Source organism: Rutidosis leptorrhynchoides, chromosome 10 (genome assembly GCF_046630445.1).
Source record: "Rutidosis leptorrhynchoides isolate AG116_Rl617_1_P2 chromosome 10, CSIRO_AGI_Rlap_v1, whole genome shotgun sequence".
Classification (NCBI taxonomy): domain Eukaryota; kingdom Viridiplantae; phylum Streptophyta; class Magnoliopsida; order Asterales; family Asteraceae; genus Rutidosis; species Rutidosis leptorrhynchoides.
The window spans coordinates 159291790-159435968 of record NC_092342.1 but is presented as its reverse complement, the minus strand read 5'-3'; positions in this window follow the sequence as shown (position 1 = coordinate 159435968).

The following is a 144179-nucleotide window of genomic DNA, read 5'->3' as shown; positions in this document are numbered from 1 at the left end:
TATTAAAGGACTGGACGGTGTCCCAATATCTGGACGGCATCCAGTATCGAAGAACTGGACAGCGTCCTAATATCTGGACGGCGTCCAGATTAGTATTCAGGTTCTGTTTGTTGAAAGTCTCAAGTGCACGAACCAAAATCCAAACAAACACAATTTATGATCCGCAAACAATCAAGACAAGTATCTTATACCGTTGGGAAGGTAATTTGACGAGGAAAACAACTAAACACATTTCATCAATCAATCTACCTATTACAACAACCAAAACCGCATCTAATGCTTAACATTAACCGCATACAAGTTCATAAATGCAATTCAATGATTCGGGCAACCAATTTACATGAATGATATGCCGTTTCGAAGGTAATCAAGCATACAATCCAACTAAACACTTACCAATAATAATCCATGGCATTCAATGCATTAAAAGTCCATTTCAAGTTCATCAAACCCTAACCCAAATTCACCAAAATCATAAATCAAGTTCATGAACTTTTCTAAAGCAACCTACACATCAAATTGAAGCTAGTGATACTAGGAACACAATTAGAACATGAACTTTTAACATCTAACAACATATGATCATCCAAAACTCAAGAACAATACACCAAAATTCAAGTTCATGCTAGTTACTTCAAAACAACAAGATCGAGCATACAATTCATATATTCATGTTAGACTTGAGCCATAGACACTAATTAACACTTTTATAAGTTAAAAACATCAAGAACACAAAATCTAGTGATTTTAGAAAGGTACCCAAATGTAATCAAATCGGTATGGAATCGAAGAGGAAGATGTTAGGATCACGAATTTGTAATTTGTTTTGTTGCTAACTTCCTAATCCGAATTTAGATGATGAATTCTTGTTGGTGTTTTTGAGAGAAAAAGAAGAAGAAGAAAGATGGAGAAGATGAAATGAATGGATGAGAGGAGTTTGACTCCTTTGACCTAGTCACCATTTTAGAATTTTGGCAAGTTTAGTCCCTCAAGTTTGAATCGGGTGCGTAAATTACCTAATCGAGATAATTTAAAACGAGTATTAACGAAAGATGTTATAAATATATAACGGACTTTAAAATAATTAAACGGAAAGTAACTGGAAAAAGGCGGGATGTTACATTACCTACTCCTTAAAAGAAATTTTGTCCCGAAATTTAAGTAGGCGTAGTAGTCGTTGTTTCTTCCTCGAGATCTTGCATTTTCGAATTCACGAATAGATGAGGATACTTCCTTTGCATTTGATCTTGTCTTTCCCAAGTAAACTCTGTTGGGATTCAAAAGATTACCAAGTTTCCATATCCATATATGTATATGTCTAAAATCATTTTTATAAACATAGAAAGCGGAAGCATATTAAAACAATCTTTACAAAGTTTAACCATTTAAACATGAATCCCAAAGTAGATCAAGTCAAGATAATATGCTTACAAAAGTAAAAGAGCTAGTTTATGGAGTTATACTTACTCCAAGTTAGGAGGTAATAAAAAGATGAAGATGATGTAGAAGAATGGAGCTTCAAAGTGTATGAAACCTCAAGAGATAATACCCACAAGCTTATGTATATCAACACCCTTCTTTGGTTAGGATTTTAAGACACCAAAATAAGCTAAAACCAAGTGAATAAAACCTCTTCTTCTTGCTCCAAATTTCAGCCAAAAAAAAAAACAAAAGGGTTGGAGAGAGTTTTTTAGCTTTTTCAAAATATGCAAGTAATGTGTGTGAAAGGATGTTCCAAATCAATGTATCAAGTAGAGTGTTTAAACAACCAAGACAAGGCATGGGGTGGCTTGTCTTGGAGACATAAAACCGCCACCCCCACCATTACTCTTGAAATCCTTTTATTTTTTCTTTATTTCTCAAGATAATTAGTTTATTTTGCTAAATAAAACCCCACTTGATACTTACACATAATTCTTTATAAAACCTATTATAAAGATATGTTAATATAATTATTTACTTGTACATCATAAGACTTATAAGCCACTTATAAGTTGTCTATGTGTTTCTTGCACATATACTTAATTTTATAACCATTTTATAAAATTATCACACACAAATAAGTTTAATTATAAAACTTACATTCATAATTATCCAAATAATTATTCCAAGCATATTGTCTTTAGAAAACCAATTTCTAAAGTATAAGTGTCAAGTATTTGTTTTAAAGATCCATTCATTAAAACAAATACTTATAAGGTGTTGTCGGCTTGTTATTGGGTAAGACCCGACTTGGATCATAACATATTGGCCACATTAATTTAATATGTCTCTCGGGCATATGAAATACCTTCAATCTCCCACTTGCACGAGAAACATAAGAAATTAATGCAAGTGACGGATACCACCTAACGACCGTCCATCACCCCCAATGTGTTATGACTTAGTGCCATTCAATAACATCATCCCTTTCGAGTTCCCATCTCGAATATGATTAGGTGAATCTTTCAATATATTCTTTTGTCCTAGATGTCATGTTAAATCCAAGAGACATAGAATGATCACTCTCTTATAGATTTAACTTTATCAGGCCTTAGACATCTAACTCTCAACGAATAAGAGGGACAAATTCCATCTTGGCTACATACATCCTAGACACTACACTTCGTACCATACCTGAAGCCTCCCTTATGAGCTACCTTTTCAGAATAGCGAAGGAAAGAATCAAGGCACAATATTCGGTGAATATCTGAACCCAATATGTGTCTCAAGTCAGAGGATATAATGATATTCTCCTTTACTCAAGATTACATGTGATCAACCACAAAGGCTCCATACAGTAAATCTTGAGAGCGGGTCTTCCAATATTTGTGTCCCACAAATATCTATGAACTTTGGTTGCAACCTTGCCCTACATTCACCATTTGAATGTTAACCAATCCAAGTTCATAATAGTCTAGACCTCACATTTGTTCCCACAAATGTGATCAACTACGGAATTTAGAATAATAGTTTATTCATGGATTAAATATGCAAAATAGGAACATAACTCAAAATTAAATTAATACCATAATTATATTAATGAGTTTGAACTAATTCGTTCCGTTACAATACATAAAATAGATCATTTCCAATCACTAGAATATCGAAGCCCTAAAGTACTAACATGTCCCTCATGTTTTGGCCCATGTAAAAGCTTCGTGAGTGGATCCGCAACATTTTGATCTGTGTGAACTTTGTGAATACATATCTTTCCCTTTTCAACCTCATCCCTAATGTAGTTGAATCTCCGCTCAATGTGACGAGTCTTTTGATGAGCACGAGGTTCCTTGATTTGAGCAATCGCACCCTCGTTGTCACAAAAGATCTCAAGAGGGTCCTGAATGGAAGGGACCACTCCTAAGTCGTCGATGAATTTCTTCATCCATGCAGCTTCCTGAGCTGCCAGTGAGGCGGCAATGTACTCCGACTCTGTAGTGGATAACGCAACAACATCCTGTTTCGAACTCTTCCAAGAGACCGCACCACCATTTAACATGAAGACATAACCGGATTGTGATCGAGAGTCATCTCGATCAGTTTGGAAACTCGCGTCCACGTAACCTTTTACGGCGAGTTCCTCCTCACCAGACCCATATATTAGAAACATATCCTTAGTTCTCCTAAGGTATTTCAATATACTTTTAACAGCAATCCAATGACTGTTTCCTGGGTTGTTCTGGTATCTACTTGTCAAGCTTAGAGCGCATGACACATCCGGTCTAGTACATATAATTGCATACATGATAGACCCAATAGCAGATGCGTATGGGACTTTCTTCATTCTTTCTTGTTCATCTTTCGTGGTAGGACACTGAGATGAACTGAGAACGGTTCCTCTTTGAATAGGTACCAAACCTTTCTTAGAGTTTTCCATCTTGAACTTTTTCAAGATTTTATCAATGTATGTACTTTGACTTAAACCTATCAATCTCTTGGATCTATTCCTATAGATCCCTATCCCCAATATGTATTGTGCGTCTCCAAGATCCTTAATGGAGAAGCAACTTTTTAGCCAAGTTTTGACTTCTTGCATTGTGGTTATATCATTCCCAAATAATAATATATCATCCACATATAGCAAAAGGAACATTATAGAGCTCCCACTAGCCTTCTTGTATACACAAGCTTCATCACAATTTTTAATGAAGCCAAATTTCTTTGCCTCTTCATTAAAACGATGATTCCACATTCTAGATGCTTGTTTCAATCCGTAGATTGATTTCTTTAACTTGCATACCTTTTTAGGATATTTCGGATCAACAAAACCTTCGGGCTGCACCATATAGACATCTTCCTCAAGATATCCATTTAGGAAAGCGGTTTTGACATCCATTTGCCATATTTCATAGTCATAGTGAGCAGCAATGACAAATAATATCCTAATAGACTTTAGCATTGCCACTGGCGAGAAAGTTTCATCATAGTCAACCCCTTGAGTTTGAGTGAAACCTTTTGCTACAAGTCTAGCTTTGTATGTATCCAAGTTTCCATGTATGTCGGTTTTCTTCTTGAAAAGCCATTTGCAATCAACTAGCTTGGAGCTAGGAGGTTGCACAACAAGTTCCCAAACTTGGTTTTCATACATGGATTGCATCTCGGCGTTCATGGCTTCCTGCCATTTGTCTTTATCAATCCTTGATAAAGCATCTTTGTAGTTTGTCGGTTCATCCAAATCAACCGTATAGCATCCATCCACGAGAAAACCATATCTCTCAGGGGGATTACTAATCCTACTAGATCTTCGAACATCTTGTGTACCTTGATCATCCACTTGATCATTTTCAACATCCTCATGTTGAATACTAGTGTCAACCATTTGTGTATCATCGACTTGATCTTGTACCTCTACAAGATCTATTTTCCTTTCACCATCACCTTCCATAAGGAATTTGGTTTCAAGGAATTCCGCCTTTCGAGCAACAAATACATTTTGCTCGGTCGGATCATAGAAATAGTATCCCATATCATCCTTGGGATATCCTATGAAGATACACTTTGTGGATTGAGCATGTAACTTATTAGCTACATGGCGCTTAGGATAAGCTTCACATCCCCATACTTTCAAGTATGAAAGAGAAGGAGGTTTTCCAAACCACATCTCATGAGGAGTTCGTTCCACTTTCTTGGTTGGGGCCATATTTAAAATACGAACCGCGGAGCTTAGACAATAACCCCAAAATGATAGAGGCAACGAGCTTCTTGCCATCATAGATCGAACCATATCCATTAGGGTTCGGTTCCTCCTTTCGGAAACTCCATTAAGTTGGGGTGTTCCGGGTGGAGTAAGTTGTGAGATGATCCCACAACTCCTAAGATGATCTTGGAAAGCATCGCTTAGGTATTCACCTCCTCTATCGGTACGTAGTACCTTAATTGTCTTATTGAGTTGATTTTGTACTTCGTTTTGATATTCTTTGAATGCTTCAAACGTTTCGTCCTTATGTCTTAATAAGTAGACATATCCGAAATGACTAAACTCATCAATGAAGGTAACAAAGTATCTTTCACCATTCCTTGTCATGGGCTTCAAGGGTCCACACACATCCGAATGTATTAATCCCAATAAGTCTTTAGCCCTTTCATAGGTTCCTTTGAAAGGTGCTTTAGTCATCTTGCCTTGTAAACAAGATTCACATACATCAAATGAATACATTTCATTTGATTTCAAGAGTCCATTCTTTTGAAGTGTATGCATTCGGTTCTTGTTTATGTGACCAAGGCGACAATGCCATAAGTAGGAATCACTCAAATCCCTTTTGAGTTTCTTGGTGCTTGTATGGTACATTGAGCTACTAGATGATGTGTCATCATGAACCAATTCATAAATTCCATTTGAAGGCGAAGCCTTGAAATAGAATACATTATCTAAACAAACATGGATATCATCATTAATAAAATTAACATTAAAACCATATTGTTTCAAATGGGAAACAGAAATAATGTTTCGACATAAGTCGGGTGCATACAAAACATCATTCAAAATAAGTTCCATGCCACTTGGAAGTTTTAACACAAAGTCTCCTTGAGCTTTCACTTGCACTTTAGCTCCATTCCCCATGAAGAGACTTGATGTTCCCATTTGCTTGTTACTTCTTTTGAACCCCTGCAAAGAATTGCAAATGTGAGTTCCACATCCAGTGTCTAATACCCATGTATTAGAAGAAGTAATACTAAGCTCTATATATACCATATATATATTACCTGAGGATTGCCCTGCATCCCTCTTTTCCTTCAACTCCTTAAGGTAGACTGGACAGTTTCGTTTCCAATGACCCATCTCACCGCAACCGAAACATGGGTCTTCCTTGGGGTTTGCCTTTTCCGCAACCTTTTGCTTTTTGTTCTTGTTCTTGGTTGGGGTAACCATCTTCCCCTTTCCCTTGCCTTGATAGGCGGGTCCTTTTCTCTTAGCCACCTTAGGCTTAGAGGTGTTGTTACCTTTTGACCCGCCATCATTGATCATTAGCACGGGTGAAGCCCTTTTACCCATGCTTGTTTCGGCCTTCCTTAACATGCCATGAAGCTCACCGATGGTCTTATCCATCCCATTCATATTGTAATTAATTACAAATTGGTCAAACCTCTTTGACAAGGAGTTTAGGATAAGATCGGTGGCTAGCTCATTGGAAATTTTGAGGTTAAGACGGTTTGCGCGATCAATGAGGCTTTTCATTTTGAGGACATAGGAGGAGACGGATTGGGTGTCATCCATACGACATGCATGTAGCGCTCGAACCGTTTCGAAGCGCTCGACACGTGCTTGTTGAAGGAACATCTCCTTCAATTGCGTTATCATGTCATATGCACTATGATGTTAGAAATCCTTTTGGAGTTCGGGTATCATAGTCCCAAGCATTAGGCAACCAACTTGCACCGAATCGGCACAATATTTGTCATAGTAAGCCATGCCCTCCGTATCATCCATGTCGGGTTGATCGGGAATGGGGTCCTCCAACACATACGCTTTATCCTCGAGTTTAAGGACAATCCTAAGATTACGGAACCAATCCATAAAGTTCGTATGGTTGAGTTTGTCTTTCTCAAGGAGAGACCTTAACGATAGGTTGTTTAGGTTAAGTGGTGCGTTTTGCATGTTGTTGTTGTTATTAGCGGCCATCTACAAAATTAACAAAGTTCATTTAAGTATTGATTTCAAATTTAATAAACAATACCCTTTTATATTATAATTGTCTTATTAAATATTAGAATCCAACGGTAAATCAAATTTCAGTTAGGTGACCTTTATCCCGTTATTTGATTTAGCTAGGTAGTCATTTATATGACAATTGCAATCCTTTTGCAACTTCTAAATTATGGGATCATGCAATCCTTTTGCATGGCATATTTATCCCATCAACGCCTATTTGTTCCTCATGCTTCGGTGACCCTAAGTTAATGATTCCCAAATCAAGTCGTCCTACTTGTGTAAACATGTAAAATTAACATGCAAGTGGTTAGGTGACCTTTATCCCACAAGCATGTGAATTTTACCTTAACCATATTAGTTTGCTCATAACGGTTAGGTGACCTTTATCCCATTATGAGTTCACTACTATGTTCAAGTGTCCCACAATAGGATGGCGTTTAACTTGTTTTCCTTGTTTTAGTTTTAAAGGGATTTTAAGTCTTTCTTAAATTCTAGTTTAAGTAAACATTTTGCCATACACCAACATGCATTTGATGTATGGTATATAATGAAAAACCCATTTCATGTCATTAGTAAAATAACCAAATTTTACTTGATATAAACCATTTTATATACATTTTGCATCTAGTACCTAATAACCATTTATTAGTGTCTTTTGTTGTTTTAATTATAACCAATTATAATGTCATTTTTGCAAGTTGTTTCATGAGATCTTGTAACAACCAAACACATACACAAAACCATACAAGCATGCAAAATAAAAGTCCACAATCATGCCAAAGTGGTAAACACTTGTTTAGCCAAAACAAGTGTTACCTAAAGGGTTAAAACCACAAAGTAGGAGATTAACAAATCTCCCACTAACTCTTGCATCCTTATGCTCCATCTTGTAATCTTCTTGAATCTTCACTTTTTTTTTTTACAAAATATATAACCTAATACATTTTTTCTAGAAAAGGAAATTACAACCTAATCTATTTTACATACCAAATAAAATAAATTACATCACCAAAATTACAAGATTATTACAAACCAAATGAATGAATTTACAATCATCAAAATACAACCAAATCACACACAAATCCAACCACAAGGTCAAGGCATGATTGTGAACCAAAACAACAACAAATCTTGGCCAAACTTGAAGCTCCAAAACCCATTTGGAACCCCAAAAATTCGGCCAAAAAGGACCCCCACCCAAAACCCAAAATTTTACTTTCTAGTTTCATGCATGTTACTAGATTGTAAAGAAAATGGGTTTACAAGCCAAATACAAGAAGCATATTTCTATGACTTTGGCTCTTGATACCATTGTTGGGATTCAAAAGATTACCAAGTTTCCATATCCATATATGTATATGTCTAAAATCATTTTTATAAACATAGAAAGCGGAAGCATATTAAAACAATCTTTACAAAGTTTAACCATTTAAACATGAATCCCAAAGTAGATCAAGTCAAGATAATATGCTTACAAAAGTAAAAGAGCTAGTTTATGGAGTTATACCTACTCCAAGTTAGGAGGTAATAAAAGGATGAAGATGATGTAGAAGAATGGAGCTTCAAAGTGTATGAAACCTCAAGAGATAATACCCACAAGCTTATGTATATCAACACCCTTCTTTGGTTAGGATTTTAAGACACCAAAATAAGCTAAAACCAAGTGAAGAAAACCTCTTCTTCTTGCTCCAAATTTCGGCCAAAAAAAAACAAAAAGGTGGGAGAGAGTTTTTTAGCTTTTTCAAAATATGCAAGTAATGTGTGTGAAAGGATGTTCCAAATCAATGTATCAAGTAGAGTGTTTAAACAACCAAGACAAGGCATGGGGTGGCTTGTCTTGGAGACATAAAACCGCCACCCCCACCATTACTCTTGAAATCCTTTTATTTTTTCTTTATTTCTCAAGATAATTAGTTTATTTTGCTAAATAAAACCCCACTTGATACTTACACATAATTCTTTATAAAACCTATTATAAAGATATGTTAATATAATTATTTACTTGTACATCATAAGACTTATAAGCCACTTATAAGTTGTCTATGTGTTTCTTGCACATATACTTAATTTTATAACCATTTTATAAAATTATCACACACAAATAAGTTTAATTATAAAACTTACATTCATAATTATCCAAATAATTATTTCAAGCATATTGTCTTTAGAAAACCAATTTCTAAAGTCTAAGTGTCATGTATTTGTTTTAAAGATCCATTCATTAAAACAAATACTTATAAGGTGTTGTCGGCTTGTTATTGGGTATGACCCGACTTGGATCATAACATATTGGCCACATTAATTTAATATGTCTCTCGGGCATATGAAATACCTTCAAACTCGGGTCCCCTTTTGGCGTTCCAACGGACCTTGACAATTGGAATTCGGCTTTGTTTTAACGTTTTGACGGAGGTGTCCACAATTTCAACCGATTCCTCCACAAAATGAAGTTTGTCATCGATAGTAAGCTCCTCAAGAGGGATGACGAGTTCGGGTTCGGCTAAACACTTTTTCAAGTTAGATACATGGAAAGTAGGATGAACGGAACTCAGTTGAGGCGGAAGATCTAAACGATAAGCAACGGTTCCAATACGCTCCAAGATTTCGAAAGGACCAATATACCGCGGATTTAGCTTCACGCGTTTCCCGAAACGAATTACACCTTTCCAAGGTGCGACTTTTAACATTACGCGATCACCGACTTGGAATTCGAGGTTGTTGCGTCTAGTGTCGGTATAGCTCTTTTGAAGACTACGGGCTGTCCTAAGCCTATCTCGGATTTGAACAATCTTCTCGGTTGTTTCATGAATAAGTTCGGGACCGGTGATTTGTTTGTCGCCTACTTCGGCCCAACAAAGAGGAGAACGACATTTTCGGCCATATAATGCTTCGAATGGTGCGGCGTTAATACTCGCGTGATAACTATTGTTGTAGGAGAATTCGGCGAGAGGCAAGTGCTTATCCCAAGCTTTTCCAAAGTCGACAACGCAAGCCCGTAGCATGTCTTCCAAGGTTTGAATTGTGCGTTCGATTTGTCCGTCGGTTTGTGGATGATATGCGGTGCTCATGTCTAAACGCGTTCCCAATGCTTCTTGCAAAGTACGCCAAAATCTAGAAACAAAACGGCCATCTCGGTCGGAGATAATCGATAAGGGTACACCGTGTCGGGCTACGATTTCTTTGATGTAGAGTTGTGTGAGTTTCTCCATGTTGTCGGTTTCCTTCATGGCTAGGAAGTGCGCGGATTTGGTGAGTCGGTCAACAATGACCCAAATAGTATCATAACCGCCAACCGTCTTTGGTAGTTTGGTGATAAAATCCATCGTTATCCTTTCCCACTTCCATTGCGGGATTTCGGGTTGTTGAAGTAGTCCGGACGGTCTTTGATGTTCGGCTTTGACTTTGGAGCAAGTTAGGCACTTTCCAACATAAGTAGCGACGTCCCTTTTAATGTTCGGCCACCAATATTGTTCTTTGAGGTCGTGGTACATCTTATTGGCACCGGGGTGAATCGAATATCTTGACTTATGGGCTTCGTCCAAAATAAGGCTTCGCAAGTCCCCATAACTAGGTACCCAAATTCTTCCGGCGAAATATCGGAGTCCGATTTCTTTAACTTCGAATCGAGAGGTGAGGACGTTCAAGTGTTTGAGAGAGATGTTTTCATCCTTGAGAGCTTCGTCTTGGGCTACACGAATTTAACTATTGAGGTTGGTGTGAATGGTGATGTTTAAAGCTCGGACACGAAGAGGCACCGCTCTTTCTTTTTGACTTAAGGCATCGGCTACTACGTTTGCCTTCCCGGGATGGTAACGAAGCTCGCAATCGTAATCGTTCAAAGTTTCAATCCACCGTCGTTGTCTCATGTTTAGTTGCTTTTGATCGAAGATGTGTTGAAGGCTTTTGTGATCGGTGAAGATAGTACTCTTGGTTCCATAAAGATAGTGTCTCCACATTTTAAGTGCAAACACAACGGCTCCGAGTTCGAGATCATGAGTCGTGTAATTCCGTTCATGAATTTTTAGTTGTCGAGAGGCATAAGCAATGACTTTCTTCCGTTGCATCAATACACACCCAAAACCATGTTTCGAGGCATCGCAATATACAACAAAATCATCATTGCCTTCGGGAAGTGACAAGATAGGAGCGGTGGTTAGCTTTATCTTCAAGATTTGAAACGCGGATTCTTGCTCGGTCGCCCAAATGAATTTCTTTCCCTTGTGAGTTAATGCGGTTAGAGGACGTGCAACCAAAGAGAAGTTTTCGATGAATCTACGATAGTACCCGGCGAGACCCAAGAATTGACGAATGTGAGTAGGAGTAGTAGGAGTCTCCCATTTACTAATGGCTTCGATTTTCGTGGGATCGACTTTAATACCTTGATCACTTACAGCATGACCAAGAAATTGAACTTCCTTCAACCAAAATTCACACTTGGAGAATTTGGCATAAAGTCGTTCTTGTCTCAAGAGTTCAAGCACAAGTCGGAGATGTTGTTCGTGCTCTTCTTCATTTTTAGAATAGATCAATATGTCATCGATGAACACAATAACGAATTTGTCAAGATACGGTTTGCACACGCGGTTCATAAGATCCATGAACACCGCCGGTGCGTTAGTGAGACCAAATGGCATGACAAGGAATTCATAACTCCGGAAAGCGGTTTCGGAGACATCTTCCCCCTTAACCCTTAATTGATGATAACCTGAGCGGAGATCGATTTTCGAATATACACAAGACCCTTGTAGTTGATCAAAGAGGTCATCGATGCGAGGAAGAGGATATCGGTTCTTAACCGTCAATTTATTTAGTTCACGATAATCAATACACATTCGTAGGGATCCGTCTTTCTTTTTAACAAACAAAATCAGAGCGCCCCATGGTGAATGGCTAGGTTGGATAAAACCACGATCAAGTAGTTCTTGGATTTGACTTTGTAATTCTTGCATTTTGGATGGAGCAAGTCTATACGGTGCACATGCTACGGGTGCGGCTCCCGGAATAAGATCGATTTGGAATTCTACTGGTCGATGAGGTGGAAGACCCGGCAATTCGTCGGGAAATACATCGGAAAAGTCACTAACAATTGGCACATCATCGATATGCTTCTCATCGGACTCGACTTTCTTAACGTGGGCAAGGATCGCAAAACAACCCTTACGGAGTAGTTTTCTAACTTTAAGGCACGAAACGAGGTTGAGTCTGGTGCAACTCTTATCGCCATAAACAATCAAAGGTTCACCATTCTCGATAGGAATTTGGATTGCGTTAAGATCATAAAGGATGTGAGATTTTGTTTTGACTAACCAATTCATACCGATTATTACATCAAAGCTTCCTAGTTCCATGGGTATCAAGTCAATTTCAAATTCCTTACCCAAAATGTTTAACGTACACCCCCGGTAATATGTGTCGGCACTTAATAGTTTCCCGTTAGCCACTTCAATGGTATAAGTGGTATCTAATGGAAGAGGTGGAGTGCTAAAAGAATGAGTCAAAGTCTTGGATACAAAGCATTTATCGGCACCCGAATCGAATAAGCAAGGGACATAAGAATTGTTGAGAAGAAACGTACCCGTGACTAGTTTAGTGTCATCCCGAGCTTCCTCAGTGTTGATGTTGAAAGCTCGGTCGCGCGTGTTGGGGTTATCTTTCTTCTTTGGGCATGCATTTCTATAATGACCCGTTTGGCCACATTCGTAACAAGTGCCCGTCTTTGGTGCATTGGGCCACTTTCGAGCGACGGGAGTGGCACTTTTACAATCGTTGGCCTTATGACCAATTCCTTGGCACCGATGGCAAATTAGCTTACTACATTCGCCAAAGTGATGTTTGTTGCATTTGTTGCAAAGAGGTAGATTTCCGGCATAACCCTTCTTGCCGTCGGAGGTGAAAGATTTCTTGGCAAAGTTGTTGTTGCTTGATTGGGGAGCTTCCCATTTTTTTTTTGTTACCCGACTTGTCCTCGGCTTTAGGTGCCGGTACTACGATTTCGTCCACCGTCTCTATCAATTTGCGGGCCATGTTCAAAGCTTCTTGATGATTAGGGGGTTTGGATGACATTACTCCGTGTTTGATGCTCTTTGGAAGACCATCCATGTAAAGTTCAACCCTTAAAGACTCGGGGTTCACAAGGTTTGGGCACATCAAGGCTAGTTCAGAAAATCGTTGATTATAGGCCTTGAGATCGTTTCCGACCGCTTTTAGAGTTCTTAGCTCTTGTTCGAGCTTTCGGGTTTCCTCGCGCGGAAAGTATTCGGTGATCATCTTTCCTTTCAAATCAGACCAAGAGAGAGCGTGGGCTTCATCGGTACCCACCGATTGTACATAGGTGTTCCACCAAGTGAGAGTGACGCCGGAGAAAGTGTGAGTGGAGTACTTGACCTTGTCTTGGTCCCGACAACCGCTTATGCTAAAAACGGCTTCCGTTTGCTCAAACCATCGAGTGAGAGCAACCGGTCCTCCGGTTCCATCGAAAGTGTGAGGTTTGCACCCCATGAAAGCTTTATAGGAGCATCCCTCGTTTGAGTTACCGGCTCCATTGTTGTTGTTGTTGTTGTTGTTGTTGTTGTGGTTGTTATTATTATTGTTGTTAGATGAGTGACCGGCCATGGCCGCATCTACGACGGTGGCTATCATGCGTTGTAGAGCTTGTTCGGGAGTTTCACGGCGTGGCGCACGGCGAGGAGGCATTGTTCCTTCAAAACAAAAGAATACCGTTGGTTAGTATTCTAAATAATACTAACCGTGATATGGAATAAAGATAGAGAGAAAATTTTCCTTGACTCGCCTTAAATTCTTTATGCCACAATGTCGGAACGTTCATATGAGTCACCGTAATATAATCCCGGAAATTATATTACCCTGATTCATATGTGCATTCGACATCATTTCATATAGTCAAGGTGGCGTGTCAATCAAATTAAACAACGTGAGATTAAGATGAACTAAGAGTAGATATGAGTAGAAGTGTTTGAGTATAAATGCACAAGTAGTCAAGTAATTCCTACTTCAAGTCAATATGCCGGTTGTAGTCTAGACTCACCAATGTACCCTATGACTCGAGGTTGACACCATTGAACTCTAAATCCCTACACCCAACGCTCTGATACCATCTTAGCGACCCGACAAAATCGTCATTGACGGCGCCGTCTACTTAGGTCCCGTTACGTGGTCATAAGTCTTTAAAACAACGTTTGACCAAAAGATATGTCGCATTCATTTCAAATGTAAAGATTGTTCAAAGTTTACAAGAATAGTTCCACCACAAGTTACGTTACAAAGTTATAAGTACAAATGAAACTTATGCGACACAATTTAAAAGTAGCCAAAAGACGCTCCATGTATGCATATATACTCGACATCCAATGCAAGTATCAAAATAATGAGCGGAAGCATGTATCATGTATTGTTCAAGGACCTGAGAAAAACATAGAAATCTGTCAACGAAAACGTTGGTGAAATCATAGGTTTAAGTAAGTAAGTACAAATGAACCACATGATTTATAACATTTCAATAATAGTTAACCATTCCAAAAATTTGTTATCACGAGCACCCAATTATCAATGCTTAACATTCCTTCCATAGAACCCCATCACCTTAGTGCTAGAACATACACTGTTTCTCGAAAATATATTTCATTCGTAAACGGTAGCGAACCGTTTGAATGAGGGTTTGTCAAACCCATATGGACATATAACATAAGTTCTCGCTTACACCCGGCAAGTGTAACTAATGATAATCGAATTGAGGATTTTTGTTCTAAACTCGTATGTAGAATGTTTGTTTTCCTGTACTTGTGTTCACTTAGTTAAAAAGGAACGTTTATGTTTTCTCATCCCAAATGTAAGTTTCAAAAGAGTAAAAGTGGGACTATGATCTCACCTTGAGTGCACGAGTAGTAAAGTACTTCAACAAGTAAACGTGTGCAAAGAACAATGCTAGTCTTGACCTAAACAATAGGTTGTATCAATAACGGTAAACACGATAGGTCAAAGATGTTCAATTAGTCCTATGGCTCGTTACGACTCGAATACTACAACATGTGAGTCAAATTGTCTTGTTTCATGCAAGATACGAGTATAAAAGCATGTTAGAACGATTTGCACAAACATTTGGTTAAGTTTGATTAAAAGTCAACTTGGTCGGGTCAAAGTCAACGAAAAAGTCAACACATTCGGGTCGGGTCCCGAACTATTTCTCTGAGGTTTTTAATCATATATGAGCACGTTGGAACAAGTTACATGTGAATCGGAGGTGCGTAGCATAGTAAACATTTTTCGAAAATGGTAAAACGAAACAGAAACTTCAAGTGTAACTGGACGGCGTCCAGATTTTCTGGACGGCGTCCAGTATTAAAGGACTGGACGGCGTCCAGTATTAAAGGACTGGACGGAGTCCCAATATCTGGACGGCGTCCAGTATCGAAGAACTGGACGGCGTCCTAATATCTGGACGGCGTCCAGATTAGTATTCAGGTTCTGTTTGCTGAAAGTCTCAAGTGCACGAACCAAAATCCAAACAAACACAATTTATGATCCGCAAACAATCAAGACAAGTATCTTATACCGTTGGGAAGGTAATTTGACGAGGAAAACAACTAAATACATTTCATCAATCAATCTACCTATTACAATAACCAAAACCGCATCTAGTGCTTAACATTAACCGCATACAAGTTCATAAATGCAATTCAATGATTCGGGCAACCAATTTACATGAATGATATGCCGTTTCGAAGGTAATCAAGCATAAAATCCAACTAAACACTTACCAATAATAATCCATGGCATTCAATGCATCAAAAGTCCATTTCAAGTTCATCAAACCCTAACCCAAATTCACCAAAATCATAAATCAAGTTCATGAACTTTTCTAAAGCAACCTACACATCAAATTGAAGCTAGTGATACTAGGAACACAATTAGAACATGAACTTTTAACATCTAACAACATATGATCATCCAAAACTCAAGAACAACACACCAAAATTCAAGTTCATGCTAGTTACTTCAAAACAACAAGATCAAGCATACAATTCATATATTCATGTTAGACTTGAGCCATAGACACTAATTAACACTTTTATAAGTTAAAAACATCAAGAACACAAAATCTAGTGATTTTAGAAAGTTACCCAAATGTAATGAAATCGGTATGGAATCGAAGAGGAAGATGCAAGGATCACGAATTTGTAATTTGTTTTGTTGCTAACTTCCTAATCCGAATTTAGATGATGAATTCTTGTTGGTGTTTTTGAGAGAAAAAGAAGAAGAAGAAAGATGGAGAAGATGAAATGAATGGATGAGAGGAGTTTGACTCCTTTGACCTAGTCACCATTTTGGAATTTTGGCAAGTTTAGTCCCTCAAGTTTGAATCGGGTGCGTGAATTACCTAATCGAGATAATTTAAAACACGTATTAACGAAAGATGTTATAAATATATAACGGACTTTAAAATAGTTAAACGGAAAGTAACCGGAAAAAGGCGGGATGTTACACCTTGGATTTAGTTTCCTCCATTTACCAAATCAAACAACGCCTTTCCAAGGTGAAACCTTAAGCATGACCATTTCTCCAATTTCAAACTCTATATCTTTCCTTTTACTGTCCGCGTAGCTCTTTTGTCGGCTCTGGGCGGTTTTCAATCGTTGTTGAATTTGGATGATTTTCTCGGTAGTTTCTTGTATTATCTCCGGACCCGTAATCTGTCTATCCCCCACTTCATTCCAACAAATCGGAGACCTGCACTTTCTACCATAAAGTGCCTCAAACGGCGCCATCTCAATACTAGAATGATAACTGTTGTTGTAGGAAAATTCTGCTAATGGTAGGTGTCGATCCCAACTGTTTCTGAAATCAATAACACATGCTTGTAGCATGTCTTCAAGCGTTCGTATCATCCTTTTGCTCTGCCCATCAGTTTGGGGATGATAGGCAGTACTCATGTCTAGACGAGTCCCCAATGCTTGTTGCAACGTCTGCCAGAACCTTGAAACAAATCTACCATCCCTATCAGAGATAAAAGAGACGGGTATTCCATGTCTGGAGACAACCTCCTTCAAATACAACCGTGCCAACTTCTCCATTTTGTCATCTTCTCTCATTGGCAGGAAGTGTGCGGACTTGGTGAGACGATCAACTATTACCCAAATAGTATCATAACCACTTGCAGTCCTTGGCAATTTGGTAATGAAATCCATGGTAATGTTTTCCCATTTCCATTCCGGGATTTCAGGTTGTTGTAGTAGACCTGATGGTTTCTGATGTTCAGCTTTGACCTTAGAACACGTCAAACATTCTCCTACATATTTAGCAATATCGGCTTTCATACCCGGTCACCAAAAGTGTTTCTTGAGATCTTTATACATCTTCCCCGCTCCGGGATGTATTGAATATCTGGTTTTATGTGCTTCCTTAAGTACCATTTCTCTCACATCTACAAACCTTGGTACCTAAATTCTGTCAGCCCTATATCGGGTTCCGTCTTCCCGAATATTAAGATGTTTCTCTGATCCTTTGGGTATCTCATTCTTCAACTTTCCTTCTTTTACAACCCCCTGTTGCGCCTCCTTTATTTGAGTAGTAAGGTTAGTATGAATAATTATATTCATAGCTTTTACCCGTATAGGTTCTCTGTCCTTTCTACTCAAAGCGTCAGCTACCACATTCGCCTTCCCCGGGTGGTATCGAATCTCAAAATCATAATCATTCAACAGTTCAATCCACCTGCGTTGTCTCATATTCAGTTGCTTCTGATTAAATATATGTTGGAGACTTTTGTGGTCGGTATATATAATACTTTTGACCCCATATAAATAATTCCTCCAAGTCTTTAATGCTAAAACAACAGCACCCAATTCCAAATCGTGAGTCGTATAATTTTGCTCGTGAATCTTCAATTGTCTAGATTGTAACGACCCGCACTTTTTCGATCGTTCTATACTTATAAGATTAATATTTACATAAATTAAACCTTACCAACATGATAAGCAATCCAAATTGTTGAGACTTATGTTTTCGAAAAGAGTTTTACACAACGTTTGACCGTCTAGTTTGACCGATGATATCACGAACTATACAATATATGATAATTATACGTTTGTGTATATATATGTATATATACATATTTAACATGATTAATGAATGTTTTAATATCTCATTTTGTATTAATAACAATAAGTTATAAGTATATTTTGAAACTACTAACTTAAGTTTTCAAAACGATAACCATACGTAACGTTATTTGACATAAATACTTACAACTTATAATGTTTATACATATATCGTATAAGTAATGTATTTAATCACTTTTAAGAACTTAAATACATAAAACCATATAAGTGTATTCACAAAAGATAGCTATATTTGAATCCTCATTCCATTTTTCACAAAATTTCTATACGTATATCTAGAGTATTTGTACTCGTATCATACCTAGCTTCTATACGTATTTACTATTGGTATATACACATCAAATCACCACCTAACCAGCCCTTATTACTGCCCTTTATGAGAGGTAATTGAAATTTGGATGCATGCATGAATTATTACACAAAAGAACAACAAAAATCTTGTCCTTGTTCATCATAAAAAACGCCACCATCACCACCATATACACATGCACTCATTTCCAATTTTTGATTCATTTTAACTTCAACTCTCTAGCTAAAAACACACACTCTTTCTTTACCCTCAAACTCCATAACCATTCAGCAAAGTTCCATGAAGATCTAGCTTCAAAAACACTACTTAATCACCATAAGAAAACTCTTACAACAACACTTCAAGAAATCCTTCCAAGAACACAAACTTACTTCCAATCTTTCATCCACTTCCATCACCCTTTTGGTTCTAGCTTTTTACTCCTCTTTTACAGCAACCTTGTCCAAGGAACTTGAGGTAGTAACTATGTTCATAACCTTATTCGATTCATATATATATAGCTATCTTATTTTGTGGTATAAAAATTTAACAACAAGAACATAGTTTGAAAGTTTTCAAACTTGTTTGCAAACTAAATAGATCCTTCTAACTTAACTTTTAAAATACTTCAAGACCTGTAATATATCTTAAATATATGCTAATTTAACAAGGTTTAACTTGGTTTTTCAAAGAACACCTTAAAAACTGTTTTTACGACGTCGGAGTGTAACCGGGGGCTGTTTTGGGTTGGATAATTAAAAACCATCTTAAACTTTGAATTGGAGGTTTATTTTCTGGAAAAATGATTTTTACTATGAATATGATAACACATAAAAATTTCATGATTTAACTCAAAGTATAAGTATTTTTAGAAAAATAATCATTTAAGGTTGTTTACATGATGGAAAATGATTAACTTCATAAGTTTCACTAAAGTTTGACCTATGCCGTGTGATTTTGAATACAAACTAAGGTATTTACAGTTCATAGTCTTAAAGAGGGACTCGATCCAAGGAGATGGCAAGTTGAATCAACGAAAACGGAGTTGTAACGAAGAAACTATGACCGAAACAAAATCGGATATCCAAGACTAGTTTAGCCACGAAAATAATTGGGAAAAATTAAATAAATCACATCTTTTTAAGTTAACATGATATTTTATATATATGTACTTATAATTCAATTTTATATGGTTCAGGATCACCCGTAAACAACACGAGAAGATTAATCATAAGATCCCATGTTTGTACGCAACACGTCATTTAACAACACCGGTACTTTATGTACGCAACACGTCATTTGACAACACCGGTACCGTGGGTCAAGATTAATCTCGACCAATACATATACGATGGGGTTTTATTTATTTCGTTGGGGGTTTATTAAACATCTAAAAATGAACCATTAAAAATTGAATTACTAACAACGAAATGCTAACTACGGACTAAGGAATTATTAAAAGTATTAAAAGTATAACAAGTATATATATGTGACGTTTGTTTAAAAAGAAAAAGTATTGATATATTATATATGGATAGGTTCGTGATATCAACCGGAGACCAAGTCAAATTATATATATCTTCAAGACGAAAGTGAGTATATAGTCCCACTTTTAAACTCTAAATATTTCGGGATGAGAATACATGTATTTTATGTTTTACGTTATGGACACAAGTAACTGAAAAATATATTCTACGTTGAGTTGTACCACTGGCATACTTCCCTGTAGCTTGGTAACTGTTATTTACAGCGGTATTGTAAACGCGAATCCTGTTGATAGATCTATCGGGCCTGACAACCCCAACCGGACTGGACGACCAGTATTCAACGGTTGCACAGTACTTCGTTTCGTGACTACACTTGGTACGGTGTAGTAAGATTTCATAATAAAGGGAATATGCGACGTGATTAAATGTTAAGTATGGTTACCAAGTGCTCAACCACTTAGAATATTTTTATTAAACTGTTTATATACGAAATCTTGTGGTCTATATATATATATTGCTGCCGGCATTAAACCTATATCTCACCAACTTTATGTTGACCTTTTAAAACATGTCTATTCTCAGGTGATTACTAAAGCTTCCGCTGCATTATGTTGAATTTGAGCAGGATCTTGCGTACGCATATTTATGTCAAAAATAAAACTGCATACCCAAGGATTTGTGTTGTAAAACATGCTCGAAATCGTGTTGTTATCATTATATGTAAAGTTTGTAAGTCGAAGATTATCGCTAAACGATAATCATCTTTTTATTGTCTAAAGCTTGTAACAAAAATAATGGTTATGGTTTGTAATGTATAATATATGCAGTTTCTCTTTTAAAAATGTCGCATAAAGAGGTCAATACCTCGCAATGAAATCATACGTTATCTAACACGTTCTTATGGTTAAGGACGGGTTATGACATGTGGTATCAGAGCGGTGGTCTTAGCGAACCAGGTTTGCATTAGTGTGTCTAACTGATAAGTCGTTAGGATACATTAGTAAGTCTGGACTTTGACCGGGTCTGATTTAAAAACCATTGCTTATCATTGTTGGTTAAAATTTATATGTAAATATTATGTAGTACTAATGGGTTAGTTGTTGTGTGATAGATGTCGGGCTCAAAACTTGTCATCACGTTCAGCGACTCCGAACCAGAATCTTCAGATGGTGTTCCAGTCATTAACCTATCCGATGACGAAAATAATATCTTTGGGGAAGACTCACAAATTCCGGATGAACTGACTATAGAGAACCCGGAAAGTGAACCCGAGGAGGAAAGTGAACCCGAGGAGGAAAGTGAACCCGAGGAGGAAAGTGAATCCGAGGAAGAAATACAGGAAATTACAAAAGACGAGTTCGAACTAGGAAAGAAACGAAAGGCTAATGAATTAGAAAATTCAAATCCCGAGTTTAGTAAGGATGATGTGGCACCAACTCCACTAGACACTACCACCCCTATTCCCGCTATTCCTATTCGTTCTATCCCGGCATCCAGTTCTTCAGTCCCTCAGCCAAAATATAGGCAGACAGCCAGGATAAGCGTTAAGCGATTCTTTGAACCTAAACGTCCTAGAAAATAGACCAAACGATGCGCTGCCGTATTAAACCATGGGATCATATAATGTTTTGTATAATATTATTAGTGTGGTTTGCTTAATGTTCGATGTAAGATAAGCATATGTAAAATAGTGAAGTGTGAAATGCAATAATTTTCCATGGTTAAGTATTATTTAGATGGTAGTAATTGATTCTGTACTAAGCTATTAAGTATGGACATTAACGGGTAGGTACTACCCTAGATATAATTATAAAACGCTAATAAGAAGAAAAGGCTTTTATAATAATACCTGGTTCATATTATTAATAAGCTATAATGTACTGTAAATATACACTACATCTATAATATTCCATGTGAATAATTATTTTCTTTTCATTCTTATAGAAGAATATGGCGCGATTGAACCGAATGACGGAACAAGAAATCCAGGAACTCATCAATCAGCGAGTGAACGATAGAATGTTATGGGTCGAGGCTGCAAGAGGTGCTGCAGTTAACCCAAATCCTCGTGTGGGGTGCACTTACAAAACTTTTCAAGCTTGCAAGCCCTCATCATTCAGTGGAACAGAAGGACCAATCGGTTTAACCCGGTGGATAGAAAAGATGGAGACTGTGTTTAAAATCAGTGGTTGTGTTGAAAAGGACATGACCAAGTATGCATCGTGCACTTTACAAGATAGTGCACTCACGTGGTGGAAAAATTATGTGAAGGCTGTAGGAGGAGATGTAGCTTATGATACTCCGTGGGAAGAATTCAAAACAATGTTAATCAACGAATATTGTCCAAGGAACAAGGTTAGGAAGTTGGAAGATGAGTTACGAAGTCTGAAGGTTATTGGTACTGAAATCACCAACTACAATCAGCGATTCATGGAATTAGTTTTGCTATGTCCTGAATTGGTTCCAACCGAAGAACGGAAGATTGAAATGTACAAAGATGGTTTGCCCAAAAAGGTCAAGGCAAATGTTACAGCATCGAAACCTAAGACAATTCATGAAGCTATAACCATGGCAAACGAGCTAATGGATCAGGTCATCATGGATAAGAAAGTATCCAATACTGATGTGAAGGTATCAGGTAACAAAAGAAAGTGGAATGGAAATTATGATCGAGGTAACCAACAACAATCTTTTAAGAAACAAGAAAACACGCAAGGTGCGGGTAGTGGTTTAAGCTTTGGTTATAAAGGACAAAATCCTTTATGCAACCGATGCGACAAACATCACTCTGGTTACTGTAATGTGGTATGCAACAAATGTAATCGAAAGGGTCATCTTGCTGAAGATTGTAGGGCTCTCGTTACAAATACAAATGGTACCAGGACTCTTGCCACCAATGCAAATAGAACTGCTTTGGCTACCATTACTTGTTTTGGGTATGGAAAACAAGGTCACTATAAGAGCCAGTGCCCGAATCCAGAGAAGAATATCGGACCTGCACGTGGGAGAGCATTTGTTATTAATGCTAGAGAGGCATGTGAAGACCCGGAGCTTGTTACGGGTACGTTTACCATTAATAACTTATCCGCATCTATTATATTTGATACTGGTGCTGATAGAAGTTACGTGTGTAGAGACTTTCACGCTAAATTGAATTGTTCATCATTACCTCTAGATGCTAAGTACATGATTGAGTTAGCTAATGGTAAACTAATTAAAGCCGATAAAATTTGCCGTGATTGTAAAATAAATTTAGCCGGAGAAACATTTAAGATTGATTTGATACCCGTAGAATTAGGAAGTTTTGATGTAATAGTCGGCATGGACTGGATGTCCAAAATAGGAGCTGAAGTTGTGTGCGCCAAGAAGGCAATTCGCATTCCTCGTAAGAATAAAACGCCAGTAATGATTTATGGAGAGAAGGGTAACTCAAAGCTAAAACTCATTAGTTATTTGAAAGCTCAAAAGTGCTTGAAGAAAGGGTGCTATGCTATCTTAGCACATGTTAATAAAGTCAAAAAGAAAGAAAAAGAGAAGTGCATCAATGACGTGCCTGTGGCAAGAGATTTTCCTGAAGTATTTCCGGAAGAGTTGCCGGGATTACCTCCATTTAGATCTGTAGAATTTCAAATAGATCTTGTACCAGGAGCTGCACCGGTTGCCCGTGCTCCATATAGACTTGCACCGTCCGAGTTAAAAGAACTTCAGAGTCAGTTAAAAGAATTACTGGATCGTGGATTCATACGACCAAGTACTTCACCGTGGGGAGCTCCAATTTTATTCGTCAAGAAGAAAGACGGATCTTTCCGAATGTGTATAGATTATCGTGAATTAAATAAGTTAACTATCAAGAATCGGTATCCACTACCGAGAATTGACGACTTATTTGATCAACTCCAAGGATCATGTGTGTACTCGAAAATTGACCTAAGATCGGGCTATCATCAATTACGTGTCAAAGAAGAAGATATACCGAAAACTGCTTTTCGGACACGTTATGGTCATTACGAATTTTTGGTCATGCCGTTTGGGTTGACAAATGCGCCAGCTGTATTCATGGACCTCATGAATCGAGTTTGTAGTCCATATTTAGATAAGTTTGTTATCGTTTTCATTGATGATATTCTTATCTATTCCAAGAGTGAGCAAGAGCATGAGCAGCATTTAAGGTTGATATTAGAGTTGTTAAGAAAAGAACAGCTATATGCTAAATTTTCTAAATGTGCTTTCTGGTTGAAAGAAGTGCAATTTCTTGGCCACGTTGTTAGTAGCAAAGGAATTCAGGTTGATCCAGCAAAAATTGAAGCCATTGAAAAATGGGAGACTCCTAAGACACCAATGCAGATACGCCAATTTTTGGGTTTAGCCGGTTATTATAGAAGGTTTATTCAAGATTTTTCCCGAATAGCTAAGCCGTTGACAGCGTTAACGCAAAAAGAGAAGAAATATGAATGGACTTCTGAGCAGGAGAGTGCATTTCAATTACTGAAAAAGAAGTTAACTACGGCGCCTATTTTATCGTTACCAGAAGGGAACGATGATTTTGAAATATATTGTGACGCTTCGCGACAAGGTTTTGGTTGCGTTCTTATGCAACGGAAGAAAGTTATTGCATACGCATCCCGACAATTGAAGATTCACGAGCGGAATTATACGACGCATGATCTAGAATTGGGAGCAGTCGTGTTTGCACTGAAGATGTGGAGACACTACTTGTATGGGGTTAAATTCACTGTGTTTACTGATCATAAAAGCCTTCAACATATTTTTGATCAGAAACAGCTGAACATGAGGCAACGTAGGTGGGTCGAGTTAATAAACGACTATGATTGTGAAATTCGTTATCATCCCGGGAAAGCGAACGTGGTGGCCGATGCTTTAAGCAGAAAGGAACGAGAACCAATCCGAGTTCGAGCAATGAACATAAAAATTCGCATGAATCTCAACTCACAAATCAAAGAAGTTCAACAAGAAGCACTTACTAAAGAAAACATAAGAAAGGAAATAATGAAGAAGTATGAGAAGCAACTCGTTATACGGGAAGACGGAATTCGATATTTTGCAAATCGTATTTGGGTACCGAAGTTGGGTGGATTAAGGAAGTTGATATTGAACGAGGCACATAAGACAAGATACTCGATACATCCTGGAGTCGGAAAGATGTATCAAGCTCTTAAGACACGTTATTGGTGGCCTAATTTAAAGACAGACGTTACAACATATGTTGGGGAGTGTTTAACTTGTTCCAAAGTCAAAGCAGAACACCAGAAGCCGTCAGGGTTACTTCAACAACCAGAAATTCCAGAATGGAAATGGGACGGTATTACCATGGATTTCATCACGAAGTTACCAAAGACTGCTTGGGGATACGACACTATTTGGGTGATTGTTGATCGTCTCACCAAGTCTGCACATTTCTTGCCTATAAAGGAAATGGATAGAATGGAGAAACTATTACGATTGTATATAAAGGAAGTTGTTTCAAGGCATGGAATACCTATTTCCATTATATCCGATCGTGATAGTAGATTTACCTCAAAGTTCTGGCAATCACTACAGGAGGCACTAGGAACTCGTCTGGATATGAGTACCGCATATCATCCGCAAACCGACGGGCAGAGTGAAAGAACAATTCAGACTCTTGAAGACATGCTCAGGGCATGTGTGATCGATTTTGGAAACGGATGGGATAAGTATTTACCGTTAGCAGAATTCTCGTATAATAATAGTTATCATGCGAGCATTAAAGCTGCACCATTCGAAGCATTGTATGGAAGGAAGTGTAGATCCCCTATCTGTTGGAATGAAGTAGGAGATCGACATTTAACTGGTCCCGAGATCATACACGAAACGACTGAGAAGATAGTACAAATCAAGGAGAGATTGAAAACAGCCCGTAGTCGCCAAAAGAGCTACGCCGATGTCCGAAGGAAACCATTAGAGTTTCAGATCGGTGACATGGTTATGCTAAAGGTGTCACCTTGGAAAGGTGTGATACGTTTTGGAAAAAGGGGTAAACTGAACCCAAGATATGTAGGCCCGTTCAAGATCATCGAACGCATTGGACCGGTAGCTTATCGACTCGAGTTACCGCAACAACTCGCCGGAGTACATAATACCTTTCACGTCTCAAACCTTAAGAAGTGTCTTGCAAAGGAAGATCTCACCATTCCTCTTGAAGAAATCCATGTCGATGAGAAACTACAATTCATCGAAGAACCAATCGAAATCATGGATCGTGAAGTTAAACAGCTCAAGCAGAGCAACATACCGATCGTTAAGGTTCGTTGGAGTGCTAGAAGAGGTCCCAAGTTTACTTGGGAACGAGAGGATCAGATGAAACAAAAGTATCCACACTTGTTTCTCGATGACGCAAATAGGTACAATTTTAAAATTTCGGGACGAAATTTATTTAATGGGGAGGTAATGTAACGACCCGCACTTTTTTGATCGTTCTATACTTATAAGATTAATATTTACATAAATTAAACCTTACCAACATGATAAGCAATCCAAATTGTTGAGACTTATGTTTTCGAAAAGAGTTTTACACAACGTTTGACCGTCTAGTTTGACCGATGATATCACGAACTATACAATATATGATAATTATACGTTTGTGTATATATATGTATATATATACATATTTAACATGATTAATGAATGTTTTAATATCTCATTTTGTATTAATAACAATAAGTTATAAGTATATTTTGAAACTACTAACTTAAGTTTTCAAAACGATAACCATACGTAACGTTATTTGACATAAATACTTACAACTTATAATGTTTATACATATATCGTATAAGTAATGTATTTAATCACTTTTAAGAACTTAAATACATAAAACCATATAAGTGTATTCACAAAAGATAGCTATATTTGAATCCTCATTCCATTTTTCACAAAATTTCTATACGTATATCTAGAGTATTTGTACTCGTATCATACCTAGCTTCTATACGTATTTACTATTGGTATATACACATCAAATCACCACCTAACCAGCCCTTATTACTGCCCTTGATGAGAGGTAATTGAAATTTGGATGCATTCATGAATTATTACACAAAAGAACAACAAAAATCTTGTCCTTGTTCATCATAAAAAACGCCACCATCACCACCATATATACATGCACTCATTTCCAATTTTTGATTCATTTTAACTTCAACTCTCTAGCTAAAAACACACACTCTTTCTTTACCCTTAAACTCCATAACCATTCAGCAAAGTTCCATGAAGATCTAGCTTCAAAAACACTACTTAATCACCATAAGAAAACTCTTACAACAACACTTCAAGAAATCCTTCCAAGAACACAAACTTACTTCCAATCTTTCATCCACTTCCATCACCCTTTTGGTTCTAGCTTTTTACTCCTCTTTTACAGCAACCTTGTCCAAGGAACTTGAGGTAGTAACTATGTTCATAACCTTATTCGATTCATATATATATAGCTATCTTATTTTGTGGTATAAAAATTTAACAACAAGAACATAGTTTGAAAGTTTTCAAACTTGTTTGCAAACTAAATAGATCCTTCTAACTTAACTTTTAAAATACTTCAAGACCTGTAATATATCTTAAATATATGCTAATTTAACAAGGTTTAACTTGGTTTTTCAAAGAACACCTTAAAAACTGTTTTTACGACGTCGGAGTGTAACCGGGGGCTGTTTTGGGTTGGATAATTAAAAACCATCTTAAACTTTGAATTGGAGGTTTATTTTCTGGAAAAATGATTTTTACTATGAATATGATAACACATAAAAATTTCATGATTTAACTCAAAGTATAAGTATTTTTAGAAAAATAATCATTTAAGGTTGTTTACATGATGGAAAATGATTAACTTCATAAGTTTCACTAAAGTTTGACCTATGCCGTGTGATTTTGAATACAAACTAAGGTATTTACAGTTCATAGTCTTAAAGAGGGACTCGATCCAAGGAGATGGCAAGTTGAATCAACGAAAACGGAGTTGTAACGAAGAAACTATGACCGAAACAAAATCGGATATCCAAGACTAGTTTAGCCACGAAAATAATTGGGAAAAATTAAATAAATCACATTTTTTTAAGTTAACATGATATTTTATATATATGTACTTATAATTCAATTTTATATGGTTCAGGATCACCCGTAAACAACACGAGAAGATTAATCATAAGATCCCATGTTTGTACGCAACACGTCATTTGACAACACCGGTACTTTATGTACGCAACACGTCATTTGACAACACCGGTACCGTGGGTCAAGATTAATCTCGACCAATACATATACGATGGGGTTTTATTTATTTCGTTGGGGGTTTATTAAACATCTAAAAATGAACCATTAAAAATTGAATTACTAACAACGAAATGCTAACTACGGACTAAGGAATTATTAAAAGTATTAAAAGTATAACAAGTATATATATGTGACGTTTGTTTAAAAAGAAAAAGTATTGATATATTATATATGGATAGGTTCGTGATATCAACCGGAGACCAAGTCAAATTATATATATCTTCAAGACGAAAGTGAGTATATAGTCCCACTTTTAAACTCTAAATATTTCGGGATGAGAATACATGTATTTTATGTTTTACGTTATGGACACAAGTAACTGAAAAATATATTCTACGTTGAGTTGTACCACTGGCATACTTCCCTGTAGCTTGGTAACTGTTATTTACAGCGGTATTGTAAACGCGAATCCTGTTGATAGATCTATCGGGCCTGACAACCCCAACCGGACTGGACGACCAGTATTCAACGGTTGCACAGTACTTCGTTTCGTGACTACACTTGGTACGATGTAGTAAGATTTCATAATAAAGGGAATATGCGACGTGATTAAATGTTAAGTATGGTTACCAAGTGCTCAACCACTTAGAATATTTTTATTAAACTGTTTATATACGAAATCTTGTGGTCTATATATATATATTGCTGCCGGCATTAAACCTATATCTCACCAACTTTATGTTGACCTTTTAAAACATGTCTATTCTCAGGTGATTACTAAAGCTTCCGCTGCATTATGTTGAATTTGAGCAGGATCTTGCGTACGCATATTTGTGTCAAAAATAAAACTGCATACCCAAGGATTTGTGTTGTAAAATATGCTCGAAATCGTGTTGTTATCATTATATGTAAAGTTTGTAAGTCGAAGATTATCGCTAAACGATAATCATCTTTTTATTGTCTAAAGCTTGTAACAAAAATAATGGTTATGGTTTGTAATGTATAATATATGCAGTTTCTCTTTTAAAAATGTCGCATAAAGAGGTCAATACCTCGCAATGAAATCATACGTTATCTAACACGTTCTTATGGTTAAGGACGGGTTATGACATAGATGCATAAGCAATCACCTTCGTTCGTTGCATTAATACACAACCGAGACCTTTCTTTGATGCGTCACAATAAATCACAAATTCATCATTCCCTTCAGGCAATGACAATATAGGTTCCGTAGTTAGCTTTTTCTTCAATAACTAAAATGCATTCTCTTGTTCATCCTTCCATTCAAATTTCTTCCCTTTATGCGTTAATACAGTCAAGGGTTTTGCTATTTTGGAGAAATCTTGGATGAATCTTCTGTAGTAACCAACCAATCCTAAAAATTGACGTATATGCTTCGGAGTTTTTGGGGTTTCCCACTTTTCAACGGTTTCGATCTTTGTCGGGTCCACCTGGATACCTTCTTTGTTCACTATGTGACCGAGGAATTGAACTTCTTCCAACCAAAATGCACACTTTGAAAACTTAGCGTACAGTTTTTCTTTCCTCAATACTTCTAGCACTTTTGTCAAATGTTCTTCGTGCTCTTGATCATTCTTTGAGTAAATAAGTATGTCATCGATGAAAACAATGGCAAACTTGTCAAGATATGGCCCACACACTCGGTTCATAAGGTCCATGAACACAGCTGGTGGGTTAGTCAATCCAAACGGCATAACCATAAACTCGTAATGACCATAACGCGTCCTAAAAGCAGTTTTTGGAATATCCTCCTCCTTTACTCGCATTTGATGATATCCAGAACGTAAATCGATTTACGAATAAACCGACGAGCCTTGTAGTTGATCAAATAAGTCGTCAATTCTCGGCAGTGGATAACGGTTTTTGATGGTAATTTTATTCAACTCTCTGTAGTTAATACACAACCTAAATATACCATCCTTCTTCTTGACAAACAAAACTGGAGCTCCCCATGGTGATGTGCTTGGTAGAATGAAACCACGTTCTAATAGTTCTTGCAGTTGGCTTTGCAGTTCTTTCATCTCGTTGGGTGCGAGTTTGTAAGGAGCACGAGCTATTGCCGCAGCTCCTGGTACAAGATCTATTTGAAATTCAACAGATCGATGTGGAGGTAGTCCCGGTAATTCTTTCAGAAATACATCGGGAAATTCTTTTGCGACGGGAACATCATTGATGCTCTTTTCTTGAGTTTGTACTTTCTCGACGTGTGCTAGAATAGCATAGCAACCTTTTCTTATTAGTTTTTGTGCCTTCAAATTACTAATAAGATGTAGCTTCGTGTTGCCCTTTTCTCCGTACACCATTAAGGGTTCTCCTTCTTCTCGTACAATGCAAATTGCATTTTTGTAACATACGATCTCTGCTTTCATCTCCTTCAGCCAGTCCATGCCAACTATTACATCAACACTCCCTAACTCTACTGGTATCAAATCAATCTTAAATATTTCGCTACCCAGTTTAATTTCTCGATTCCGGCATATATAATCTGCTGAAATTAATTTACCGTTTGCTAATTCGAGTAAAAATTTACTATCCAACAGCGTCAATGGACAACTTAATTTAGCACAAAAATTTCTACTGATATAGCTTCTATCCGCACCCGAATCAAATAAAACGTAAGCAGATTGATTGTCAATAAGAATCGTACTCGTAACAAGTTCCGGGTCTTCCTGTGCCTCTGCCGCATTAATATTGAAAACTCTTCCGCGGCCTTGTCCATTCGTGTTCTCCTGATTCGGGCAATTTCTAATAATGTGGCCCGGTTTTCCACATTTATAACAAACTACATTGGCATAACTTGCTCCGACACTACTTGCTCCGCCATTACTCATTCCGACACCATTTGTTCCTTTCGTTCTGTTAACCCCTGGTCCGTAGACCTCACACTTCGCCGCGCTATGACCATTTCTTTTACACTTGTTGCAAAATTTGGTGCAGAACCCCGAGTGATACTTTTCACACCTTTGGCATAGCTGCTTCTGATTGTTGTTGTTGTTGCAGTTGTTATTGTTGTTGGGATGATAGTTGTAGTTGTTGTTGTTGTTGTTGTTGTTGTTGTGCCGTTTGTTGTAGTTGCGATTGATGTTGCGATTGTTGGGATAGTTGTTGTTGTATTGGTGACTCTTATCACCGTTTTCCTCCCACTTTCTTTTGACTAGCTTCACGTTGACCTCTTCGGCCGCCTGTTCTTTAATTCTTCCCTCAATCTGGTTCACTAGTTTGTGAGCCATTCGACATGCCTTTTGTATGGAGGGAGGCTCGTGTAAACTTATATCTTCTTGGATTCTCTCCGGTAACCCTTTCACAAACGCGTCGATCTTCTCTTCCTCATCTTCAAACGCTCTCGGACGCAATAGGCACAATTCTGTGAATCGTATTTCGTACGAAGTAATATCGAATCCCTGTGTTCGTAACCCTCTAAGTTCTGACTTGAGCTTATTGACCTCGGTTCTGGGACGGTACTTCTCGTTCATCAAGTGCTTGAATGCTGACCACGGTAGTGCGTAAGCAGCATCTTATCCCACTTGCTCTAGATAGGTATTCCACCATGTTAACGCAATACCTGTGAAGGTATGCGTAGCATACTTCACTTTGTCTCCTTCAGCACACTTACTTATGGCAAACACCGATTCAACTTTCTCAGTCCACCGTTTCAATCCGATTGGTCCTTCGGTCCCATCAAATTCTGAAGGTTTGCAGGCAGTGAATTCCTTGTAGGAGCATCCTACACGATTTCTTGCGCCGTTAGCTGTATTGCTAGATTCAGAGTTATTGTTGGTATGTAGCGCGGCCTGTACTGCGGCTATATTTGAAGCAAGAAAGGCACAAAATTCCTCTTCGCTCATATTCAAGGTGTGTCGGGTAGTCGGTGCCATTTCCTTCAAAATAGTCAAATGAAACAAGTTAATCATACACAATATTAAGAGTAGTCAATAGTATCTCGTAGCATAATATGAACTCATTTATAAAAGCTTTTTCTTCATATTAGCGTTTTATAAGTTTAAATTCGGGTACTACCTACCCTTTAAGTTCATACTTAGTAGCTAATATACAATTCAACTACTACAATTCCATATAAAAAACTGATTATAATAATATATCACATACAAATATTCTTCAAACTTACAACTTCGCTATATTACATATAACATGAAATATAGTACACTATGTTACAGGACAGTTTTGAAGATAAATCTAGTTAATACGCAAGTTGTTCAGCAAAGAAAATAAAGACACGTAATTCATAAGTCCAGAAACAAGTCATGCATTCTGGTTTTACTAAGACGACTTCCCATCCTTGGTCTAGTGGAAAATAACCGTTATGACCATTGGCTAGGCAACATGTTGTAATGTCGTAAAAAGGATGAGGGTTTTGTAATGTCCAACAGCAACGTAATAATCTAAAAACCTTGTTTCTCACCCCAACTACTGAATCCGTCACTTGTGGGAAAGTTTTATTTAAAAGCTGCAATCCGATGTTCTTTTTCTCACTTTGGTAAGAAGCGAACATCACTAACCCGTAAGCATAACATGCTTCTTTATGTTGCATGTTAGAAGCTCTTTCTAATTCACGAAATCCTATGTTGGGATATGTTGAGTCAAAATATGTTCTTAACCCGTAGCGTAAAATTGCATTTGGGTTCCCCGTATTTAACGCTTTAATGAAAACACGGCGTAACTTAAAGTCTCCCCAATGTGATAAACCCCACCTATCAAAGGAAAGCCTTTTATAAACTAAGGCATTTCTGGAAAGTCTTTCAAATGTTTGACAAGTTAATTTCGCCATAACTAAATGTGCTGATGAATTCTGACCGACTCTAGATAAGATTTCCTTAATCATATCCTCTGGTAGGTCTTCTAAAATATTCGGTTGTCTACCCTTAACGTCCATTTTATTTTTATACTGTAAAATAGACAAGGATTAGATTCGTAATAACAAACAAAACAAGCAATTTTTACATAGAACATAAAAGTACAAGCACACTACAATACATTTATTACACAACATTCTCACACCCCTCTAATCTGAATCACTGGTTTCTTCTTCTTCGGACTTGGTTCTTTTTCCTAATTTTTGAGGGATATATGATGTTCCTCTAATACGAGCCGTTGTTTTCCACATTGGTTTAAAAAAACCTGGTGGTTTAGAGGTTCCCGGGTTATTGTCACGATATTGAAAATACGGGTGTTAACGGTACATATAAAGTTCATCGGGGTCGGAATCAGATTTCTCTATTTTGATACCTTTTCCCTTATTATTTTCTTTTGCCTCATTAAATTGGGTCTGGGTAATTTCTATAACATCATCGGAATCCTTATCAGGATCCGATTCATCGGAAAATTGGTAATTTTCCCAATATTTTGCTTCCTTAGCGGAAACACCATTGACCATTATTAACTTTGGTCCATTGGTTGAGGATTTTCTTTTATTTGACCGGTTTTCTGTGGTTCCTACCATTCCCCCCTCCGGAACCTCTTCTTCTTCCGGTTCCTCTTCTTCCGGTTCCGTTTCCTCTTCTTCCGGTTCTTCGGGAACTTCTGAATCTTGCCAATATATATTCGACTCTTCGTTATTATTAGATGAGTCAATGAGATTTGTGCTAGAGGTAGACATCTATCACACAATATCAAACATGTTAAGAGATTAATATATCACATAATATTTACATGTTAATAATATATAGTTTCCAATAAAAATCTTAAGCAATCATTTTTAAAGAAAACACGATCGAAGTCTAGACTCACTAATGCATCCTAACAAACTCGATAAGACACACTAATGCAAATTTTCTGGTTCTATAAGACCAACGCTCGGATACCAACTGAAATGTCCCATTCATATTGATTATAAACGTTTCATATTAATTGATTTCGTTGTGAGGTTTTGACCTCTATATGAGACGTTTTTCAAAGACTGCATTCATTTTTAAAACAACCATAACCTTTATTTTATCAATAAAGGTTTTAAAAGCATTACGTAGATTATCAAATAATGATAATCCAAAATATACTGTTTACACATGACCATTACATAATGGTTTACAATAGAAATATATTACATCGACATATGTTTCTTGAATGCAGTTTTTACACAATATCATACAAACATGGACTCCAAATCTTGTCCTTATTTTAGTATGCAACAACGGAAGCTCTTAGTATTTACCTGAGAATAAACATGCTTTAAACGTCAACAAAAATGTTGGTGAGTTATAGGTTTAACCTATATATATCAAATCGTAACAATAGACCACAAGATTTCATATTTCAATACACATCCCATACATAGAGATAAAAATCATTCATATGGTGAACACCTGGTAACCGACATTAACAAGATGCATATATAAGAATATCCCCATCATTCCGGGACACCCTTCGGATATGATATAAATTTCGAAGTACTAAAGCATCCGGTACTTTGGATGGGGTTTGTTAGGCCCAATAGATCTATCTTTAGGATTCGCGTCAATTAGGGTGTCTGTTCCCTAATTCTTAGATTACCAGACTTAATAAAAAGGGGCATATTCGATTTCGATAATCCAACCATAGAATGTAGTTTCACGTACTTGTGTCTATTTTGTAAAGCATTTATAAAACCTGCATGTATTCTCATCCCAAAAATATTAGATTTTAAAAGTGGGACTATAACTCACTTTCACAGATATTTCCTTCCTCGGAAATAAGACTTGGCCACGGATCGATTCACGAACCTATACAAATATGTACATATATATCAAAGTATGAACAAAATATAATTACAACCATTTTATTATGTTTTAAAGATTTGAGTGTATTAAGTCAGCTGTCCTCGTTAATAACCTGCAACTAGTTGTCCACAGTTAGATGTACAGAAATAAATCAATATATATTATCTTGAATCAATCCACGACCCAGTGTATAAATGTCTCAGGCTAGATCACAACTCAAAGTGTATATATTTTTGGAATCAACCTCAACCCTGTATAGCTAACTCCAACATTACTGCATATAGAGTGTCTATGGTTGTTCCAAATAATATATATACATGGGTCGATATGATATGTTAAAATATTTGCATATGTGTCTATGGTATCCCAAGATTACATAATATATTAGAATACATGTATAATACAATATAAGTTAGCTAGGATATGATTTGTATAGATTTGTTAAACATTTCCCGTAGCTAAAAAGATCAAAAATATCCAATCTTGTTTTACCCATAACTTCTTCATTTTAAATCCGTTTTGAGTGAATCAAATTGCTATGGTTTCATATTGAACTCTAATTTAAGAATCCAAACAGAAAAAGTATAGGTTTATAGTTGGAAATTTAAGTTACATGTCAATTACTAAAGAGGTAGTCATTTCCGTCGAAAGAAAGACATCTTGATGACCATTTTGAAAAACATACTTTCACTTTGAGTTTAACCAAGATTTTTGGATATAGTTTCATATTCATATGAAAAATAATTTTCCCAGAAGAACAACTTTTAAATCAAAGTTTATCATGGTTTTTAATTATCCAAACCAAAACAGCCTCCGGTTTCACTACGACGGCGTATATCCGATTTTATGGTGTTCATCATGTTTCCAGGTTTTAAATCATTAAGTTAGCATATCATATAGATATAGAACATGTGTTTAGTTTATTTTAAAAGTCAAGTTAGAAGGATTAACTTTTGTTTGCGAACAAGTTTAGAATTAACTAAACTATGTTCTAGTGATTACAAGTTTAAACCTTCGAATAAGATAGCTTTATATGTTTGAATCGAATGATGTTATGAACATCATTACTACCTCAAGTTTTCTGGATAAAACTACTGGAAATGAGAAAAATGGATCTAGCTTCAAAGGATCCTTGGATGGCTTGAAAGTTCTTGAAGCAGAATCATGACACGAAAACAGTTCAAGTAAGATTTTCACTCGAAATAAGATTGTTATAGTTGTAGAAATTGAATCAAAGTTTGAATATGAATATTACCTTAAATTAGAAAGATAATCTACTGTAAATAACAAAGGTTCCTTGATCTTAGATGATTACTTGGAATGGATTAGAAAGCTTGGAAGTAGACTTGCAAACTTGGAAGTATTCTTGATTTTTATGAAACTATACTTATGAAATTTATGAAGAACACTTAGAACTTGAAGATGGAACTTGAGAGAGATCAGTTAGATGAAGAAAATTGAAGAATGAAAGTGTTTGTAGGTGTTTTTGATCGTTGGTATATGGATTAGATATAAAGGATATATAATTTTGTTTTCATGTAAATAAGTCATGAATGATTACTAATATTTTTGTAATTTTATGAGATATTTCATGCTAGTTGCCAAATGATGGTTCCCACATGTGTTAGGTGACTCACATGGGTTGCTAAGAGCTGATCATTTGAGTGTATATACAAATAGTATATACATCTAAAAGCTGTGTATTGTATGAGTTCGAATACGGGTGCATACGAGTAAAATTGTTGATGAAACTGAACGAGGATGTAATTGTAAGCATTTTTGTTAAGTAGAAGTACTTTGATATGTGTCTTGAAGTCTTTCAAAATTGTAAGAATACATATCAAAACACAACATGTATATACATTCTAATGGAGTCGTTAAGTCTTCGTTAGTCGTTACATGTAAGTGTTGTTTTGAAACCTTTAAGTTAACGATCTCAATTAATGTTGTTAACCCAATGTTTATTATATCAAATGAGATGTTAAATTATTATGTTATCATGATATTATGATGTATGAATATCTCTTAATATGATACATACATTAAAATATCGTTACAACGATAATCGTTACATATAAGTCTCGTTTCGTAATTCTTGAGTTAGTAGTCTTGTTTTTACAAATGTAGTTCATTGTTAATACACTTAATGATATATTTAAATATCATTTTATCATGTTAAATACAGTGTATCAATATCTTAATATGATACATATGTATTTAGTAGACGTTATCATAACGATCATTGTTATATATATCATTTCGAGTTTCTTAACTTAGTAATCTCATTTCTTATGTATATCACACATTGTTAATATACTTAGTCAGATACTTACTCATCATAATCTCATTTCAACCATATATATATGTCTATATATACCACAACATGTAGTTTTTACAAATTTGTATCGTTCGTGAATCGCCGGTCAACTTAGGTGATCAATTGTCTATATGAAACTTATTTCATTTAATCAAGTCTTAACAAGTTTGATTTCTTAACATTTTGGAAACATTTGGTCATGTAAATATCAATCTCAATTAATATATATAAACATGGAAAAGTTCGGGTCACTACACGTAGTAACACCGCGGGCTGTTTTGGGTTAGTTAATTAAAAACTATGATAAAATTTAATTTAAAAGCTACTCTTCTGGGAAAATGATTTTTCTTATGAACATGAAACTATATCCAAAAATCATGGTTAAACTCAAAGTGGAAGTATGTTTTCCAAAATGGACATCTAGACGTCGTTCTTTCGACAGAAATGACTACCTTTACAAAAATGACTTGTAATCTATATTTTTGACTATAAACTTATACTTTTTCTGTTTAGATTCATAAACTTAAGTTCAATATGAAACCATAGCAACTTGAATCACTCAAAACGGATTTAAAACGAAGAAGTTATGGGTAAAACAAGATTTGATAATTTTGCATGTTGTAGCTACGTGAAAATTAGTAACAAATCTATATTAATCATATCCTAGCCAACTCATATTGTATTATACATGTATTCTAATATATTATGTAATATTGGGATACCATAGACACGTATGCAAATGTTTTGACATATCATATCGACCCATGTATATATATTATTTGGAACAACCATAGACACTCTATATGCAGTAATGTTTGAGTTAGCTATACAGGATTGAGGTTGATTCCAAAAATATATATACTTTGAGTTGTGATCTAGCCTGAAATGTGTATACACTCAGTCGTGGATTGATTCAAGATAATATATATCGATTTATTTTTGCACATCTAACTGTGGACAACTAGTTGTAGGTTACTAACGAGGACAGCTTACTTAATAAACTTAAAACATTAAAACATATTAAAAATGTTGTAAATATATTTTGAACATACTTTGATATATATGTACATATTTGTTATAGATTTGTGAATCGACCAGTGGCCAAGTCTTACTTCCCGACGAAGTAAAAATCTGTGAAAGTGAGTATAGTCCCACTTTTTAAATCTAATATTTTTGGGATGAGAATACATGCAGTTTTATAAATGTTTTACAAAATAGACACAAGTACGTGAAACTACATTCTATGGTTGAATTATTAAACTGAATATGCCCCTTTTTAGTCTGGTAATCTAGGAATTAGGGAACATACACCCTAATTGACGTGAATCCTAAAGATAAATCTATCGGGCCTAACAAGCCCCATCCAAAATACCGGATGCTTTAGTACTTCGAATTTATCATGTCCGAAGGGAGTCCTGGAATGATAGGGGATATTCTATATGCATCTTGTTAAGGTCGGTTACCAGGTGTTCACCATATGAATGATTTTTATCTCTATGTATGGGATGTATATTGAAATATGAAATCTTGTGGTCTATTATTACGATTTGATAAATATATAGGTTAAACCTATAACCCACCAACATTTTTGTTGACATTTAAAGCATGTTTATTCTCAGGTAATTATTAAGAGCTTCCGCTGTTGCATGCTAAAATATGGACAAGATTTGGTGTCAACATGCTTGTATAATATTGTTTAAAACTGCATTCGAGATTTACTTTGTTGTAACATATTAAAATTGTAAACCAATATGTATTGGTAGTGTGTAAGTGTGATATTTTCAGATTATCATTTCTGGATAATCTTGGTGGTGTCCTTTTAACCTTGTCGATAAAATAAAGGTTATGGTTTGTTTTAAAAACGAATGCAGTCTTTGAAAAACGTCTCATATAGAGGTCAAAACCTCGCAACGAAATCAATTAATATGGAACGTTTATAATTAATATGAACGGGACGTTTCATCATATAGTCGTTCTCATTTATACAACTGTATTATGATATGAATGGTCACAATTACCCCTGGTCCATTTTGGGAGTGTAACATACCTTATTCTCTTCATCTCAAACACTCTCAACCTTCTTGAGAGAGAAAACCATTTCTAGAGTGAGAAATCTCAATTTGGTGAAGAAGATGATATTGCATGCCCAAATTGGAGCTCATCCTTGTTGTTGTTGATGTCTAGCATCATTTTGATGCTGAGGTAAAGCCTTATTTCTATTCTAGTGTTTGATTCTTGTTTTGGGTTAGGGTTTAAGTTGGTGTTGTGTGTAAAACCCATTTCATTTAGAAATTTGGGGTTATTGGTGTACATTGTTGTATGTAGACCCAATTAAAAGTGGGTTTGGGTTGGATGACGAAATTAGAAGTCTATGGTCTTGATTTTGAGTGTGAATTTTTTGTTATGCAGGAGTTGGTGATTTTGGGTGTTAAATTGGCATGAATATTAGTCATGTACATGAAGTGATCGATGAAATGCCTCAACTAAAAACTTGTGTTGTTGATGATGATTTTTGTTTTTAAAATAAGTTCTTCAAAGGTGTTTAAACTGATTTTGATCAAGTAAAAGTGTTGTGGTTCGTTTTGGGTCGAAATGGTGTCATTTTGGGTGAAACCCGTCACTATAAAAACTGCACGAAACATGATTCTGCGAAGGTCATATCTTGCAAATCGTGACTCCGTTAAGGCGTGTGTGCACTTTTCGGAAAGGTCTTTGAGTGTACTTTCCAATGAAAAAGTTTGTATTTACTGAAGCAGGGTTTAAACGAGTCAGAAACTGCTGTGAATAAGGGGCTGTCCAAATTGTCAAAATGGGTAATTTGTGAAAAAAGTGTTATTGCTTGGGGTTTTGAGCATGGTGTAAGTGTCTATAATTTTAAGGAGTTGTTGGGCTCAAATTACCACATGTAGTGGTTATGGTTCGGGTCCTTTGGGTTAAGTGCAATTCAGTTGAATGGCACTTGTTGTACGTGGGTTGAAATTATCACCCGTGATAGTGCTCTAAATGAACATATATTTAGGCACAATATCCTTCCAATATGTAAAGCTTTTAGTTGCAATTGTTCTATTTTTATGTAATATTCGTTTAAATAAATAACTGCGAAGACAAAAGAAGAAAACGACGATTTGAAGACGCAAATGACCAAAAAGCTCAAATGTACAAGATATAATTCAAGTGGTTTAATTTAATGATGAGAAACGTCTAAAAATTACAAGAGTGCAAGCCGCAAAACGCAAAGTACAAAATATCTCCGCGTACGAAAGGAAGTTCGAAAATCCGGAACCGGGACCTGAGCCAACTATCAACGCGCGACGCAACGGAGCTAAAATTACAAGTCAATTATGCACAAGAATATAATATAATATATATATATATAATTAATATAAATTATATATATTATATATATATATATATATATATATATATATATATATATATATATATATATATATTTAAATAAAACGTCGGTAAGAAGAAAACAAAAGTAGGTGGCCTGATACAGCTGGCCATGCGATCGCATGGCCTGGCTGCCTTAATCCCAAGCGATCGCATGGCAGGGGAAAACTGGCCAGGTCCTATAAATTTGATAGTTTTCTGGGAGTTTTAACACATCTTTTTCTCTTCCTTTCTCTGTAAGATATATATATATATATATATATATATATATATATATATATATATATATATATATATATATATATATATATATATATATATATATATATATATATATATATATATATATATATATATATATATATATATATGTATATGTATATATATATATTTAATTAATATTTATAATTAAAGTTTAATTTAAGTTTAATAATAATTGGGTTATTGTAAGAAATGTTTTAAGGTTTTGTAAGTCTGAACTCTGTCCGTGCAACGCTACGCAATTAATCACCACTGTAAGCTATGTTCTTCCTTTTTAATTTAATGTCTCGTAACTAAGTTATTATTATGCTTATTTGAGCCCAAGTAATCGTGATGTTAGACTAAATATTAAGACGGGGTTATTAGATTTTGTACCATAATTAAGGTTTGGACAAAAGACCGACACTTGTGGACATTAGACTACCGACTATTAATAGATAGGGGGTATTGTCTAATCGAATCACAACTCATTAGAATCTGTCGAACCTATCGTCAAATTAGTTAATCTAATAATTATTAAAATGATTATGTATGTTCTATTTAGTGACATTTATACGACATCTTTTACGATCATTTAATTAATTATTCGGGTTGGGTAATTGATTATTCATTCTGATCAAGTGGGTAAATTAATATTCATATCTCATTAAAATAGGGGTGGATTACATACAAGGATAATTGGTGTAATTGTTAACAAAGTATTAAAACCTTGGATTACACGTAGTCGATAACCTGGTGTAATTATTAACAAAGTATTAAAACCTTGTTACAGTTCGAATCCCTAATTAGTTGGAATATTTGACTTCGGGAATAATTAATTTGACGAGCATTTTATAATTATGACCGATGGACTATTATGGACAAAAACCAAATAGGTATCAAATAATCCAGGACAAAGGACAATTAACCCAGAGTAATAAATTAAAATCAAAACCTCAAACATCATGCTTACGGAAGTTTAAATAAGCATAATACTTTTATTTCATATTTCATCATACCTTTATTTACTGTCATTTTAATTACTGCAATTTACTTTATCGCAATTTAAATTCTGTCATTTATATTATCTTCATTTATCTTTACGCTTAAAATATAAAATCAACAAACCGGTCATTAAACGGTAAACCCCCCTTTTATATAATATTGTTACTACTTATATATATATATATGTATAATATATATATATATATATATATATATATATATATATATATATATATATATATATATATATATATATAGTTCTTAAAAATATAGTATGTATCATTAGCTCCCTGTGGAACGAACCGGACTTACTAAAAACTACACTACTCTACGATTAGGTACACTGCCTATAGTATTGTAGCAAAGTTTAGGTATATCCACTCTATAAATAAATAAATAACTTGTGTAAAATTGTATCTTATTTAATAGTATTTTGCAATAAAAATATAACTATTTCGTATACACCTCTGCGCACATCAAGTTTTTGGCGCCGCTGCCGGGGACAATCAACAACGCCGAAGCGAAACGTTATAATATATATATATATATATATATATATATATATATATATATATATATATATATATATATATATATATATATATATATATATATATATATATATATATATATATATATATATATATATATATATATATATATATATATATATATATATATATATATATATATTAGTTTTTAGGATATTTTTGTAAAAATATATTGTTAAAAATACAAAAATATAAAAAGAAAAACAAAATATATATATTTTTAAGAGTTTCTTTAAAATATATAAAATTATAAAGTTTTTCTATTTCTATTTTAGTTTTTAAAAATTATGTTTTTATTTATTTTATATAAATAAATTAAAAACAGAAAAATAAAAAAAATAAAAAAAAAATAATCGGGCCACTACACTATAGCAGCCCAACATCTGAACTGGATCCGAGGGTCATACGACCGCATGGAATTAACAAAGAATCCTCATGCGATCGCATGAGGTAACCTGACACGCCAGGTCTGATCATAGTACAACATTAATTACGGAGTATTATTAATTATTATTATTAAACCCTAATTAGGGTATAGTTATTTAATAATTAAGTTTTAGTTTATTTTTTTTTTGTATTTTTAAGTTTCAATTAGTTTTATTATTTATAAAATTAATACTTTTATAAAATAATAATATAAAAATAATATTTTTATAAAATTGTAATTTTATTACTTTTTATTACTTTTTATATTTTGTATATTTTTATTGTTTATTCATAATATTTGTATATTTATCGTTCGTAATTAGTTTTAAGATTAGTTTTTGCCGTAGTTTATTTTTATTTCTAGATTTCTAGGCTTTGCCGTAAAATCCCTTAAGTACTTTTTCTTTAGACTTAGATTTAGGCGCTTCAAAATTTTACGACGTCGCTTATCGCTTTAATATTTTATAGATTTTAGTACTTTTTAAGTTATTGCCGTTTTGGATATAGAATTTCTTTTAAGCTTTAATACTTTTAGACGCAACTTTTAATATTTAGTTTTTAGACTTTTAAGTTTCGACATTTTTCTTTCTTATTTTTATTTTTCGACCTTTTATTTTTCGACGTTTTTCGACGCACTCTTTTAATTTCTTATGTCTCGACGCTCTAGTTTTTAGGACATATAATTTTCTATTTCTTCTCTATAATTTCAAAATGAAAAATTATTTTAAGCGGTTAAATTGATAGACATCCAAAATTTTCTGGTTCGTAGTAATAGTTGGATTTGTTAGTGGCGAGTTGTGGGCTTCCGATTAAAAGGGTCCTGGCTATCTGCTGCATCTATTGGCTATTCGAAACGTGGGCAAAATCAGAAAAGTCTATTAATTTGATAACTTATATAATTTTTATTTTTATAACTAATAAGATATTCAGTGAATGCATCGAGCAAAACGTTCACCACCTTTCATACGTTCACCACCTGTAACTCGATCAAGACATCTAGCCAATATTGTCACCGTTGATTTTTCTTTAAAAACATCATCTAGTCGAACAAGTACTCCAATTCAAATTTCCGATAATCCATTTTTTGAACCCAACTACACTACCGAGAACCCGGAGGATATTCAAGGACAATTCCAAGATCCTGAACCACTAATCATTTCTCCTGAACCACAAACCATTAAATTAGAATTCTCTAGTGATTCGTATTCAACAAATTCAATTATGGAAGTAACAGAACCTCTAAGTATGAAATACCGAATGAGAGCCACACGCACTGGCCAAGGTCACGCCATTATTAAGCCAGACATTAATGCTCCAGATTATGAAATCAAAGGATAAATCCTACACATGGTAACTAATCAATGCCAATATAGTGGTACGCCAAAAGAATATCCAAACGAACATCTTTGAACCTTTAATAGGATCTGTATTATATTCAAAATCAGAGAAGTTGAGGATGAACAGATCTATCTCATGTTATTTCCCTGGACTTTAAAGGGAGAAGCCAAAGATTGGTTAGAATCGTTACCTGAAGGGACGATTGATACATGGGATGTTTTAGTTGAAAAATTTCTTATACAATTCTTTCCGGCATCTAAAGCTGTAAGACTTCAAGGAGAAATTGTTATATTCACGTAGAAGCCAAATGAAACTCTATATGAGGCGTGGACAAGATTCGAAAAATTGTTGAGAGGATGTCCTCAACACGGTTTAGATACTTATCAAATAGTACAAATATTCTACCAAGGATGCGATGTTGCTACACGAAAAGACATCGACATAACAGCTGGTGGTTCCATTATGAAGAAAACTGCAACTGAAGCTTACAAAATTATTGATAACACAGCATCCCACTCACATGAGTGGCACCAGGAAAAAGATATTTTTCGTTCATCTAAAGTGGCTAGAGCCGATTCTAGCCATGACTTTGATTCCGTTTTCACAAAAATAGATGCTTTCGAGATATGAATGGAAAAGATGAATAAAGATATTCACACAATACGAATCAGTTGTGAGCAATGCAGTGGACCACACTTAACGAAAGAGTGTCACATCGAGCAAACGATGGAACAATGTGAAAATATTTCCTACATAAACCAAAGGCCGGGAAATAATTATCAAAATAATTATCAACCGCCAAGGCCAAACTTTAATCAAAATCAAAACATTCTTTACAATCCAAATGGACCTAACAATAACTCGTACAACCAACAAGGTCCGAATAACCAACCAACTCAAAACAACACCTTCAATCAACAAAGACCTGGCTTGTATAAACCACCACAACAAACCGAAGAGAAAAATTCAAATCCAGAAGAAATGATGGCAAAGCTAATGGAATCTCAAACACAATTTATTACATCTCAAACTCAAACAAATGAGAGGTTTGATCAGTCATTAAGAACTTAACAAGCTTCCATTTTGAATCTAGAAAAACACGTAGGTACTCTTGCTAGCATGATGAGTAAGAGGGAACAAGGAAAACTACCGAGTGATACTTAAGTAAATCCTCAGAATGAGAATGTTAATATGGTATCAACAAATTCTGAAAAACCAGCTCCAGAAGATGGGAAAGTTTTCGATGTGAGTAACAATGAAGAAGTTACAATACCACCACCACCACCCAAGTATGAAAAGCCAGACCACCCATCCCGTTTCCAAGAAAAGGAGTTGAGTATAAGCAAGTAATAGGTAATAAAATTTGTGATACCTCTAAAAAGAAGAAGAAGAATAAGAAAGTACAAGAAACAAAAACCGTAAAGATAAACCCGGTGAAGACAGTTCCACCAAAACCTCCACCCAGGGTGGGTGATCCGGGTGAATTTATTGTTCCTTGTCTACTTAGTGATTGTGTCATGTATGATGCACTAGCAGATTTAGGTGCGAGTGTGAGTGTTATGCCTCTTTCATTATATAAGAGATTAGGAGTAGGTGAGTTAAGTCCAACGAAAATGAGTGTCCGACTCTTTGATCAAACCATTAGGCACCCAGTTGGAATTGCTGACAACCTACCCGTTCAAGTGGGTAATTTAACCTTTCTAGTCGAATTCATTGTCATTGAAATAGAAGAAGACTCAAACATTTCTCTAATTTTAGGTCGACCATTCTTAGCATCCACCAGGGCATTATTTGATGTAAGAGAGGGTAGAATGACACTTAATGATGGTGACAAATCTGTCACCTTTGTGATTAGAAAGTCTAAATCTCCACCAACTAAAACCGTTAAACCAACAAAAACGATTGGTAAGAACCATGTTGTTTTACCAACTCTAATAGTAGTGTTTAGCAATAATAAAACGCCTAAGTGTGGGGAAAATGAAGTAACACCTAATGATGACTTGATAACAAAGAACCCCGTTGTTGATACAAAATTAAATGACTCCGTTATTAACAGTTCAATGAAGAAACTTATTAAACGGATTCACGATGCTAGAACCAAGGGGAACTTTAAGTTATGTAACTGGTTAGTATCCAATCTATCGCCTAAAGAAAAGGCGAAACTAGTTGAATTTGTGGATATTACACAGGAATCCGACCAATGGCTTAAAGCAAAAGTCACAGATATGCAAGTTGATTATGGTCCAACAGAAATTGACGATGAAGTTAATCACAATTTCGACACCACAGCTACCTAAGTGTGGGGAGATTCAGATGTTCTAAAAATAAAATGCTGTCTAGAGTTAGTTGTTCTGTTCTCGTGTAGTTTAGAGAATGGAATCCGATTGGTCTTTTCCACTAGCAGACACTAAAGAACTAGTTTTCTTCCCCCCATTCTGAATTTTTTTTTTGTTTTGTAGGTTTTGTATGAAATTAATACGCTTTTTAAAATTAATTTTTTTTATGTAAATTTAAAAACAAAATTTACTTTATTTCATTAAGTTTATAAAAATAATTTCTAAAATTCGACGTAAGTTGAAGACTAGGTCATGGAATCGAAATTGCTTTACCCGAGGTGTAAAGACCCGTCCTAATCCATCTGGACGAAGTCCATATCGATTACAAATGATTCACAATAGTTGATTACATCGCGAGGTACTTGACCTCTATATGATACATTTTACAAACATTGCATTCGTTTTTAAAAAAACAAACTTTCATTACATCGAAAGTTGACGGCATGCATACCATTTCATATTATATTCAACTATAATTGACTTAATAATAATCTTGATGAACACTGATATTGCTAAAAACGAACATATATTTCACAGGATTATCCCTCAAGAAAGACAAGCTTTTAGTTGAAATTGTTCTATTTACAAGTAATATTCGTTCAAATAATAAAAGGTGAAGACAAAAGACAGATTCGACGAATTGAAGACGCAAACGACCAAAAAGCTCAAAAGTACAAAATACAATCAAAGTGGTTCAAATTATTGGTGAGAAACGTCTCAAAATTATAAGAGTACAAGACGTAAAACGCAAAGTACAAGATATTAAATTGTACGCAAGGACGTTCGAAAATACGCAACCGGGACCAGAGTCAACTCTCAACGCGCGACGCAACGTAGCAAAAAATACAAGTCAACTTTGCACATAAATATAATATACTATTTAAATAATTCTTAAAATTATTTATATGTTATATTTATTTATTAAACCGTTGGAAAGAAGTAAACAAAATCATGTGAGCTGGAAAAGTAGGCCATGCGATCGCATGGCCTGGAAGTGCAATTTCCATGCGATCGCATGGGTCACTTTTTCTGGCCACACCCCTATAAATTCGCAGTTTGGTGATCGAACAAACACATCTTTTTCTCTTCTTATCTCTCACTCGTATTATATATATATATATATATATATATATATATATATATATATATATATATATATATATATATATATATATATATATATATTATAATTTTAATTTTAATTTTAATAATAAGGGTATGTTAGCGAATGTTGTAAGGGTGTAAGTCGAAATTCTGTCCGTGTAACGCTACGCTATTATTAATCATTGTAAGTTATGTTCAACCTTTTTAAATTAATGTCTCGTAGCTAAGTTATTATTATACTTATTTAATGCTGAAGTAATCGTGATGTTGGGCTAAAATATTAAAGACGGGATAATTGGGCTTTGTACCATATTTGGGGTTTGGATAAAAGAACGACACTTGTAGAAATTAGACTATGGGCTATTAATGGGCTTTATATTAACTAAATGATACCTCGTTAATTTAATATATAGACTTATAATTTGACGTATTTATATATAACCACATACGCTTGACTGGGTACGGTGGGCGGGATATCTATAAATACCAATAATTGTTCATTTTACCGGACACGGAACTGGATTAATAGTTAATAGACTAGTTGAAACAGGGGTGGATTACATTCAAGGGTAATTGGTGTAATTGTTAACAAAGTAATAAAACCTTGGATTACACGCAGTCGATAACCTGGTGTATTCATTAAACAAAGTATTAAGACCTTGTTACAATTCGAATCCCCAATTAGTTGGAATATTTGACTTCGGGTATAAGGATAATTTGACGACGACTTTCGCACTTTATATTTATGACTGATGGACTATTATGGACAAAACCGTATGGACATATCAAATAATCCAAGACAAAGGACAATTAACCCATAGTACTAAACTAAAAACAACATGTCGAACATCATGATTATGGAAGTTTAAATAATCATAATTCCTTTATTTCATATTTAATTGCACTTTTAATTATCGCAATTTTATTTATCGTCTTTTTATTTATCGCATTTTTATTTATCACAATTTCATTATCGTTATTTACTTTACGCTTAAAATTAAGTTATATTTATTTTTAATATTTTACATTAGGTTTTAACTGCGACTTAAGTTTTAAAATCGACAAACCGGTCATTAAACGGTAAAAACCCCCTTTTTATAATAATAATAATACTACTTATATATATTTATATTTTTACAAATATAGTTTTAAAAATATAGCGTTAAACTTGGCGAGTTCCCTGTGGACGAACCGGACTTACTAAAAACTACACTACTGTACGATTAGGTACACTGCCTATAAGTGTTGTAGCAAGGTTTAGGTATATCCACTCTATAAATAAATAAATAACTTGTGTAAAATTGTATCTTATTTAATAGTATTTCCTAGTAAAAATATAACTATTTCGTATACACCTCGCTTAACATCAAGTATTTTTGGCGCCGCTGCCGGGGACACTAAAATGCCGAAAGCGTAACGCTATATATATAAAAAAAGATTCTTAGTTTACTTTTGTAAAAATACGTTTTTGTAAAAATACATTTTAATTATTAAAAATATAAAAAAATATAAAAAGAAAATATAAAAAAATCTATATATTTGTTTTTAAGAGTTGTTAAATATATATAAAGTTAAAAAGTATTTTTATTTTAGTTTTTAAAATTAAATTTTTATCTAAGTTATATTTATATTTTATATAATCTAAAAACAGAAAGGCTATAAAAAATAATAAAACACTCGGCCCGATCACTGTTGCAGCCCAATATCTGGCCCGGTTTTATAGTTCATGCAACCGCATGAAAGAAAGGCTATAAACCCATGTGATCGCATGGGTTAACCTGACATCTCTGACCCGAGCATTAATTACGAAATTAGGTTAAAATATTTAATTATTATTATTATTAGGGTTTAATTATTATATAGTTTTAATATAATTTGTATTTTAAGTTTTAGTTATTATTATTTACATATTTATACTAATACTTTTATATAAATAATATAAAAATAATATTTTTATAAAAATTGTACTTTTTACAACTTTAAGTTTATTTTTATATTCTGTATTTTTTTATTTGTTTTAGCGTAATATTTGTATTTTTCGTTCGTATTTAGTTTTAAGTCATAGTTTTTGCCATAGTTATTTTTATTTCTAGATTTTTAGGCTTTGTCGTAAAATCCCTTAAGTGCTTTTTTTTAGACTAAGATTTAGGTGCTTTAGAATTTTGCAACGCCGTTTTATAAATTTTAGTACTTTTTAAGTTATTGCCGTTTTGGATTTAGAATTTCTTTAAGCTTTAATATCTTTAGACGTAAGTTTTAATTCTTAGTTTTTAGTTTCTTTTTAAGTTTCGACGAGCTACTTCCTTATTTTTATTTTTCGACCTTTTATTTTTCGACGTTTTTCCGACGCACTCTTTTTCTTTCTTATTTCTCGACGCTCTAGTTTTTAGGACATAGAATTTTCTATTTCTTCTCTAAAATTTTTTTTAAATTTCGACGAAAAATTATTTTAAGCGGTTAAATTGATAGACATCCAAATTTTCTGCTTCGTAGTAATAGTTGGATTTGTTAGTGGCTGAGTTGTGAGCTTCCGATTTAAAGGGTTCTGGCTCCCTGCTACATCTATTGGCTATTCGAAAAGTGGGCAAAAGCAGAAAAGTCTATTAATTTGATAACTTATATAATTTTTATCTTTTATAACTAATAGGATATTCAGTGAATGCACCGAGCAAAACGTTCATCACCTTTTATACGTTCACCACCTGTAACTTGATCAAGACATCTAGCCAATATTGTTGCCGTTGATTTTTCTTTAGAATCGTCATCCAGTCGACCAAGTACTCCAATTCAAATTTTCTATAATCCATTTTTTGAACCCGACCTCACAATTGAGAATTCGGAGGATATTCAGGGACAATTCATAGATCCTGAACCATTAATCTTTCCTCCGGAACCACCAATCAATCAAACGGAGATTGTCGAGGAACAACCCATTAAATCAGAATCCTCTAGTGATTCAGATTCAACAAATTTAATCATGGAAAATCTGGAACCTCTAAGTATGGAAGACCGAATGAGAGCTAAACGCACTGGCCAAGGTCACGCAATTACTCAACCTGACATTAATGTGCCAGATTATGAAATCAAAGGACAAATCCTACACATGGTAACTAATCAATGCCAATTTAGTGGTGCGCCGAAGGAAGATCCAAACGAACATCTTCGTACCTTTAATAGGATCTGTACTCTATTTAAAATAAGAGAAGTGGAGGATGAACAGATATATCTCATGTTATTTCCCTGGACTTTAATGGGAGAAGCCAAAGATTGGTTAGAATCGTTACCTGAAGGGGCGATTGATACATGGGACGTTTTAGTTGAAAATTTTCTTAAACAATTTTTCCGGCATCTAAAGCCGTAAGACTTCAAGGAGAAATTGTTACGTTCACACAAAAGCCAAATGAAACTCTATATGAAGCGTGGACAAGATTTGAAAAGTTATTGAGAGGATGTTCGCAACATGGTTTAGACACTTGTCAAATAGTACAAATATTCTACCAAGGATGTGACATCACTACACGAAAAGACATCGATATAGCAGCTTGTGGTTCCATTATGAAGAAAACCGCAACTGACGCTTACAAAATTATTGATAACACTGCTTCCCACTCACATGAGTGGCACCAAGAAAATGATATCGTTAGATCATCTAAAGCAGCTAGAGCCGATTCTAGCCATGACTTTGATTCCATTTTTGCAAAGATAGATACTGTTGAGAGACAAATGGAAAAGATGACTAAAGATATCCACTTAATACGAATTAGTTGTGAGCAGTGTGGAGGACCACATTTGACAAAAGATTGTCTCTGTATTGAACCAACAATGGAACAAAGAGAGAATGTTTCATATATGAACCAAAGGCCTGGAAATAATTATCAGAATAATTATCAACTGCCAAGACCAATCTACAATCAAAATCAGAACTCTAACCGAAATGTTCCATACAACAACCAATAAGGTCCTAGCAATCAACAAGTATCCAATAATACTTACAATTAGCAAAGACCTATTTTTCAAAGCAAACTACCACAAACCGATGATAAAAAGCCAAATTTAGAAGATATGATGTCGAAGCTAGTTGAATCTCAAACTCAATTTTTCACATCTCAGAAACAAACCAATGAACAAAATGCTCAAGCATTTAGAAATCAACAAGCTTCTATTCAAAATTTGGAACAAGAAGTAAGCAACCTAGGAAGGTTGATAGGTGAAAGAAAATCAGGAAGTCTACCTAGTGATACAAATGCTAACCCTCGGAATAAAACAGCTAAAGCCATTACCACAAGAAGTGGTATTACACTTAAACCACCTGAAATGCCTGTAATTTTTGATGACTCTATTCCTACTCCACAAGAACCACAATCTGAGCAAAATAAGGAAACAGAACTGGTAGTTGAAAAGGTTAATGAAGATAACACAGGTAAGGCTAAACCTTATGTTAAACCATACCAACTACCGCTTCCTTACCTGAGTAAAATGAGAAAAGAAAGACTTGAAGCCGAGCAATCCAAATTCTTGGATATGTTTAGAAAAATAAATGTCAATCTTCCTTTCATTGATGTGATTTCAGGAATGCCTAGATATGCTAAATTTCTGAAAGAGCTAATCACAAATAGAAAGAAAATGGAAGAACTCTCGGCTGTTACTATGAATGCTAATTGTTCTGCAGTGCAGTTGAATAAGATACCAGAAAAATTATCAGATCCAGGAAGTTTCACAATTCCATATTTTCTGGGTAGTCTTAGTTCAATAGAAGCATTGGCAGACTTAGGTGCTAGTATAAATCTAATGCCGTATTCACTATACACTAAACTAGACATTGGAGAATTGAAACCAATACGAATAAGCATACAACTAGCCGATCGATCAGTAAAATATCCTAGAGGGATAATGGAAAACATGCAAGTTAAAGTTGGTACTTTAGTATTTCCAGTAGATTTTGTTATTATGGACATGGAAGAAGATTCTCGAGTTCCTCTCATATTAGGAAGACCATTCTTAAACACGGCTAAAGCAATAATAGATGTGTTTGGTAAGAAACTGACCCTAAGTATAGAGGACGAGAGTGTTACCTTTTCAGTTGATAGAGCAATGCAACAACCGCAATCTGCAGATGATACATGTTATTATATTCAAACTATAGATTCACATGCAGAATTGTTAGAAGAATTTCCAGAATTACAAGGGACAGAAGAATGTTCTTTATGAGAAGGAACTGAACCAATTGATGAAGCTGAAATGTTAGCTACACTTATGGCTAATGGATATGAACCAACAACAGAAGAAATTTAAATGCTAAAAGAAGAAGACAGATATCGATACAAATCATCGATAGAAGAACCACCGACATTAGATTTAAAGCCACTTCCAAACCATTTGGAATATTCTTATTTACATGGTGAATCTGAATTACCTGTAATAATATCATCTTCTCTTACTGAAAATGAAAAATCTCAACTCATTTCTGTGCTAAAAGCTCATAAACCAGGTATTGCATGGAAGATTCATGACATTAAAGGCATAAGTCCTTCGTATTGCACACATAAAATACTTATGGAAGAAGGTCATAAAATGTATTTGCAACGCCAATGAAGACTAAATCCTAATATGCAAGATTTTGTTAAGAAAGAAATTATTAAACTGCTAGATGCAGGTTTAATTTATCCAATCTCTGATAGTCCATGGGTAAGCCCAGTTCAATGCGTACCTAAGAAGGGTGGCATGACTGTCATCACAAATGATAAAAATGAGCTTATTCCTACTAGGACTGTAACAGGATGGCGTGTTTGTATTGATTATAGAAAATTAAATGACGCCACCAGAAAATATCACTTTCCCTTACGTTTCATTGATCAAATGTTGGAAAGATTAGCCGGGAATAGTTACTATTGTTTTCATGATGGTTTTTCCGGATATTTTCAAATTCCAATAGCACCCGAGGACCAAGAGAAAACCACGTTCACGTGCCCTTATGGTACTTTTGCTTACAAACGCATGCCATTTGAACTTTGCAACGCCCCTGCAACCTTTCAAAGGTGCATGATGGCGATTTTTCACGACATGATAGAAGAATGCATGGAAGTTTTCATGGATGACTTTTCAGTCTTCGGTGATAATTTTGAAACATGTGTAGTTAATCTTGAACAAATGCTTATTAGATGCGAACAATCAAATCTAGTACTTAATTGGGAGAAATGTCATTTCATGGTTAAAGAAGGCATCGTTCTCGGTCATAAAATTTCAAAGGAAGGAATTGAAGTGGATAGAGCTAAAGTATATGTAATTGCTAAACTTCCACATCCCACCAATGTTAGAGGAGTTAGGAGTTTTCTAGGGCATGCCAGTTTTTACCGACGTTTCATAAAAGATTTTTCTAAAATTGCCACTCCTATGAATAAACTCCTAGAAAAGGATGCTCCATTCATCTTTTCAGATGAATGCATCAAATCTTTTAATATTCTTAAAGAAAAACTCACTAATGCGCCAATCATGATAACTCCAAATTGGAATCTACCGTTTGAACTTATGTGCGATGCAAGTGATTTTGCTATGGGAGCCGTTTTAGGATAAAGTGTTGAAAAATGATTTCAACCTATATATTATACTAGTAAAACATTACAAGGAGCACAAACAAATTACACAACTACTGAAAAAGAACTCCTTGCCATTGTCTTTGCTTTTGACAAATTTCGTTCATATCTCGTTCTAACAAAAACGGTGGTCTATATTGAGCATTCTGCTCTTAGATACCTATTTTCGAAACAAGATGCTAAACCAAGATTAATCCGTTGGATCTTACTCTTACAAAAATTCGATATTGAAATCCGAGATAAAAAGGGAGCAGAAAATATCGCCGCCGATCATCTTTCTCGTCTTGAAAATCCTGAATTAGAAGTTCTAAATGAATCGGCTATACAAGACAACTTTCCTGATGAATATCTTTTGAAGATAGATTATAATGAAATTCCATGGTTTGCAGACTATGCAAACTACTTAGTATGTGGATTCCTTGAAAAAGGATTTTCGTACCAAAAACGAAAGAAATTCTTTAGTGATATAAAACACTATTTCTGGAAAGATCCACATTTTTGTAAAAGTTGTCCTGATAGAGTAATACGCCGATGTGTATTCGGGGATGAAGCTAGTCAAATCTTAAACCATTGTCACACAGGACCAACAGGAGGGCATTATGGGCCTCAACTCACAGCAAGAAAAGTTTACAATGCTGGATTCTATTGGCCTACAATTTTCAAAGACGCACACTTTCTTTGCAAATCCTGTGATGCTTGTCAAAGGGTCGGAAAAATAAGTCAACGTGATGAAATGCCACAAAATTTCATTCAAGTATGTGAAGTATTTTGTAGTGACCCGAACTTTTCCATGTTTATATATATTAATTGAGATTGATATTTACATGACTAAATGTTTCCAACATGTTAAGCAATTAAACTTGTTAAGACTTGATTAAATGAAATAAGTTTCATATAGACAATTGATCACCCAAGTTGACCGGCGATTCACGAACGTTACAAAATTGTGAAAACTACATGTTGTGGTATATATAGACATATATATATGGTTGCCATGAGATTATGATGAGTAAGTATCTCACTAAGTATATTAATAATGTGTGATAGATATAAGAAATGAGATTACTAAGTTAAGAAACTCGAAATGATATATATAACGATTATCGTTATGATAACGTCTACTAAATACATATGTATCATATTAAGATATTGATACACTATATTTAAAATGATAAAATAATATTTAAATATATCATTAAGTGTGTTAACAATGAACTACATAAGTAAAAACAAGACTACTAACTCAAGAATTACGAAACGAGACTTATATGTAACGATTATCGTTGTAACGATATTTTAATGTATGTATCATATTAAGAGATATTCATACATAACAATATCATGATAATATAATAATTTAACATCTCATTTGATATAATAAACATTGGGATAACAACATTAATTGAGATCGTTAACTTAAAGGTTTCAAAACAACACTTACATGTAACGACTAACGAAGACTTAACGAATCCATTAGAATGTATATACATGTTGTGTTTTGATATGTATTCTTACACTTTTGAAAGACTTCAAGACACATATCAAAGTACTTCTACTTAGCAAAAATACTTACAATTACATCCTCGTTCAGTTTCATCAACAATTCTACTCGTATGCACCCGTATTCGTACTCGTACAATACAAAGCTTTTAGATGTATGTACTATTGATATATACACTCTAATGATCAGCTCTTAGTAGCCCATGTGAGTCACCTAACACATGTGGGAACCATCATTTGGCAACTAGCATGAAATATCTCATAAAATTACAAAAATATTAGTAATCATTCATGACTTATTTACATGAAAACAAAATTACATATCCTTTATATCTAATCCATATACCAACGACCAAAAACACCTACAAACACTTTCATTCTTCAATTTTCTTCATCTAATTGATCTCTCTCAAGTTCCATCTTCAAGTTCTAAGTGTTCTTCATAAATTCCATAAGTATAGTTTCATAAAAATCAAGAATACTTCCAAGTTTGCAAGTCTACTTCCAAGCTTTCTAATCCATTCCAAGTAATCATCTAAGATCAAGGAACCTTTGTTATTTACATTAGGTTATCTTTCTAATTCAAGGAAATATTCATATTCAAATTTTGATTCAATTTCTACAACTATAACAATCTTATTTCGAGTGAAAATCTTACTTGAACTGTTTTCGTGTCACGATTCTGCTTCAAGAACTTTCAAGCAATCCAAGGATCCTTTAAATTTAGATCCATTTTTTTCATTTCCAGTAGTTTTATCCAGAAAACTTAAGGTTGTAATGATGTTCATAATATCATTCGATTCATACATATAAAGCTATCTTATTCGAAGGTTTAAACTTGTAATCACTAGAACATAGTTTAGTTAATTCTAAACTTGTTCGCAAACAAAAGTTAATCCTTCTAACTTGACTTTTAAAATCAACTAAACACATGTTCTATATCTATATGATATGCTGACTTAATAATTTAAAACCTGGAAACACGATGAACACCATAAAATCGGATATACGCCGTCGTAGTGAAACCGGGGGCTATTTTGGTTTGGATAATTAAAAACTATGATAAACTTTGATTTAAAAGTGTTCTTCTGGGAAAATGATTTTTCATATGAACATGAAACTATATCCAAAAATCTTGGTTAAACTCAAAGTGAAAGTATGTTTTTCAAAATGGTCATCAAGATGTCGTTCTTTCGACGGAAATGACTACCTCTTTAGTAATTTACATGTAACTTAAATTTCTGACAATAAACCTATACTTTTTCTATTTGGATTCTTAAATTAGATTTCAATATAAAACCATAGCAATTTGATTCACTCAAAACGGATTTAAAATGAAAAAGTTATGGGTAAACCAAGATTGGATATTTTTGATCTTTTTAGCTACGGGAAATGTTTAACAAATCTATACAAATCATATCCTAGCTGACTTATATTGTATTATAAATGTATTCTAATATATTATGTAATCTTGGGATACCATAGACACGTATGCAAATGTTTTGACATATCATATCGACCCATGTATATATATTATTTATAACAACCATAGACACTCTATATGCAGTAATGTTGGAGTTACCTATACAGGGTTGAGGTTGATTCCAAATATATATATACTTTGAGTTGTGATCTAGCCTGAGACGTGTATACACTGGGTCGTGGATTAACTCAAGATAATATATATCGATTTATTTATGTACATCTAACTGTAGACAGCTGACTTAATACACTCAAATCTTTAAAACATAATAAAAATGGTTGTAATTATATTTTGATCATACTTTGATATATATGTACATATTTGTATAGGTTCGTGAATCGATCCGTGGCCAAGTTTTATTTCCGAGGAAGGAAATATCTGTGAAAGTGAGTAATTGTCCCTCTTTTAAAATCTAATATTTTTGGGATGAGAATACATGCAGGTTTTATAAATGATTTACAAAATAGACACAAGTACGTGAAACTACATTCTATGGTTGAATTATCGAAATTGAATATGCCCCTTTTTATTAAGTCTGGTAATCTAAGAATTAGGAAACAGACACCCTAATTGACGCGAATCCTAAAGATAGATCTATTGGGCCTAACATACCCCATCCAAAGTACCGGATGCTTTAGTACTTCGAAATTTATATCATATCCGAAGGGTGTCCCAGAATGATGGCGATATTCTTATATATGCATCTTGTTAATGTCGGTTACCAGGTGTTCACCATATGAATGATTTTTATCTCTATGTATGGGATGTGTATTGAAATATGAAATCTTGTGGTCTATTGTTATGATTTGATCATATATAGGTTAAACCTATAACTCACCAACATTTTTGTTGATGTTTTAAGCATGTTTATTCTCAGGTGATTATTAAGAGCTTCCGCTGTTAGATACTAAAATAAGGACAAGATTTGGTGTCCATGCTTGTATGATATTATGTAAAAACTGAATTCAAGAAACTTGTTTTTGATGTAATATATTCTTATTGTAAACCATTATGTAATGGTCGTGTGTAAATGGTATATTTTAGATTATCATTATTTGATAATCTACGTAATGCTTTTTAAACCTTTATAGATAAAATAAAGGTTATGGTTGTTTAAAAAATGAATGCAGTCTTTGAAAAACGTCTCATATAGAGGTCAAAACCTCGCGACGAAATCAATTAATATGGAACGTTTATAATCAATATGAACGGGACATTTCTGTTGGTATCCGAGCGTTGGTCTTAGAGAACCCAAAAATTTGCATTATTGTGTCTTATCGAGTTTGTTAGGATGCATTACTGAGTCTGGACTTCGACCGTGTTTTCTTTAAAAATGATTGCTTAACATTTTTGTTGGAAACTATATATTATTAAGATGTAAATATTATGTGATATATTAATCTCTTAACATGTTTGATATTGTGTGATAGATGTCTACCTCTAGCACAAATCCCATTGACTCACCTAATAATAACGAAGAGTCGAATATATATTGGCAAGATTCACAAGTTCCCGAAGAATTGGAAGAAGAGGAAACGGAACCGGAAGAAGAGGAACCGGAAGAAGAGGAACCAGAAGAAGAGGAACTGGAAGAAGAAGAGGTTTCGGAGGGGGGAATAGTAGGAACCACAGAAAACCGGTCAAATAAAAGAAAATCCTCAACCAATGGACCAAAGTTAATAATGGTCAATGTTGTTTCCGCTAAGGAAGCAAAATATTGGGAAAATTACCAATTTTTCGATGAATCGGATCCTGATGAGGATTCCGATGATGTTATAGAAATTACCCCGACCCAATTTAATGAGGCAAAAGAAAATAATAAGGGAAAAGACATCAAAATAGAGAAATCTGATTCCGACCCCGATGAACTTTATATGTACCGTCAACACCCGTATTTTCAATATCGTGATAATAACCCGGGAACCTCTAAACCACCAGGTTTTTCTAAACCAATGTCGAAAACGATGACTCGTATTAGAGGAACATCATTTATCCCTAGAAGATTAGGAAAAAGAACCAAGTCCGAAGAAGAAGAAACCAGTGATTCAGATTAGAGGGGTGTGAGCATGTTGTGTAATAAATGTATTGTAGTGTGCTTGTACTATTATGTTCTATGTAAAAATTGCTTGTATTGTTTGTTATTACGAATCTAATCCTTGTCTATTTTACAGTATAAAAAAAAATGGACGTTAAGGGTAGACAACAGAATATTTTAGAAGACCTACTAGAGGATATGATTGAGGAAATCTTGTCTAGAGTCGGTCAGAATTCATCAGCACATTTAGTTATGGCGAAATTAACTTGTCAAACATTTGAAAGACTTTCCAGAAATGCCTTAGTTTATAAAAGGCTTTCCTTTAATAGTTGGGGTATATCACATTGGGGAGACTTTAAGTTACACCGTGTTTTCTTTAAAGCGTTAAATGCAGGGAACCCAAATGCAATTTTACGCTACGGGTTAAGAACCTATTTTGACTCAACATATCCCAACATAGGATTTCATGAATTAGAAAGAGCTTCTAACATGCAACATAAAGAAGCATGTTATGCTTACGGGTTAGTGATGTTCGCTTCTTACCAAAGTGAGAAAAAGAACATCGGATTGCAGCTTTTAAATAAAACTTTTCCACAAGTGACGGATTCAATAGTTGGGGTGAGAAACAAGGTTTTTAGATTATTACGGGGCTGTTGGACATTACGAAACCCTCGTACTTTTGGCGACATTACAACATGCTGCCTAGCCAATGGTCATAACGGTTATTTTCCAATAGCTCGTGCTCCTTACAGACTCGCACCCAGCAAGATGAAAGAACTGCAAAGCCAACTGCAAGAACTATTAGAACGTGGTTTCATTCGACCAAGCACATCACCATGGGGAGCTCCTGTTTTGTTTGTCAAGAAGAAGGATGGTACATTTAGGTTGTGTATTGACTACAGAGAGTTGAATAAACTTACCATCAAAAACCGTTATCCACTGCCAAGAATTGACGACTTATTTGATCAACTACAAGGCTCGTCGGTTTATTCGAAAATCGATTTACGTTCTGGATATCATCAAATGCGAGTAAAGGAGGATGATATTCCAAAAACTGCTTTTAGGACGCGTTATGGTCATTACGAGTTTATGGTTATGCCGTTTGGATTGACTAACGCACCAGCTGTGTTCATGGACCTTATGAACCGAGTGTGTGGGCCATATCTTGACAAGTTTGTCATTGTTTTCATCGATGACATACTTATTTACTCAAAGAATGATCAAGAGCATGAAGAACATTTGAGAAAAGTGCTAGAAGTATTGAGGAAAGAAAAACTGTACGCTAAGTTTTCAAAGTGTGCATTTTGGTTAGAAGAAGTTCAATTCCTTGGTCACATAATGAACACAGAAGGTATCCAGGTGGACCCGGCAAAGATCGAAATCGTTGAAAAGTGGAAAACCCCAAAAACTCCGAAGCATATATGTCAATTTTTAGGATTGGCTGGTTACTACAGAAGATTTATCCAAGATTTCTCCAAAATAGTAAAACCCTTGACTGTATTAACTCATAAAGGGAAGAAATTTGAATGGAAGGATGGACAAGAGAAGGCGTTTCAGTTATTGAAGAAAAAGCTAACTACGACACCTATATTGTCATTGCCTGAAGGGAATGATGATTTTGTGATTTATTGTGACGCATCAAAGCAAGGTCTCGGTTGTGTATTAATGCAACGAACAAAGGTGATTGCTTATGCGTCTAGACAATTGAAGATTCACGAGCAAAATTATACAACTCACGATTTGGAATTGGGTGCTGTTGTTTTTGCATTAAAGACTTGGAGGCATTATTTATATGGGGTCAAAAGTATTATATATACCTACCACAAAAGTCTCCAACATATATTTAATCAGAAGCAACTGAATATGAGACACTGCAGGTGGATTGAACTGTTGAATGATTATGATTTTGAGATTCGATACCACCCGGGAAAGGCGAATGTGGTAGCTGACGCTTTGAGTAGAAAGGAAAGAGAACCTATACGGGTAAAAGCTATGAATATAATTATTCGTACTAACCTTACTACTCAAATAAAGGAGGCGCAACAGGGAGTTGTAAAAGAAGGAAAGTTGAAGAATGAGAATCAGAGAAAAATCTTAATATTCGGGAAGACGGAACCCTATATAGGGCTGATAGAATTTGGGTACCAAGGTTTGGAGATGTGAGAGAAATGATACTTAAAGAATCACATAAAACCAGATATTCAATACATCCCGGAGCGGGGAAGATGTATAAAGATCTCAAGAAACACTTTTGGTGGCCGGGTATGAAAGCCGATATTGCTAAATATGTAGGAGAATGTTTGACGTGTTCTAAGGTCAAAGCTGAACATCAGAAACCATCAGGTCTACTACAACAACCTGAAATCCCGGAATGGAAATGGGAAAACATTACCATGGATTTCATTACTAAATTGACAAGGAATGCAAGTGGTTATGATACTATTTGGGTAATAGTTGATCGTCTCACCAAATCAGCACACTTCCTGCCAATGAGAGAAGATGACAAAATGGAGAAGTTAGCGCGATTGTATTTGAAGGAGGTTGTCTCCAGACATGGAATACCCGTCTCTATTATCTCTGATAGGGATGGTAGATTTGTTTCAAGGTTCTGGCAGACGTTGCAACAAGCATTGGGGACTCGTCTAGACATGAGTACTGCCTATTATCCACAAACTGATGGGCAGAGCGAAAGGACGATACAAACGCTTGAAGACATGCTACGAGCATGTGTTATTGATTTCGGAAACAGTTGGGATCAACACCTACCGTTAGAAGAATTTTCCCACAACAACAGTTATCATTCTTGTATTGAGATGGTGCTGTTTGAGGCACTTTATGGTAGAAAGTGCAGGTCTTCGATTTATTGGAATGAAGTGGGGGATAGACAGATTACGGGTCCGGAGATAATACAAGAAACTACCGAGAAAATCATCCAAATTCAACAACGATTGAAAACCGCCCAGAGTCGACAAAAGAGCTACACAGACAGTAAAAGAAAAGATATAGAGTTTGAAATTGGAGAAATGGTCATGCTTAAGGTTTCACCTTGGAAAGGCGTTGTTCGATTTGGTAAACGGGGAAAACTAAATCCAAGGTACATTGGACCATTCAAGATTATAGATCGTGTCGGACCAGTAGCTTACCAACTGGAGCTACCTCAACAACTAGCAGCTGTACATAACACTTTTCACGTCTTGAATTTGAAGAAATGTTTTGCTAAAGAAGGTCTCACTATTCCGTTGAAGAACCCGTCGAAATAATGGATCGTGAGGTTAAGAGACTTAAGCAAAACAAGATACCGATTGTTAAGGTTAGATGGAATGCTCGTAGAGGACCCGAGTTCACCTGGGAGCATGAAGATCAGATGAAGAAGAAATACCCGCATCTATTTCCAGAAGTTATGGGTAAAACAAGATTGGATATTTTTGATCTTTTTAGCTACGGGAAATGTTTAACAAATCTATACAAATCATATCCTAGCTAACTTATATTGTATTATACATTTATTCTAATATATTATGTAATCTTGGGATGCCATAGACACGTATGCAAATGTTTTGACATATCATATCGACCCATGTATATATATTATTTGGAACAACCATAGACACTCTATATATGCAGTAATGTTAGAGTTAGCTATACAGGGTTGAGGTTAATTTCAAAAATATATATACTTTGAGTTGTGATCTAGCCTGAGACGTATATACACTGGGTCGTGGATTGATTCAAGATAATATATATCGATTTATTTTTGTACATCTAACTGTGGACAACTAGTTGTAGGTTACTAACGAGGACAGCTGACTTAATACACTCAAATCTTTAAAACATAATAAAAATGGTTGTAATTATATTTTGATCATACTTTGATATATATGTACATATTTGTATAGGTTCGTGAATCGATCCGTGGCCAAGTCTTATTTCCGAGGAAGGAAATATCTGTGAAAGTGAGTTATAGTCCCACTTTTAAAATCTAATATTTTTGGGATGAGAATACATGCAGATTTTATAAATAATTTACAAAATAGACACAAGTACGTGAAACTACATTCTATGGTTGAATTATCGAAATCGAATATGCCCCTTTTATTAAGTCTGGTAATCTAAGAATTAGGGAACAGACACCCTAATTGACGCGAATCCTAAAGATAGATCTATTGGGCCTAACAAACCCTATCCAAAGTACCGGATGCTTTAGTACTTCAAAATTTATATCATATCCGAAGGGTGTCCCAGAATGATGGGGATATTCTTATATATACATCTTGTTAATGTCGGTTACAGGTGTTTACCATATGAATGATTTTTATCTCTATGTATGGGATGTGTATTGAAATATGAAATCTTGTGGTCTATTATTACGATTTAATATATATAGGATAAACCTATAACTCACCAACATTTTTGTTGACGTTTAAGGCATGTTTATTCTCAGGTGAATACTAAGAGCTTCCGCTGTTACATACTAAAATAAGGATAAGATTTGGAGTCCATGTTTGTATGATATGGTGTAAAAACTGCATTCAAGAAACATATGTCGATGTAATATATTTCTATTGTAAACCATTATGTAATGGTCGTGTGTAAACAGTATATTTTAGATTATCATTATTTGATAATCTATTTAATTTTTTTAAAACCTTTATTGATAAAATAAAGGTTATGGTTGTTTTAAAAATAAATGCAGTCTTTGAAAAACGTCTCATATAGAGGTCAAAACCTCGCAACGAAATCAATTAATATGGAACGTTTATAATCAATATGAACGGGACATTTCAGTTGGTATCAGAGCGTTGGTCTTAGAGAAATAGAAAATTTGCATTAGTGTATCTTATCGAGTTTGTTAGGATGCATTAGTGAGTCTGGACTTCGACCGTGTTTTCTTTAAAAATGATTGCTTAACATTTTTGTTGGAAACTATATATTATTTACATGTAAATATTATGTGATATATTAATCTCTTAACATGTTTGATATTGTGTGATAAATGTCTACCTCTAGCACAAATCCCATTAACTCACCTAATAATAACAAAGAGTCGAATATATATTGGCAAGATTCACAAGTTTCCGAAGAACCGGAAGAAGAGGAAACGAAACCGGAAGAAGAGGAACCGGAAGAAGAGGAACCGGAAGAATAGGAACCAGAAGAAGAGGAACCGGAAGAAAAAGAGGTTTCGGGGGGGGGGGGGGGGGAATAGTAGGAAACACAGAAAACCGGTCAAATTAAAGAAAATCCTTAACCAATGGACCAAAGTTAATAATGGTCAATGGCGTTTCCGCTAAGGAAGCAAAATATTGGGAAAATTACCAATTTTCCGATGAATCGGATCCTGATGAGGATTCCGATGATGTTAGAGAAATTACCCCGACCCAATTTAATGAGGCAAAAGAAAATAATAAGGGAAAAGGCATCAAAATAGAGAAATCTGATTCCGACCCCGATGAACTTTATATGTACCATCAACACCCGTATTTTCAATATCATGACAATAACCCGGGAACCTCTAAACCACCAGGTTTTTCTAAACCAATGTGAAAAACAACGACTCGTATTAGAGGAACATCATATATTCCTAGAAGATTAGGAAAAAGAACCAACTCCGAAGAAGAAGAAAACCGTGATTCAGATTAGAGGGGTGTGAGCATGTTGTGTAATAAATGTATTGTAGTGTGCTTGTACTTTTATGTTCTATGTAAAAATTGCTTGTATTGTTTGTTATTACGAATCTAATCCTTATCTATTTTACAGTATAAAAACAAAATGGACGTTAAGGGTAGACAATCGAATATTTTAGAAGACCTACCAGAGGATATGATTGAGGAAATCTTGTCTAGAGTCGTTCAGAATTCATCAGCACATTTAGTTATGGCGAAATTAACTTGTCAAACATTTGAAAGACTTTCCAGAAATGCCTTAGTTTATAAAAGGATTTCCTTTGATAGGTGGGGTATATCACATTGGGGAGACTTTAAGTTACGACGTGTTTTCTTTAAAGCGTTAAATGCGGGGAACCCAAATGCAATTTTACGCTACGGGTTAAGAACCTATTTTGACTCAACATATCCCAACATAGGATTTCGTGAATTAGAAAGAGCTTCTTACATGCAACATAAAGAAGCATGTTATGCTTACGGGTTAGTGATGTTCGCTTCTTACCAAAGTGAGAAAAAGAACATCGGATTGCAGCTTTTAAATAAAACTTTCCCACAAGTGACGGATTCAGTATTTAGGGTGAGAAACAAGGTTTTTAGATTATTACGGGGCTGTTGGACATTACGAAACCCTCGTCCTTTTGATGAAATTACAACATGCTGCCTAGCCAATGGTCATAACGGTTATTTTCCACAAGACCAAGGATGGGAAGTCGTCTTAGTAAAACCAGAATGCATGACTTGTTTCTGGACTTATGAATTACGTGTCTTTATTTCCTTTGCTGAACAACTTGCGTATTAACTAGATTTATCTTCAAAACTGTCTTGTATCATAGTGTACTATATTTCTTGTTATATGTAATATAGCGAAGTTGTAATTTTGAAGAATATTTGTATGTGATATATTATTATAATCAGTTTTTCATATGGAATTGTAGTAGTTGAATTGTATATTAGCTACTAAGTATGAACTTAACGGGTAGGTAGTACCCGAATTTAAACTTATAAAACGCTAATATGAAGAAAAAGCTTTTATAAATGAGTTCATATTATGCTACGAGATACTATTGACTACTCTTAATATTCTGTGTGATTAAATTGTTTCATTTGACTATTTTGAAGGAAATGGCACCGACTACTCGACACACCTTGAATATGAGCGAAGAGGAATTTCGTGCCTTTCTTGCTTCAAACATAGCCGCAGTACAGGCCATGCTACATACCAACAATAACTCTGAATCTAGCAATACAGCTAACGGCACAAGAAATCGTGTAGGATGCTCCTACAAGGAATTCACTGCCTGCAAACCTTCAGAATTTGATGGGACCGAAGGACCAATCGGATTAAAATGGTGGACCGAGAAAGTTGAATCAGTGTTTGCCATAAGTAAGTGTGATGAAGGAGACAAAGTGAAGTACGCTACGCATACCTTCACAGGTATTGCGTTAACATGGTGGAATACCTATCTAGAGCAAGTGGGACAAGATGCTGCTTACGCGCTACCATGGTCAGTATTCAAGCACTTGATGAACGAGAAGTACTGTCCCAGAACCGAGGTCAATAAGCTCAAGTCAGAACTTAGAGGGTTACGAACACAGGGATTTGATATTACTTCGTACGAAAGACGATTCATAGAATTGTGCCTATTGTGTCCGAGAGCGTTCGAATATGAGGAAGAGAAGATCGACGCGTTTATGAAAGGGTTACCGGAGAGAATCCAAGAAGATATAAGTTCACACGAGCCTGCCTCCATACAAAAGGCATGTAGAATGGCTCACAAACTAGTGAACCAGATTGAGGGAAGAATTAAAGAACAGGCGGTCGAAGAGGCCAACGTGAAGCTAGTCAAAAGAAAGTAGGAGGAAAACGGTGATAAGAGTCACCAATACAACAACAACTATCCCAACAATCGCAACATCAATCGCAACTACAACAAACGGCACAACAAGAACAACAACAACTACAACAATCATCCCAACAACAATAACAACCGCAACAACAACAACAATCAGAAGCAGCTATGCCAAAGGTGTGAAAAGTATCACTCGGGGTTTTGCACCAAATTTTGCAACAAGTGTAAAAGAAATGGTCATAGCGCAGCGAAGTGTGAGGTCTACAGACCAGGGGTTAATAGAACGAAAGGAACAAATGGTGTCGGAACGAGTAATGGCGGAGCAAGTAGTGTCGGAGCAAGTTATGCCAATGTAGTTTGTTATAAATGTGGAAAACCGGGTCACATTATTAGAAATTGCCCGAACCAGGAGAACACGAATGGATAAGGTCGCAGAAGAGTTTTCAATATTAATGCGGCAGAGGCACAGGAAGACCCGGACCTTGTTACGGGTACGTTTCTTATTGACAATAAATCTGCTTACGTTTTATTTGATTCGGGTATGGATAGAAGCTATATGAGTAGAGATTTTTGTGCTAAATTAAGTTGTCCATTGACGCCATTGGATAGTAAATTTTTACTCGAATTAGTAAACGGTAAATTAATTTCAGCAGATTATATATGCCGGAATCGAGAAATTAAACTGAGTAGCGAAATATTTAAGATTGATTTGATACCAGTAGAGTTAGGGAGTTTTGATGTAATAGTTGGCATGGACTGGCTGAAGGAGATGAAAGCAGAGATCGTATGTTACAAAAATGCAATTCGCATTGTACGAGAAGAAGGAGAACCCTTAATGGTGTACGGAGAAAAGGGCAACACGAAGCTACATCTTATTAGTAATTTGAAGGCATAAAAACTAATAAGAAAAGGTTGCTATGCTGTTCTAGCACACGTTGAGAAAGTACAAACTGAAGAAAAGAGCATCAATGATGTTCCCGTCGCAAAAGAATTTCCCGATGTATTTCCAAAAGAATTACCGGGACTACCTCCACATCGATCTGTTGAATTTCAAATAGATCTTGTACCAGGAGCTGCACCAATAGCTCGTGCTCCTTACAGACTCGCACCCAGCGAGATGAAAGAACTGCAAAGCCAACTGCAAGAACTATTAGAACGTGGTTTCATTCGACCAAGCACATCACCATGGGGAGCTCATGTTTTGTTTGTCAAGAAGAAGAATGGTACATTTAGGTTGTGTATTGACTACAGAGAGTTGAAAAAACTTACCATCAAAAACCGTTATCCACTGCCGAGAATTGACGACTTATTTGATCAACTACAAGGCTCGTCGGTTTATTCGAAATTCGATTTACGTTCTGGATATCATCAAATGCGAGTAAAGGAGGAGGATATTCCAAAAACTGCTTTTAGGACGCGTTATGGTCATTACGAGTTTATGGTTATGCCGTTTGGATTGACTAACGCACCAGCTGTGTTCATGGACCTTATGAACTGAGTGTGTGGGCCATATCTTGACAAGTTTGTCATTGTTTTCATCGATGACATACTTATTTACTCAAAGAATGATCAAGAGCACAAAGAACATTTGAGAAAAGTGCTAGAAGTATTGAGGAAAGAAAAACTGCACGCTAAGTTTTCAAAGTGTGCATTTTGGTTGGAAGAAGTTCAATTCCTCGGTCACATAGTGAACAAAGAAGGTATCCAGGTGGACCCGACAAAGACCGAAACCGTTAAAAAGTGGGAAACCTCAAAAACTCCGAAGCATATACGTCAATTTTTAGGATTGGCTGGTTACTACAGAAGATTCATCCAAGATTTCTCCAAAATAGCAAAACCCTTGACTGTATTAACGCATAAAGGGAAGAAATTTGAATGGAAGGATGAACAAGAGAAGGTGTTTCAGTTATTGAAGAAAAAGCTAATTTCGGCACCTATATTGTCATTGCCTGAAGGGAATGATGATTTTGTGATTTATTGTGACGCATCAAAGCAAGGTCTCGGTTGTGTATTAATGCAACGAACGAAGGTGATTGCTTATGCGTCTAGACAATTGAACATTCACGAGCAAAATTATACGACTCACGATTTAGAATTGGGTGCTGTTATTTTTGCATTAAAGACTTGGAGGCATTATTTATATGGGGTCAAAAGTATTATATATACCGACCACAAAATTCTCCAACATATATTTAATTAGAAATAACTGAATATGAGACAACGCAGGTGGACTGAACTGTTGAATGATTATGATTTTGAGATTCGATACCACCCGAAGAAGGCGAATGTGGTAGCTGAAGCTTTGAGTAGAAAGGACAGAGAACCTATACGGGTAAAAGCTATGAATATAATTATTCATACTAACCTTACTACTTAAATAAAGGAGGCGCAACAGGGGGTTGTAAAAGAAGGAAAGTTGAAGAATGAGATACTCAAAGGATCAGAGAAACATATTAATATTCGGGAAGAAGGAACCCGATATAGGGCTGATAGAATTTGGGTACCAAGGTTTGGAGATGTGAGAGAAATGGTACTTAAGGAAGCACATAAAACCAGATATTCAATACATCCCGGAGCGGGGAAGATGTATAAAGATCTCAAGAAACACTTTTGGTGGCCGGGTATGAAAGCTGATATTGCTAAATATGTAGGAGAATGTTTGACGTGTTCTAAGGTCAAAGCTGAACATCAGAAACCATCAGGTCTACTACAACAACCTAAAATCCCGGAATGCAAATGGGAAAACATTACCATGGATTTCATTACTAAATTGCCAAGGACTGCAAGTGGTTATGATACTATTTGGGTAATAGTTGATCGTCTCACCAAGTCAGCACACTTCCTGCCAATGAGAGGAGATGACAAAATAGAGAAGTTGGCGCGATTGTATTTGAAGGAGGTTGTCTCCAGACATGGAATACCCGTCTCTATTATCTCTGATAGGGATGGTAGATTTGTTTCAAGGTTCTGAAAGACGTTGCAACAAGCATTGGGGACTCGTCTAGACATGAGTACTGCCTATCATCCACAAACTAATGGGCAGAGTGAAAGGATGATACAAACGCTTGAAGACATGCTACGAGCATGTGTTATTGATTTAAGAAACAGTTGGGATCGACACCTACCGTTAGCAGAATTTTCCTACAACAATAGTTATCATTCTAGTATTGAGATGGCGCCGTTTGAGGCACTTTATGGTAGAAAGTGCAGGTCTTTGATTTGTTGGAATGAAGTGGGGGATAGACAGATTACGGGTCCAGAGATAATACAAGAAACTACCGAGAAAATCATCCAAATTCAACAACGATTGAAAACCGCCCAGAGTCGACAAAAGAGCTACGCGGATAGTAAAAGAAAAGATATAGAGTTTGAAATTAGAGAAATGGTCATGCTTAAGGTTTCACCTTGGAAAGGCGTTGTTCGATTTGGTAAACGGGGGAAACTAAATCCAAGGTACATTGGACCATTCAAGATTATAGATCATGTCGGACCAGTAGCTTACCAACTGGAGCTACCTCAACAACTCGCGGCTGTACATAACACTTTCCACGTCTCGAATTTGAAGAAATGTTTTGCTAAAGAAGATCTCACTATTCCATTGGACGAAATCCAAATCAATGAAAAACATCAATTCATTGAAGAACCCATCGAAATAATGGATCGTGAGGTTAAGAGACTTAAGCAAAACAAGATACCGATTGTTAAGGTTCGATGGAATGCTCGTAGAGGACCTGAGTTCACCTGGGAGCGTGAAGATTAGATGAAGAAGAAATACCCGCATCTATTTCCAGAAGATTCGTCAACACCTTCAACAGGTTTAAATTTCGGGACTAAATTTATTTAACGGGTAGGTACTGTAGTGACCCGAACTTTTCCATGTTTATATATATTAATTGAGATTGATATTTACATGACTAAATGTTTCCAACGTGTTAAGCAATCAAACTTATTAAGACTTGATTAAATGAAATAAGTTTCATATAGACAATTGATCACCCATGTTGACTGGCGACTCACGAACGTTACAAAATTGTAAAAACTACATGTGTGGTATATATAGACATATATATATGGTTGACATAAGATTATGATGATTAATTATCGCACTAAGTATATTAACAATGTGTGATATACATAATAAATGAGATTACTAAGTTAAGAAACTCGAAATGGTATATATAACGATTATCGTTATGATAACGTCTACTAAATACATATGTATCATATTAAGATATTGATACACTATATTTAACATGATAAAATGATATTTAAATATATCATTAAGTGTGTTAACAATGAGCTACATATGTAAAAACAAGACTACTAACTCAAGAATTACGAAACGAGACTTATATGTGACGATTATCGTTGTAACGATATTTTAATGTATGTATCATATTAAGAGATATTCATACATCATAATATCATTATAATATAATAATTTAACATCTCATTTGATATAATATACATTGGGTTAACAACATTAATTGAGATCGTTAACTTAAAGGTTTCAAAACAACACTTACATGTAACGACTAACGAAGACTTAACGACTCCATTAGAATGTATATACATGTTGTGTTTTGATATGTATTCTTACACTTTTTAAAGACTTCAAGACACATATCAAAGTACTTCTACTTAACAAAAATGCTTACAATTACATCCTCGTTCAGTTTCATCAACAATTCTACTCGTATGCACCCGTATTCGTACTCGTACAATACACAGCTTTTAGATGTATGTACTATTGGTATATAAACTCCAATGATTAGCTTTTAGCAGCCCATTTGAGTCACCTAACACATGTGGGAACCATCATTTGGCAACTAGCATGAAATATCTCATAAAATTACAAAAATATTAGTAATCATTCATGACTTATTTACATGAAAACAAAATTACATATCCTTTATATCTAATCCATATACCAACGACCAAAAACACCTACAAACACTTTCATTCTTCAATTTTCTTCATCTAATTGATCTCTCTCAAGTTCCATCTTCAAGTTCTAAGTGTTCTTCATAAATTCCATAAGTATAGTTTCATAAAAATCAAGAATACTTCCAAGTTTGCAAGTCTACTTCCAAGCTTTCTAATTCATTCCAAGTAATCATCTAATGAACCTTTGTTATTTACAGTAGGTTATCTTTCTAATTCAATGTAATATTCATATTCAAACTTTGATTCAATTTCTACAACTATAACAATCTTATTTCGAGTAAAAATCTTACTTGAACTGTTTTCGTGTCATGATTCTGTTTCAAGAACTTTCAAGCCATCCAAGGATCCTTTGAAGCTAAATCCATTTTTCTCATTTCCAGTGGTTTTATCCAGAAAACTTGAGGTAGTAATTATGTTCATAACATCATTCGATTCATACATATAAAGTTATCTTATTCGAAGGTTTAAACTTGTAATCACTAGAACATAGTTTAGTTAATTCTAAACTTTTTTGCAAACAAAAATTAATCCTTCTAACTTCACTTTTAAAATCAACTAAACACATGTTCTATATCTATATGATATGCTAACTTAATGATTTAAAACCTGGAAACAAGATGAACACCATAAAATCGGATATACGCCGTCGTAGTGAAACCGGGGGCTGTTTTGGTTTGGATAATTAAAAACTATGATAAACTTTGATTTAAAAGTTGTTCTTCTGGTAAAATGATTTTTCATATGAACATAAAACTATATCCAAAAATCTTGGTTAAACTCAAAGTGAAAGTATGTTTTTCAAAATGGTCATCAAGATGTCGTTCTTTCGACGGAAATGACTACCTCTTCAGTAATTGACATGTAACTTAAAATTCCGACTATAAAACTATACCTTTTATGTTTGGATTCTTAAATTAGAGTTCAATATAAAAACCATAGCAATTTTATTCACTCAAAACGGATTTAAAATGAAGAAGTTATGGGTAAAACAATATTAGATATTTTTGATCTTTTTAGCTACGGGAAATGTTTAACAAATCTATACAAATCATATCCTAGCTAAATTATATTGTATTATACATGTATTCTAATATATTATGTAATCTTGGGATACCATAGACACGTATGCAAATGTTTTGACATATCATATCGACCCATGTATATATATTATTTGGAACAACCATAGACACTCTATATGCAGTAATGTTGGAGTTAGTTATACAGGATTGAGGTTAATTCCAAAAATATATATACTTTGAGTTGTGATCTAGCCTGAGACGTGTATACACTGGGTCGTGGATTGATTCAAGATAATATATATATCGATTTATTTCTGTACATCTAACTGTGGACAACTAGTTGTAGGTTACTAACGAGGACAACTGACTTAATACACTCAAATCTTTAAAACATAATAAAAATGGTTGTAATTATATTTTGATCATACTTTGATATATATGTACATATTTGTATAGGTTCGTGAATCGATCCGTGGCCAAGTCTTATTTTCGAGGAAGAAAATATCTGTGAAAGTGAGTTATAGTACCACTTTTAAAATCTAATATTTTTGGGATGAGAATATATGCAGGTTTTATAAATGATTTACAAAATACACACAAGTACGTGAAACTACATTCTATGGTTGAATTATCGAAATCGAATATGCCCCTTTTTATTAAGTCTGGTAATCTAAGAATTAGGGAACAGACACCCTAATTGACGCGAATCCTAAAGATAGATCTATTGGGCCTAACAAACCCCATCCAAAGTACCGGATGCTTTAGTACTTCAAAATTTATATCATATCCGAAGGGTGTCCCGGAATAATGGGGATATTCTTATATATGCATCTTGTTAATGTCGGTTACCAGGTGTTCACCATATGAATGATTTTTATCTCTATGTATGGGATGTGTATTGAAATATAAAATCTTGTGGTCTATTGTTACGATTTGATATATATAGGTTAAACCTATAACTCACCAACATTTTTATTGACGTTTAAAGCATGTTTATTCTCAGGTGAATACTAAGAGCTGCTGCTGTTGCATACTACAATAAGGACAAGATTTGGAGTCCATGTTTGTATGATATTGTGTAAAAACTGCATTCAAGAAACATATGTCGATGTAATATATTTCTATTGTAAACTATTATGTAATGATCGTGTGTAAATAGTATATTTTAGATTATCATTATTTGATAATCTATGTAATGTTTTTAAAACCTTTATTGATAAAATAAAGGTTATGGTTGTTTTAAAAATGAATGCAGTCTTTGAAAAACGTCTCATATAGAGGTCAAAATCTCGCAACGAAATCAATTAATATGGAACGTTTATAATCAATATGAATGGGACATTTCACCTAGCAGACCCTAAAGAACTAGTCTTCTCCCCCCATTCTGAATTTTTATTTTTTTAGGTTTTAACCATGGTCTAATGCTACACGCTATGATTACTAAACGTAATAATGACACCCTTCCGAGTGACCTGGTGTCAGTCATAAGAAGCAAAATGGATGAAGTAAGAAAAGAACTCAGGAAAGATCATAATAAGATACATTTTGGTAAAGGAAAATCAAAATCCGCAACAAAAAGAAGAGCACGACACCTTGAAAGATGTTATAAATGCGGAAAATGGTCACACGAAGGTAAATGTTCAAATAATCAAATATATTCAAATACCAAATTTGTTACTCTATGCAGAGAAGGACCGTTTATATGTTTAGAAGAAAAGATATTGAATATTCGAGGTTATGCTTATGTAGATATGGAAAACCAAATCACACGACTCTTCTATGAGTCGGCTAAAGCAGGTCTCTGAGAATTCTTTCTCACAGGTAAGTATGTACAGTTTTTATTTTTTTTATTTTTTTTTTGCTTTTAACCTTTTGATAATAAACGCTGAATCATTCTCTATAAAGTATTAAATTGGTATTCAATAAAATTAGGTATGCGTAACCGAAATTATTAATATCATACAAAAATTTATTACATCACTGCAAAATTTACCGTTTATTCTTAAGGTATAAATATCTTTAATCAATCAACCCAAAATATTTCAGAAATTCGTCAGGAGTAAAACTAGGACGTTGAACCGAAATTACTTTACCAAAATGAGGGGCGTATATTTTTGATAATATTTGATTGATTAAAGTGGGATAAAAGACCAAAAAAAATTTTAATTTTATTTTTACCATATTTTTAAAATTAATATATACATATTAAATTAATATTGTAAACTTTTTAAAATCAATATATTTAAGTTTGTAAATATTTGAAAAATTAATATTTTAAATATAAGTTTGTATGTATAAAAACAAAAATATAATATAAATTTGGTGTGAATTTTTAATTATATGAATTTTTAATTTCATGCATTTTAAATTTAAGTTTGGTGTGAATTTAAAAACAAAAATTTACTTTATTTCATTAAGTTAAAAATGTGATTTCTAAAAATTCGTCGTGAGTTGAAAACTAGGTCGTTGAACCGAAATTGCTTTACCCAAGGGAGGGACGAGAACTTTTATTATCATTAATTTTAATCTTATTGAATTAAAGTATGCCAAAAACATTTAAAAAAAAATAGCAGACCCCATGCGATCGCATGGGGTTTTCCCTTCAAAACCATGCGATCGCATGGGGACCAAAATCAGGTCAGGAACAAATACCATCGAGCTGCTGCTTCTGTCTCACTTCACACACACGAACACTCTCCAAAATCCACTCTAAATTCGCCATTTTTTCACCAAAATTCACCAAATTTCTCGCTATAATCCGCTCTAAACATGAATTTGATAAGAAGTTTATCAAGAAGGGTAACAATTTTACCCCTAAACCTCTTTAAATTTGATTTTTAGTGTTCTTGAGCTATAATTTTCCTAATTTGATTTTGTTAATTTCTAGTGTAATTAGAGTTAAATTGTTAGTATTTTATACATGTATAACCTAGATTGATGCTATTTAACATGATTTGAATCCAAAAACTTCAAAATTTTTAGGAATCTAGGGTTTGTGTTCTTGAGCAATTTGGGGTTTTTTGATATAAGCAGGTTATGGCCGATTTTTGTCATGAATTTTTGCTAAATTTAGTAGTGTAACATGTTTAGGTAGCTAAATGATCTAAACTTTGATGCTAAACATGATTTTTGAGAATTAAAGTGGACTTTTTAGGTATAAAATTCATGAACTTGATTAAATTGATGTAAATTGAAATGTCCCGTTCTTATTGATTAAAAACGTTCCATATTAATTGATTTCGTTGCGAGGTTTTGACCTCTATATGAGACGTTTTTCAAAGACTGCATTCATTTTTAAAACAAACCATAACCTTTATTTCATAAATAAAGGTTTAAAAAGCTTTACGTAGATTATCAAATAATGATAATCTAAAATATCCTGTTTACACACGACCATTACATAATGGTTTACAATACAAATATGTTACATCGAAATCAGTTTCTTGAATGCAGTTTTTATACAATATCATACAAACATGGACTCCAAATCTTGTCCTTATTTTAGTATGCAACAGCGAAAGCTCTTAGTATTCACCTGAGAATAAACATGCTTTAAACGTCAACAAAAATGTTGGTGAGTTATAGGTTTAACCTATATATATCAAATCGTAACAATAGACCACAAGATTTCATATTTCAATACACATCCCATACATAGAGATAAAAATCATTCATATGGTGAACACCTGGTAACCGACATTAACAAGATGCATATATAAGAATATCCCCATCATTCCGGGACACCCTTCGGATATGATATAAATTTCGAAGTACTAAAGCATCCGGTACTTTGGATGGGGTTTGTTAGGCCCAATAGATCTATCTTTAGGATTCGCGTCAAATAGGGTGTATGTTCCCTAATTCTTAGATTACCAGACTTAATCAAAAGGGGCATATTCGATTTCGATAATTCAACCATAGAATGTAGTTTCATGTACTTGTGTCTATTTTGTAAATCATTTATAAAACCTGCATGTATTCTCATCCCAAAAATATTAGATTTTAAAAGTGGGACTATAACTCAATTTCACGGATTTTTTACTTCGTCGGAAAGTAAGACTTGGCCACTGGTTGATTCACGAACCTATAACAATATATACATATATATCAAAGTATGTTCAAAATATATTTACAACACTTTTAATATATTTTGATGTTTTAAGTTTATTAAGTCAGCTGTCCTCGTTAGTAACCTACAACTAGTTGTCCAAAGTTAGATGTACAGAAATAAATCGATAAATATTATCTTGAATCAATCCACGACCCGGTGTATACATATCTCAGTATTGATCACAACTCAAACTATATATATTTTGGAATCAACCTCAACCCTGTATAGCTAACTCCAACATTCACATATAGAGTGTCTATGGTTGTTTCGAAATATATATAGATGTGTCGACATGATAGGTCGAAACATTGTATACGTGTCTATGGTATCTCAAGATTACATAATATACAATACAAGTTGATTAAGTTATGATTGGAATAGATTTGTTACCAATTTTCACGTAGCTAAAATGAGAAAAATTATCCAATCTTGTTTTACCCATAACTTCTTCATTTTAAATCCGTTTTGAGTGAATCAAATTGCTATGGTTTCATATTGAACTCTATTTTATGAATCTAAATAGAAAAAGTATAGGTTTATAGTCGGAAAAATAAGTTACAAGTCGTTTTTGTAAAGGTAGTCATTTCAGTCGAAAGAACGACGTCTAGATGACCATTTTAGAAAACATACTTCCACTTTGAGTTTAACCATGATTTTTGGATATAGTTTCATGTTCATAATAAAAATAATTTTCTCAGAATAAAAACTTTTAAATCAAAGTTTATCATAGTTTTTAATTAACTAACCCAAAACAGCCCGCGGTGTTACTACGACGGCGTAAATCCGGTTTTACGGTATTTTTCGTGTTTCCAGGTTTTAAATCATTAAGTTAGCATATCATATAGATATAGAACATGTGTTTAGTTGATTTTAAAAGTAAAGTTAGAAGGATTAACTTTTATTTGTGAACAAGTTTAGAATTAACTAAACTATGTTCTAGTGATTACAAGTTTAAACCTTCGAATAAGATAGCTTTATATGTATGAATCGAATGATGTTATGAACATCATTACTACCTTAAGTTCCTTGTATAAACCTACTGGAAATGATAAAAATAGATCTAGCTTCAAAGGATCCTTGGATGGCTTGAAAGTTCTTGAAGCAGAATCATGACAAGAAAACAATTTCAAGTAAGATTTCCACTCGAAATAAGATTGTTATAGTTATAGAAATTGAATTAAAGTTTGAATATCATTATTACCTTGTATTAGAAAGATAACCTACTGTAAGTAACAAAGGTTTCTTGATCTTGGATGATTACTTGGAATGGATTTAGAAACTTGGAAGTAAACTTGCAATCTTGGAAGTATTCTTGATTTTATGAAACTAGAACTTTTGGAATTTATGAAGAACACTTAGAACTTGAAGATAGAACTTGAGAGAGATCAATTAGATGAAGAAAATTGAAGAATGAAAGTGTTTGTAGGTGTTTTTAGTCGTTGGTGTATGGATTAGATATAAAGGATATGTAATTTTGTTTTCATGTAAATAAGTCATGAATGATTACTCATATTTTTGTAATTTTATGAGATATTTCATGCTAGTTGCCAAATGATGGTTCCCACATGTGTTAGATGACTCACATGGGCTGCTAAGAGCTGATCATTGGAGTGTATATACCAATAGTACATACATCTAAAAGCTGTGTATTGTACGAGTACGAATACGGGTGCATACGAGTAGAATTGTTGATGAAACTGAACGAGGATGTAATTGTAAGCATTTTTGTTAAGTAGAAGTATTTTGATAAGTGTCTTGAAGTCTTTCAAAAGTGTATGAATACATATTAAAACACTACATGTATATACATTTTAACTGAGTCGTTAAGTCATCGTTAGTCGTTACATGTAAGTGTTGTTTTGAAACCTTTAGGTTAACGACCTTGTTGAATGTTGTTAACCCATTGTTTATTATAACAAATGAGATGTTAAATTGTTATATTATCATGGTATTATGATATATAATATATCTTAGTATGATATATATACAGTTAAATGTCGTTACAACGATAATCGTTACATATATGTCTCGTTTCGAAATCATTAAGTTAGTAGTCTTATTTTTACATATGTTTTTCATTGTTAATACACTTAATAATATATTTACTTATCATTTAACATAATTAACCAAGTGTATCAATATCTTAATATGATTCATATGTACCTAGTAAGACGTTGTTATAACGATAATCGTTATATATATCATTTTCGAGTTTCTTAAATTAATAGTCTCATTTTTATGTATATAACTCAGTGTTAAAATACCAAATGAGATACATACTTATAATAAAATCATGTTAACTATATATATAACCATATATATGTCATCGTATAGTTTTTACAAGTTTTAACGTTCGTGAATCACCGGTCAACTTGGGTGGTCAATTGTCTATATGAAACCTATTTCAATTAATCAAGTCTTAACAAGTTTGATTGCTTAACATGTTAGAAACACTTAATCATGTAAATAACAATTTCATTTAATATATATATAAACATGGAAAAGTTCGGGTCACTACAGTACCTACACGTTAAATAAATTTCATCCCGAAATTTTAAGCAGTTGGAGGTGTTGACGTATCTTCTGGAAATAAATGCGGGTATTTCTTCTTCATCTGATCTTCACACTCCCAGGTGAACTCGAGTCCTCTACAAGCATTCCATCAAACCTTAACAATCGGTATCTTGTTTTGTTTAAGTCTCTTAAACTCACGATCCATTATTTCGACGGGTTCTTCAATGAATTGAAGTTTTTCATTGATTTGGATTTCGTCCAACGAAATAGTGAGATCTTCTTTAGCAAAACATTTTCTTCAAATTTGAGACGTGGAAAGTGTTATGTACAGCTGCGAGTTGTTGAGGTAGCTCCAGTTGGTAAGCTACTGGTCCGACACGATCTATAATCTTGAATGGTCCAATGTACCTTGGATTTAGTTTCCCCCGTTTACCAAATCGAACAATGCCTTTCCAAGGTGAAACCTTAAGCATGACCATTTCTCCAATTTCAAACTCTATATCTTTTCTTTTACTGTCCGCGTAGCTCTTTTGTTGACTCTGGGCGGTTTTCAATCTTTGTTGAATTTGGATGATTTTCTCGGTAGTTTCTTGTATTATCTCCGGACCCGTAATCTGTCTATCCCCCACTTCACTCCAACAAATCGGAGACCTGCACTTTCTACCATAAAGTGCTTCAAACGGCGCCATCTCAATGCTTGAATGGTAGCTGTTGTTGTAGGAAAATTCTGCTAACGGTAGATGTCGATCCCAACTGTTTCCGAAATCAATAACACATGCTCGTAGCATGTCTTCAAGCGTTTGTATCGTCCTTTCGCTCTGTCCATCAGTTTGTGGATGATAGGCAGTACTCATGTCTAGACGAGTTCCTAATGCTTGCTGTAATGTCTGCCAGAATCTTGAAATAAATCTGCCATCCCAATCAGAGATAATAGAGATTGGTATTCCATGTCTGGAGACGACTTCCTTCAAATATAGTCGTGCTAGCTTCTCCATCTTGTCATCTTCTCTTAATGGCAGGAAGTGTGCTGACTTGGTGAGGCGATCAACTATTACCCAAATAGTATCAAAACCACTTGCAGTCCTTGGCAATTTAGTGATGAAATCCATGGTAATGTTTTCCCATTTCCATTCCGAGATTTCAGGTTGTTGAAGTAGACCTGATGGTTTCTGATGCTCAGCTTTGACCTTAGAACACGTCAAACATTCTCCTACGTATTTAGCAACATCAGCTTTCATACCTGGCCACCAAAAATGTTTCTTGAGATCCTTGTACATCTTCCCCGTTCCAGGATGTATTGAGTATCTGGTTTTATGAGCTTCTCTAAGTACCATTTCTCTCATATCTCCAAATTTTGGTACCCAAATTCTTTCAGCCCTATACCGGGTTCCATCTTCCCGAATATTAAGATGCTTCTCCGATCCTTTGGGTATTTCATCCTTTAAATTTCCCTCTTTTAAAACTCCTTGTTGCGCCTCCTTTATTTGAGTAGTAAGGTTAGTATGAATCATTATATTCATAGATTTTACTCGAATGGGTTCTCTGTCCTTTCTGCTCAAGGCGTCGGCTACCACATTTGCCTTCCCCGGGTGGTAACGAATCTCAAAGTTGTAATCATTCAACAATTCAATCCACCTACGCTGCCTCATATTCAGTTGTTTCTGATTAAATATGTGTTGAAGACTTTTGTGGTCGGTATATATAATACTTTTGACCCCATATAAGTAGTGCCTCCAAGTCTTTAATGCAAAAACAACCGCGCCTAATTCCAAATCATGCGTCATATAATTTTGCTCGTGAATCTTCAATTGTCTAGACGCATAAGCAATCATTTTCGTCCATTGCATTAATACACAACCGAGACCTTGCTTTGATGCGTCACAATAAATCACAAAATCATCATTCCCTTCAGGCAATGACAATATAGGTGCCGTAGTTAGCTTTTTCTTCAATAATTGAAACGCCTTCTCTTGTTCATCCTTCCATTCAAATTTCTTCCCTTTATGCGTTAATGCAGTCAAGGGTTTTGCTATTTTGGAGAAATCTTGGATGAATCTTCTGTAGTAACCAGCTAATCCTAAAAATTGGCGTATATGCTTTGGAGTTTTTGGGGTTTCCCACTTTTCAACGGTTTCGATCTTTGCCGGGTCCTCCTGGATACCTTCTTTGTTCACTATGTGACCGAGAAATTGAACTTCTTCCAACCAAAATGCACACTTTGAAAACTTTGCGTACAATTTTTCTTTCCGCAATACTTCTAGCACTTTTCTCAAATGTTCTTCGTGCTCTTGATCATTCTTTGAGTAAATAAGTATGTCATCGATGAAAACAATGACAAACTTGTCAAGATATGGCCCACACACTCGGTTCATGAGGTCCATGAACACAGCTGGTGCGTTAGTCAACCCAAATGGCATAACCATAAACTCGTAATGACAATAATGCGTCTTAAAAGCAGTTTTCGGAATATCATCCTCCTTTACTCGCATTTGATGATATCCAGAACGTAAATCAATTTTGAATAAATTGACGAGCCTTGTAGTTGATCAAACAAGTCATCAATTCTCGGCAGTGGATAACGATTTTTGATGGTAAGTTTGTTCAACTCTCTGTAGTCAATACACAACCTAAATGTACCATCCTTCTTCTTGACAAACAAAACAGGAGCTCCCCATGGTGATGTGCTTGGTCGAATGAAACACGTTATAATAGTTCTTGCAGTTGGCTTTGGAGTTCTTTCATCTCGCTGGGTGCGAGTCTATAAGGAGCACGAGCTATTGCTGCAGCTCCTGGTACAAGATCTATTTGAAATTCAACAGATCGATGTGGAGGTAGTCCCGGTAATTCTTTCGGAAATACATCGGGAAATTCTTTTGCGACGGAAACATCATTGATGCTCTTTTCTTCAGTTTGTACTTTCTCGACGTGTGCTAGAACAGTATAGCAACCTTTTCTTATTAGTTTTTGTGCCTTCAAATTACTAATAAGATGTAGCTTCATGTTGCCCTTTTCTCCGTACACCATTAAGGGTTCTCCTTCTTCTCGTACAATGCGAATTGCATTTTTATAACATACGATCTCTGCTTTCACCTTCTTCAGCCAGTCCATGCCAACTATTACATCAAAACTCCCTAACTCTACTGGTATCAAATCAATCTTAAATATTTCGCTACCCAGTTTAATTTCCCGATTCCAGCATATATTATCTGCTGAAATTAATTTACCGTTTGCTAATTCGAGTAAAAATTTACTATCCAACGGCGTCAATGGACAACTTAATTTAGCACAAAAATCTCTACTCATATAGCTTCTATCCGCACCCGAATCAAATAAAACGTAAGCAGATTTATTGTCAATAAGAAACGTACCCGTAACAAGCTCCGGGTCTTCCTGTACCTCTGCCGCATTAATATTGAAAACTCTTCTGCGGCCTTGTCCATTCGTGTTCTCCTGGTTTGGGCAATTTCTAATAATGTGGCCCGGTTTTCCACATTTATAACAAACTACATTGGCATAACTTGCTCCGACACTACTTGCTCCACCATTACTCGTTCTGACACCATTTGTTCCTTTCATTCTGTTAACCCCTGGTCCATAGACCTCACACTTGGCCGCGCTATGACCATTTCTTTTACACTTGTTGCAAAATTTGGTGCAGAACCCCGAGTGATACTTTTCACACCTTTGGAATAGCTGCTTCTGATTATTGTTGTTGTTGCAGTTGTTATTATTGTTGGGATGATTGTTGTAGTTGCTGTTGTTGTTGTTGTTGTTGTTGTTGTTGTTGTTGTTGTTGTTGTTGTTGTTGTTGTTGTTGTTGTTGTTGTTGTTGGGCCGTTTGTTTTAGTTGCGATTGATGTTGCGATTGTTGGGATAGTTGTTGCGATTATTGTTGTAATTGCTGTTGTTGTTGTATTGGTGATTCTTATCACCGTTTTCCTCCCACTTTCTTTTGACTTGCTTCACATTGGCCTCTTCAGCCGTCTGTTCTTTAATTCTTTCCTCAATCTGGTTCACTAGTTTGTGAGCCATTCTACATGCCTGTTGTATGGAGGCGGGCTCGTGTGAACTTATATCTTCTTCGATTCTTTCCGGTAATCCTTTCACAAACGCGTCGATCTTCTCTTCCTCATCTTCGAACGCTCCCGGACACAATAGGCACAATTCTGTGAATCGTCTTTCGTACGTGGTAATATCAAATCCTTGGGTTTGTAACCCTCTAAGTTCTGTCTTGAGCTTATTGACCTCAGTTCTGGGACGGTACTTCTCGTTCATCAAGTGCTTGAATGCTGACCACGGTAGTGCGTACGCATCATCTTGTCCCACTTGCTCTAGATAGGTATTCCACCATGTTAACGCAGAATCTGTGAAGGTATGCGTAGCGTACTTCACTTTGTCCTCTTCAGTACACTTACTTATGGCAAACACCGATTCGACCTTCTCGGTCCACCGTTTCAATCCGATCGGTCCTTCGGTTCCATCAAATTCCAAAGGTTTGCAGGCAGTGAATTCTTTGTAGGTGCATTCTACACGATTTCCTGTACTGCTAGATCCAAGGTTATTGTTGGTATGTAGCGCAGCCTGTACTGCGGCTATGTTTAAAGCTAGAAAAGTACGGAATTCCTCTTCATTCATATTCACGGTGTGTCGAGTAGTCGGTGCCATTTCCTTCAAAATAGTCAAATGGAACAAGTTAATCATACAGAATATTAAGAGTAGTTAATAGTATTTCGTAGCATAATATGAACTCATTTATAAAAGCTTTTTCTTCATATTAGCATTTTATAAGTTTAAATTCGGGTAGTACCTACCCGTTAAGTTCATACGTAGTAGCTAATATACAATTCAACTACTACAATTCTATATGAAAAACTGATTATAATAATATTTCGCGTTCAAACTTTTATACAATATTTTACATACTTACAATACCGCTTATTTTACATATAGCATGAAATATAGCACACAATAACTTTGATACAAGATAGTTGTGAAGATAATTCTAGCTAGTACACAAGTCGTTCAGCAAAGGCAATAAAGACACGTAATTCATACGTCCAGAAACAAGTCATGCATTCTGGTTTTACTAGGACTACTTCCCATCCTTGGTCTTGTGGAACATAACCGTTATGGCCGTCGATAAGACAGCGTGTTGTAACGTCGTCAAAGGGACGAGGGTTACGTAATGACCAACAGTCTCGTAATAACCTAAAAACCTCATTTCTTACCCCAAATACCGACTCCGTCACTTGTGGGAACGTTTTGTTTAATAGTTGTAGCCCGATGTTATTTTTCTCACTTTGGTGAGAAGCGAACATTACTAACCGTAAGCATAGCATGCTTCTTTATATTGCATGTTAGCCGCTTTTTCTAAATCATGAAGTCCTATATTCGAATACATTGAGTCAAAATAATTTCTTAACCCATTGCGTAAAATAGCATTTGGGTTCCCCGCAATATATGCGTCAAAGTAAACACATCGTAACTTATGGGTTTCCCAATGTGATATCCCCCATCTTTCAAACGAAAGTCTCTTATAAACCAAGACATTCTTGGAACGTTCTTCGAATGTCTTACAAACTGATTTCGCCGTAAATAGTTGTGCCGAAGAATTCTGACCGACTCTAGACATGATTTCATCAATCATGTCTCTGGGTAGGTCTCTTAAAATATTGGGTTGTCTATCCATTTTTTGTTTTTATACTGTAAAATAGACAAGAGTTAGATTCATAAAAAAAATACTTATTAATACAAGCAATTTTTACATATATCATAAAGCATAAGCACACTATATTACATATATTACACCACACGAATACAACTATCTTATTCTGACCCGCTCGTTTCTTCTTCTTCAGTTTTGGTTCGTTTTGCCAAGTTTCTAGGGATATATGATGTTCCCCTAATACGAGCCGTCATTTTCCACATTGGTTTAGAAAAACCTGGTGGTTTAGAGGTTTCCGGGTCATTGTTACAACTTAAGGGCTTCGGGGGTTGACGATACATATAAAGTTCATCGGGGTTGGAATTAGATTTCTCTATTTTTATACCCTTTCCCTTATTATTTTCTTTTGCCTTTTTAAATTCAGTTGGGGTAATTTCTATAACATCATCGGAATTCTCGTCGGAATCCGATTCATCGGAGAATTGGTAATCCTCCCAATATTTTGCTTCCTTGGCGGAAACACCATTGACCATAATTAACCTTGGTCGGTTGGTTGAGGATTTTCTTTTACTTAACCGTTTTATTATTTCCCCCACCGGTTCTATTTCCTCCTCCGGTTCCTCCTCTTCCGGTTCTGATTCTTCTTCCGGTTCCGACTCTTCTTCCGGTTCCTCTTCGGGAACTTGTGAATCAGTCCACGAATCATTCCAATTTACATTTGACTCTTCATTATTATTAGGTGAGTCAATGGGACTTGTTCTAGAGGTAGACATCTATCACATAATATCAAACGCGTTAAGAGATTAATATATCACATAATATATACATGTTAATAATAAATAGTTTCCAACAAAAATGTTAAGCAATCATTTTTAAAGAAAACACGGTTGAAGTCCAGACACACTAATGCATCCTAACAAACTCGATAAGATACACTAATGTAAATTTTCTGGTTCTCTAAGACCAACGCTCGGATACCAACTGAAATGTCCCGTTCTTATTGATTAAAAACGTTCCATATTAATTGATTTCGTTGCGAGGTTTTGACCTCTATATGAGACGTTTTTCAAAGACTGCATTCATTTTTAAAACAAACCATAACCTTTATTTCATAAATAAAGGTTTAAAAAGCTTTACGTAGATTATCAAATAATGATAATCTAAAATATCCTGTTTACACACGACCATTACATAATGGTTTACAATACAAATATGTTACATCGAAATCAGTTTCTTGAATGCAGTTTTTATACAATATCATACAAACATGGACTCCAAATCTTGTCCTTATTTTAGTATGCAACAGCGGAAGCTCTTAGTATTCACCTGAGAATAAACATGCTTTAAACGTCAACAAAAATGTTGGTGAGTTATAGGTTTAACCTATATATATCAAATCGTAACAATAGACCACAAGATTTCATATTTCAATACACATCCCATACATAGAGATAAAAATCATTCATATGGTGAACACCTGGTAACCGACATTAACAAGATGCATATATAAGAATATCCCCATCATTCCGGGACACCCTTCGGATATGATATAAATTTCGAAGTACTAAAGCATCCGGTACTTTGGATAGGGTTTGTTAGGCCCAATAGATCTATCTTTAGGATTCGCGTCAATTAGGGTGTCTGTTCCCTAATTCTTAGATTACCAGACTTAATAAAAAGGGGCATATTTGATTTTGATAATTCAACCATAGAATGTAGTTTCATGTACTTGTGTCTATTTTGTAAATCATTTATAAAACCTGCATGTATTCTCATCCCAAAAATATTAGATTTTAAAAGTGGGACTATAACTCACTTTCACAGATTTTTACTTCGTCGGGAAGTAAGACTTGGCCACTGGTTGATTCACGAACCTATAACAATATATACATATATATCAAAGTATGTTCAAAATATATTTACAACACTTTTAATATATTTTGATGTTTTAAGTTTATTAAGTCAGCTGTCCTCGTTAGTAACCTACAACTAATTGTCCACAGTTAGATGTACAGAAATAAATTGATAAATATTATCTTGAATCAATCCACGACCCAGTGTATACATATCTCAGTATTGATCACAACTCAAACTATATATATTTTGGAATCAACCTCAACCCTGTATAGCTAACTCCAACATTCACATATAGACTGTCTATGGTTGTTCCGAAATATATATAGATGTGTCGACATGATAGGTCGAAACATTGTATACGTGTCTATGGTATCTCAAGATTACATAATATACAATACAAGTTGATTAAGTTATGATTGGAATAGATTTGTTACCAATTTTCACGTAGCTAAAATGAGAAAAATTATCCAATCTTGTTTTACCCATAACTTCTTCATTTTAAATCCGTTTTGAGTGAATCAAATTGCTATGGTTTCATATTGAACTCTATTTTATGAATATAAATATAAAAAGTATAGTTTTATGGTAGGAAAAATAAGTTACAAGTCGTTTTTGTAAAGGTAGTCATTTCAGTCGAAAGAACGACGTCTAGATGACCATTTTAGAAAACATACTTCCACTTTGAGTTTAACCATGATTTTTGGATATAGTTTCATGTTCATAATAAAAATCATTTTCTCAGAATAACAACTTTTAAATCAAAGTTTATCATAGTTTTTAATTAACTAACCCAAAACAGCCCGCAGTGTTACTACGACGGCGTAAATCCGGTTTTACGGTGTTTTTCGTGTTTCCAGGTTTTAAATCATTAAGTTAGCATATCATATAGATATATAACATGTGTTTAGTTGATTTTAAAAGTAAAGTTAGAAGGATTAACTTTTATTTGCGAACAAGTTTAGAATTAACTAAACTATGTTCTAGTGATTACAAGTTTAAACCTTCGAATAAGATAGCTTTATATGTATGAATTGAATGATGTTATGAACATCATTACTACCTCAAGTTATTTGGATAAACCTACTGGAAATGAGAAAAATAGATCTAGCTTCAAAGGATCCTTGGATGGCTTGAAAGTTCTTGAAGCAGAATCATGACAAGAAAACAATTTCAAGTAAGATTTCCACTCGAAATAAGATTGTTATAGTTATAGAAATTGAATTAAAGTTTGAATATGAATATTACCTTGTATTAGAAAGATAACCTACTGTAAGTAACAAAGGTTTCTTGATCTTGGATGATTACTTGGAATGGATTTAGAAACTTGGAAGTAAACTTGCAATCTTGGAAGTATTCTTGATTTTATGAAACTAGAACTTTTGGAATTTATGAAGAACACTTAGAACTTGAAGATAGAACTTGAGAGAGATCAATTAGATGAAGAAAATTGAAGAATGAAAGTGTTTGTAGGTGTTTTTGGTAGTTGGTGTATGGATTAGATATAAAGGATATGTAATTTTGTTTTCATGTAAATAAGTCATGAATGATTACTCATATTTTTGTAATTTTATGAGATATTTCATGCTAGTTGCCAAATGATGGTTCCCACATGTGTTAGGTGACTCACATGGGCTGCTAAGAGCTGATCATTGGAGTGTATATACCAATAGTACATACATCTAAAAGCTGTGTATTGTACGAGTACGAATACGGGTGCATACGAGTAGAATTGTTGATGAAACTGAACGAGGATGTAATTGTAAGCATTTTTGTTAAGTAGAAGTATTTTGATAAGTGTCTTGAAGTCTTTCAAAAGTGTATGAATACATATTAAAACACTACATGTATATACATTTTAACTGAGTCGTTAAGTCATCGTTAGTCGTTACATGTAAGTGTTGTTTTGAAACCTTTAGGTTAACGATCTTGTTGAATGTTGTTAACCCATTGTTTATTATAACAAATGAGATGTTAAATTGTTATATTATCATGGTATTATGATATATAATATATCTTAGTATGATATATATACAGTTAAATGTCGTTACAACGATAATCGTTACATATATGTCTCGTTTCGAAATCATTAAGTTAGTAGTCTTATTTTTACATATGTATTTCATTGTTAATACACTTAATAATATATTTACTTATCATTTAACATAATTAACCAAGTGTATCAATATCTTAATATGATTCATATGTACCTAGTAAGACGTTGTTATAACGATAATCGTTATATATATCATTTTCGAGTTTCTTAAATTAATAGTCTCATTTTTATGTATATAACTCAGTGTTAAAATACCAAATGAGATACATACTTATAATAAAATCATGTTAACTATATATATAACCATATATATGTCATCGTATAGTTTTTACAAGTTTTAACGTTCGTGAATCACCGGTCAACTTGGGTGGTCAATTGTCTATATGAAACCTATTTCAATTAATCAAGTCTTAACAAGTTTGATTGCTTAACATGTTAGAAACACTTAATCATGTAAATAACAATTTCATTTAATATATATATATATAAACATAGAAAAGTTCGGGTCACTACATAAATGCCATTTGAAACTTGTTTAATTGCTAGTAATGGTTATTTTAACATGTTATTTGAGTTGAATGCTTATGAACTTTGTAAATATTTTCATATATGCTTATTTGAAAAAGTGTAGAATTGTTAAAATTGTGAAAATGTGTATAAGTTTAATTTTGATTAAACATGTTATTGTAATTGTTTCAAGTTGTTATTTTGCTAATACTAATGCATATTTAGATGCACAAATTTTGTGTTTAATGTGTTTTGCAGAGATTTACTAATATTGATGGTGCATCATCATCATCTAGACAACCTGCTCCAGAACCTGAACCAGAAATGCAATATGAACCGAAGCAACAACAGGAACAACAACAACAACCTAATCAACACGTACCTTATTATGATCTGCATCAAGAATATGTTGATGCTTACATAGTATTTTCGATGCATCCAATAGTACAACACCCAGCGATTCATGAAGAACAGTTGCATCCCAATTTGAGATTTGATCGAAGCTGGAAAGATTACCCGACATATCAAAGCAACAAATTCAAACTGGTATCGAAAAATGTAGAAGTGCCGAGGGTAATTGATTGGGAGCCTTTGGAAAGGGTCCAACTTGCTAACTCAGTTAGACAGCATTTGATCCAAAGGTATGGCAGCTCTTCTTTTCTTGATTGGGAACGTTTATTCACCATTCGTAGACCTGTATATAAGGAATGGTGTGTTGAGCTTATGAGTACTATAGCATTAAATGCGGATGTAGATAGGTTAGATGATAGAAGTTTTCTTAGATTTATACTTGGCCGTAGGATGTACAGAATGTCCATGCTGGACATGGCCAGGGCTTCACAGATATATACGCCCACTGAATTACTACTACCGGATTGTATGAATTTGATTTATCATGGTGAAAGGGTAGATAGGAATTTTGATGCTAACGCCGTCTGGAGGCGTATGTCAGATTTTAATGTTTTTGGGCGGGCAGGAACACACACCTACTTACATATTCACAGAGTCGAGCTTCCTATAATTCATAGATTTCTGGCTAACTCGATTACACAGAGAGGTCACAACAAGGAGAAAATGACCTTACATGATTTATTTTACCTAAAGTGTATTCGAGACCCAAGGGGCTTTGTTAATATCCCTTACTGTGTTGGTTTTTATTTATCTAAGATGGTGGAAGGAATACAGGAAGGGGGAATAATAGGAGGAGGTATTTTTGTTACTCTCATGGAGAGTATTTGGGTGTAGATAGGGATCAAGGGGGTCCACTTTTGGTATGTAGGGAACAGGTTGAGCCTTTAGAATTGAGGGTCTATCAGGGTGTGATGTTATGCGAGGTGTATATGAAATAGCTTATATTTTACTAGGAAAAACTATTAAATACGATACAATTTTACACAAGATATTTATTTATTTATAGAATGGATATACCTAAACCTTGCTACAACATTTATAGGCAGTGTACCTAATCGTACAGTAGTGTAGTTTTTAGTAAGTCCGGTTCGTTCCACATGGAAAATTAAACAAGCTTAACGCTATATTAGTTTTAATTTATAAAAATACAAATATATATAAGTAATATTATTATTATAAAAAGGGGGTTTTTACCGTTTAATGACCGGTTTGTCGATTTTAAAACTTTAGTCGCAGTTAAAACCTAATGTAAAATATTAAATAAATAAAAGACTTAATTTAAAGCGTAAAGTAAATAACGATAATAAAATTGCGATAAATAAAAGTGCGATAATTAAAAATTACGATAATTAAAAGTGCAATTAAATACAATGACAATAAATAAAAGAGCGATAATTAGAAGTGCAATTAAATATGAAAATAAAGGAATTATGCTTATTTAAACTTCCGTAATCATGATGTTTGACGTGTTGATTTTAGTTTATTCCCATGGGTTAATTGTCCTTTGCCCTGGATTATTTAATATATCCGTCTGGTTTTTGTCCATAACAGTCCATCAGTCATAAATATAAAGTGCGAGTGTCCTCGTCAAATTATCCTTATATCCGAAGTCAAATATTCCAACTAATTGGGGACTTAAACTGTAACAAGGTCTTAATACTTTGTTTAATAATTACACCAGGATATCGACTGCGTGTAACCCAAAGTTTTAATACTTTGTTAACAATTACGCCAAGTGTCCTTGTACATAATTTCACCCCTGTTTTAATAAGTCTATTAACTATTAATCCATTCCCGTGTCCTGTTAAATGAACGATTATTCGTACATATAAATATCCCGCCCATCGTGTCCGATCGAGTGTATATGGTTATTTATAGGTACGTCCAATTGTAAATATTTATATCAAAATTAACAAACTATCACTTAGTTAAACAAATATAAAGCCCATTAATAGCCCATAGTCTAATTTCCACAAGTGTCGTTTTTTTTCAAACCCCAATTATGGTACAAAGCCCAATTACCCAATTTTAATATTTTTAGTCAAACATCACGATTACTTCGGCATTAAATAAGCATAATAATAACTTAGCTACGAGACATTAAATTAAAAAGATTGAACATAACTTACAATGAATAAAAATAGCGTAGCGTTACACGGACAGAATTTCGACTTACACCCTTACAACATTCGCTAACATACCCTTATTATTAGAAATTAAAATTAAAATTAAAATTAAAATTAAAATATATATATATATTTATGTATGAATGAAGAGAAAGAAAAAGATGTATGATGATCAACCAAAAACGCGAAATTTATAGGCATGTCAGCTGCTAAAGGGGCTCATGCGATCGCATGAGCTTTGCTCCTCTAGGCCATGCGATCGCATGGCCAGCTGGGGAGGCTCACATGTCTTTGTTTTTTAGTTTGCCGACGGTTTTTATAATATAATATAATATATAAATTAATTTTAAGAATTAATTATATATTATATTATATTCATGTGCATAGTTGACTTGTAATTTTTAATCCGTTGCGTTGAGCGTTGAGAGTTGACTCTGGTCCCGGTTTCGGATTTTCAAACGTCCTTGCGTATAATTTAATATCTTGTACTTTGCGTTTTTCTTCTTCTACTCTTGTAATTTTGAGACGTTTCTTATCACTAATTGGAACCACTTTGATTGTATTTTGTACTTTTGAGCTTTTTGGTCTTTTACGTCTTCAATTCGTCGAATCTGTCTTTTGTCTTCACCTTTTATTATTTAAACGAATATCACTTGTAAATAGAACAATTGCAACTAAAAGCTTGTCTTTCTTGAGGGATAATGCTATGAAATATATGTTCGTTTTTAGCATTATCAAATATTCCCACACTTGAGCGTTGCTTGTCCTCAAGCAATATAGTCTTGAAATATACTAGAATCACTTCTTTATTCTTCACACTTTGTACATCAGTGATTTATATACGGCGGTATAAACAATGGTAGTAACGATGTGGTTTACAGTCCCACATGACTATAAAAGTTTAGATCCATTAAGGAAATTGGATCTTTATGAAAACATTTGATCTTTTGAAATTTAAATCTAGCTTTTACCCTAGATAAGTTTTCCGGGATAACCCTTCACCGGTGTTTGCAAATTCTTTTTGTGGGTTTGGTGGGTTTCATATTTGAAATTTTTAGCTCAAAACTTAAGGTTTTGTGTCACCCACTTGCTAACCTTGTATTGGGAAAGCAACATGTCCAGTATACTTGCTCCGTATATTACCTTTCGATAAACTACCGTCCGGTTGTAAAGGAAAGCGTTGAACAAGCAACTGTTAAGGCAATGTCCCCTGACATGCGGTTAATTTTTTGGTCTATAAGATGTCGAATGCAATTACTATCCTTGGTAGGAGCAATAGTAAAGCTCACCCTTATAATTTTTCTTCGGTCTGGCACAAGGTCCTGTCTTTGACCATGCTATGCAACCACCGTTCTTACGGTTGACACCCGATTTGGTTCAGGTGACCTAATGAATTCCAGGTGAATTCCTAGGATTTTACGTTCAATGGTAATGAACGCATTGAAAATGGGTTTTCAGAAAACAAATCGGTTTGCAACTTTGATCAAAATATTTTCTCGTTCAAGCTCGAGTTTAGATATCATCGAATTCCATGAGTTTGTAATTCTCAATCTTTAAGGTCAATCTCTAGGATTGAGTAATATCAGTCTTAAAAGCTGATTTTTGATCTGTAAGGAGATTATCCTTTCTAGGGATCTGATTCATTAGTCTTATCCAGCTAATTTGCACGGCGTCCTCCCCATTTTACAAGACAGATCCTCTCATGGTTAGGATAAGTCTGACCACTTGGCGACCCTGTTTGATGCTGAGGTCCGTGGATTTCCTGCTGATTTTAGAGATGACTTTTCTAGATTTTTCGTCAACCTACAGCTGGTCTGGACGACAACTTCATGACCTAAATCAAGAAGCGCGTTTCTTTTTCGGAAGACTTTACTTCCTTTTAATGATGGAATTGATTCATCGTGTAGATCCATCTTTTTTTCAAATATATTACAGTAAATCGGGTAAAACTGATTAAAATCGTCCAAAACAAAAGTATCTTCAGTTATTTGTTACAAAAATATGTGACTTATGTTTTAAATAACTTGGTAAATTTTCCCACACTTGGCTTTTATTTTCTATTATTTGCCTTTTTATTGTCCTCTATTCCATTTTAAATGAATTCTAACATTTTGGTTTGTTTCTCAATTTATTTCCTTTCCGAGGTAACAATAATTTCGGTGTTAACACCTAGTTTTATCGTTCATAAATATGTATAAACATGATTTTGAATTCATTTAATTGAAAATTTTGAAAATTTTACTAGAATTGGGTAGTCAGTATATCAGACTAGGGCTGTTCTTTATTATCAGAGAGCACTAGATTCTAATACAACTACTGCGTTACTAGTATTTTTAATGGTAACCAAGTGTATAAGTTAAAAATTTTAAAAATCCGAAAGAATTTAACCCCTTCCCACACTTAAGATCTTGCAATGCCCTCATTTGCAAGAAATCAGTAACAATTTAAATTATTGAGGGTGATTAGCCTAGAAAAATAATTAAATTTTACCAAAGTTTCCAAACATATTGGCGTTTGTTTGCTGAATGATAAATGGTGCACATCATTTGTTCATTCCGTCTTGTTATTACATCACATTTATTTATCATCTTGTCGTCAAAATTAGTAGCTTTTGCTGAACTTAATGCCAGTCTTTGAAAATGCGCTGTTTTACCCTGTTTTGTACAATTGACAATATACATACAATACAAATATAAACATGCATGGTAATTTGAAATGGGACTTAAAATCCCACTTTCAAACTTTCAAATCCTAAATGGGAAATATTAGTACACAATATTAATAAAAATGATAAAATTTTCACAAATATATCCAATAACATAAGTTTAAACATGAATAAGTAAAAAGATAAAAACATAAAAATCATAAAAATAACCAATGGAACCAAATCAGTCTGGATAGGGGTTCCAGTTCATCTCGTCAGGTGGGTTCCATTGTTGGTTATAGGTGTTCTGATAGGCTTGGTTATAGTCATACCGATTAAAGGGTGGTCGGATGTCGGGGTTGTGTGGCGGAAAATGAGCAGGTCGAGTAGGCACGTAATTATTTGGTACCTGATATGATAGCTGGCTCATGATTTGATGCTGATGAACTAACCAACTATCATGTTGGCGTCGCCTATAATCCTCGTATACTCGCTCGGAGTTCCACTGCTCATACATACTATGTCTGGCCGCGTTCGTCATTGCTTCCTCATCTATACGAACGTGGACGTCAAGAATAGCATCTCGAAAGACATCTCTAATGTCTTCTGCTTCCTCCATTTCCTCATCTGAGCCTCTCTCTACCTGAGGATGATTACCTTCATAGGGAACTGCCTGGTTGCGTCTACTCTTCAATACCTTAGCACCCGCATAAACCTGCAATCCTATGGTCTCATCCTGTTCTCTACAAACCTGTAATGGACCCCCTTGGTTCCTATCAACACCTAAATACTCTCCAATGAGAGTAACAAAAATACCTCCTCCTATTATACACCCGTCCTGCATTCCTTCTACCATTTTAGATAAATAAAAATCAACACAGTAAGGGATATTAACAAAGCTTCTCGGGTCTCGAATACACTTTAGGTAAAATAAATTATGTAAGGTCATTTTCTCCTTATTGTGACCTCTCTGTGTAATCGAGTTAGCCAAAAATCTATGAATTATACGAAGCTCGGCTTTGTTAATATGTAAGTAGGAGTGTTTTCCTCCCAGTGTAAAAACATTATAGTTTGACATACGCCTCCAAACGGCGTTCGCTTCAAAATTCCTATCTACCCTTTCACCATGATAAATCAAATTCATACAATCGGGTAGTAGCAATTCACTAGGAGTGTAAATCTGTAATGCCTTGGCCATGTCCATCATGGACATTCTGTACATCCTACCGCCAAGGATAAATCTAAGAAAACTTCTATCATCTAACCTATCTACATTTACATTTAACGCTATAGTACTCATTAGCTCAACACACCATTCCTTATATACAGGTCTATGAATGGTGAAAAGACGTTCCCAATCTGTAAAAGAAGAACTGCCATACCTTTGAATCAATTGCTGTCTAACACCGTCAGCTAGATGGACCGTTTCCAAAGGATTCCAATCAATTACCCTCGGCACCTCTACCTCTTTTGTTACCAATTTAAATTTATTACTTTGATATGCCGGGTAATCTCTCCATCGTCTATCAAATCTCAGATTAGGATGCAACGTGTGTTCAGGAATCGTTGGGTATTCTACAGGCGGATGCATCAGAAATACTATGAATTCATTAGGTAACTGTAGTGGATCATAATAAGGTACATGTTGATCAGACTGATGTTTTTGTTCCTGTTGTGGTACTTGTTCGGGTTCTGGCTCGTATTGCATTTCTGGTTCTGGTTCTGGTGCTGGAGCAGGTCGTCTAGATGATGATGATGATGAACCTCCAGTATTGGCTTTCTGCAAAACACATTAAACACAAAGTTTGTGCATCCAAATATGCATTAGTGTTAGCAAAATAACAACTTAAAACAATCACAATAACATGTTAAATTAAAATTAAACTTATACACATTTTCACATTTTTTACAATTCTATACTTTTTCAAATAAGCACATATGAAAATGTATAAAAAGTTCATAAGCATTTAACTCAAATAACATGTCAAAATAGTCATTACTAATAATTAAACAAGTCTCAAATGGTAATTATATCAAATTAATCAAGTTCATGAATTTTGCACCTAAAAAGTCCACTTTAATCTTCAAAAATCATGTTTAGGATCAATGTTTGGATCATTTAACTACCTAAACATGTTACACTACTTAATTTAGCAATAATTCATGACAAAAATTGGCCATAACTTGTTTATATCAAAAAGCCCCAAATTGCTCAAGAACACAAACCCTAGATTTCTAAAATTTTTGAAGTTTTTGGCTTCAAATCATGTTAAATAGCATCAATCTAGGTTATACATGCATAAAATACTAACAATTTATCACTAATTACACTAGAAATTAACAAAATTGCATTAGGTAAAATATTGGTAATTATCACAAAAACTAGGAATTTATAGAGTTTAGGGGTGTAATTTTTACCTTTTTGGTGAAGAATGAGAATCTAGGCATGATTAGAGCAAGAAATTTGACGAATTACGGTAAAAAATTTCGAATTTTAGAGAGTATTTTGGGGTATTTTCGTGTATTTGTGTGTGTTGTGGTGTGAAGAACACAGACCCGCTGGTCTTTTGAGTCTGGCCAGTTTTCCAGCCTCATGCGATCGCATGAGGTTGGAATGTAAACCCCATGCGATCGCATGGGGTGCCGGGTACAGTACTTTCCCTTTTTTTTATATAAAACCTTATAACTTTTTAAAACATTTAATTAATTAAATTCTAAAAATTTTGTTTTCCTTTAGGAGCGAGGGTGTTTCGGATCGTTGTCCTAGTCCGTCCCTCGACAAAAATTTTAAAATTTGTCATTTTTAAGCGCGATTTTAAAAGCAAAGATTTTTGGGTTTTTTAATGTTTTTGGCATACTTTAATTCAATAAGATTAAAAATAATGATAATAAAAGTTCTCGTCCCTCCCTCGGGTAAAGCAATTTCGGTTCAAAGACCTAGTCTTCAACTCACGACGAATTTTAAAAATCATATTTTTAACTTAGCAAAATAAAGTAAATTTTTGTTTTTAAATTCACACCAAACTTAAATTTAAGATGCAAAAATTAAAAATTCATATTAATAAAATTTAAAAATTCACACTAAACTTATATTATGTTTTTGTTTTTATACATATAAACATATAAACTTATATTAAAAATATTAATTTTCCAAAAATTTACAATTTTAAAGAAGTTTACAATATTAATTTAATATTTATATATTAATTTTAAAAACAAAGTAAAAATAAAATTAAAAATCTTTTTGGTCTTTTATCCCACTTTAATCAATCAAATATTATCAAAAATATACGCCCCTCTTTTCGGTAAAGTAATTTCGGTTCAACGACCTAATTTAACTCATGACGAATTTTTGAAATATTTTGGGTTGATTGATTAAAGATATTTATACCTTAAGAATAAACGGTAAATTTCGCAGTGATGTAATAAATTTTTGTATGATATCAATAATTTCGGTTACGCATACCTAATTTTATCGAATACCAATTTAATACTTTATAGCGAACAAATTAGCATTTATTATCAAAAGGTTAAAAATAAAAATAAAAATAAAAACTGTACATACTTACCTGTGAAATAGATTTCTTAGTGATATGCTCTAGGCCACTCATAAGATAGTCGGACTAATTCGTTTTCCATGGCTACAAAGGCGTAACCTCGAGCATTCAACGTTTTTTCTTCTAAACATATGAACGGTCCGTCTCTGCATAGAGTAACAAATTCGGTATTTGAATAGGTTTGATTATTCGAACATTTACTTTCGTGTGACCATTTTCCGCATTTGTGACATCTTTCAAGGTGTTGTGCTCTCCTTTTTGCTGCGGATTTTGATTTTCCTTTACCAAATTGTAACTTATTATTTTCGTTTCTGGATTCTTTTCTTACTCCGTCCAATTTGCCTCTGATTAATGATACTATTTCACTTGGAATGGTGTCATTATTACGTTTAGTGATCAAAGCGTGTAGCATTAGACCATGGTTTAATTCACAGGAAGTCTTCATCTCGTAAAACCTAAAAAAATAAAAATTCAGAATGGGGGGAGAAGACTAGTTCTTTAGGGTCTGCTAGGGAAAGACCATTCGGGTTCCATTTTCGAGAACTACACGAAAATAGAAAATCTAACTCTAACAGAAATACATATTATCCTTTAAAGACTTGATTCTCCCCACACTTAGTTAGCCGTGGTGTCGAAATTGTGATTAACTTCATTGTCGACTTCCATTGGACTATCTATGTAATGTTTAACTCTGTGACCATTAACCTTAAATTCAATCCCATTTGAATTTATTAATTCTATTATTCCGTACGGGAAAACTCTTTTGACTATAAATGGTCCAGACCATCTTAATTTCAATTTTCTAGGAAATAGCTTGAATCGTGAATTGAAAAGAAGAACTCTGTCTCCTTCTTTAAATTCTTTTGAACTTCTGATTCTTTTATCATGCCATTTCTTCGTTCTTTCCTTATAGATCAACGAATTTTCATATGCTTCATGTCTTAATTATTCTAATTCGTTTAGTTGACTTAACCGTAGACGTCCAGCTTCATGTAAATCAAGATTACATGTCTTCAAAGCCCAAAATGCTTTGTGTTCAATTTCTACTGGAAGATGACATGCTTTTCCGTAGACGAGTATGAAAGGTGTGGTTCCAATAGGAGTTTTGTAGGCTGTTCTAAAAGCCCAGAGTACATCCTCCAATTTCATGGACCATTCCTTTGGATTTGATCCTACGGTTTTCTCTAGAATACGTTTTAAAGCTCGGTTGGTATTTTCAACTTGTCCACTTGTTTGTGGATGATAAGCAGTGGAGATTTTATGACTTACTCCATATCTTTTAAGAACTTTCTCAAGTTGATTATTACAGAAATGAGTTCCTTGATCACTTATTAAAGCTTTCGGTGTTCCAAACCTTGCAAAAAGACGTTTTAAAAAATTGACTACAACTCGTGCATCGTTAGTTGGGAGAGCTTGTGCTTCCGCCCATTTAGATACATAATCAATGGCAACGAGAATGTAGAGATTATTATGAGATTTTGGAAATGGACCCATAAAGTCAATACCCCAAATGTCAAATACTTCACATACTTGAATGACATTTTGTGGCATTTCATCACGTTGACTTATTTTTCCGGCCCTTTGACAAGCATCACAGGATTTGCAAAGAAGGTGTGCGTCTTTGAAAATTGTAGGCCAATAGAATCCAGCATCATAAACTTTTCTTGCTGTTAGTTGAGGCCCATAATACCCTCCTGCTGGTCCTGTGTGACAATGGTTTAAGATTTGACTGGCTTCATTTCCGAATACACATCGGCGTATTATTCCATCGGGACAACTTTTAAACAAATGTGGATCTTCCCAAAAATAGTGTTTTATATCACTAAAGAATTTCTTTCGTTTTTGGTACGATAATCCTTTTTCAAGGAATCCACATACTAAGTAGTTTGCATAGTCCGCAAACCATGGAATTTCACTATAATCTATCTTCAATAGATATTCATCAGGAAAGTTGTCTTGTATGGCCGATTCATTTAGAACTTCTAATTCAGGATTTTCAAGACGAGAAAGATGATCAGCGGCGAGATTTTCTGCTCCTCTTTTATCTCGGATTTCAATATCGAACTCTTGTAAGAGTAAGATCCAACGGATTAATCTTGGTTTAGCATCTTGTTTCGAAAATAGGTATCTAAGAGAAGAATGGTCGGTATAGACCACCGTTTTAGCTAGAACGAGATATGAACGAAATTTGTCAAAAGTAAAGACAATAGTAAGGAGTTCTTTTTCAGTAGTTGTGTAATTTGTTTGTGCTTCTTGTAACGTCTTACTAGCATAATATATAGATTGAAATCGTTTTTCAATCCTTTGTCCTAAAACGGCTCCCATTGCAAAATCACTTGCATCGCACATTAGTTCAAACGGTAGATTCCAATTTGGAGTTATCATGATCGGCGCATTAGTGAGTTTCTCTTTAAGAATATTAAAAGATTTGATGCATTCATCTGAAAAGATGAATGGAGCATCCTTTTCTAGGAGTTTATTCATAGGAGTGGCAATTTTAGAAAAATCTTTTATGAAATGTCGGTAAAAACCGGCATACCCTAGAAAACTCCTAACTCCTCTAACATTGGTGGGATGTGGAAGTTTAGCAATTACATCTACTTTAGCTCTATCCACTTCAATTCCTTCTTTTGAGATTTTATGTCCAAGAACGATGCCTTCTTTAACCATGAAATGGCATTTCTCCCAATTAAGTACTAGATTTGATTGTTCGCATCTAATAAGCATTCGTTCAAGATTAACTAGACATGATTCAAATGTATCACCGAAGACTGAAAAGTCATCCATGAAAACTTCCATGCATTCTTCTATCATGTCGTGAAAAATCGCCATCATGCACCTTTGAAAGGTTGCAGGGGCGTTGCAAAGTCCGAATGGCATGCGTTTGTAAGCAAAAGTACCATAAGGGCACGTGAATGTGGTTTTCTCTTGGTCCTCGGGTGCTATTGGAATTTGAAAATATCCGGAAAAACCATCAAGAAAACAATAGTAACTATTTCCGGCTAATCTTTCCAACATTTGATCAATGAAAGGTAAGGGAAAGTGATCTTTTCTGGTGGCGTCATTTAATTTTCTATAATCAATACAAACACGCCATCCTGTTACAGTCCTAGTAGGAATAAGCTCATTTTTCTCATTTGTAATGACAGCCATGCCACCCTTCTTAGGCATGCATTGAACTGGGCTTACCCATGGACTATCAGAAATTGGATAAATTAAACCTGCATCTAGCAGTTTAATAATTTTTTTCTTAACAACATCTTGCATATTAGGATTTAGTCTTCATTGGCGTTGCACATACGTTTTATGACCTTCTTCCATAAGGATTTTATGTGTGCAATACGAAGGACTTATTCCTTTAATATCATGAATCTTCCATGCAATAGCTGGTTTATGAGCTTTTAACATAGAAATGAGTTGAGATTTTTTATTTTCAGTAAGAGAAGACGATATTATTACAGGTAATTCAGATTCACCATGTAAATAAGCGTATTCCAAATGGTTTGGAAGTAGCTTTAACTCTAATGTCGGTGGTTCTTCTATCGATGATTTATATCGATATCTGTCTTCTTCTTTTAGCATTTGAATTTCTTCTGTTGTTGGTTCATATCCATTAGCCATAAGTGTAGCTAACATTTCAGTTTCATCAATTGGTTCAGTTCTTTCTCCTAAAGAACATTCTCCAGTTCCTTGTAATTCTGGAAATTCTTCTAACAATTCTGCATGTGATTCTATAGTTTGAATATAATAAGATGTATCATCTGCAGATTGCGGTTGTTGCATGGCTCTATCAACTGAAAAGGTAACACTCTCGTCCTCTATACTTAGGGTCAGTTTCTTACTAAACACGTCTATTATTGCTTTGGCCGTGTTTAAGAATGGTCTTCCTAATATGAGAGGTACTCGAGAATCTTCTTCCATGTCTAGAATAACAAAATCTACTGGAAATACTAAAGTACCAACTTTAACTAGCATGTTCTCCATTATCCCTCTAGGATATTTTACTGATCGATCAGCTAGTTGTATGCTTATTCGTGTTGGTTTCAATTCTCCAAGGTCTAGTTTAATGTATAGTGAATATGGCATTAAATTTATACTAGCACCTAAGTCTGCCAATGCTTCTATTGAACTTAGACTACCCAGAAAACATGGAATTATGAAACTTCCTGGATCAGATAATTTTTCTGGTATCTTATTCAACAGCACTGCAGAACAATTAGCATTCATAGTAACAGCCGAGAGTTCTTCCATTTTCTTTCTATTCTTGATTAGATCTTTCAGAAATTTAGCATATCTAGGCATTCCTGAAATCACATCAATGAAAGGAAGATTTACATTTATCTGTTTAAACATATCCAAAAATTTGGATTGCTCGGCTTCAAGTCTCTCTTTTCTCATTTTACTCGGGTAAGGAAGTGGTGGTTGGTATGGTTTAACATAAGGTTTATCCTTAACTGTGTTATCTTCATTAACCTTTTCAACTACAGGTTCTTTTTCCTTATCTTGCTCAGGTTGTGGTTCTTGTGGAGTTGGAATAGCTTCATCAGAAATTACAGGTATTTCAGGTGGTTTAAGTGTAATACCACTTCTTGTGGTAATAGCTTTAGCTGTTTCATTCCGGGGGTTAGCATTTGTATCACTAGGTAGACTTCCCGGTTTTCTTTCACCTATTAACCTTGCTAGGTTACTTACTTCTTATTTCAAATTTTGAATAGAAGCTTGTTGATTTCTAAATGCTTGAGAATTTTGTTCATTGGTTTGTTTCTGAGATGTGAAAAACTGTGTTTGAGATTCAACTAGCTTCGTCATCATATCTTCTAAATTTGGCTTTTTATCATCGGTTTGTGGTGGTTTGTTTTGAAAATTAGGTCTTTGCTGATTGTAAGTACTATTGGATACTTGTTGATTACTAGGACCTTGTTGGTTGTTGTATGGAACATTTCGGTTATAATTCTGGTTTTGATTGTAGATTGGTCTTGGCGGTTGATAATTATTCTGATAATTATTTCCAGGCCTTTGGTTTATGTATGAAACATTCTCTCTTTGTTCCATTGTTAGTTCAATACTGAGACAATCTTTGGTGAAATGTGGTCCTCCACACTGCTCACAACTAATTCGTATTGAGTGAATATCCTTAGTCATCTTTTCCATTCGTCTCTCAATAGCATCTATTTTTGCAGAAATGGAATCTAAGTCATGGCTAGAATCGGCTCTAGCTGCTTTAGATGATCTAACGATATCTTTTTCTTGGTGCCACTCATGTGAGTGGGAAGCAGTGTTATCAATAATTTTGTAAGCATCAGTTTCTGTTTTCTTCATAATAGAACCACCAGCTGCTATATCTATGTCTTTTCTTGTAGTGATGTCGCATCCTTGGTAGAATATTTGTACTATTTGACAGGTGTCTAAACCATGTTGCGGACATCCTCTCAATAACTTTCCAAATCTGGTCCACGCCTCATATAGAGTTTCATTTGGCTTCTGTGTGAACGTAACAATTTCTAATTGAAGTCTTACGGCTTTAGATGCCGGAAAGAATTGTTTAAGAAATTTTTCAACTAAAACGTCCCATGTATCAATCGCCCCTTCAGGTAACGATTATAACCAATCTTTGGCTTCTCCCTTTAAAGTCCAGGGAAATAACATGAGATATATCTGTTCATCCTCCACTTCTCTTATTTTAAATAGAGTGCAGATCCTATTAAAGGTACGAAGATGTTCATTTGGATCTTCCTTCGGCGCACCACTAAATTGGCATTGATTAGTCACCATGTGTAGAATTTGTCCTTTGATTTCATAATCTGGCGCATTAATGTCTGGTTGAGTAATTGCGTGACCTTGACCAGTGCATTTAGCTCTCATTCGGTCTTCCATACTTAAAGGTTCCAGATTTTCCATGATTGAATTTGTTGAATCTGAATCACTAGAGGATTCTGATTTAATGGTTGGTTCCTCAACAATCTCTGTTTGAATGATTGGTGGTTCCGGAGGAAAGATTAGTGGTTCAGGATCTATTAATTGTCCCTGAATATTCTCCGGATTCTCAATTGTGAGGTCGGGTTCAAAAAATGAATTATCAGAAATTTGAATTGGAGTACTTGGTTGACTGGATGACGATTCTAAAGAAAAATCAACGGAAAAAATATTTGCTAGATGTCTTGATCGAGTTACAGGTGGTGAACGTTTTGCTCGGTACATTCACTGAATATCCTATTAGTTATAAAAATAAGAAAAATTATATAAGTTATCAAATTAATAGACTTTTCTGATTTTGCCCACGTTTCGAATAGCCAAAAGATGCAGCAGAGGGGCAGGATTCGTTTGGTCTCAATATAATTGAGTACTGTTTGACTCCAATAACCCGGTCCACATACAAATCCAACTATTACTACAAACCAGAAAATTTTGATGTCTATCAATTTAACTGCTTAAAATAAATTTTCGTAATTTAAAGAAATTTAAAGAAGAAGTAGAAAATAAAATCTAAGTCCTAAAACTAGAATGGCGAGAAATAAGAAAGAAAAACAGCGCATCGAAAAACGTCAAAAAATAAAAGATTGAAAAATAATAGGCGTCGAAAAATAAAAATAAGAAAGTAGCTCGTCGAAACTTAAAAAGGAACTAAAAACTAAAAATTAAAAGTTGAGTCTAAAAATATTAAAGCTTAAAAGAAATACTATATCCCAAATGGCAATAACTTAAAAAGGTATAAAAACAGCGTCATAAAATTCTAAAGCACCTAGATCTTTGTCTAAAGAAAAAGCACTTAAGGGATTTTACGGCAAAGCTAAAAATTTAGAAATAAAAATACTATGGCAAAAACTATGACTTAAAACTAAATATGAGCGAAAAATACAAAAATTACGCTAAAACAATTAAAAGGGTACAAAATATAAAAATCTACTTAAAGTTGCAAAAAGTACAATTTTTATAAAAATATTATTTTATATTATTTATATTATAAAACTATTAATTTTATATATTTAAAACTAATTAAAACTAAAAATACAAATTATATCTAAAAACTAAACTAAATAATAAATAATTAAAAACCTAATTAGGGTTTTATAATAATAATAATAAATAATACTCCGTAATTAATGCGAAACTAGGTCAAATGTGGCGTGTCAGGGCCATGCGATCGCATGGTCCTCACCTTAAAAATCCATGCGATCACATGGAGTAAGTTTTCGGGCCAGATGGGTTGGGCTGCTACAGTGTAGCCCGTAAACTTTTATATTACATTTTTTTCTGTTTTAATTTTCTGATTTATATAAATAAAATTTATATTTTTACAAACTAAAAAAAAAAATTAAGGAAACTTGATAGTTTTATATATATTTATTTAACAAACTATTAAAAAAATACAATTTTTTGTTTTTCTTTTTATATTTTCAGAAACTAAAACGTAATTTTACAAAAACTTATTTTTATAAAAGTAAACCAAAAATTAATAAAAATCTTTTTTTTATAGCGTTGCTCTTCCGGCGTTTAAGCAGAAATGTTTCCCGACAGCGGCGCCAAAAATACTTGATGTTATGCGAGGTGTATATGAAATAGCTTATATTTTACTAGGAAAAACTATTAAATACGATACAATTTTACACAAGATATTTATTTATTTATAGAATGGATATACCTAAACCTTGCTACAACACTTATAGGCAGTGTACCTAATCGTACAGTATTGTAGTTTTTAGTAAGTCCGGTTCGTTCCACAGGGAAAATTAAACAAGCTTAACGCTATATTAGTTTTAATTTATAAAAATACAAATATATATATAAGTAATATTATTATTATAAAAAGGGGGTTTTTACTGTTTAATGACCGGTTTGTCGATTTTAAAACTTTAGTCGCAGTTAAAACCTAATGTAAAATATTAAATAAATAAAAGACTTAATTTAAAGCGTAAAGTAAATAACGATAATAAAATTGCGATAAATAAAAGTGCGATAATTAAAAAGTACGATAATTAAAAGTGCAATTAGATACAATGACAATAAATAAAAGAGCGATAATTAGAAGTGCAATTAAATATGAAAATAAAGGAATTATGCTTATTTAAACTTCTGTAATCATGATGTTTGACGTGTTGATTTTAGTTTATTCCCATGGGTTAATTGTCCTTTGTCCTGGATTATTTAATATGTCCGTCTGGTTTTTGTCCATAACAGTCCATCAGTCATAAATATAAAGTGCGAGTGTCCTCGTCAAATTATCCTTATATCCGAAGTCAAATATTCCAACTAATTGGGGACTTAAACTGTAACAAGGTCTTAATACTTTGTTTAATAATTACACCAGGATATCGACTGCGTGTAACCCAAGGTTTTAATAATTTGTTAACAATTACGCCAAGTGTCCTTGTACATAATTTCACCCCTGTTTTAATAAGTCTATTAACTATTAATCCATTCCCGTGTCCGGTTAAATGAACGATTATTCGTACATATAAATACCCCGCCCATCGTGTCCGATCGAGTGTATATGGTTATTTATAGGTACGTCCAATTGTAAATCTTTATATTAAAATTAACAAACTATCATTTAGTTAAACAAATATAAAGCTCATTAATAGCCCATAGTCTAATTTCCATAAGTGTCGTTTTTTTTCAAACCCCAATTATGGTACAAAGCCCAATTACCCAATTTTAATATTTTTAGTCAAACATCACGATTACTTCGGTATTAAATAAGCATAATAATAACTTAGATACGAGACATTAAATTAAAAAGGTTGAACATAACTTACAATGATTAAAAATAGCGTAGCGTTACACGGACAGAATTTCGACTTACACCCTTACAACATTCGCTAACATACCCTTATTATTAGAAATTAAAATTAAAATTAAAATTAAAATATAATATATATATATATATATATATATATTTACGTATGAATGAAGAGAAAGAAAAAGATGTATGATGATCAACCAAAAACGCGAAATTTATAGGCATGTCAGCTGCTACAGGGGCTCATGCGATCGCATGAGCTTTGCTCCTCTAGGCCATGAGATCGCATGGCCAGCTGGGGAGGCTCACATGTCTTTGTTTTTTAGTTTTCCGACGGTTTTTATAATATAATATAATATAATATATATATTAATTTTAAGAATTAATTATATATTATATTATATTCATGTGCATAGTTGACTTGTAATTTTTAGTCCGTTGCGTCGAGCGTTGAGAGTTGACTCTGGTCCCGGTTCCGGATTTTCGAACGTCCTTGCGTATAATTTAATATCTTGTACTTTGCATTTTGCTTCTTGTACTCTTGTAATTTTGAGACGTTTCTTATCACTAATTGGAACCACTTTGATTGTATTTTGTACTTTTGAGCTTTTTGGTCTTTTGCGTCTTCAATTCGTCGAATCTGTCTTTTGTCTTCACCTTTTATTATTTAAACGAATATCACTTGTAAATAGAACAATTGCAACTAAAAACTTGTCTTTCTTGAGGGATAATGCTATGAAATATATGTTCGTTTTTAGCATTATCAGGGTGCTAAGGTATTAAAGAGCAGACGCAATCAGGCAATACCATATGTTGGTAATCATCCTCAGGTAGAGAGAGGTTCATATGAGGAAATGGAGGAAGGATATGTCATTAGGGAGGCTATGACTGATGTCTACCAGCGTATAGATGAGGTAGAAATGACAAACCAGGATAGACATAATCGATACGAGCAGTGGCAAGCCCAGAATGAGTACGAGTATTCTAGGCAACAACAGCATGATAGATGGGACTATCATCAGCGTCAGATCATGAGTCGGCTATCACCTCAGGATCACTACGTACCGACCCGACCAGCTTACTATCCTCCACACCAGCCCGAGATGAGACCACCATATACTCTCTACAACCCTAACCAGGCCTACCAGTACACCGATCACCAACCATGGAACCCGACCGACGACATGAACTGGAACCCCTATCCAGATTGATATAGTTCCCGTTGATGATTTCTTTGATTTTTATGATTTTTATTTATTTTTATTATTTCTATTTATTTATGTTTAAACATATAATATTTGTGATACTTTTATTGTAATGTTTAATATTTTTATTATGTTGTACTAATATTTCATATTTGATTTGAACGTGGGATGTTAAAGTCCCATTTCAAATTACCATGCATGTTATTATTTGTATTGTATGTATATTGTCCATTGTACACAACAGGGTAAAACAGCGCATTTTCAAAAACTGGCATTAAGTTCAGCAAAAGGTACTAATTTTGACGACAAAACGAAAAACAAATGTGATGTAACAACAAGACGGAATGAACAAATGATTTGCACCATTCATCATTCAGCAAACAAACGCCAATATGTTTGGAAACTTTGGTAAAATTTAATCATTTTTCTACGCTAATAACCCTCAATAATTTAAATTGTTACTGATTTCTTGCAAATGAGGGCATTGCAAGATCTTAAGTGTGGGAAGGGGTTAAATTCTTTTGGATTTTTAAAATTTTAATTTAAACACTTGGTTACCATTAAAAATACTAGTAACGCAGTAGTTGTATTAGAATCTAGTGCTCTCTGATAATAAAGAACAGCCCTAGTCTTATATACTGACTACTCAATTCTAGTAAAATTTTCAAAATTTTCAAATAAATGAATTCAAAATCATGTTTATACATATTTATGAACAATAAAACTAGGTGTTAACACCGAAATTATTGTTACCTCGGAAAGGACATAAGTTGAGAAACAACCCAAAATGTTAGAATTCATTTAAAATGGAATAGAGGACAATAAAAAGGCAAAGAAAGGAAAATAAAAGCCAAGTGTGGAAAAATTTACCAAGTTATTTAAAACATATATCATATATTTTTGTACAAATAATTGAAGATACTTTTGTTTTCGACAAAATTAACCGTTTTACCCAGTAAATTGTAATATATTTGAAAGAAAGATGGATCTACAGGATGAATCAATTTCATCATTAAAAAGGAAGTAAAGTCTTCTGAAAAAGACACGCGCTTCTTGATTTAGGTCAGGAAGTTGTCGTCCAGACCAGTTGTAGAGTCTACGAAAAACCTTGAAAAGTTTTCTCGAAAATCAGCTGGAAATCCACGGACCTCAGCATCAAACAGGGTCGCCAAGTGGTCAGACTTATCCTAACCATGAGAGGATCTGTCTCGTAAAATGGGGAGGGCGCCGTGAAAATTAGCTTGATAAGACTAATGAATCAGATCCCCAGAAAGGATAATCTCCTTAAAAGATCAAAAATAAGCTTTTAAGACTGATATTACTCAATCCTTGAGATTGACCTTAAAGATGGAGAATTCAAACTCATGGAATTCAATGATATCTAAACTCGAGCTTGAACGAGAAAATATTTTGATCAAATTACAAACCGATTTGTTTTTTGAAAACCCTATTTTCAATGCGTTCATTACCATTGAACGTAAAATCCTTGGAATTCTCTTGGAATTCATTAGGTCACCTGAACCAAATCGGGTGTCAACTGTAAGAACGGTGGTTGCATAGCATGGTCAAAGACAGGACTTTGTGCCAGACCGAAAAACCATAGGGTAAACTCCTACAAAGGATAGTAATTGCATCCGACATGTTATAGACCATAATTAAAAGCATGTCACGGGACATTACCTTAACAGTTGCTTGTTCAACGCTTTCCTTTACAACCGGACGGTAGTTTACCGAAAGGTAATATACAGAGCAAGTAAACTGGACGTGTTGCTTTCCCAATACAAGGTTAGCAAGTGGGTAACACAAAACCATAAGTTTTGAGCTAAAATTTTCAAATCTGAAACCCACAAAACCCACAAAAATATTTTGCAAACACCGGTGAAGGGTTATTCCGGAAAACTTATCTAGGGTAAAAGCTAGATTAAATTTTCAAAAGATTAAATGTTTTCATAAAGATCCAATTTCCTTAAGGATCTAAATTTTCATAGTCATGTGGGACTGTAAACCACATCGTTACTGCCATTGTTCATACCACCGTATAAAAATCACCGATGTACAAAGTGTGAAGAATAAAGAAGTGATTCTAGTATGTATTTTATTTCAAGACTATATTGCTTGAGGACAAGCAACGCTTAAGTGTGAGAATATTTGATAATGCTAAAAACGAACATATATTTTACAACATTATCCCTCAAGAAAGACAAGCTTTTAGTTGCAATTGTTCTATTTACAAGTAATATTCGTTCAAATAATAAAAGGTGAAGACAAAAGACAGATTTGACAAATTGAAGACGCAAACGACCAAAAAGCTCAAAAGTACAAAATACAATCAAAGTGGTTCAAATTATTGGTGAGAAACATCTCAAAATTACAACGGTACAAGACGCAAAACGCAAAGTACAAGATATTAAATTGTACACAAGGACGGTCAAAAATACGGAACCGGGACCAGAATCAACTCTCAACGCGCGACGCAACGGAGCGAAAAATACAAGTCAACTATGCACATAAATATAATATAATATTTAAATAATTCTTAAAATTATTTATATATTATATTTATTTATTATACCGTCGGCAAGAAGTAAACAAAATCATGTGAGCTGGAAAAGCAGGCCATGCGATCGCATGGCCTGGAAGTGCAATTTCCATGCAATCGCATGGGTCACTTTTTCTAGCCACACCCCTATAAATTCGCAGTTTGGTGATCGAACAAACATGTCATACCACGTCCTTATCCATATGGACGAAGTCATTAACATCTGGTTCCATTGCGATGATCGACTCCAAATAATGTCTTTAAAATGAGCAAATGCACAGCGGAAGGTTTCTTTATTACCTGAGAATAAACATGCTTTAAAGTGTCAACCAAAAGGTTGGTGAGTTCATAAATTTATCTTAAAACAATAAAATTCATCATTTTGATAGACCACAAGATTTAAAAGCTGCATGGTACAAATGAGCCCGAATCCTATACCCACCTGTAATGTACATACGATATCCATTAAATACAGTACACATTTCTCGTGTACGAAATCCATTTTTCATAAATCATAGTAACCGTACACTTATCTTGTACACAAAAATAACATACACATAACCTGTGTATAAAATCATTCTCTCGATATATAACATTCACATCAACTGGTGGCAATTATCATGTCCACATAATTCAATGGTGGCAATTATCATGTCCACAAAATTCAATGGTGGCAATTATCATGTCCACATAATTCAATGGTGGCAACTATCATGTCCACATAATTTAATAATAATCCGCAGAACTTCTGTCTGCATAATAATTCATTCGAGGAATGTTTTGCTTGTGTCTATCTTGTCAAACATTTATAAAAGCATTTCATGTATTCGCAGTTCAAAATATATTTCAAAAGCATTTAATAAAGCAGTTGTAAAAACAGCGCATGTATTCTCAGTCCCAAAAATGTAAAGAGTAAAAGGGATTCAAATGAACTCACCATACTGTATTTTGTAGTAAAAATACATATAACGTCATTTAACAAGTGTAGGGTTGACCTTGGATTCACGAACCTATATCATTTTTATATATATTAACACATATAATGGAAATCACATAATTTCATTTATTAATATATAATATTTATATATTTGTAGTTATATAGAATTTATACTAGATTCCATTTAAAATGTATACTTATATTATATCTTTGATTATATGTTATATATAGTTATTCGTTAAAATGATAGTTTTGAAAATAAGGATTTACTAATAATAATAATAATAACTTTATTAATAATGATAATACTAATAATAAAATGATAATGATAATCTTTAATCATAATAATAATAAGTTATTTTATTTTTATAATGACAATCATAATATTGATAATAATACCTAATAATAATAATGATTAATAATAATACTAATTATGATAATAATGATAAAAATAATAATTTAACTAATAATGTTAATCTTAATATCATGATAATTTTTAATTAATAATAATAATGATAATAATAATACTTATACTTATAATAATAATAATAATTTTAATAATATTTTAATAATAATAATAATAATAATAATAATAATAATAATAATAATAATAATAATAATAATAATAATAATAATAAAAATGTGTAATAACTAAACTACCTCAAGCTTTTTCTAAAAAAAAAATGCATCAGACAGGGCTCGAACCCAAGACCTCTTATTTAAAGAGACTCACACCCAAACCATTCCACTGTTTCGTATTTTCTATTTTAATTTATCTGTTAAACTTATTTAACCTATATTATTCCTGCTTCATCATCAATCATCTCATTTTCGAATCCACCCCACACGAAACGGAAGTTGGATCTTATACAAGAACACGGCCCAATAGATAATTTAGCCCAACCGAAATAGACAAGGATTGGGCCTTGCACATCCTAAATGAGCTGCTACAGTGGCTTTGTCGAAATAATAATAAAAAAAAAATATTGTAGCTGCAGGTATCAAACTCTAGACTTCTTGCTTAACAACCCACCCCTAAACCAATGCTGTCCGTCTCATTTTCTGTTTTAATTATCACCTAAAATTCTTTTAACTCGTTTGTCTTCTTTATCTATTGCTAAACCCATTTAACCTTTTCACAGATATATTATTATCCTTTATCTATCTTTAAGCATCATCATCATCATCTAACTTCATCGTATACATCATCATTAACCATCGCTAATTATTAACATCATCATCTTTATTACATCAAATATTATCATCATCATCCTTTATCAAAATCTTAAACTATTATCATGATTACCATACATAAAATCGTATATCATAAATCATTACCATTCTACATCATCGTATGGGTCATAACCAAATCCATAATCATCTTCACTTTAACTTAATCGTCATCATCAATATCAAAATAATCTAAACCGTTACCATTCATTGTTATGTCATTAAATCATCAACTACTCACTTATATTAATCATATGCTTTACACTTATTATATTCAAAGTTACCTTTAAAAAAAAATAATGGAACGCCTTTATTTGAGTGACCCATTATGTCGGCATGATTGAAGATTATTGCTCCACTTGATAACAAAAAATATTATTTACTAATATAATACATCTAGTGAGAAAGCTTTGAACATGTCCCTTTATCCTTTTTAATTCGTTAAAAGTGTTCAAAGGTTGTGGTTTTGAAACAGGAGCAGGAGGAATTAAAATAGCAGTAGCTGGGTCAGTTGGAATGAATAACAGGCGATGATAGTGGTGGTTTGTCATGGTATTTGGCAGACTAAAAAAGAAAACAACAGCAGCTACACTAGCAGTTTGCAGCAATAAAATTTCACATAATACTATGATATTCATAGAATAAGCACGTACCAACCTTCCTTCAAAGAGCAGTTCAATCATGGTGGTGTTTGGGTTGAATTGTGATCACAGAAATCAGAAAAATGGCGATTAGCAAGGTTCAATGATGGTTGAGCTGTAATGGTGATACAAATTGATGGTGGTGGCTGTTTGAGCAGTTTGAGGTGGCGAGTGAGTGTTCATTTTCGGTTTGTTTGATAGAAAAAGGCAATAGTAGTGGTAGCCACAAAGAATATATTATGATCATTGAGTTTGTTTAAGTAACATAGCGACAATGAATTGTAACAAAATAAGGTTTCTGTTTGGTGGTGTCATGAGGCTATTATGTAGCGACCCCGACAAATCGTCAAGTGACGGCGTCGACTACGTAGGTCCCATTACCAAGTCATAAGTCTTTAAAACAGACGTTGACCCAAAATATGTCGCATCCATTCAAGTGTAAAGATTGTTTCAAAGTTTACAAAGATAATTGACCACAAGTTAAGTTACAACGTTATAAGTACAAATGAAAACTATGCGACACAGTTTAAATAAGTTCAAAAGATGCTCCAAAATGCATGTATACTCGACATCCAAGCAAGTATCAAAAGAGTGCGGAAGCATGTATCACTAAGCATTCAAAACCTGAGAAAACATAGAAGAATCTGTCAACGAAAACGTTGGTGAAATCATAGGTTTAGTAAGTATTAAACGTTGTTTTTGAACCACAAGATTTTGTATTTCCATAACGTAGATTATCCAAATCATTTGCATTCCAAAAGTGTTGTTATACGCGAGCACTCAATTATCAAAACTTAACCAACGTTACCCCATCACACAGTGCTAGAACCCACACTAAAACACAAAAATATATTTCATCCGCATAACGGTAGCGAACCGTCCGAATGAGGGTTTGTTAAACCCGTATGGCCACACAATATAAGTTCTCGCTTACACCCTGCAAGTGTAACTAATGATAATCGAATTGAGGCATTTTTGTTCTAACTCGCACGTGGAATGTTTGTTTTCACACTTGTGTTCAAAACATAAAAGTAAGTAGTACAAGATGTAACAAAGTATATGTTTTCTCAGCCCACGATTTAAAAGTATAAAAGTTGTTGAAAAGGTGGGACTATGATCTCACCTTGAGCGCAAGAGTGAAATAGTACTTCAACAAGTAAACGTGCAAAGAACAATGCTAGTCTCGACCTAAACAATTAGGTTGTATCAATAACGATAGTCACGAAGGGTCAAAGATGTTCAATTAGTCCTATGGCTCAATACGACTCGATTAATATAGCATGTGAAGCAAATTGTCAAGTTTCATGCAAGATACAAGTATAAAAGCATGTTAGAACGATTGCATAAAAGTTTGGTTAAGTTTGACTAAAAGTCAAACTTGGTCAAAGTCAACGAAAAAGTCAACATGTTCGGGTCGGGTCCCGGACAAATTTTCCATGCTAATTATTCATATACAAGTATATTAAAACAAGTTTCATGTGAATCGGAGGTCGGTAGCTAGTCAAACATTTCACGTTAAAAGGGACATGGAGGTCAGAATCTGTCCAGGCCATTTGGCGCGCCACGCGGGGTAGGGTGCGCGCCGCGCGACCTGTAGTTCAGCTATTTTTCTGTCTTTCAAACTATGCACGAGCCAAAACCAATTCTAACACAACTCTTGACCCGCAAACACTTATAACGCCTATCATACATCGTTGGAAAGGTATTTTGACGAGGAATGCAACTAAACACATATCATCAATCAAACTTTCACTTATAACAACCAAAAACCACAATTAAACATTCATAATCAAAGTTCAAGTTCCAAAAACGCATTTTATGATTCGGGCAACCAATTTACATGTATGTTATGCCGTTTCGAAGGTAATCAAACACACATTGCAACAAAACACTTAACAACAATATCTCATAGCATTTGACGCATCAAAAGTTCATGTAAAGCTCATCAAACCCTAATCCAAGTTCACAAAATCATTAATCATGTTCTTGGAGTTTCCTTAATCAACCTATACATCAAAACGAAGCTAATGATACTAGTAACACTTTTTAAAACATGCACTTTAACAATCTAACAACATTTGATCATCCAAAATCAAGGATTTAGCAAGTAATTTTCATATTGAACTAGTTACACCAAAAACAACGAATCGAGCATACAAATTACATACACGACATCACAATGAGCCATAGACACTAATTAACAACTTTATAACTCAAAAAATCTCAAGAACACATAAAATTAGTGATTTTAGAAAGTTACCCAAATGAGATGAAGTTGGTATCAAATTGAAGAGGATGAAGAGAGGATTCCAAATATGTAGTTTATTTGGATTGAAGCTCGCTTGAACGGATTTGGATGATGATTTAAGGTTTGAATGTTGGGAGAGTTTGAAAGTATCAAAAAGGAAGAAGGAGGTGAAATGAATGGATGGAGGAGAAGGGTTGACTAGTTGACCTAGTCACTAGTTTGACCCTTTGGCGACTTTAGTCCTTCGAGTTCAAATCGGGTGCGGGATGTAACCAAACGATTTATATTAAGTTACACGGGAGTACGGGAGATATTGAGATCCGATAACGAGAATATTTAAAATGTTACATAACAAAGGATACGAATCTAGATACGAAGGGTATTATTTAAAAAGAAAAAGACGGGCGTTAAAATAATTTAACGGAAAAATGCGGGATGTTACATTATCCACACCTCAAAAGAAATTTCGTCCCGAAATTTAGTTGGAAGTAGTAGTCGATATCTCTTACTCGAGACTTTACATTGTCAATGTTATGAATAAGTGAAGGCACGTCCTTGAGTGTTCTCATGAATTTGGATAGTTAGGGTATTTCGTTGTATTAAGGTTCGGTTTTTTTTTTTTTTTTTTTTTTTTTTTTACGATCCCTGGTTTCAACTGGTTTTCCTATGAAGAGAAGTTTGTCATCGATAGTTGATGTATCCAGCAGGATTGCACGTTCCTGTTCCGCAGGACACGTTTCTAAGTTTGTTACATGGTACACAGGGTAAGCGGAAACTTAATTGAGTCAGAAGTTCCAAACGGTAGGAAGCGGTTCCAATACGCCCCAAGGTTTCAAAAGGGTTAACGTGTCGCGAGTTTAACTTTCCCTGATTCCCGAAACGGATTACACCTTTCCAAGGTGCGGGTTCTCAATATTACACTGTTACAGGGATTTTGTGAGGTTTTCATCTAAGTTTGGTATAACTCTTTTGGTGACTATGGGTTGTCTCGAGCCCTTCTCGGACTTGAATGATCTCAATTGTTGTTTCTTGATTGAGTTCAGATTCTGTGTTTTGTTTGCCACATGCGTTGGTTAAATGAACAGGGGTACGACATTAGCGGTCATATAGGGTTTCGGAAAGTGCGGGTGAACACACGAGTGGTAACTACTGTTGTACGAGTGATCTACTAAAGGTGACAATACGAGTTTGTGACATGTCTTTCCAAGACGTAAATCGTTCGTTTGCTCGGTTCATCGGTTTGTGGGTGGTACGTGGTACTCATGTCTAAGCGGGTCTCCAGGGTTTCTTGTAAAACTAGAAGTGAAACGAGTATTTCGATACGGGATAATTGGCAAGGATACACCGTGTTGGAATAGAATCTCTTAAGATATGTTTGAACAAGTTAGTTAGGGTTCAAAAAAAAAATGTTCGTTAGGACTATTCACCCTCGTGGCGAATACTAATGTAATGTGAGGAGTTTCTCTATCCATGGAGAAATGTTACAAGGAGTTTCCTTAAACGGAAATGCGAGCGATAAAGATAGGAGTGAAATGAGGACTGAGAATAGGATGAGCTTACATCTCGAGGTTGCCATAACGCGCCTCTAGTTGTCGAAAATTGAAGTCTGGAAGAGAAACAAGATAGTACACGTAATTGTATAGTTCGGGGTTGAATAATAGTTGGCCGATTATCAGAAACACAAGGACGTTAAGTCAAAGAAGAGTGAAGTATCGTTGGATTGTGTGCTATCTTAAATTCCAGTAATATCAGACGGTGACGGTGAAATAACAGAGGTATGTAGTGTGGTACGTGATGACGAGAAGATTGATCGGATCCACAATTTAGTATTCGAATTCTTCGTGTAAAATAACGAATTTTAGTTATGTTGATTTTTGAGTCGAGAGAGTATGCCTTTCGGCGTTCAAATAGAAATATTTCCATGTTCGAGTTCCATCTGTTGCTATACGATTTTAACTAGAAATGTTGGTGTGAAGAATCACGCTCAAGGTTCGAACACGGAGAGGTTTAGAGTTTTCCTTAGTGAGTTAACGAGTTTAAAAGTCGTGTGACACCGTGTGATACCATTCTGTAACACCCCAGCTTAACATGACCACAATATTGTCCGCTTTGCCCGCAGGCGCACGACTTTTTCTTGGCGATAACACACGAGAAAAGTCAGAAATGAATCTTCGGTAACAACCGGTGAGATCTAATATTTTTACGAATATAAGTCTGAGTTGGGAGAGTTTCCTGATTACATGTGGCTTGATTTCGAGATTGATTGTAATGCCTTGACCATTAACATCATGGTCTAGAAAATTGGACTTCGTTCAACAGAAATTCTCACTCGGAGAATTTGGTATAGAGTTGCTCTTTTCTCAAAAGTTCGAGCTTAAGATGGTGATGTTGTTCGTTTTCCTTCTTTACTTGAATAAGTTAAGATGTCATCTATAAATACGATAACAGATTAGTCTATATGAATTTGCATACGCGGTTCAAGAGGTTTATGGATACGGGCGAGCCCTAAATAAATCAAACGGTACTAAGAGAGATTTACAACTAACGTTGCGAGTTCGGAAAGTGGCTTAGGAGACATCGTCTCACTTAACCCCCAATTGATGATAACCGGAACGGAGGTCGATTTGGAACATACGGGATTCGTGCAAATAATCATGAGGTCATGGATGCGAGGGAGAGGGTATCGGTTTCCAACCGAAAATTTCTTAGTTCACGATAATCTATACATAAATGTAGGGCAACAATTTCTCCTTAATGAATAGGTTTTGAGTTCCTTAGTTCTATTGGTGTCGAGTTCAATTTCTTAACGTATATCCTCCGATAATATTTATAGGCACACAATATTTTTCCGTTGGTCGCTTAAATCGCCTAAATAGTATCTAGGGGAAAAGATGGAAGGTAATGAGTACAAGTCAAAATCTTGGTTGTAAAATGTCTAGCGGTAATCGAATCGAACAAGTATGAAGTATACGGTTTGTTGTGAAGAAACGTACCCGTGACTAGTCCATCATCGTCTCGGGCATCCTAGGTGTCGATGTTGTAAGTTCAACGGTGCGCGTTGGTTTTTGCTTTATTCTTTGGGCATTCATTCCTAAAATGACCCGATTGGCCACATTTGTAGCAAATACTCGGCTTTGGTGCGTCGGGCCCCTTTTGAGTGACGGGGGCGGTACTTCCACAATACTTGGCAATATGACCACTACCTTGGCACCGATGGCAAATTAGCTTGCCACATTCACCAAAATGATGCTTGTGGCATTTGTTGCAAAAAGGTCGTGTCCCGGCATAACTTTTCTTGCCGACGGGGGTGAGAGGTTCCTTGGAAAAGTTGTTGTTGTAGTTACTCGATTGGGGGGCTTCCCATTTTCTTTTGTTGTCACCCGACTCATCCTCGGCTTTAGGTGCCGGCACTTCAATCTCGTCTACCGTTTCGATCAATTGACGGGCCATATTCAGGGCCTCTTGGTGATTACTGGGTTTGGATGACATTACTCCTTGTTTGATGCTCTTGGGAAGACCATCCATGTAAAGTTCAACCCTTAGAGGTTCGGGGGTCACGAGGTTTGGGCACATCAAGGATAGCTCAGAAAATCGTTGATTATATGCCTTTAGGTCATTCCCGACCGCTTTTAAAGTTCTTAGTTCGTGTTCGAGCTTACGGGTCTCTTCGCGCGGGAAGTATTCGGTGATCATCTTTTTCTTTAAGTCGGCCCATGAGAGTGTGTGGGCTTCATCGATACCCACCGACAGCACATACGTATTCCACCATGTGAGGGCGATACCAGCAAAAGTGTGGGTGGAATATTTGACTTTGTCTTGGTCCCGACAACCGCTTATGCTAAAAACGGCTTCTGTTTGCTCAAACCATCGGGTGAGCACAACCGGTCCTCCGGTCCCATCGAAGGTGTGAGGTTTGCACCCCATGAAAGTTTTGTAGGAGCAACCCTCGTTTGAATTACCGGCTCCATGGTTGTTGTGGTTGTGGTTGTTATTGATGTCGGAGGAGATACTAGCCATAGCCGCACCTATGGCGGTGGCTATCATGCGTTGAAAAGCTTGTTCGGAAGTTTCATTACGTGGTCCGCGACGGGGAGGCATTGTTCCTTCAAGACACAAGAATATCGTTGATTAGTATTCTCAATAATACTAATCATGATAGGGAATGATGATGTAGAGAAAATTTTCCTTGACTCGCCTTAAATTCTTTATGTCATAATGTCGGAATGTCCATATGAATCACCGTAATATAATCCCGGAAATTATATTACCCTGATTCTCATGTGCATTTAACATTACCTCATAAAGTCAAGGTGGCGCGTCAACAATATTTATCAACGTAAGATCAAGATCGAATACGAGTTAGATATGATAGAAGAGTTCGAGTATAGATGCACAAATAGTCAAGTAATTCCTACTTCAGTCTATATGCCGGTTGTAGTCTAGATTCACCTATGTACCCTATGACTCGGGGTGGACACAAATGAACTCTAAATCCCTACAACCAAGGCTCTGATACCACTTGTAGCGACCCCGACAAATCGTCAAGTGACGGCGTCGACTACGTAGGTCCCATTACCTGGTCATAAGTCTTTAAAACAGACGTTGACCCAAAATATGTCGCATCCATTCAAGTGTAAAGATTGTTTCAAAGTTTACAAAGATAATTGACCACAAGTTAAGTTACAACGTTATAAGTACAAATGAAAACTATGCGACACAGTTTAAATAAGTTCAAAAGATGCTCCAAAATGCATGTATACTCGACATCCAAGCAAGTATCAAAAGAGTGCGGAAGCATGTATCACTAAGCATTCAAAACCTGAGAAAACATAGAAGAATCTGTCAACGAAAACGTTGGTGAAATCATAGGTTTAGTAAGTATTAAACGTTGTTTTTGAACCACAAGATTTTGTATTTCCATAACGTAGATTATCCAAATCATTTGCATTCCAAAAGTGTTGTTATACGCGAGCACTCAATTATCAAAACTTAACCAACGTTACCCCATCACACAGTGCTAGAACCCACACTAAAACACAAAAATATATTTCATCCGCATAACGGTAGCGAACCGTCCGAATGAGGGTTTGTTAAACCCGTATGGCCACACAATATAAGTTCTCGCTTACACCCTGCAAGTGTAACTAATGATAATCGAATTGAGGCATTTTTGTTCTAACTCGCACGTGGAATGTTTGTTTTCACACTTGTGTTCAAAACATAAAAGTAAGTAGTACAAGATGTAACAAAGTATATGTTTTCTCAGCCCATGATTTAAAAGTATAAAAGTTGTTGAAAAGGTGGGACTATGATCTCACCTTGAGCGCAAGAGTGAAATAGTACTTCAACAAGTAAACGTGCAAAGAACAATGCTAGTCTCGACCTAAACAATTAGGTTGTATCAATAACGATAGTCACGAAGGGTCAAAGATGTTCAATTAGTCCTATGGCTCAATACGACTCGATTAATATAGCATGTGAAGCAAATTGTCAAGTTTCATGCAAGATACAAGTATAAAAGCATGTTAGAACGATTGCATAAAAGTTTGGTTAAGTTTGACTAAAAGTCAAACTTGGTCAAAGTCAACGAAAAAGTCAACATGTTCGGGTCGGGTCCCGGACAAATTTTCCATGCTAATTATTCATATACAAGTATATTAAAACAAGTTTCATGTGAATCGGAGGTCGGTAGCTAGTCAAACATTTCACGTTAAAAGGGACATGGAGGTCAGAATCTGACCAGGTCATTTAGCGCGCCGCGCGGGGTAGGGTGCGCGCCGCGCGACCTGTAGTTCAGCTATTTTTCTGTCTTTCAAACTATGCACGAGCCAAAACCAATTCTAACACAACTCTTGACCCGCAAACACTTATAACGCCTATCATACATCGTTGGAAAGGTATTTTGACGAGGAATGCAACTAAACACATATCATCAATCAAACTTTCACTTATAACAACCAAAAACCACAATTAAACATTCATAATCAAAGTTCAAGTTCCAAAAACGCATTTTATGATTCGGGCAACCAATTTACATGTATGTTATACCGTTTCGAAGGTAATCAAACACACATTGCAACAAAACACTTAACAACAATATCTCATAGCATTTGACGCATCAAAAGTTCATGTAAAGCTCATCAAACCCTAATCCAAGTTCACAAAATCATTAATCATGTTCTTGGAGTTTCCTTAATCAACCTATACATCAAAACGAAGCTAATGATACTAGTAACACTTTTTAAAACATGCACTTTAACAATCTAACAACATTTGATCATCCAAAATCAAGGATTTAGCAAGTAATTTTCATATTGAACTAGTTACACCAAAAACAACGAATCGAGCATACAAATTACATACACGACATCACAATGAGCCATAGACACTAATTAACAACTTTATAACTCAAAAAATCTCAAGAACACATAAAATTAGTGATTTTAGAAAGTTACCCAAATGAGATGAAGTTGGTATCAAATTGAAGAGGATGAAGAGAGGATTCCAAATATGTAGTTTGTTTGGATTGAAGCTCGCTTGAACGGATTTGGATGATGATTTAAGGTTTGAATGTTGGGAGAGTTTGAAAGTATCAAAAAGGAAGAAGGAGGTGAAATGAATGGATGGAGGAGAAGGGTTGACTAGTTGACCTAGTCACTAGTTTGACCCTTTGGCGACTTTAGTCCTTCGAGTTCAAATCGGGTGCGGGATGTAACCAAACGATTTATTTTAAGTTACACGGGAGTACGGGAGATATTGAGATCCGATAACGAGAATATTTAAAATGTTACATAACAAAGGATACGAATCTAGATACGAAGGGTATTATTTAAAAAGAAAAAGACGGGCGTTAAAATAATTTAACGGAAAAATGCGGGATGTTACATATTACGCAGTAACAAGCAGCAATGGAGATGTCTCGGTTAACAACAAATCAAATGGGTTTTAAGTTAGATCGAAGATGGTTGTTGAAGACGGTGAAGGGTTGTAGGTGTGGTTTCGAAATTATACGAGAAACAGGAAGGAAGCATGTGTTGTTGGTGACTCGTTGGTGGTGATTCTAAATGGTTGTCTAGCTTATCGATTAGAAATAGGATGTAGCAATACAAAAGGCAAGTAGTTCGATGATAATTGTGATGAAGGTGGTGATTTGCAAGAATTCAGAAGGTGCAAGTTATACAAATGGTCTCGTGAATTTGCAGAAGAAAAAGAGAGAGAAGAGAATATAGTGATGAGAGTTGAAGATGATTTCTTTCTATGAATGTATACATTCATAATGAAGTATAGAGAGATAGGGAAATAGAATAGATGGGATAGATAGATTGGATGGCTAACAGAAAGCAAAAACACATACAATAATTTGCAGACAAAAACAAGATTATAAAAGCTTGAGAGTGAAAGGAACGGATCCGCATATCTATCTATATGAGTTTCTTATTAATATTAATGTTAAAATATTATAATTATAATAATAATAATAATCAAAATAGTAATACTAATAATAATAATAATATATTTAATAATAATAATATTAATAATACTAATAACAAAATAATACAAATATTAAGAATAAAGATAAAAGTATAAAAAAAATTAATAATAATTTTTAAATAGAAATGATAATTTCTAGTAATTATGTAATAACTGTAGTGACCCGAACTTTTCCATGTTTATATATATTAATTGAGATTGATATTTACATGATTAAATGTTTCCAACATGTTAAGCAATCAAACTTGTTAAGACTTGATTAATTGAAATATGTTTCATATAGACAATTGACCACCCAAGTTGACCGGTGATTCATGAACGTTAAAACTTGTAAAAACTACATGATGACATATATATGGATATATATATAGTTAACATGATACTATGATAAGTAAACATATCATTAAGTATATTAATAATGAACTACATATGTAAAAACAAGACTACTAACTTAATGATTTTTAAACGAGACATATATGTAACGATTATCGTTGTAAAGACATTTAATGTATATATATCATATTAAGAGATATTCATACATGATAATATCATGATAATATAATAATTTAAAATCTCATTTGATATTATAAACATTGGGTTAACAACATTTGACAAGATCGTTAACCTAAAGGTTTCAAAACAACACTTACATGTAACGACTAACGATGACTTAACGACTCAGTTAAAATGTATATACATGTAGTGTTTTAATATGTATTTATACACTTTTGAAAGACTTCAATACACTTATCAAAATACTTCTACTTAACAAAAATGCTTACAATTACATCCTCGTTCAGGTTCATCAACAATTCTACTCGTATGCACCCGTATTCGTACTCGTACAATACACAGCTTTTAGATGTATGTACTATTGGTATATACACTCCAATGATCAGCTCTTTGCAGCCCATGTGAGTCACCTAACACATGTGGGAACCATCATTTGGCAACTAGCATGAAATATCTCATAAAATTACAAAAATATGAGTAATCATTCATGACTTATTTACATGAAAACAAAATTACATATCCTTTATATCTAATCCATACACCAACGACCAAAAACACCTACAAACACTTTCATTCTTCAATTTTATTCATCTAATTGATCTCTCTCAAGTTCTATCTTCAAGTTCTAAGTGTTCTTCATAAATTCCAAAAGTTCTAGTTTCATAAAATCAAGAATACTTTCAAGTTTGCTAGCTCACTTCCAATCTTGTAAGGTGATCATCCAACCTCAAGAAATCTTTGTTTCTTACAGTAGGTTATCATTCTAATACAAGGTAATAATCATATTCAAACTTTGGTTCAATTTCTATAACTATAACAATCTTATTTCAAGTGATGATCTTACTTGAACTTGTTTTCGTGTCATGATTTTGCTTCAAGAACTTCGAGCCATCCAAGGATCCATTGAAGGTAGATCCATTTTTCTCTTTTCCAGTAGGTTTATCCAAGGAACTTAAGGTAGTAATGATGTTCATAACATCATTCGATTCATATATATAAAACTATCTTATTCGAAGGTTTAAACTCGTAATCACTAGAACATAGTTTAGTTAATTCTAAACTTGTTAGCAAACAAAAGTTAATCCTTCTAACTTGACTTTTAAAATTAACTAAACACATGTTCTATATCTATATGATATGCTAACTTAATGATTTAAAACCTGGAAACACGAAAAATACCATAAAACCGGATTTACGCCGTCGTATTAACACCGCGGGCTGTTTTGGGTTAGTTAATTAAAAACTATGACAAACTTTGATTTAAAAGTTGTTATTCTGAGAAAATGATTTTTATTATGAACATGAAACTATATCCAAAAATTATGGTTAAACTCAAAGTGGAAGTATGTTTTCTAAAATGGTCATCTAGACGTCGTTCTTTCGACTGAAATGACTACCTTTACAAAAATGACTTATAACTTATTTTTCTGACTATAAACCTATACTTTTCTGTTTAGATTCATAAAATAGAGTTCAATATGAAACCATAGCAATTTGATTCACTCAAAACGGATTTAAAATGAAGAAGTTATGGGTAAAACAAGATTGGATAATTTTTCTCATTTTAGCTACGTGAAAATTGGTAACAAATCTATTCCAACCATAACTTAATCAACTTGTATTGTATAGTATGTAATCTTGAGATACCATAGACACGTATACAATGTTTCGACCTATCATGTCGACACATCTATATATATTTCGGAACAACCATAGACACTCTATATGTGAATGTTGGAGTTAGCTATACAGGGTTGAGGTTGATTCCAAAATGTATATAGTTTGAGTTGTGATCAATACTGAGATACGTATACACTGGGTCGTGGATTGATTCAAGATAATATTTATCGATTTATTTCTGTACATCTAACTGTGGACAACTAGTTGTAGGTTACTAACGAGGACAGCTTACTTAATAAACTTAAAACATCAAAATATATTAAAAGTGTTGTAAATATACTTTAAACATACTTTGATATATATGTATATATTGTTATAGGTTCGTGAATCAACCAGTGGCCAAGTCTTACTTCCCGACGAAGTAAAAATCTGTGAAAGTGAGTTATAGTCCCACTTTTAAAATCTAATATTTTTGGGATGAGAATACATGCAGGTTTTATAAATGATTTACAAAATAGACACAAGTACGTGAAACTACATTCTATGGTTGAATTATCGAAATCGAATATGCCCCTTTTAATTAAGTCTGGTAATCTAAGAGTTAGGGAACAGACACCCTAATTGACGCGAATCCTAAAGATAGATCTATTGGGCCTAACAAACCCCATCCAAAGTACCGGATGCTTTAGTACTTCGAAATTTATATCATATCCGAAGGGTGTCCCGGAATGATGGGGATATTCTTATATATATACATCTTGTTAATGTCGGTTACCAGGTGTTCACCATATGAATGATTTTTATCTCTATGTATGGGATGTGTATTGAAATATGAAATCTTGTGGTCTATTGTTACGATTTGATATATATAGGTTAAACCTATAACTCACCAACATTTTTGTTGACGTTTTAAGCATGTTTATTCTCAGGTGATTCTTAAGAGCTTCCGCTGTCGCATACTTAAATAAGGACGAGAATTAGAGTCCATGCTTGTATGATATTGTGTAAAAACTGCATTCAAGAAACTTATTTTATTGTAACATATTTGTATTGTAAACCATTATGTAATGGTCGTGTGTAAACAGGATATTTTAGATTATCATTATTTGATAATCTACGTAAAGCTTTTTAAAACCTTTATCTATGAAATAAAGGTTATGGTTTGTTTTAAAAATGAATGCAGTCTTTGAAAAACGTCTCATATAGAGGTCAAAACCTCGCAACGAAATCAATTAATATGGAACGTTTTTAATCAATAAGAACGGGACATTTCAGTTGGTATCCGAGCGTTGGTCTTAGAGAACCAGAATTTTGCATTAGTGTGTCTTATCGAGTTTGTTAGGATGCATTAGTGAGTCTGGACTTCGACCGTGTTTACTTGAAAAATGATTGCTTAACAAATTTTGTTGGAAACTATATATTTTTAACATGTGAATATTATGTGATATATTAATCTCTTAACGCGTTTGATATTATGTGATAGATGTCTACCTCTAGAACAAGTCCCATTGACTCACCTAATAATAATGAAGAGTCAAATGTAAATTGGAATGATTCGTGGACTGATTCACAAGTTCCCGAAGAGGAACCGGAAGAAGAGTCGGAACCGGAAGAAGAATCGGAACCGGAAGAAGAATCGGAACCGGAAGAAGAAATAGAACCGGTGGGGGAAATAATAAAACGGTTAAGTAAACGAGAATCCTCAACCAACCGACCAAGGTTAATTATGGTCAATGGTGTTTCCGCCAAGGAAGCAAAATATTAGGAGGATTACCAATTCTCCGATGAATCGGATTCCGACGAGAATTCCGATGATGTTATAGAAATTACCCCAACTGAATTTAAAAAGGCAAAAGAAAATAATAAGGGAAAGGGCATAAAAATAGAGAAATCTAATTCCAACCCCGATGAACTTTATATATATCGTCAACCCCCGAAGTCCTTAAGTTGTAACAATGACCCGGGAACCTCTAAACCACCAGGTTTTTCTAAACCAATGTGGATAACGACGGCTCGTATTAGGGGAACATCATATATCCCTAGAAACTTGGCAAAACGAACCAAAACCGAACAAGAAGAAACGAGCGAGTCGGAATAAGATAGTTATATTCGTGTGGTGTAATATATGTAATATAGTGTGCTTATGCTTTATGATATATGTAAAAATTGCTTGTATTAATAAGTATTTTTTTTATGAATCTAACTCTTGTCTATTTTACAGTATAAAAACACAAAATGGATAGACAACCCAATATTTTAAGAGACCTACCCGGAGACATGATTGATGAAATCTTGTCTAGAGTCGGTCAGAATTCCTCGGCACAACTATTTAAGGCGAGATCAGTTTGTAAGACATTCGAAGAACGTTCCAAGAATGCCTTAGTTTATAAAAGGCTTTCGTTCGGAAGATGGGGAATATCACATTGGGAAATCCATAAGTTACGATGTGTTTACTTTGACGCATATATTGCGGGGAACCCAAATGCTATTTTACGCAACGGGTTAAGAAATTATTTTTACTCAGTATATCCGAATATAGGACTTCGTGATTTAGAAAAAGCGGCTAACATGCAACATAAAGAAGCATGTTATGCTTACGGGTTAGTAATGTTCGCTTCTCACCAAAGTAAGAACAAGAACATCGGGCTACAACTATTAAACAAAACGTTCCCACAAGTGACGGAGTCGGTAATTGGGGTAAGAAATGAGGTTTTTAAGTTATTACGAGACTGTTGGTCATTACGTAACCCTCGTCCCTTTGACGACGTTACAACACGCTGTCTTATCAACGGCCATAACGGTTATGTTCCACAAGACCTAGGATGGGAAGTAGTCCTAGTAAAACCAGAATGCATGACTTGTTTCTGGGCGTATGAATTACGTGTCTTTATTGCCTTTGCTAAACGACTTGTGTACTAGCTAGAATTATCTTCACAACTATCTTGTATCAAAGTTAATGTGTGCTATATTTCATGCTTTATGTAAAATAAGCGGTATTGTAAGTTTGTAAAATATTGTATAAAAGTTTGAACGTGAAATATTATTACAATCAGTTTTTCATATAGAATTGTAGTAGTTGAATTGTATATTAGCTACTAAGTATGAACTTAACGGGTAGGTACTACTCGAATTTAAACTTATAAAATGCTAATATGAAGAAAAATCTTTTATAAATGAGTTCATATTATGCTACGAAATACTATTAACTACTCTTAATATTCTGTATGATTAACTTGTTCCATTTGACTATTTTGAAGGAAATGGCACCGACTACTCGACACACCGTGAATATGAATGAAGAGGAATTCCGTACTTTTCTAGCTTCAAACATAGCCGCAGTACAGGCTGCGCTACATACCAACAATAACCTTGGATCTGGCAGTACAGGAAATCGTTTAGGATGCACCTACAAAGAATTCACTGCCTGCAAACCTTTGGAATTTGATGGAACCGAAGGACCGATCGGATTGAAACGGTGGACCGAGAAGGTCGAATCGGTGTTTGCCATAAGTAAGTGTACTGAAGAGGACAAAGTGAAGTATGCTACGCATACCTTTACAGGTTCTGCGTTAACATGGTGGAATACCTATCTAGAGCAAGTGGGACAAGATGATGCGTACGCACTACCGTGGTCAGCATTCAAGCACTTGATGAACGAGAAGTACCGTCCCAGAACCGAGGTCAATAAGCTCAAGACAGAACTTAGAGGGTTACGAACCCAAGGATTTGATATTACCACGTACGAAAGACGATTCACAGAATTGTGCCTATTGTGTCCGGGAGCATTCGAAGATGAGGAAGAGAAGATCGACGCGTTTGTGAAAGGATTACCGGAAAGAATCCAAGAAGATATAAGTTCACACGAGCCAGCCTCCATACAACAGGCATGTAGAATGGCTCACAAACTAGTGAACCATATTGAAGAAAGAATTAAAGAACAGAATGCTGAAGAGGCCAATGTGAAGCAAGTCAAAAGAAAGTTAGAGGAAAACGGTGATAAGAATCACCAATACAACAACAACAGCAATTACAACAATAATCGCAACAATTATCCCAACAATCGCAACATCAATCGCAACTACAACAAATGGCCCAACAACAACAACAACAACAACAACAACAACAACAACAACAACTATAACAATCATCCCAACAACAATAATAACCGCAACAACAACAACAATCAGAAGTAGCTATGCCAAAGGTGTGAAAAGTGTCACTCGGGGTTCTGCACCAAATTTTGCAACAAGTGTAAAAGAAATGGTCATAGCGCGGTGAAGTCTGAGGTCTACGGACCAGGGGTTAATAGAACGAAATGAACAAATGGTGTCGGAACGAGTAATGGCAGAGCAAGTAGTGTCAGAGCAAGTTATGCCAATGTAGTTTGTTATAAATGTGAAAAAACGGGCCACATTATTAGAAATTGCCCGAACCAGGAGAACACGAATGGACAAGGCCGCGGAAGAGTTTTCAATATTAATGCGGCAGAGGCACAGGAAGACCCGGAGCTTGTTACGGGTACGTTTATTATTGACAATAAATCTGCTTACGTTTTATTTGATTCGGGTGCGGATAGAAGCTATATGAGTAGAGATTTTTGTGCTAAATTAAGTTGTCCATTGACGCCTTTGGATAGTAAATTTTTACTCGAATTAGCAAATGGTAAATTAATTTCAGCAGATAATATATGTCGGAATCGAGAAATTAAACTGGTTAGCGAAACATTTAAGATTGATTTGATACCAGTAGAGTTAGGGAGTTTTGATGTGATAATGAAGTGAAAGCAGAGATCGTTTGTTACAAAAATGCAATTCGCATTATACGAGAAAAAGGAAAACCCTTAATGGTGTACGGAGAAAAGGGCAACACGAAGCTACATCTTATTAGTAATTTGAAGGCACAAAAACTAATAAGAAAAGGTTGTTATGCTATTCTAGCACACGTCGAGAAAGTACAAACTGAAGAAAAGAGCATCAATGATGTTCCCATTACAAAAGAATTTCCCGATGTATTTCCGAAAGAATTACCGGGATTACCCCCACATCGATCCGTTGAATTTCAAATAGATCTTGTACCAGGAGCTGCACCAATAGCTCGTGCTCCTTAAAGACTCGCACCCAGCGAGATGAAAGAACTGCAAAGCCAATTACAAGAACTTTTAGAGCGTGGTTTCATTCGACCAAGCACATCACCATGGGGAGCTCCTATTTTGTTTGTTAAGAAGAAAGATGGTACATTCAGGTTATTTATCGACTACCGAGAGTTGAACAAACTTACCATCAAGAACCGCTACCCACTACCGAGAATCGACGACTTATTTGATCAACTACAAGGCTCGTCTGTTTATTCAAAGATTGACTTACGTTCCGGGTATCATCAAATGTGGGTGAAAGAAGATGATATTCCAAAGACTGCTTTCAGAACACGTTACGGTCATTACGAGTTTATGGTCATGCCGTTTGGTTTAACTAATGCACTAGCTGTGTTCATAGACCTTATGAACCGAGTGTGTGGACCATACCTTGAGAAGTTTGTCATTGTTTTCATTGATGACATACTTATTTACTCTAAGAATGACCAAGAACACGGTGAACATTTGAGAAAGGTGATAGAAGTATGGAGGAAGGAAGAATTGTACGCTAAGTTTTCAAAGTGTGCATTTTGGTTGGAAGAAGTTCAATTCCTCGGTCACATAGTGAACAAAGAAGGTATTAAGGTGGATCCGGCAAAGATAGAAACTGTTGAAAAGTGGGAAACCCCGAAAACTCCGAAACACATACGCCGGTTTTTAGGACTAGCTGGTTACTATAGAAGGTTCATCCAAGACTTTTCCAGAATAGCAAAACCCTTGACTGCATTAACGCATAGAGGGAAGAAATTTGAATGTAATGATGAACAAGAGAAAGAGTTTTAGTTATTGAAGAAAAAGCTAACTACGGCACCTATATTGTCATTACCTGAAGGGAATGATGATTTTGTGATTTATTGTGACGCATCAAAGCAAGGTCTCGGTTGTGTATTAATGCAATGAACGAAGGTGATTGCTTATGCGTCTAGACAATTGAAGATTCACGAACAAAATTATACGACGCATGATTTGGAATTAGGTGCGGCTATTTTTGCATTAAAGACTTGGAGGCACTACTTATATGGGGTTAAAAGTATCATATATACCGACCACAAAAGTCTTCAACACATATTTAATCAGAAACAACTGAATATGAGGCAGCGTAGGTGGATTGAATTATTGAATGATTACGACTTTGAGATTCGTTACCACCCGGGGAAGGCAAATGTGGTAGCCGATGCCTTGAGCAGGAAGGACAGAGAACCTATTCGAGTAAAATCTATGAATATAATGATTCATAATAACCTTACTACTCAAATAAAGGAGGCGCAACAAGGAGTTTTAAAAGAGGGAAATATAAAGGATGAAATACCCAAAGGATCGGAGAAGCATCTTAATATTCGGGAAGACGGAACCCGGTATAGGGCTGAAAGGATTTGGGTACCAAAATTTGGAGATATGAGAGAAATGGTACTTAGAGAAGCTCATAAAACCAGATACTCAATACATCCTGGAACGGGGAAGATGTACAAGGATCTCAAGAAACATTTTTGGTGGCCGGGTATGAAAGCCGATGTTTCTAAATACGTAGGAGAATGTTTGACGTGTTCTAAGGTCAAAGCTGAGCATCAGAAACCATCAGGTCTACTTCAACAACCCGAAATCCCAGAATAGAAATGGGAAAACATTACCATGGATTTCATCACTAAATTGCCAAGGACTGCAAGTGGTTTTGATACTATTTGGGTAATAGTTGATCGTCTCACCAAATCAGCACACTTCCTGCCAATAAGAGAAGATGACAAGATGGAGAAGTTAGCATGACTGTATTTGAAGGAAGTCATCTCCAGACATGGAATACCAATCTCTATTATCTCTGATAGGGATGGCAGATTTATTTCAAGATTCTGGCAGACATTACAGCAAGCATTAGGAACTCGTCTAGACATGAGTACTGCCTATCATCCACAAACTGATGGGCATAGCGAAAGGACGATACAAACGCTTGAAGACATGCTACGAGCATGTGTTATTGATTTCGGAAACAGTTGGGATCGATATCTACCATTAGCAGAATTTTCCTACAACAACAGCTACCATTCAAGCATTGAGATGGCGCCGTTTGAAGCACTTTATGGTAGAAAGTGCAGGTCTCCGATTTGTTGGAGTGAAGTGGAGGATAGACAGATTACGGGTCCGGAGATTTTACAAGAAACTACCGAGAAGATCATCCAAATTCAACAATGGTTGAAAACCGCCCAAAGTCGACAAAAGAGCTACGCTGACATTAAAAGAAAAGATATAGAATTTGAAATTGGAGAGATGGTCATGCTTAAAGTTGCACCTTGGAAAGGCGTTGTTCGATTTGGTAAACGAGGGAAATTAAATCCAAGGTATATTGGACCATTCAAGATTATTGATCGTGTCCGACCAGTAGCTTACCGACTTGAGTTACCTCAACAACTCGCGGCTGTACATAACACTTTCCACGTCTCGAATTTGAAGAAATGTTTTGCTAAAGAAGATCTCACTATTCCGTTAGATGAAATATAAATCAACGAAAAACTTCAATTCATCAAAGAACCCGTCGAAATAATGGATCGTGAGGTTAAAAGACTTAAGCAAAACAAGATACCAATTGTTAAGGTTCGATGGAATGCTCATAGAGGACTCGAGTTCACCTGGGAGCGTGAAGATCAGATGAAGAAGAAATACCCGCATCTATTTCCAGAAGATTCGTCAACACCTTCAACAGCTTAAAATTTCGGGACGAAATTTATTTAACGGGTAGGTACTGTAGTGACCCGAACTTTTCCATGTTTATATATATTAATTGAGATTGATATTTACATGATTAAATGTTTCCAACATGTTAAGCAATCAAATTGTTAAGACTTGATTAATTGAAATATGTTTCATATAGACAATTGACCACCCAAGTTGACCGGTGATTCATGAACGTTAAAACTTGTAAAAACTACATGATGACATATATATGGATATATATATAGTTAACATGATACTATGATAAGTAAACATATCATTAAGTATATTAATAATGAACTACATATGTAAAAACAAGACTACTAACTTAATGATTTTTAAACGAGACATATATGTAACGATTATCGTTGTAAAGACATTTAATGTATATATATCATATTAAGAGATATTCATACATGATAATATCATGATAATATAATAATTTAAAATCTCATTTGATATTATAAACATTGGGTTAACAACATTTGACAAGATCGTTAACCTAAAGGTTTCAAAACAACACTTACATGTAACGACTAACGATGACTTAACGACTCAGTTAAAATGTATATACATGTAGTGTTTTAATATGTATTTATACACTTTTGAAAGACTTCAATACACTTATCAAAATACTTCTACTTAACAAAAATGCTTACAATTACATCCTCGTTCAGTTTCATCAACAATTCTACTCGTATGCACCCGTATTCGTACTCGTACAATACACAGCTTTTAGATGTATGTACTATTGGTATATACACTCCAATGATCAGCTCTTTGCAGCCCATGTGAGTCACCTAACACATGTGGGAACCATCATTTGGCAACTAGCATGAAATATCTCATAAAATTACAAAAATATGAGTAATCATTCATGACTTATTTACATGAAAACAAAATTACATATCCTTTATATCTAATCCATACACCAACGACCAAAAACACCTACAAACACTTTCATTCTTCAATTTTCTTCATCTAATTGATCTCTCTCAAGTTCTATCTTCAAGTTCTAAGTGTTCTTCATAAATTCCAAAAGTTCTAGTTTCATAAAATCAAGAATACTTTTAAGTTTGCTAGCTCACTTCCAATCTTGTAAGGTGATCATCCAACCTCAAGAAATCTTTGTTTCTTACAGTAGGTTATCATTCTAATACAAGGTAATAATCATATTCAAACTTTGGTTCAATTTCTATAACTATAACAATCTTATTTCAAGTGATGATCTTACTTGAACTTGTTTTCGTGTCATGATTTTGCTTCAAGAACTTCGAGCCATCCAAGGATCCATTGAAGCTAGATCCATTTTTCTCTTTTCCAGTAGGTTTATCCAAGGAACTTAAGGTAGTAATGATGTTCATAACATCATTCGATTCATATATATAAAACTATCTTATTCGAAGGTTTAAACTCGTAATCACTAGAACATAGTTTAGTTAATTCTAAACTTGTTCGCAAACAAAAGTTAATCCTTCTAACTTGACTTTTAAAATTAACTAAATACATGGTCTATATCTATATGATATGCTAACTTAATGATTTAAAACCTGGAAACACGAAAAATACCATAAAACCGGATTTACGCCGTCGTAGTAACACCGCGGGCTGTTTTGGGTTAGTTAATTAAAAACTATGACAAACTTTGATTCAAAAGTTGTTATTCTGAGAAAATGATTTTTATTATGAACATGAAACTATATCCAAAAATTATGGTTAAACTCAAAGTGGAAGTATGTTTTCTAAAATGGTCATCTAGACGTCGTTCTTTCGACTGAAATGACTACCTTTACAAAAATGACTTGTAACTTATTTTTCCGACTATAAACCTATACTTTTCTGTTTAGATTCATAAAATAGAGTTCAATATGAAACCATAGCAATTTGATTCACTCAAAACGGATTTAAAATGAAGAAGTTATGGGTAAAACAAGATTGGATAATTTTTCTCATTTTAGCTACGTGAAAATTGGTAACAAATCTATTCCAACCATAACTTAATCACCATGTATTGTATAGTATGTAATCTTGAGATACCATAGACACGTATACAATGTTTCGACCTATCATGTCGACACATCTATATATATTTCGGAACAACCATAGACACTCTATATGTGAATGTTGGAGTTAGCTATACAGGGTTGAGGTTGATTCCAAAATGTATATAGTTTGAGTTGTGATCAATACTGAGATACGTATACACTGGGTCGTGGATTGATTCAAGATAATATTTATCAATTTATTTCTGTACATCTAACTGTGGACAACTAGTTGTAGGTTACTAACGAGGACAGCTGACTTAATAAACTTAAAACATCAAAATATATTAAAAGTGTTGTAAATATACTTTAAACATACTTTGATATATATGTATATATTGTTATAGGTTCGTGAATCAACCAGTGGCCAAGTCTTACTTCCCGACGAAGTAAAAATCTGTGAAAGTGAGTTATAGTCCCACTTTTAAAATCTAATATTTTTGGGATGAGAATACATGCAGGTTTTATAAATGATTTACAAAATAGACACAAGTACGTGAAACTACATTCTATGGTTGAATTATAGAAATCGAATATGCCCCTTTTAATTAAGTCTGGTAATCTAAGAGTTAGGGAACAGACACCCTAATTGACGCGAATCCTAAAGATAGATCTATTGGGCCTAACAAACCCCATCCAAAGTACCGGATGCTTTAGTACTTCGAAATTTATATCATATCCGAAGGGTGTCCCAGAATGATGGGGATATTCTTATATATATACATCTTGTTAATGTCGGTTACCAGGTGTTCACCATATAACTGATTTTTATCTCTATGTATGGGATGTGTATTGAAATATGAAATCTTGTGGTCTATTGTTACGATTTGATATATATAGGTTAAACCTATAACTCACCAACATTTTTGTTGACGTTTTAAGCATGTTTATTCTCAGGTGATTATTAAGAGCTTCCGCTGTCGCATACTTAAATAAGGACGAGAATTGGAGTCCAAGCTTGTATGATATTGTGTAAAAACTGCATTCAAGAAACTTATTTTGTTGTAACATATTGGTATTGTAAACCATTATGTAATGGTCGTGTGTAAACAGGATATTTTAGATTATCATTATTTAATAATCTACGTAAAGCTTTTTAAAACCTTTATCTATGAAATAAAGGTTATGGTTTGTTTTAAAAATGAATGCAGTCTTTGAAAAACGTCTCATATAGAGGTCAAAACCTCGCAACGAAATCAATTAATATGGAACGTTTTTAATCAATAAGAACGGGACATTTCAATAACTTATATTGAGTGTTAAATTATTATACATTTTAATACCTATACATTGTACATATAATAATTATGTACAAAAATCATATATATATATATATATATATATATATATATATATATATATATATAGATTCATTTTAGTAATAACTTAATTATTTTACATTATTTTACATATTTAATTCTAATGATTATCTTATACACGAGAAATTATTGTAAAGCACACATTGAAAGTTAAGCAGGAATCTCTACTAACTTTTGACTAACTCTCGATAATTGGTACTTTCTTCTGACATGTACCATGTATTTTGAATATTGTTAAAAGGAAAATATTTCTCAAATCATAGTGGACTTTTCAACCGAGACTTATCATAATAACACAGTACATCCGATAATTCAATCTCTTGATATCATCTTTTAATTTCGTTTATAAATATATTGAATCAATTATGTTCATGTAAAGTATTATTCATCTAATACTTTGTTAACGTTTTCAATTAATTTAACTAGATCTTATATATACATATCTATACACATAAATGTTCGTGAATCGTCAGGCATGGTCAAAGGGTAATTGATTACATGAATATATATTTCAAAACTTTCGAGACTCAACATTACAGATTTTGCTTATCGTATCGAAATCATATAAAGATTAGGTTTAAATTTAGTCGAAAATTCCTGGGTCGTCACAGTACCTACCCATTAAAGAAATTTCGTCCCGAAATTTGAGTGAGGTGGTCATGGCTAACAATAAAAATGTTTTCATGACGAATATGAATTGATAAATAGAGTTTTATCATAATTGCATAATATGGATAAAACAATTCTATTATTCGAAGAGCACGAATGAAGCTATCATAAAAGAGTGATATGAATAAATAAAGTTTCATCTTAACTTTTGACATTGACCTGGTTGAATTCCGGAATTCAAGGGATTAAAGAAAATCTTTGTAATCTATATAAGATTGGATTCTTCGATGATTAAGGAAATTAGGATCTTCTTTGGTTGAATGCGATAATCTGTTTTGATTACTCTGTCAGATATTTCGCTAATAATCCACCCTCTTTGTTTCCTTTATATTTTAGAGTTCCATTCTTTGGTTTTCTCTTCCCGACTTTAAGTCAAGCGAATAATGGTCCAGAATTTTTAGGTATGAAGTTTTGAATGAACATGACTAATGTTATAAGAGAGAGATTGTAATAGCACGATATTGATTGGTTAAGTTACCAGAATTCATGAGAAGAGGTAGAACTATCAAGAAAATATGTTCTTGATATGTTTGGAGATTAGATAGAATGTAAGAGTCGTGTAACATGGCACATGATGACGTTAAAATCTGTGAATCATTACGTCCCATTAGAAACTCATCATGAATTACTGTAATATAATCACGTTGATCAAGTATCATTATAGTATACTAACTCATGTATCAATTTCCAATACTACTTCAAAACATTCATATTTTAAATTCGAAGGTTTACAGAATATAGAAACTAAAACAGTTTCCTTTTATGTTGCAGATATTACGGCGAGATAAATGATTTCAGATAAGAATAGCTATGAAAATATCTTCAAAAATATCGAAGATATTTATGATGATATTTTGGAATTTCTAAGTTCGAAGGTTGATGAAGAAAATTTTTCCGCAAGATTTTAACATGACCTCGAAGCAAGATATTCTCTAAAGATTTCATCGGATCCAGAATTACCTGGATTCTTTGAATATAGGGTTTGGTCCTTGTATTTGTCCTTGGTTTCCTTCACGATTAGCTCAATCTGTTTTATTTCTGTTCAATACCAAATTTTCTATCGAGCGTTCCCAACACTCCATTCTTTATCATCAAACTCTTGGCCATTTAGACCATCTACAATTTTGCTGTTTCCTCTGCATTTAATGCTACCATAACTGAATCGTCGGTTGTCAATCCGAGGTGGTTTCAAATGAATTGTGTTTTTAGATGATTAAACGCTGATGGTAATATGGTGGAATATAAAAGGTTCCACGGTAACAATAAAAGAGCACGCATATATATCAAGGTTATAATAAGGTTGTTTCAAACGAAAAGTTAAAGTTCACTTGTTGGAGCTGTGACAAAACTGGCTATCTCGAACAGGACTTGCAAAGTTATTTTCGGTAATGATAACGCTAAAGTAATTAGCACAGTTACGTGTTAAACGTTAACTCAGTTTCTGAGAGTTTTTCAGGTGCATCACTATGTACATAAATCTTTCTTTCCTTAAATGAAGTGCGGTTGGTTCATCCTCTCGATTGAGGTGTTTTCAAGAATCATGAAAGGTTTGAACGTAGATTGTAATCGTCAGGATATAAATGAGGTTTAAGATGAAATCAAGTGGCAAACTTGAAGAATTGTTTAGTTTCATATGTTATAATCAATATTTTAATTCATTTTAATTGTCCAATATTATTCGTCCACAGTCGATAGTCCACAGTTAGCAGTTCAGTTATTCATATATAGTTTTTTTAATATATTATATTCAAATTAATTAATACGTATCGTGACCCGTGTACATGTCTCAGACTCGATCACAACTCAAACTATATATATTATTTAAGAATCAACCTCAACCCTGTATAGCGAACTCGATCATTACAGCATATAGAGTGTCTATGGTTATTCCAAATAATATATATAGATGCGTCGATATGATATGTCAAAACCTTGTATACGTGTCCCGATATTTAAAGTGCGTAAAATAAATAACAAAAATTAAATGACGATAAATAAAATTGCGAGAATTAAAATTGCGATAAAATAAATTGCGATAATTAAAATGTAATAAGGAATTAACAGTTAGCTAGGAACAGTTAGCTAGGATTTTGTTAGCGTGGATTCTTAACAAAAAATTTTTTTTTTAGTTAATTGGTTGGTTTCTAACAGATTTTATTTGTCCAATGTTTTCTTCATTATGCCACTTGTTGGACTCTGATAGGTCAAAATCCAAATATGAAATTGAATAAAAATGGTTATTCTGTGGCGAACGGATACATATATCTGTGGATGTAAGTAGGATAGTAAATGACTGTTGAATCAAATTCGAAGAATGTACAGTGTAACTTATTAATGTGAAATCTAAATATTCCTCGGGTATTACCTACCCGTTAAAATATTTTCACCATTAACAGTTTGTACGAACAAATTTTTAATTACAATCTTTATGAAAACATATATACATATATATTTTCTTCAGATGTAATCATGGATTCATTGAGTTAATATGATATTAAACTCATTTGGTTTACCGTTAGAACTAGAATACATAATCTCTAAAACATTTAGAGATTACTTAATCTCCATGAAGAACGAAGATAATCGATGTAGAATGATACGTAGAATGATGATTATACTCGAGGTACAGAATGAGATGTTGAGGCATGGATTATTGATGGTACTGGTGCTGTTACTGATGATACTGTTGGTGCCGGTGATGTTGTTGAAGCTGCTAAATTTTGCACCATATTATCCAGATTGATTACTCGAGCGCGATGTTCGTTGACTTCTTCTATTATTCAAGGATTATTATCGATCAGAACGAGCGGATGAATAAGGTTTAGAATTTGAGATACTATATAATCGTGGCACGATATTCAGGAAATGAGGGTGAAAATGGTGTTGCGGATAGGTTCGCCGGTAAGTGCTTCAGGTTCTTCACCAAGAGGTGAATTCGGTTGACGGAAAGGATCACCTTCTTCTTGTCTCTAATGATTAAGTAGACTATGAACCCATCAAATGAATTGGTTGAATCATTCTGGTGACTGCTTTCGGAGCTTAGTTGAAACTCCATATCTGAAAAGTTGTCAAAATCCAAGGAATTCGAATTGGTTGAGGGATTCGTCTCGTACGATCAGATGAAGGATTTTCGATAAGAAATAGATTATAGGATGTAGATTAGTACCCTGCAATACATAATTTACATATGCATATATAATACTAAAATCCCATAAGTTACGAAGGAATCTACGGAAACTGTCAAGTAAGGTCTACAATAACAGATACGCTAAGATATGAATTAGCAGATATGCTAAGATATGAGTTTTGTCTATACACTATCTAGGCAATAGAGGCAGTAAGATGTGTCTAGACTTTAAGGATGATAAGTAAGTAATTTTCGACATGAAATGATAAGCAAAACTTTTGACATGCAGACACGGTCGAAGTCCAGACTCACTAATGCATCTAAACAACTATCAGTTAGACACACTAATGCAAGACCTGGTTCGCTAAGACCACCGCTCTGATACCAACTGTCATACCCCGTCCTAATCCATCTGGACGAAGTCATCAACATCTGGTTCCATTGCGATGATCGACTCCAAATAATGTCTTTAAAATGAGCAAATGCACAGCGGAAGGTTTCTTTATTACCTGAGAATAAACATGCTTTAAAGTGTCAACCAAAAGGTTAGTGAGTTCATAAATTTATCTTAAAACAATAAAATTCATCATTTTGATAGACCACAAGATTTAAAAGCTGCATGGTACAAATGGGCCCAAATCCTATGCCCACCTGTAATGTACATGCGATATCCTTTAAATACAGTACACATTTCTCGTGTACGAAATCCATTTTTCATAAATCATAGTAACCGTACACTTATCTTGTACACAAAAATAACATACACATAACCTGTGTATAAAATCATTCTCTAGATATATAACATTCACATCAACTGGTGGCAATAATCATGTCCACATAATTCAATGGTGACAATTATCATGTCCACATAATTCAATGGTGGCAATTATCATGTCCACATAATTCAATGTGGCAACTATCATGTCTACATAATTCAATAATAATCCGCAGAACTTCTGTCTGCATAATAATTCATTCGAGGAATGTTTTGCTTGTGTCTATCTTGTCAAACATTTATAAAAGCATTTCATGTATTCGCAGTTCAAAATATATTTCAAAAGCATTTAATAAAGCAGTTGTAAAAACAGCGCATGTATTCTCAGTCCCAAAAATGTAAAGAGTAAAAGGGATTCAAATAAACTCACCATACTGTATTTTGTAGTAAAAATACATATAACGTCATTTAACAAGTGTAGGGTTGACCTTGGATTCACGAACCTATATCATTTTTATATATATTAACACATATAATGGAAATCACATAATTTCATTTATTAATATATAATATTTATATATTTGTAGTTATATAGAATTTATACTAGATTCCATTTAAAACGTATACTTATATTATATCTTTGATTATATGTTATATATAGTTATTCGTTAAAATGATAGTTTTGAAAATAAGGATTTACTAATAATAATAATAACTTTATTAATAATGATAATACTAATAATAAAATGATAATGATAATCTTTAATAATAATAATAATAAGTTATTTTATTTTTATAATGACAATCATAATATTGATAATAATACCTAATAATAATAATGATTAATAATAATACTAATTATGATAATAATGATAAAAATAATAATTTAACTAATAATGTTAATCTTAATATCATGATAATTTTTAATTAATAATAATAATGATAATAATAATACTTATACTTATATTAATAATAATAATAATAATAATAATAATAATAATAATAATAATAATAATAATAATAATAATAATAATAATAATAATAATAATAATAATAATAATAATAATAATAATAATAATAATAAAAATATGTAATAAGTAAACTACCTCAAGCTTTTTCTAAAAAAAATGCATCAGACAGGGCTCGAACCCAAGACCTCTTATTTAAAGAGACTCACACCAAACCATTCCACTGTTTCGTATTTTCTGTTTTAATTTATCTGTTAAACTTATTTAACCTATATTATTCCTGCTTCATCATCAATCATCTCATTTTCGAATCCACCCCACACGAAACGGAGGTTGGATCTTGTACAAGAACACGGCCCAATAGATAATTTAGCCCAACCGAAATAGACAAGGATTGGGCCTTGCACATCCTAAATGAGCTGCTACAGCGGCTTTGTCGAAATAATAATAATAAAAAATATGGTAGCTGCCAGGTATCGAACTCTAGACTTCTTGCTTAATAACCCACCCCTAAACCAATGCTGTCCGTCTCATTTTTTGTTTTAATTATCTCCTAAAATTCTTTTAACTTGTCTGTCTGCTTTATCTATTGCTAAACCCATTTAACCTTTTCACAGATATATTATTATCCTTTATCTACCTTTAAGCATCATCATCTAACTTCATCGTATACATCATCATTAACCATCGCTAATTATTAACATCATCATCTTTATAACATCAAAAATCATCATCATCATCCTTTATCAAAATCTTAAACTATTATCATGATTACCATATATAAAATCGTATATCATAAATCATTACCATTCTACATCATCGTATGGGTCATAACCAAATCCATAATCATCTTCACTTTAACTTAATCATCATCATCAATATCAAAATAATCGAAACCGTTACCATTCATTGTTATGTCATTAAATCATCAACTACTCACTTATATTAATCATATGCTTTACACTTATTATATTCAAAGTTACCTTTAAAAAAAATAATGGAACGCCTTTATTTGAGTGACCCATTATGTCGGCATGATTGAAGATTATTGCTCCACTTGATAACAAAAAACATTTTTTACTAATATAATACATCCAGTGAGAAAGCTTTGAACATGTCCCTTTATCCTTTTTAATTCGTTAAAAGTGTTCAAAGGTTGTGGTTTTGAAACAGGAGCAGGAGGAATTAAAATAGCAGTAGCTGGGTCAGTTGGAATGAATAACAGGGGATGATAGCGGTGGTTTGTCATGGTATTTGGCAGACTGAAATAGAAAATGACTGCAGCTACACTAGCAGTTTGCAGCAATAAAATTTCGCATAATACTATGGTATTCATAGAATAAGCACGTACCAACCTTCCTTCAAAGAGCAGTTCAATCATGGTGGTGTTTGGGTTGAATTGTGATCACAGAAATCAGAAAAATGGTGATTAGCAAGGTTCAATGATGGTTGAGCTGTAGTGGTGATACAAATCGATGGTGGTGGCTGTTTGAGAAGTTTGAGGTGGCGAGTGAGTGTTCATTTTTGGTTTGTTTGATAGAAAAAGGAAATAGTAGTGGTAGCCACAAAGAATATATTATGATCATTGAGTTTGTTTAAGTAACATAGCGACAATGAATTGAATCAATTATGTTCATGTAAAGTATTATTCATCTAATACTTTGTTAACGTTTTCAATTAATATAACTAGATCTTATATATACATATCTATACACATAAATGTTCGTGAATCGTCAGGCATGGTCAAAGGGTAATTGATTACATGAATATAGATTTCAAAACTTTCGAGACTCAACATTACAGATTTTGCTTATCGTATTGAAATCATATAAAGATTAGGTTTAAATTTAGTCGGAAATTTCTAGGTCGTCACAAAACACATCTTTTTCTCTTCTTATCTCTCACTCGTATTATATATATATTTTATAATTTTAATTTTAATTTTAATAATAAGGGTATGTTAGCGAATGTTGTAAGGGTGTAAGTCGAAATTCTGTCCGTGTAATGCTACGCTATTATTAATCATTGCAAGTTATGTTCAACCTTTTTAAATTAATGTCTCGTAGCTAAGTTATTATTATGCTTATTTA